General features: G+C 43.5%; 1 protein-coding gene across 3 annotated transcripts; it reads right to left on the bottom strand.

Moving 5' to 3' along the window:
- Window positions 1-26,020: 26,020 nt before the first annotated feature.
- On the bottom strand, window positions 26,021-135,484 carry MFHAS1 (multifunctional ROCO family signaling regulator 1). 3 transcript variants are annotated; one of them, XR_775786.3, is made up of 4 exons: window positions 132,375-135,483; window positions 40,529-40,655; window positions 33,359-33,469; window positions 26,021-26,381 (listed from the first exon to the last, which is right to left on the bottom strand). XR_775786.3 is itself a non-coding variant. In XM_064272844.1 (4 exons), the coding sequence occupies exons 1-3, from the start codon at window positions 135,370-135,372 to the stop codon at window positions 35,740-35,742; spliced, it is 3,291 nt and encodes a 1,096-aa protein (XP_064128914.1). In that variant the 5' UTR covers window positions 135,373-135,484; the 3' UTR covers window positions 33,384-33,469; window positions 35,715-35,739. The 3 variants fall into 3 exon arrangements, 2 of the variants coding, with proteins under 2 accessions (XP_010590787.2, XP_064128914.1); XM_064272844.1 differs by lacking the exon at window positions 26,021-26,381 and adding an exon at window positions 35,715-35,905 and having other exon boundaries at window positions 33,384-33,469; window positions 132,375-135,484; XM_010592485.3 differs by lacking the exon at window positions 33,359-33,469.
- Between the last annotated feature and the right edge of the window lie 8,695 nt (window positions 135,485-144,179).

The raw sequence follows: 144,179 nt of genomic DNA, 5'->3' as shown, positions 1-144,179 counted from the left end.
AAAATACAGAGAGTGACTATTTAACTACAAAATTAACTACTCTATGGATCCTTTTGGGGTCCCTGGGTGATGTGAGTAGTTAATGCACTCCATTGTTAACTGAAAGGTTGGAGGTTCAAGTTCACCAACAGGCTTCTAAGCAGAAAGGCCTGATTATCTACTTCCAAAAAATCTGGCAGGGAATACAGTTCTACTCTGACACACACGGGGGTAGCCACGAGTCGGGATCAACTCTCTGGCAACTGGCAAAACCACCGATTTTTTTTTTTTTTTTTAACAGTTAGCTCTCCTGGTACACTTAAACTCTGCCTCGGTTGACAAAATGCAATAATTTCTTCACCGAAAACCAAAACCAAGCCCATTGCCATCTAGTCGATTCTGATTCACAGTGACCCTATAGGACACAGTAGAACTGCCCCATAGGGTTTCCAAGGAGTGGCTGGTGGATTCGAACTGCTGATCTTTTGGTTAACAGCTGTAGCTCTTAACCACTGCACCACCAGGATTCCATTTCCTTCACAGGTGCAGAAAATGAAGCTTGCGCCATGTCTACATACAGCTGAGCTTCTACCTGGGAACACTGTAATCATCTTTTTGAATTATATCCAGAAAGTATTTTATATGTGGCCTTACTATTTTTAATAATACAGGAACCCATCATAACAGCATATGATCACACAGACTTAGATAAACCATTGGTTACATTGTATACTTATAAAAGAGAGTCACTGAACATACTTCCGCTTTATGAGCATTTTCAGCCTTGCGGATATTGGTCCTTTTCTTCTCTCCAGCCCCACGCAGATAGAATTTGAAAGGGTCTCTGCAGGGGTGAATTACGCTGACATACTACTAGTGAAGCCTCCTTCTTAAAGGGCTTGTATCTTCGTGGTCGGTCTCAGGAGGGGCGATGTCATGCTCCTTATGTATCTAATGGCATCGTGACATTTTAATGCTTTGGGATCCACTTTATTTTGAGTCCAGTTCTGAGGCATCTACCGGCTCATCATTTTTGGAGGGAATAGAACTCCTCCTGATCTTGGCGCCTGGAGAGAGGATAGGGAGCGGGCAGGAGAGGAACGGAATTGGGAGAATTCTGTTTCAGAAAGTAGCAGAGAAAAGTGAGGGCTGTTGTCAGATGCTGAAAAAGGAGGCATGGTGGCCTTGAGATCCGCCAGTAAAGGCTCCAGGATTCTAATGGACTGACTGCAAATTCTTCCTTATGCCTGTCCCTTCCCCCATTTTCAAAGCTTTCAGCAAGCCTCCGCCGTGACTCAGCTGGGCTCCTCCATCACTCCGTGGACCTCTCCTTCTCGCACATACTATGCAGTGGTTCTCCATGCACAGGTCCCAGGACAGCAGCACCAGCGTCACCTAGGATACCCAGTCCGGAAACTAGTTAGCCATGTACATCCTCGGGTCTCATTCCAGACTGGCAGGATCAGAAACTCTGGGGGCAGAGCCCAGCAACCTAAGCCTTAAGAAGCCCTCCAGGTCCTTCTGAAATCACCAGCTTTTGAGAACCACTACAAATGTCTATGAACTTACCTCTGTTCTCAGCAAGACAGGAACTTCCTTTAGGACAGAGACGAATGTATTTATCAGTGCACTTAAAGCATGCAATATAAAAAATGTTGGTTGAATGAATGAAAGAACCAATGACTGAAGCAAATGGGCTCCTGCACGGACCTAATTAGTAGATGTTCAGTAAATATTAGTAACAACACCAGACCTCAGGTGTGTGGCTCTCCAATGAGCTGGAACCACAAAAATAAACGGACATCCAATGATGAAATAAATCTTTCTCCAAGATCCGTTTAGGACTCTCGGACATTTAAATAAATGCCTATTTTTTTTTTCTGATGTAAAATGGAATGCAAAACAATCAGAAAATGCCAAGTTTAAAAAAGAAAATAAAAAATATATTTCTTTATTGTAAGTTGCCATCAAGTTGAGTCTGGCTCATGACGACCCCCTGCACCACGGGGTTTCCAAAGATGTGACCTTTAGGATAGAGGTGGTCAGGCCTGCTTCTGGGTGGGTTGGAACCATCAACTTTTTGGCTAGTTGTCAAGCACTTACAAGTTTGCACCACCCAGGGGCTCCTAAAAGCCACACATACTCACTCAGAACGATGAGGAAATACAGAAAAGCACCACAAGGAAAATAACACTACCGATAATTTCACCATACAGAGAAGTTTATGTCGTTAGCTGCCGTTCAGTAGGCCCCTGACTCATGGTGAGCCATGCACAATGGAAGGAAAGGCTGCCCAGTCTCAACCCATCTCCATGATGGGCTGTGACTCAGACCATTGTGACCCACAGGGTTTTTAGCCATGGTTTTCTGAAGTCGATTCCCAGGCCTTCCTTCTTAGTCTGGGCACTCCGCTGAAACCTATTCAGTATGAGGTTGCTGTTATGTGCCGTTGAGTGCATTCCAACTTTCATCGACCCTACAGGACAGAGTAGAACTGCTCCACAGGGTTTCCAAAGCCGTATCTAGTGCTGCTTTACTAGAAATACCACAAGTGGATAACTTTATCAAAGAGAAATTTATTCTCTCACAGTCTAGGAGGCTAGAAGTCTGAATTCAGGGTGTCAGCTCCAGAGGAAGGCTTTCTGTCTCTGTTGGCTCTAGGGGAAAGTCCTTATCATCAATAGTCCCCTGGTCTAGAAACTTCTCAGCACAGGGACCCTGGATCCAAAGGATGCATGCTCCCAGCTCTTCTTGCTTCTCTCTTGAGTTTGACTCAAGATACAACCTAATTTTGTAGATTGAGTCCTGCTTCATTAACATCATAAAGGTAGGATTTACAACACAGAGGAAAATCACATCAGATGACAAAATGGTGGACAACCACACAATACTGGGAATCATGGCCTAGCCAAGTTGACACACATTTTGGGGGGACACAATTCAAACCATAACACCTATCTACAAGGTCTGTAACACTAGTAATCCTCACCAGCAAAAGCGAATTCTGTAGCTTGGATTTTCTCGTTTTAGCATGTGTATTATTCAAGGTTCTCCAGAGAAACAGAAACAATAGGAAATACATATACATAGAGAGAGAGTTGTTGTTAGTTTGCATTGAGTCAATTCCGACACACAGCAACCTCATGTGTTACAAAGTAGAACTGTGCTCCTTAGGGTTTTCTTGGTCGTCATCTTAATGGAAGCAGATCTTCAGGCCTATCTCCTGTGGTACTGCTGGGTGGGTTCAAACTGCCACCTTTAGGTTAGCAGTTGATCGCAAACCATTCACCCCGCCTAGGGATATGTGTGAATATGTATACATATACAGTGTTGTTAGTCACCGTTGAGTCGATTCCAACTCATGGCAACCCCATATAAAGAGAGAGAGAGAGAAACTGGTTTTAAGAAATTGGCTCATGTGACTATGGAGGCTGGCAAGTCCAAAATCCACAGGTGGCAAGCTAGAAACTCAGGTGGAGTTATGTGTTCCAGTCTTGAAGCAGAATTCCCTCTTCTCCCAGAAACTTCAGGTTTTGCACTTAAGGGTTTCAACTGATTGGATGAGGCCCCGTGACGTTACCGAGGGACTCTCCTCTACTTAAGGTCAACTGTTCGCAGATCTACAAAACACCTTTACAGCTACCTATACGCCGGCTTTTGGCCAGACCACTGGACACCACTGCCTAGTCATGCTGACACATAAAACTAACCATCACAGTGTGTCTGCAGAGAGGAAGCAAACGCGGTGATGAACAGGGAGACAAGACAACCTCAGGTAGAAGAAGGGGAGGTGATCTAAGGGGCGCGCACATCAGTTTATTATTGTTTTGATAATTTTTATAATTTCAAGGCAAACCATGCTTATTCTGGGTAATTTGTGAAACAAAATATAAAGAAGGAGAAAAAAAAATCACTGTTCTCCCAAATCTAACGTGATCTCTGCTAACATTTTCTCTTGAATCTTTTTGTCTGTGTTTTCCTTCACATGTGTTGAAAAATTGTGTATATACCATTTTGCAACCTCATTCTTCCACTAGAATTGTAGCCAGAATTTTGGTATATTACTGTTAATTATTCTTCAGAAGCATCCTTTTAATGACATTTTTCGTCAGATGGTTGTTGTTGTGTGCCGTGGTGTCGATTCTGACCCATAGCGACCCTACAGGACAGTAGAACTGCCCCGTAGGATTTCCAAGGCTGTGATCTTTACGGAAGCAGATTGCCACGCCTTTCTCCCATTGGTGAGTTGGAACAGCTGATCTTTCAGTTAGCAGTGGAGAGTCTAACCACTGTGCCTCTATACTGTACTTCATCATTTCCCAATTGTTGCTTTAAAGTTTTGCTAGGAACAACCTCACACGTGCATCTGTGACCATATCTCTATGATTTTGGGAGAGCTTCCTGAGAGGGGCTACTTGATGAAAGCGTTTGGGCTCTTGCAGCTATTCCTAGCTGCTTTCCAGAGAGGGCCAACTTCCACTGCCATGACTTCAGCATGTGAGTGCAGGGAGGCCAACCTGAAGGGGATGGGGTATGGGGATGTCCGTGGCATTCATTGCATGGCACAGATGTCAAAAATAAAGTGCGTTCTTCTGACACGATCCCTCCTGGCATTCTCATTTTACAATTCCAATAATGCAATACAAGTCCATTTGGGATCCCACCTGGGGAGTATGGCCCCCCAAAAGGCCTCGCTTTATAGTCTGTGGTCAGGCCTTGTTTCAAAAACACGGATTCCAAGAGCAGTGTTATAGAACGTCCCAGGGTATACTCGTTTCTGATGAAGCAGGAGACTTACTGTTTTCCTCTGGCTGTGCTGAACGTCCTCCACGTTTTTACAAGGATCACTCCTGCACGGAAAACCTCACTCACCCAAACTCTCCACTTAAGAACTTGACATTCAGTTCTTTTCAGTTGAGTTTAAAATAATAACATTTAGTTCTTTTCCTTGAAGGTCGGTGATCCTATGGGTGGGTTCCTTTGCTGTCTGTTAGTCTGCTGCTAAGAAGACAGCGGTCAGAAACGCCCGGCCTTCCCAGGTATGGGTAGGAGGAAACAGTGCCACCGTCTTGCCCTAAGGGCTGCTGTGTGACAGGTGCCTGTTTGGTCACAAGCAGAGCCAGACCAGAACATGTGTGTGGATCAGCACACTCAGAAAAATGACCCTAATGTTGACAGATCAGCTCCAATAACTTTATAAAAGAGGAATGACAGTCTAGTAAGCCGGCAAAGATTCAACTCAAAAGGTGGAAAGGACCCTAGGCAATCCTTGGCTACACAGATGAGCAAAACAAAAGCCTAAAGAAGTTCAGTGACATGCCCACGATCCCATGGCTAGTTAGGGGCTGAACTCAACTAAGTCGAAAATCTAGCACAGTCATGCTTTTTATTTTTGAGTATTATTAGAAGATATACTCCCATTCGGCGGTGTTCTTAGTTAAGCCATGGCTTTGTTAAAACTTCAAGTGTAAATTATGGAGGGTTTTGTTTATGTTTATTTTATATGTAAATGTCACCAAGCCGATTGTCATTGAAGGCCAAGGTCATATATTTGTTTATTTGGAAATCACATGCACTATTTTATCTTTGTGTCTCTCTTTTTTTGTATTAGTTGTGCTTTAGGTGAAAGTTTACAGCTCAAATTAATGTCTCATACAAAAACTTATACACATATTGTTTTGTGACATTAGTTGCAACCCCCACAATGTGACATCACACTTCCCCTTTCCACCCCTGGTTCCCTGTGTCCATTTGACTGGTTCTTGTCCCTTCCTGCCTTCTCATCCTGCTTTTGGACAGGAGCTGCCCATGTGGTCTCATATATCTGATTGAACTAAGAAGCACATTCCTCACTTATATTATTTTTTATTTTATAGTCATGTCTAACCTTTGAAGAGTGGGCTTCGGGAATGGTTTCAGTTCTGGGTTGGCAGAGCGTCTGAGGACCACAGTTTCAGGGGTTTCCTTTGTTGTCTCTTCAGTGAGCATTTTAATAGCTCTTGGTTTTTTTTATTCATTGAAGGGTCCCACTCCCGTCCAGAGTTTTTGAATGTGACTGACCTTTCTCACAAGATGCTGTCTCCAGCGTGTACCTCCTCTAACGGGGGCCTTCTGCACTTGTAGAATGCACTTAATTAACCTGGCTACCGAGTACTCTCGCTTGAATTGACGTGTATGGTGGCCTACCATGTGCCAAGTACTATTTTGAAAAGGGTGACTGTTCATGTATTGTTGGAATGGAAAATGCCCACATTTACTGTATTAAACTGCTGCTGGAAGAAAATTTTAAGATTAAATTTCAGTCTAGAACTAAAGAAAAAAAAAAAAACCATAAACTGCAGGTCAAGTTCAATGCTCTTTCTAGTACTACGTTGGACTGGATCTCAGGCCCATGTCCATGGGATCTTGGCAAGACCAACAGGGCTTGGAAGGACTGGCTGAAAGAGCAGCCTGACCTGTGAGAAGACATCTTTTATTATTCTCTATGTTGCTGCCACCTGCTTGTAGTTCGTGGAATTTTCTGGTACAGCCCGGAAGCTGTAAACTTCACCGAAGCATTCATTTCCCCAGCTCGTTTATAGCAAGCTTCCTATGCATGAAGGAATGACTCCGAAGCAAGAGTCCTTCCCGATGAGATGCAAACACATAACCAGGGAACTTTAATTTCCTGACCGCAAACATCATTAAACTTCGGCAATGGCATCACACTAGCCTGTTGTCATGTAATTGAATAAACACAGTTTTGCTGGTTCAAGGCACTTGGAGGTATTTCATTATGCCTTCTTGCTAGCTATGCAATACTGACCACATGCTAAGGCTGTGGTCACCCACGAGCTAGTGATGATTTGCTTGCGTAGGAAGACGACTGGACTAAGTCTTTAGATACATGTGACCATTTTATTTTAGGAGACGGGGTGATGAAGAGAAACTCATGACAATATTCTTGGAGATGAAAGCTGAGAATAAAGAATGAGGGTTAATGTCCTCTTCATAAACCAAAACCCGTTGCCATCAGGTCAATTCCAACTCAAAGAGACCCTATAGGGCACTGTAGAACTGTGCCATAGGGTTTCCAAGGCTGTAAATTTTTACAGAAGCAGACTGTACCATCTTTCTCCTGCAGGGCGGCTGGTGGGTTCGAACCGCTGACCTTTCAGTTAACAGTTGAGTGCTTAACCACTGCACCACTGGGGCTCCTAATCATAAAAAAAAAAAAAAATAGGCTGAGTTTAATTCCATTTAACCATTGAACGGATCCTATGGGGCAAGTCCATTGATAAACCCTGGGCAAAGAAAGAGTTGCTACCAAGAAGGAATTAGTCCCATTTCATGTTCTCCAGGAGTTTAAGTTCGTAAAGATGAGCCAGGCATACATATTAGTAGCTCAAGGCAGAAAGGAGAAAGTGCTGTGATGGCCAGAGAAGTACTAAAGGGTATATAAGAAAGGGGAAATTAATTTTGCCTGGAACATTCTAGAAGGAGGTAGACTTGATTGTTGTTGGTAGTTGCTATTGAGTCAGCTCTAACTCATGGTGACCCCACGTAGGACAGAATGAAATGTTGCCCAGTCCCACGCCATCTTCATCATCGCTGGCATGTTTCAGTCCATTGTTGCAGCTACTGCTCAGTGCCTTCCAATCTGGGAGACTCATCTTCCAGCCCTGTATCATGCAATACTCTGCTGTGATCCATAAGGTTTTCACTGGCTAATTTTTGGAAGTATGTCACTGGGCCCTTCTTCCTAGTCTCAGTCTCAAAGCTCTACTGAAGCTGGCAGACAGTTGGTGGGCAAGGAAGGGAGGTGTAGGAAATTCTATGAAGAGGACATACTGTGAACAGCACACACAGGTACATGGCCAGAGGTGCTAGGGGTGAGAAATCCAGTGTGAGCAGTGTCTTTGACCATAGAACATTACCTACCATGGATGCCAGGTACCCTCTCTGCATTACACATCTGTTGCCGTCAAGTTGATTCCAACTCATAGCGACCCTGTAAGACAGAGTAAAACTGGCCCATAGGGTTTCCAAGGAGAGTAGGTGCATTTGAGCTGCCAACCTTTTGGCTAGCAGCGGAGCTGTTAACCACTGCACCTCCAGGGCTCCTGCGTTATCTGATGCCAAATCACCAGCACTCAGAACAGCACTCGGTACATAAACAATGCCCAGTGGTTGGCTGAAGGAATTCGTAGGACACAGGGACAGGGCTAGTGTTGGGCTGGGTGTTTGTGTTGCAAATGTAGGGAGCCATCCAAGTTACCTGTAGCAACCTGTTAGGTATGAGGAGGTGGCTCGTTTTAAGAATGTATTTGGGCTGGAACAATAGAGGCAGCTTTCAGGGCCCCTGATTTTCTCCAGTCCCACTCACAAAGTGTGTGGTCTCGGGCATGCTTTTCTCCATTGTACGGTTCTCCTTTCTTTCAGCTTCTTCTGCTTCATTCACTCTCCTGCTCCCTCTTAGCTTTGCCCTTGATGTGGTCATCATGGTTACTCCGGCCTCTCTCTCCATCTTCCAACTTTCTCCCTTTAGCTCCTGCAGTTTGCTGGCTCAACCTTTCCCACTTCTAACCTAAAGAACAGTTGCTGTCAAGTAAGTAGATGCGGGCGGACTCGAACTGATGCCCTGTGTGTCAGAGTGGAACTGGGCTCCTCAGGGTTTTTTTCAATGGCTGGTTTTTCAGAAGTAGATCTACAGACTTTTTAATGAGGTGCCTCTGGGTGGACTCGAACTGCCAACCTTCGGTTAGCAGCTGAGCGCGTGAACGGTTTGCACTACCTAGCAGGAAACTTTGTGGCCTGATCCCTCTTTGCATAGAAGATTTCCACGGCTACTTCAACCTGTAACCTTGGGCTGGCAGAGGGGCACTGGCCCGTGGGCTGAGTGCGTCCCTAGGAAGCCAGGGTCACTGCACTGATATTCTTGAGTACATGTGTGGAGGGAAGAGAATTAAGTTAGACTGGAGCCAATGAACCAAGGAATGTGTAGCGTACTCAGCAGGCAGGACGCTGCAGAAGGCTGTTATTGGGGGGCCATGGGCAGCTGGCTTTACTTCTCTTCATGACCTAGACTCCACCCTCCCACCCTCACCAGCAATCCCACAGTTCGTTCCCCTTGATTTTATCCTTGACTTCAGTTTTGGGCCTTTCGAAAATCTCCACACTCCACTCCCAAATTCCATCCATCACGTTCTGCGTACAGGCTCAGGGACTTTCTCTTAGAAGCCAGTATCCTCAGCTTTCCTACAGCAGAGAAGTAGTTGGTGTGGCCTGGGCTTATAAGGCTGAGCTTCTTGGTCAGACTACATGGAATTACAATCCAAATCCACCACTTACCGGCAATGTGACCCCAGGCAAATCACTTTGACTCTATGCCTCAATGACCTCGGAGTAAAATGGGGCTGATAACAGTACCAACCCCATGTGGTCACTGGGAGGATTCGGTAAGGCACATAAAAGCACTTGGATCAGTATAATGATTAGTAATTAATTTTCTGGTCTCTTAACCCACCACCTTGTCCCACTTCCTCTTATTAGTATTGTCCAGTTCCTGCCTGCACTGCCCCACTGAACGTCTAGCTTCAGCCTATCCCCTGAGATCCATCGTAAGTAGATTTCTGAGAGAAGAAAGGAGAGCGATCATGTATGTCTAACGTTTGTGATAACAACCTTCTTCCCATGTTTGAGTCTCTTCATTTCTTCCTTTGGATTTCTGTTACCATCTGGTGTTGTTTCCTTATTCCAAAATGTTTTTTTTTTCCAACCCACCTCCTCTGTGTTGTTATTATTAAATATATTACACTCATATGGTATATTTGCTTTAGGACCAACAATACAATTACATATGGTTTTGTGCAATTGCTTTGTCAAATCAGTCAAGGCAAGAAAGGAAAAGACATAATTATATAGTCTTGTAATTACCTTGGAGTCCCTGAGTGGTGCAAATGGTTAATAGGCTCAGCTGCTAACCAAAAGGTTGGAGGTTCAAGTCCATCCAGAGGTACCTCAGAAGAAAAGCCTGGTGATCTACTTCCAAAAACTCAGCCACTGGAAACACTATGGAACACAGTTCTACTCTGACACGGATGGGGTTGCCATGAGTTGGAATAGATTCCATGGTAACTTGTTCGGTGTTTTGTTTTTTTGTAATTAGCTGTATAATTTCCTTTGATGTCTCTGCTCAGATGTTTTTTTTTTTTTTAATAACTTTTATTAAGCTTCAAGTGAACGTTTACAAATCCAATCAGTCTGTCACATATAAGTTTACATACATCTCACTCCCTACTCCCACTTGCTCTCCCCCTCTTGAGTCAGCCCTTTCAGTCTCTCCTTTCTTGACAATTTTGCCGGCTTCCCTCTCTCTCTATCCTCCCATCCCCCCTCCAGACAAGAGTTGCCAACACAATCTCAAGTGTCCACCTGATATAATTAGCTCACTCTTCATCAGCGTCTCTCTCCCACCCGCTGACCAGTCCCTTTCATTTCTGATGAGTTGTCTTCGGGGATGGTTCCTGTCCTGTGTCAACTGAAGGTCTGGGGAGCATGGCCGCCAGGATTCCTCCAGTCTCAGTCAGACCATTAAGTTTGGTCTTTTTATGAGAATTTGGGTTCTGTATCCCACTGATCTCCTGCTCCCTCACGGGTCCTCTGCTGTGCTCCCTGTCAGGGCAGTCATCAATTGTGGCCGGGCACCAACTAGTTCTTCTGGTCTCAGGATGATGTAGGTCTCTGGTTCATGTGGCCCTTTCTGTCTCTTGGGCTCTTAGTTGTCGTGTGGCCTTGGTGTTCTTCATTTTCCTTTGCTCCAGGTGGGTTGAGACCAATTGATGCATCTTAGATGGCCGCTTGTTAGCATTTAAGACCCCAGACGCCACATTTCAAAGTGGGATGCAGAATGATTTCATAATAGAATTATTTTGCCAATTGACTTAGAAGTCCCCGCAAACCATGTTCCCCAGAACCCCGCACTTGCTCTGCTGACCTTTGAAGCATTCATTTTATCCCGGAAACTTCTTTGTTTTTGGTCCAGTCCAATTGAGCTGACCTTCCATGTATTGAGTGTTGTCTTTCCCTTCACCTAAAGCAGTTCTTATCTACTGATTAATCAATAAAAAACCCTCTCCCACCCTCCCTCCCTCCCCCCCTCGTAACCACAAAAGTATGTGTTCTTCTCAGGTTTACTATTTCTCAAGATCTTATAATAGTGGTCTTATACAATATTTGTCCTTTTGCCTCTGACTAATTTCGCTCAGCATAATGCCTTCCAGGTTCCTCCATGTTATGAAATGTTTCAGAGATTCGTCACTGTTCTTTATCGATGCATAGTATTCCATTGTGTGAATATACCACAATTTATTTACCCATTCATCCGTTGATGGACACCTTGGTTGCTTCCAACTTTTTGCTATTGTAAACAGAGCTGCAATAAGCATGGGTGTGCATATATTTGTTTGTATGAAGGCTCTTGTATCTCTAGGGTATATTCCTAGGAGTGGGATTTCTGGGTTGTGTGGTACTTCTATTTCTAACGGTTTAAGATAACGCCAGATGGATTTCCAAAGTGGTTGTACCATTTTACATTCCCACCAGCAGTGTATGAGAGTTCCAATCTCTCCGCAGCCTCTCCAACATTTATTATTTTGTGTTTTTTGGATTAATGCCAGCCTTGCTGGTGTGAGATGGAATCTCATCGTAGTTTTAATTTGCATTTCTCTAATGGCTAATGATCGAGAGCATTTTCTCATGTATCTGTTGGCTGCCTGAATATCTTCTTTAGTGAAATGTATATTCATATCCTTTGCCCACTTCTTGATTGGGTTGTTTGTCTTTTTGTGGTTGAGTTTTGACAGAATCATGTAGATTTTAGAGATCAGGCGCTGGTCGGAGATGTCATAGCTGAATATTCTTTCCCAGTCTGTAGGTGGTCTTTTTACTCTTTTGGAGAAGTCTTTAGATGAGCATAGGTGTTTGATTTTTAGGAGCTCCCAGTTATCGGGTTTCTCTTCATCATTTTTGATAATGTTTTGTATTCTGTTTATACCTTGTATTAGGGCTCCTAGGGTTGTCCCAATTTTTTCTTCCATGATCTTTATCGTTTTAGTCTTTATGTTTAGGTCTTTGATCCACTTGGAGTTAGTTTTTGTGCATGGTGTGAGGTATGGGTCCTGTTTCATTTTTTTGCAAATGGATATCCAGTTATGCCAGCACCATTTGTTAAAAAGGCTATCTTTTCCCCAGTTAATTGACACTGGTCCTTTGTCAAATATCAGCTGCTCCTACGTGAATGGATCTATGTCTGGGTTCTCAGTTCTGTTCCATTGGTCTATGTGTCTGTTGTTGTACCAATACCAGGCTGTTTTGACTACTGTGGCTGTATAATAGGTTCTGAAGTCAGGTAAGGTGAGGCCTCCCACTTTTTTCTTCTTTTTCAGTAGTGCTTTGCTTATCTGGGGCTTCTTTCCCTTCCATATGAAATTGGTGATTTGTTTCTCTATCCCCTTAAAATATGACATTGGAATTTGAATCGGAAGTGCGTTAAATGTATAGATGGCTTTTGGTAGAATAGACATTTTTACCATGTTAAGTCTTCCTATCCATGAGCAGGGTATGTTTTTCCACTTAAGCATGTCCTTTTGAATTTCTTGTAGTAGAGCTTTGTAGTTTTCTTTGTATAGGTCTTTTACATCCTCGGTAAGATTTATTCCTAAGTATCTTATCTTCTTGGGGGCTACTGTGAATGGTATTGATTTGGTGATTTCCTCTTCGGTGTTCTTTTTGTTGATGTAGAGGAATCCAAGTGATTTTTGTATGTTTATTTTATAACCTGAGACTCTGCCAAACTCTTCTATTAGTTTCAGTAGTTTTCTGGAGGATTCCTTAGGGTTTTCTGTGTATATAATCATGTCATCTGCAAATAGTGATAACTTTACTTCTTCCTTGCCAATCCGGATACCTTTTATTTCTTTGTCTAGCCTAATTGCCCTGGCTAAGACTTCCAACATGATGTTGAATAAGAGTGGTGATAAAGGGCATCCTTGTCTGGTTCCCGTTCTCAAGGGAAATGCTTTCAGGTTCTCTCCATTTAGAGTGATATTGGCTGTTGGCTTTGCATAGATGCCCTTTATTATGTTGAGGAATTTTCCTTCAATTCCTATTTTGGTAAGAGTTTTTATCATGAATGGGTGTTGGACTTTGTCAAATGCCTTTTCTGCATCAATTGATAAGATCATGTGGTTTTTGTCTTTTGTTTTATTTATGTGATGGATTACATTAATGGTTTTTCTGATATTAAACCAGCCTTGCATACCTGGTATAAATCCCACTTGATCAGGGCGAATTATTTTTTTGATGTGTTGTTGGATTGTATTGGCTAGAATTTTGTTGAGGATTTTTGCATCAATGTTCATGAGGGATATAGGTCTATAATTTTCTTTTTTTGTAATGTCTTTACCTGGTTTTGGTATCAGGGGGATGGTGGCTTCATAGAATGAGTTGGGTAGTATTCCGTCATTTTCTATGCTTTGGAATACCTTTAGTAGTAGTGGTGTTAACTCTTCTCTGAAAGTTTGGTAGAACTCTGCAGTGAAGCCGTCCGGGCCAGGGCTTTTTTTTGTTGGAAGTTTTTTGATTACTATTTCAATCTCTTTTTTTGTTATGGGTCTATTTAGTTGTTCTACTTCTGAATGTGTTAGTTTAGGTAGGTAGTGTTTTTCCAGGAATTCATCCATTTCTTCTAGGTTTTCAAATTTGTTAGAGTACAATTTTTCATAATAATCTGAAATGATTCTTTTAATTTCATTTGGTTCTGTTGTGATGTGGTCCTTCTCGTTTCTTATTCGGGTTATTTGTTTCCTTTCCTGTATTTCTTTAGTCAGTCTAGCCAATGGTTTATCAATTTTGTTAATTTTTTCAAAGAACCATCTTTTGGCTTTGTTAATTCTTTCAATTGTTTTTCTGTTCTCTAATTCATTTAGTTCAGCTCTAATTTTTATTATTTGTTTTCTTCTGGTGCCTGATGGATTCTTTTGTTGCTCAGTTTCTATTTGTTCAAGTTGTAGGGACAGTTCTCTGATTTTGGCTCTTTCTTCTTTTTGTATGTGTGCATTTATTGATATAAATTGGCCTCTGAGCACTGCTTTTGCTGTGTCTCAGAGGTTTTGATAGGAAGTATTTTCATTCTCGTTGCTTTCTATGAATTTCCTTATTCCCTCCTTGATGTCTTCTATAACCCAGTCTTTTTTCAGGAGGGTATTGTTCATTTTCCAAGTATTTGATTTCTTTTCCCTAGTTTTTCTGTTATTGATCTCTAGTTTTATTGCCTTGTGGTCTGAGAAGATGCTTTGTAATATTTCGATGTTTTGGACTCTGCAAAGGTTTGTTTTATGACCTAATATGTGGTCTATTCTAGAGAATGTTCCATGAGCGCTAGAAAAAAAAGTATATTTTGCAGCAGTTGGGTGGAGAGTTCTGTATAAGTCAATGAGGTCAAGTTGGTTGATTGTTGTAATTAGATCTTCCGTGTCTCTGTTGAGCTTCTTACTGGATGTCCTGTCCTTCTCCGAAAGTGGTGTGTTGAAGTCTCCTACTATAATTGTGGAGGTATCTATCTCACTTTTCAATTCTGTTAAAATTTGATTTATGTATCTTGCAGCCCTGTCATTGGGTGCATAAATATTTAATATGGTTATGTCTTCCTGATCAATTGTCCCTTTTATCATTATATAGTGTCCTTCTTTATCCTTTGTGGTGGATTTAAGTCTAAAGTCTATTTTGTCAGAAATTAATATTGCTACTCCTCTTCTTTTTTGCTTATTGTTTGCTTGATATACTTTTTTCCATCCTTTGAGTTTTAGTTTGTTTGTGTCTCTAAGTCTAAGGTGTGTCTCTTGTAGGCAGCATATAGATGGATCGTGTTTCTTTATCCAGTCTGTGACTCTCTGTCTCTTTATTGGTGCATTTAGTCCATTTACATTCAGGGTAATTATAGATAAATAAGTTTTTAGTGCTGTCATTTTGATGCCTTTTTATGTGTGTTGTTGACAATTTCATTTTTCCACATACTTTTTTGTGCTGAGGCGTTTTTCTTAGTAAATTGTGAGATCCTCATTTTCATAGTGCTTGACTTTGTTAGTTGAGTCGTTACGTTTTTCTTGGTTTTTATCTTGAGTTATAGAGTTGTTATACCTTTTTGTGGTTACCTTATTATTTACCCCTATTTTTCTAAGTAAAAACCTAACTTGTATTGTTCTATATCGCCTTGTATCACTCTCCATATGGCAGTTCAATGCCTCCTGTATTTAGTCCCTCTTTTTGATTATTGTGATGTTTTACCTATTGACTTCCATGATTCCCTGTTATGTGTATTTTTTTTTAATTAATCTTAATTTGTTTGTTTTTGTGATTTCCCTATTTGAGTTGATATCAGGACGTTCTGTTTTGTGACCTTGTGTTGTGCTGATATCTGATATTATTTGTTCTCTGACCAAACAATATCCTTTAGTATTTCTTGTAGCTTTGGCTTGGTTTTTGCAAATTCTCTAAACTTGTGTTTGTCCGTAAATATCTTAATTTCGCCTTCATATTTCAGAGAGAGTTTTGCTGGATATATGATCCTTGGCTGGCAGTTTTTCTCCTTCAGTGTTCTGTATATGTCGTCTCATTCCCTTCTTGCCTGCATGGTTTCTGCTGAGTAGTCAGAACATATTCTTATTGATTCTCCCTTGAAGGAAACCTTTCTTTTCTCCCTGGCTGCTTTTAAAATTTTCTGTTTATCTTTGGCTTTGGTGAGTTTCATGATAATATGTCTTGGTGTTTTTCTTTTTGAATCAATCTTAAATGCGGTTCGATGAGCATCTTGGATAGCTATCCTTTCGTCTTTCATGATGTCAGGGAAGTTTTCTGTCAGGAGTTCTTCAACTATTTTCTCTGTGTTTTCTGTCCCCCCTCCCTGTTCTGGGACTCCAATGACCCGCAGGTTATCCTTCTTGATAGAGTCCCACATAATTCTTAGGGTTTCTTCATTTTTTTAAATTCTTTTATCTGATTTTTTTTCAGCTATGTTGGTGTTGATTCCCTGGTCCTCCAGATGTCCCAGTCTGCATTCTAATTGCTCGAGTCTGCTCCTCTGACTTCCTAGTGTGTTGTCTAATTCTGTTATTTTATTGTTAATCTTTTGGATTTCTACATGTTGTCTCTCTATGGATTCTTGCAACTTATTAATTTTTCCAGTATGTTCTTGAATAATCTTTTTGAGTTCTTCAACAGTTTTATCAGTGTGTTCCTTGGCTTTTTCTGCAGTTATCTTAATTTCATTTGTGATATCATTAAGCATTCTGTAAATTAGTTTTTTATAATCTGTATCTGATAATTCCAAGATTGTATCTTCATTTGGGAAAGATTTTGATTCTTTTGTTTGGGGGGTTGGAGAAGCTGTCATGGTCTGCTTCTTTAAGTGGTTTGATATGGATTGTTGTCTCCGAGCCATCACTGGGAAACTAGTTTTTCCAGAAAATCCGCTAAAAAAAAAAATGCAGTCAGATCCCTATCAGAGTTCTCCCTCTGGCTCAGGCTATTCAGATGTTAATGAAGCCGCCTGGGGAGGGTGGGGGAGGGAACAGAGAGATAGGAGAGTAGCACCTCAGAATATAGCCAGAGTTGCTTGTCTTGCTTGGAATGACTATTATATCTGAGATTCCCGCGGGCGCGTCGCCTATGTGTGCTGGCTGTGTGGAGATTGCCCCCGGGGGGTCTGGCCCGCTGGAGTCACGGTCAGATCCTCCGCTTCCAGCCCCACGCCCAGCGTCAAGGCTCCCCTACTGGGACGGTGCCCTCTCGACTCCAAAATCAGTCGCTGCCTCCCGGGGACTTCTCGTCCCTCCAGCCGCGTAGCCGTGCCGCCTCCGAGAACCAGTTGGGCCTCCTCCCGGGGTTAGTTCAGGGGGGTGGAGCAGCTCTGTGTGCTTGTGCCGTACCTGACTGGTACGCTGGCTCCAGGCTCTGGAAACAATCGCTGCTTCCCCGTATTAGTTCGTTCTCCGTCTCTAAATCTGTGTTTGTTGTTCAGGGTTCGTAGATTGTTATGTATGTGATCGATTCACTTGTTTTTCCGTGTCTTTGTTGTAAGAGGGATCCGAGGTAGCGTCTACCTAGTCCGCCATCTTGGCTCCACCCCCTCAGATGTTTTTTGTTATCTTTTTAGCCTGGCTACCTACAGGTCACTCCCGCTGCATTGGCATAAGTCACTTACTGGTCAAAGGTTGTGTTTAAGCCCCCTAGTCAGGTAGAGAAGGAGCCCTGGAAGTGCAGTGCTTAAGCGCTCAACTGCTAAATGAAAGGTCAGCGATTTCAACCCATCAGCCGTTCCATGGGAGAAAGATAGTGGCAGTCTGCTTCTGTAAAGATTACAGCCTTGGAAACCCTGTGGGGCAGTTCATCTCTGTCTAACAGGGTCGCTATGAGTCAGAATCCACTAGATGACATTTTTTTTTTTTTAGTGGTTGCACAACTCTGTAAATACACCAATAATCATTGCACGTATATATTTTATGGTACGTAAATTGTAACCCTATAAAGATTTAAAAGCTGTATCATTTCCTTTTCTCGAGGACGTCACAATTTTTCAGAGCAACTGCACGGCAATGGATTGGTTGGTTGGAGCGGCTTGGAGCTCCCTCTGATCACTCCTGAGTGGGCAGAGTCTTGGGTACATACTCACTTTACGTGCTAGGAACGAGCGTGATTTCATTTTTTTAGCCTGGCTTCTTAGCAGTCGCATCTAGGTGGCGTAGTGGTTAAGTGCTATGGCTGCTAACCAAAAGGTTGGCAGTTCGAATCCACCAGGTGCTCCTTGGAAACTCTATGGGGCAGTTCTACTCTGACCTATAGGGTCGGTATGAGTCGGTATCAACTCGATGGCAACAGGTCTGGTTTTTGGTTCTAGGTCAGTGCAGCTTGTAGCTGAGTCAGTGTTTGCTCAGAGGTTGTGGTCCAGCCCATTGCAAGGTGCCTGACCTGCATTGCTGGGTCTGTATGCAGCTGCGAGAAGGCTTTCTAGTCTGCTGCACCCCCTGCACTAGAGCTCTTGAGAGATGCTTCCTAGCGCATGTGTGTCCTCGCCCAGAATTAACTGTGACCTCAGGACAGCTCTGCCTGCCCATCTCTCTCTCTGGTTCTGTTCAACTTCCAGTTGCTGTGCTATTTACTTCTATCATGGAGCTACCAGCCACCTCTTCATTGCTCCCCAAGATCTCCACTGAGTATGACAACCCCTTTAGGCAGGCACTGTTCCAGGCTCTGTTCCAAATAAAGCCAGTCCTCTCAGGCACAGCAGCTGAGCTCCTTGTCCCAACGGCCTGCTGTTCCTGGTGGGCAAGCCCCTAAGCCTCAGCACTGGAACTGGGGGACAGGAGCCCTCTTTTTCTGGAAATGACAACTCTGCTCTACAAATAAGCCCTGGGAGAGGGGGCGGCTGGCAGCCCCTGGTCTCCTTGGCTTGTCTGTCCTGAGTGAGATCTCAGCCTACTGCCCCTGGAGTGGAGCTCTGCCCTGCAGCGGGGGCTGAGTGGAAGAAGGAAATCCCTGGTCTCCTCATTTGCCTGGAATAAAGTGTCTGTGAGACGGAGGTGGGGAGGGTGAGAAACGCCAGCAGGCTGCCCCTCCCGAGGTGAACTGTAGCCCCAGAGAGCTCAGAAAAGATGTAGCTCCCATATTCTTAGCCACACCTGCCCAGAGTAGAGCACCCAAGGTAGAGATTCTGAAACCTGGAGCTGTGGGGGAAAGGAGTCAAGCAAGCAGGTCATGGCCAATATGCCATGGACTCTAAACTGCTCTTAACAAGATTTAGTAGATTTCCTTGAATGAAAGTTTCTCTGTTCACTGTATGCCCTTAGGACAATTTCCCGAGCCTTTATTTAAGTAATTTCACAAATTGTTTTATTGGAGAGAATTTCCACTGAGCTCCCTTCTCGACCATTCTGGAGGTCCAACTCACGTTGCCTGTTTGCCGGGGAATTATTACGCAAACCCCTTGACACCACTGGGCATGTGGCATGTACCCAAGTTCATTTCATGCCATGATTTCTCACACGCTGAGTGACCACTAGACAGATCCAAGCAATTTGTTCTGTTCCGTGTGTAGCAAATCGGTTTGCTTTTGTTTGTGATGACTGACACAAGTAGGCTCACTTTCCCAGTCTGGCTCCCGTGAAGCCTTCAGAGAAAAAGCGTTATAAGGACGCCTTCAACATTAATATTTTCACAATCAAATAAATTTTCCCATTTAAACATCAGACTTGTATTTATATGAGAAGTCTCTAAACAAAAAACAAAACTATACCCGTTGCCATCGAGTTGATTCTGACTTATAGCGACCCTATAGGACAGAGTAGAACTGCCCCATAGAGTTTCCAAGGAGCACCTGGTGGATTCCAACCGCAGACCTTTTGGTTAACAGCCATAGCACTCAACTACTACACCACCAGGGTTTCCTATGAGAAGCCGCTGGCAACACCAAAACAACATGAATGCGGGAGAACTGATTTTAAATTTCAAACTTGAGAAATGTTGATTTTCAGATAAATAAGAATTCCACAACCTACCAATAAATTTTTCTGGTGGGAATTTTAAAACTGGGGGCTGTAATCTAAAAAGCTTTTGGGGTCCCTTCAGACTCACCCAGGCAAATGGCCTGGTCTCTCTGGGTTGCATGAGATGAGAGATTCCCAGATTCTGTCCCTCCATTGTCACCCAGAAGTTCACAAACCGTTTTCATCATTTTTGCCACATCATCACCATTTTGTCTTTGTACCACTTGCTATATTATTCACTTAATATTTTTATTTCTAATACATTTCTAAGTGTTTCCTTGTAGAATGTATTTTTTATTTTTTTTGTGAAAATATACACACAAAAGACACACCATTTCAACAATTTCTACATATACAATTCAGTGACATTGATTCCACTCTTTAAGTCGTGTTACCTACCATTCTTACTATCCTTTTCCATTCATTCCACCACCATTTACATAAACTCACTGCTTCCTGGGTTTCTCATCTACCTTTAGAGTTGCTGTTGTCAAATTCATCCCACATAGACACATCTCTGAAAGAGCACAATGCTCCAGGCAGACAAGCTTTACTCATTCAGCTGAACTATTGTTTGGTTCAAAGAAGACATCAGGGGATAGTTTTTTTTTTTTTTTAATTGTACTTTGGATGGACGTTTACCAAACTAGGTTCTCATTAAACAATTAATACGCATATTGTTTTGTGACATTGGTTGCCAACCACACAACATGTCAACGCTCTCCCCTTCTCGACCTTGGGTTCCCCATTACCAGCTTTTCTGTCCCCTCCTGCCTTCTCATCCTTGTCCCTGGGCTGGTGTGCTCCTTTAGTCTCATTTTGTTTTATGGGCCTGTCTAATCTTTGGCTGAAGGGTGAACCTTAGGAGTGACTTCATTACTGAGCTAAAAGGGTGTCTGAGGGCCATACTTTGGGTTTCTCCAGTCTCTGTCAGGCCAGTAAGTGTGGACTTTTTTTTTTTTTCTTTTTGTGAGTTAGAATTTTGTTCTACATTTTTCTCCAGCTCTGTCTGGGACCCTCTATTGTGATCCCTGTCAGAGCAGTTGGTGGTAGACTCAGTCTGGTGGAGGGTCCATTAGTCATCTGGACCAATCTTTCTCTTGTGTCTTGGTTTTCTTCATTCTCCCTTGTTCCAGATACGGTGAGACTAGTGGAGTTATCTTAGATGGCCGCTCACAAGCTTTTTAAGACCAGTGGATAGTTTGGGTTTGAGGTTTAAGGTTTAAAGATTATCTCAGGGCAATAGTTTTGGGGATTCATTCCACCTGAATGGCTCCAGCAAGTCTGGATTCCATTGAGAATTTGAAATTTTGTTCCACATTTATTTTCAAACTTAATCACTGGTGGCAATAACCAATTGCTGGTATCACATGCTATAAACAGAAGGTAACTAAAAAATAAATTCGATGAAAACAAAAATTGTTAAAATTCTTGCTAGATGCTGTTAAAGGCTCTGAGCTTGAGGCCTGACTTCACTGTAAAAAAGAGAATCATGCAAATAAATGGAATAAGATCAGCTGTATTTGCTTAGAGCTTCCCAGTGCTAGGCACTGCCATGAACACCTTGCATACAGACTCTCATTTAATATTCACAACAACTGAATGAAGAAGGTGGTTTCCCTCTTTTCATGCATGAGGAAACTGAGGCACCAGGTAAACAGATGGCAGAGCCAGGATTCAAACGGAGGCAGTCTGGAGGCAGTGATCTTGACCCTCACACCACCCTGCCTCCTACTAACATAAAAAGCCTCTGAAGAGAAGTCAATCTGTCACTTGATGCTGTCTGCCTCATGTAAGATCACCTTGGGTTGCATTGGCGGTACGTGTCCCATGCTCTGGAAACACAGGTCCCAGGTGATTCTTGGGAAAGGCTTCTGCCCTCCAGCATACATGGAAATGCTGCATGTTCTGTTTCCCTTCTGGAGACTCTCAGTCTATAGCAGCTCTGTCTTAGTCATCTAGTGCTGCCAGAACAGAAATACCACAAGTGGATGGCTTTAACAACAGACATTTATTCTCTCACAGTCTACTAGGCTACAAGTCTGAATTCAGGGTACCAGCTCCAGGGGAAGGCTATCTCTCTCTGTCGGCTTTGGGGAAGGTCCTTGTCATCAATCTTCCCCTGGTTGAGGAGCTTCTCAGCACAGGAACCCTGGGTCCAAAGGATGTGCTCCCTCGTCCCTCATTCTTAGTGGTATGAGGTCCCTCTCTTCTCATGTTGCTTCCTTTTTTTTTATATCTCCAAAGAGATCGACTCAAGATACAACCTAATCCTGTAGATTGAGTCCTGCCTCATAAATATAACTACCTCTAATCCTGCCTCAGTAACATCACAGAGGTTAGGACTTACAACACATAGGAAAATCACATCAGATCACAAAATGGTGGACAACCACACAATTCTGGGAATCATTGCCTAGCCGAGTTGATACACATCTTTGGGGGACACAATTCAATCCATAACAGGTACCACACATTCAAAGGTTAATAAGATCTGGAGCCTACTTTCAAAAAGCTCACACTTAAGTGGGGGAAATAACCTTGGAAGGGAACCATATATGTGATGAATAACACACTTCTGATTGTTAACTCTGCCACCAGCTTATCTATGTGACCTGCTCAACAAGCTTAAAGAACTCTGAGCTTCCTGATACAGAAAAACTCGGCCCAAATTTATGATTTATGCTTACTGTGCTCCCTTCAAAAGGAGGGCCGGGCGGTGGCCTTCACTGACTGCAAGCACCTTGCTTTACGTGGACAGAGCTGTAAGAGAAAGCCACTTTGCGTGGAACATACCTCTTCCTTCACACCTCTTCTAGAAGCTCTGAACACATGGTTTCAACTTTTCCATTGTCAAAACCAAAACCAAACCTCTTGCCATTGAGTCAATTCCAACTCATAGCAATCCTATAGGACAGAGTAGAACTCCCCCATAGGGTTTCCAAGGGGTGGCTGGTGGATTCGAACTGCCCGCCTTTTGGTTAGCAGCCGAACACTTAACCACTGTGCCACCAGGGCTCCTCTATTGTCAAAAGCATGTTTAAATGCTGAGCACCCAAGCAAATACCTCAGAATGGCTCCACCTCCCTTCTCAGGAGTCTGATAACAAGACCCTCTCTCGGTCTGAGGTGCTACAGGGCTGGGCTTGCCTGGTCCTGGTTCTTCCCCCAGAGGCTGCTCCCTCTGTATGAAGCAACCATGTTCTTTTCATTTCCTTATCTTCTCATCTGGAATCCCTGGGTGTGCAAAAGGTTAACTCAGTTGGCTGCTAACTGAAAGGCTGGAGGTTACAGGAACCTCGAAAGAAAGGTCTGGTGATCTGCTTCTGAAAAATTGGCCATGGAAAAACCTTACAGAGGACAGTTCTACTCTGTCATGTGGGGTCGCTATGAGTCGAAATCAACCTCACAGCATCGAACAACAATAACAATAACAATGCCACAGTGGTTCAAGCATTTAGCTGCTAATCAAGAGGCTGGCACTTTGAACCCACACAGCGACTCGGCGGGAGAAAGACCTGGTGATCCGCTTCCAGTCACAGCCTAGAAAGCCCTATGGGGCAGTTCGACTCTGTCACATCGGGTTGCTATGAGTCGGAGCGATTCGAAGGCACCCAACGACAAGAGAACATCCCAGGAAGTATTTACATGGTGGTAGCGATGACTTCTGCTAAAAGCCCTTGAAAGAAAGGAACTTTCAAATCCATCATAAATTCATGTGCTTTGGCTTAAGAATACAGTAGAAAAACGAGAAAAGGATATGGCTTAAGTGACAGAACAGATACTCAAGACCTGAATCCCCAGCCTGCAACAGGCATTTCAGGAAGGACTCTTCAGTTTTCCTCCCGTGGATGCAATCCTGAAGTACAGCAAGCTATCACCACGCACCTCCCAGAGCTATTCTCAAAAGTGACTTAAGAACTAAAAATACAAAGTTATTCCTTGAATAAAAAAAAGAATAATAACTAAATATAACTGCTTAACCATTTCCTTGTATTTTTATTGAACTTTTTTTTTTTTTTTTTAATTTTTAAAAATTTCTGCCCAGTTAACGACAATGAAATGGGAAATCACAATTACAATTCACAAACTGTGGCACGAAGAATAACACACACCTCATCAGGAATTACACCAAACCCCTTCCTTTTTATTCATTCAAAAGAGAGTTCAACGCACAAGTGGCAAATCTGAGCACTGTCATCTTTTTTTTTTTTTTTTCTTAGAAGGGGCAAAAACATTTATTCTGGCAGCGCTTTTACAATTCCAGGAAGTGGTTTTGATACCACAAATTGCATGAATAGAAACCATAACAAACTCAGAGGGCACTGGTTTGAGAGGCAAGGGACGACCTGACTGGAAAAAATTCCTCTTGTGCTTAGTGAACTGCCTGGCAGCCTTGGCTGGCTGCTGAGTCTTCCCACGTGTTGAAAGACAACATGGAATTTCCTGCATAGACGGTGAGCATTCCTGCAGAGCAGAGTGCTTTCGTATAGCCAACCCTTCCCCCACCGGGAAGCAAGTTCCCAAACTTTTTCTGGAGCATCTTGTGGTCACATGACCCTCTATCACACTGACCTTTCACCAAAACACACGCGACACCAAGGTTTCTTACGCTGCTTCTCTAGGGTTCAGATGATAGCACACACCACCACTTGTCAACAAATAGCAGATATTAAGAATGTGGGCATTTCTGTTCACTCCAATATCAAACACTTTGCAGGGTATGTCACCCAAGGGAGTATTTTTTTTTTATTATTCACTATGGTCCCCTGGGGAGCTAGCCCTAAGTCACACCTATAAGAGGCTTTTCAAAAGACTGGTCAAAGCTGGTTAACGTGACAGTTTAGGTACCGGCTCATGCCAATTAAAAAAAAATTTTTTTTTTTTTTTTGCCCAACAATTCAACGGTCCATAAAGCAATTACATGTTACCATTCAGATTACACTTCCACACACACGCAGAGAACTGTGACCAAACAAAAACAAAAAACAAAATAATTAACCAGATTCATCTCTTGACTATATTCTAAAAGAAAATGAAAGCTAAAACTTGAGGCACCGCGTTCAAGTATTAAAAAATGCAAAAGCTGCCTGATCACGTGATTTTATGATCATAAGAAATCATACTATCAGTTTCATTGGGGGCTCTGGACTCCGTGACGTTCACTCCGGGGGCATAAAATAGTCTACAAAAACTGATTCGTGATATTTTGCAGCGTGGCCATGTGTGTGTTATTTCTTTCAAAAATGTGTTGAAGCTTTGTATACTGTGGCATTCAAAGAGTCAATACTTTATAAAAGAAGTAAGAGATTAACACCAGCTGACTCACTTTTCTAGTTTTACGTTAGTGAGAAACAGTTTTACACGTTTTCCGATCAACACACAGAGGCGGCAGGTATAAACAGTCCTTTACACTCTTCAGAAGACTGTGATGCTATCAGAGCCTATGCTGTTTGGCCCCATTTAGGAGTAGGATAGAGAGCAATTTATTCCATTTGCTTTTAAAGTTTTACTGCGTGGTCACCTGAAAACAAGGGTTTTGTTAGTTCTTGGCAACAGACCATCCAATCAGGGGCTCTGTTTATAAAAAACCAATGTAGGATTCTGTTCTCCAATTAGAAAACTCGGTATCTTAATATCTGATCCCCAGATATGGAAGACTTTCAAAGTGCTCTGCTAAATTTCAACAATGTTCTAGGAAAAAAAAAAGGTACTTATTAGCAGAGCTCTTTGCATGTGTTATTCAGAACAGCTGACTCCTGATTATCTTAAGCTCTGGAATGACAGGTTTTCCATGGAATCGCTGTCCCCTCTGGATCCTCCTCTGGAGAATTCTAACATCAGGCCTCTGCTACTGAACGGAGGCTCCAGACCATCACGTACCACCACTTGGTGACAACCCACGGCTGTACACAAAACCTGGGCAATGAACAGTTCTGCCAGGCCCAAGCCATATGTGGGGAAAGAAAAGGAAAAATCCTGCTGCCCTGTCCAGGGATTTAGAGGCAGGGACCTGTAATTAAAAGAAGGGGAGGGGATAGCGCCTAAAATGCTTACTGAAGATTCTTGCTGACAGGTTCTTGGCAATCTCTGTGAACGAACATTTAGCCATGGATTCGTGGGCTAATAGTTTTTTTTTTTTTTTTCTAAGAAAAAGGAATAAAGAAATAAAAACAAAAAAAAAGTATGCTAAAATAAGAAATCAGCCCCATCTTGGCACAGTTCTCATGCAGAATATTGCACCCCAGTGTTAACTAACGCTAGAAGCTTCAAACTGTATAAATTTAAATGTATTTGCATATTATAAAAATAAAGATAAACATATACATATCTTACACGAGCTACGGAACAGCAATGAACGTCGGTTGATCCTTCTTTCACATTAACAGAACTGAAATCTCAATGCTCTAAACGCTGTCGCCTGGACTGCAACTATGGCTTATATGTGCGTGGAAAACAAAATCCCTGAGAAGCCATTAGACCTTTTTTTTTTTTTTTCCTTTTCTTTTCTTCAAGTAGCGCTCTCCTTGGAGGACCACAGTTCTGAGGTTCCGGGTGTGAAACATCTGCTCCACATTCTCTCCCACCCTTGCCCTCTCTGCCCCCTCCTCACCACCTCCCCGCTTCTTCAACAAGCCAGGGCTTTGCTCTCTCCTCTGAAAGCACCCTGAACGCTTATTCGCTGGAGGTCAGAGGCTCCCTCGGGGGTGCGGAGGGCTGGCCAGGTACACAGGATGTCCAGGTGAGTTCCGGTATTCTCTTCTCTCCACGGAAATTCCACAGCCACACAAGTCACTGGTTTCTGTGCTTTTCGCCAACGTTCTTCCTATACGGGGAGGTGGGAAGAACGGAAAGAAATGACAAAAGGAACCAAGGAAGATATTCTCAATCATAAAAAAGGAAGCAATAATACAAGTCTATTTATTTATTTAGCACAGATTTTCATTTCTTCTCTAGAATTCCTCATGAAAAGGTAGACAGACGTCAGACTACTGATGTCCCCCCAAAAGAAAGCGTCTACTCGGTAGAAAATTAAGCAAACATTTCTGCGGGTGATGTTGAACTCAGTTCAGATATAAAGAGGGAACCACACTAATTGGCTATGCCACTTATTCTACCATAATTTCAGAGCTTAACTACTTTTCTAATTAAGAACCTGAAACTCCAAACAAAGAACTACTCCTTTCAATAAACCCACATGGGCACACACCAAATAACACTCTAAGTGTAGGAACATGCACTAAAAGGGGAGAATGGATGTCTATCTGGACTAAGATGTTGTTGCCGTTAGGTGCTGTCGAGTCGATTCTGACTCATAGTGACGCTACGTACAACAGAACGAAATGCTGCCTGATTTTCTGCGCCACCCTCACAATTGTTGCTGTGTTTGAGTCTATTGTTGCAGCCACTGTGTCAATCCATCCTGTTGAAGGTATTCCTCTTTTTCACTGACCCTCTGTTTTACCAGGGACTGGTCTCTCCTGACAATATGTTCAAAGTACATGAAATGAAGTCTCACCATCCTCCCTTCTAAGAAGCATTCTGGTTATACTTCTTCCAAGACAGATTTGTTTGTTCTTTTGGCAGTCCATGGTATATTCAATATTCTTGGCCAACACCATAATTTGAAGGTGTCAATTCTTCTTCAGTCTTCCTTATTCATTGTCCAGCTTTCACATGCCTATGAGAAGACTGAAAATACCATGGCTTGGGTCAGGAGCACCTTAGTCCTTCAAGTGACATCTTTGCTTTTTGAACACTTTACAGAGATGTTTTGCAAATTTGCTCAATGCAATGTGTCATTTGATTTCTTGACCGCTGCTTCTATGGGTGTTGGTTGTGGGTCCAAGTAAAATAAAATCCTTGACAACTTCAGTCTTTTCTCCATTTATCATGATGTTGCTTATTGATTCAGTTGTGAGAATTTTTATTTTATGTTGAGGTGTAATCCACAGTGGAGTCTGTAGTCTGATCTTCACCAGTAAGTGCTTCAAGTCCTCATTTTCAGCAAGCAAGGTTGTGTCATCTGTATATCGCAGGTTGTTAATAAGTCTTCCTCCAATCCTGATGCTGTGTTCTTCTTCATATAGTCCACCTTCTCAGATTATTTCCTCAGCATACAGACCGAATAAGTATGGTGAAAGGATACAAGCCCGACACACACCCTTCCTGATTTTAAACCACGCAGTATCCTTTGTTCTGTTTGAACAACTGTCTCTGAGTCTATACACAAGTTCCTCAGGAGCACAATCAAGTGTTCTGGAATTCCCACTCTTCGCAATGTTATCCATAATCTCTTAGGATTCACACAGTTGAACGCCTCTGTGTAGTCAAAGGGGGACTGGTGGTACAGTGGTTACACTCTCAGCTGCAAACAGGAAGGTCAGTGGTTTGAACCCACAAGCCACCCTGCAGGGGAAAGACACGGTAGTCTCCTTCTGTAAAGACTACAGTCTTGGAAACCCTATAGGGCAGTTCCACTCTGTCTTATAGGGTCGCTATAAGTTGGAATCAACTCGACGGCAACGAGTTTTATCTGGACTAAAATAAAGGCAGCGATTTCACTTAAAGTTTTATAAACAGGGTCATCAAACTAAAATCTAGAGGTGGGGGAATATAAAATAATGTCTGCATCCTGAGCTACTTAAATCAAGTGCAAGCAACATTCAGTGGCAGACAAAATGGTTAGAGGAGAAAGTGTGAAAGGTCCCCATCCCTTATTTCAGCTTTCCTACAATGACATGTGACGTGATGTTTTAAAAGTGCTTTGAACATTTAATAAAACATACAATGGAAGGAAAGGAGAAAGGGGTTATGAGCTGCTGTCCTCACCCTATCTCTCCTAAGGCAGCTTGATCTCTTGGAAACTGATAATTCCATAAGAATCAGCCCGGGGCTCGCTGGCACATAATAGTAATAACCACCTCACCAACATGAAGCACCTTCCTTTTCCTAAGACCATACTGCATGCTGGGAACTGTGCCATTCATTGTGGTGCGTTTTGTGATTAATCCTCAACTCAAACCAACCCCGCCAGCTAAGCCCTTTCTTACTGTGCATTTTACAAAGAAGTAAGTGAAGGTCCCAAGAGATTAATAACTTCTGAAATAGTGTGTACCAATGAGTGGCAGAACCAGGGCTTTAACGGGGGTTATCTGACTCCCAAGCAGGCCTGACAGCTATCACAGAGTTGGACTATCTTGGGTCCTAGGGATAGTTTCGCATTTCTATGGCACTCAGCCATGAGGACTTTTTAAAGACCTTTTAATATACTAAACTTATGGGCACAGAAAGTTTTGAAAGTGGCCTCCAATTCAAGTTATAATAATAATAAATCTAGCTGTAAAGAGGATAGCAGTGTAAAATTTCATGTCTGAACCAAGCAGTTAATTCTGGTGTGCGAGTTTTGATCAGTGTGGGAGATGTGCTATGTAAATGTTTTCCTCACTGAATCTAATGAACCTTCAGGAATAGGGAAACGTCTGGCTGTCTGCTCCCCTGAGACAGAGGAAGACTGAGCGTAGGCCCGACCAGAGTCAGAAATGCAGGAATACCTCATCAAGGGCCCCTAGAGGGGATATCCCACTGTTCGAGGGAGAAAAAGGAAAACCAGTTTGCACATTTTCCCACGTAGATGGTAATTCTCATATTTGGTCTCTTACGGAAAGGAAATAGCCGTCAAATCTCCAAACTGCCCCACCTCTCACTGCTTCTCCATCTCATTAAACTCCTCCTCATCCTTCAAGAACCACTTCAAATGCTACTTCCTGGAGCCTCTCCTGATTCTTCCTGGTAGAATTCTTTCTTCTCTGTGCCCACAGGACTCTGTTCATACAATTATCATGGCAGGTATCAGCTTTTAATTGCAACTAGACACAAGGTTGTCTGGTTATTTCCTTGATTCCCATTCTCCCCAAGGAGGCTGCTGGACCCTTTAGGGCAGTGTCTGTCTCATTTGTTTCTGTATCACCTACACCTGACACAGTGTCCCCAAAAAACCAAAAACCCACTGCTGTCAAGTAGATTCCAACTCTGAGCAACCCTACAGGACAGAGCGGAACTGCCCTATAGGGTTTCCAAGGCTGTAAATCTTTACAGAAGAAGACTGCCACGTCTTTCTCCTGTGGAGCTGCTCGTGGTTCAAATCGTCCAGTTTTCAGTTAGCAGCCGAGTGCTTAACCACTGCATCACCAGGGCTCCTGACACAATGCCCAAAAGAGGGCAAATACTCAACAAAGACCTGTTGAACGAATGATGAATATGATGTGATAAAGTCAGGGTAAAAATTTGCCAAGATACTAGAGATCATTACTACAATGGAGGTATTAAAAATTACTAAAGAAATATGAAGGAAAGAGAGACTGATTACAGTTAAAAAGAGCTGGGAATAGTTTCACGAAGGAGTTTGCACAAGGCTTTGGCCAAGACCTTAAGCCTTGAAACCACGCAAGTAGTTAAAAGTTGTGGTAGTCTACCAGATAAATCACGTGTCTTGGGTTTTGACAAGTAAAACCTAGCAAAGCAAAATTTCACAAGAAGAAGGCCCACAAAGGTGAGGTGTCAGGAAGTGATGTTAGAATGAACGAGGAACCACTGAAACAACTGACAACGTTTAGAGGAGCAAGAGATTTGAGAAGAAATCAGAGGCATCTTCACATATCTGAAGGGCTATCAAAACGAAAGATGGGAGGTGCCTCAGAGACAGATGGAGAGAAGTTATGAGGAAGTATTAGAAAAGTTTTTTTTTATTTAAAGCTGTTACTATAGGAACTGGGCCACCCCTATGAGTCAGCGGGGCCCCTGGGTGGTGCAAACAGCTTGCGCTACGCTACTAACCTAAAGGTCGGTGGTTCAAACCCACTCAGCAGAACTTCAGAAGAGAGGCCTGGCGATCTGCTTCCGTAAAGATCACAGCCAAGAAAACCCTCTCGGGCAGTTCTACTCTGTCACACGTGGGTTTACCATGAGTCAGAATCAACTTGAAGCCAACTGGTTTGGTTTTGGTTTTTTGTTTGTATGAGTTGGTGAGTCCTGAAATGCTCAAACAGTTATTCGACAGGCATTTCTCGATGGCTAGACGCTGAGAACTCAGAAGCAAAATGGGACACTGGACCTTTACCAGGTAGAAGAGAAGGCACGTCACCTCGTGCAGGACTGAGAACCAGCCAGGGGCACAGTATGGCTGTCCACACAGCAGAAGGCACAGTGACGGAGTGTCACACCCTGTCAGGATAGGAGTTTGGGTCTGACTGAGAAGGCTTCTGAGTCCTGCTGAGGATTCTGAACTTCAGCCTTTAATTGCCAGGAAGCCATTCAGACTTCTAAACACGAAGAGATATGACAGAGCCTGACGTTGAAAGGCAAAACTAGTCTGAAGCGCAAAAAGACTAGAGAGTAGGAAGCCAGTTAAGACTCAGTCTCAGGAATCTTGGCAGAGCCAGACGGGGCTAGAAGAAAGCACAGGGCTGAAGAGAAGGTTATACAGCCAAATTCACTCATGCCAAGACACACCGATAAGAGGGGATAACAGGTCTCCATGAAAGCTACGTATGGGGAAGACGAGCAAGGAAGGCGTTGAAGCTGACAAGACACCTGGCTTGAGCTGATGGGAGGACACTACGCCGTTGTGGGAGACAGGAAACTGACGAAAAGCTTTGGGTGAGGATGTTTTGCACCAGTTTTGCAGGACACGCAAGGGAGCTCCAGGTAGGATGTTGGAAACGGAGGCCTGGAGTAAGGGAGAGGTCAGCCTGGGGGCTCAGACCTGGAATCCTCCTGGGCGTAGAGCCTGTCCTTCCTGGGATGCAACAAAGAAATCATCATTCAAGGTATTGGAAGGTTTAGGCTGAAACTGAAGCCACAGCATGGGGAAGAGAGAGCGTTCGCCATGGAGCGGCACGGTGCCCCGGGCCACAGCGCAGACTTCAGGCCCAGCCATGTGGCTCATGAACAGTGTGACTGTCAGTAAATGGGTCATCTGCCCACGTGACTTACAGGGGTGTTACTCAAAGCCCAAACCCACTGCCATCGAGCAAATTCTGACTCATAGCAACCCTACAGAACAGAGTAGAACTGCCCCATAGGGTTTCCCAAGGAATACCTGGTGGATTCGAACTGCCAAACTTTTGGTTAGCAGCTGTAGCTCTTAACCACTACATCACCAGGGTTTCCTACAGGGGTAAGGAGGCTCAGATGAGTCGGAGGGTTTTGCTCTGAGGAGTTTATCCAGGTACTGTAGGCACTTGTGACTATGATATGACAGAAATGATACCACCCATCTCTCCTTATTCTATGACAACAGGGCTGTTTGCTGGTGTTTACTGAATACCTATAGACGGCCTTACCGACAGACCTCCTTGTACTCCACCTTGACCCTTTCATGGCTGTAAGGGGGAAGGTGAGCCAACATTCTTACCTATCTATCCAGCATATATGTTTCCCTTCCTTGGGCAAGTACCTCAATAACTTAAACAATGCCAGGTAAGTCAGGAGGGTGGATTTTACTCTCAGAGAAAAAAGAAAAAAAAAATTTCATAATCTTCATATGCCATCCACAGCCCTGGTGGTGCACTGGCTAAAGCACTCAACTGCTAACCAAAAGGTTGGCAGTTTAAAACCACCAGTGGCTCCGTGGAAGAAAGACGTGGCAGTCTGCTTCACTAAAGATTTATAGCCTTGGAAACCCTATGGGGTCACTATGAGTCGGAACTGACTCGACGGCAGTGGGTTTGGTTATGTTTTTGGATATGCATCCGCAGTGCACACCGCTGATGTTCCTAACAGCCGTAACAGCAGCTGAGTTTACTGAGAGCGGTGGAGGTTCAGTGATGCTTCAGTGGTCGACTTCTCGCCGTCCACGCAGTGAGCCTGGTTCAATTCCCGGCCAATGCACCCGTGTGTAGCCACCACCCAGCTGTCAGAGGAGGCTTGCGTGTTGCTATGACAATGAACAGGTTTCAGCAGAGCTTCCAGACTAAGCGGTACTAGAAAGAAAAGCCTGGCAATCCACTTCTGAAAACCAGCCAAGAAAGCCCTTTGGATCACAACGGCCCAATAGGGGGCTGGCGCAGGACTGGGCGGTGTTTCGTTCCAATCGTGCATGGGGGTGCCATGAGTTGGGGGCCAACTCCAGGGCAGTGAACAACAAGGTTATTGAGCAATTTTTTGTGTGTGTGTTAAAAATTACGCTAAATGCTTCACCTACAATTATCTAACTACTCGCAGCAGCCCCATGAGATGAGCACCCCTATCATCTGCATTTTGCGGGTGTCCATAGTCACAGCACTAATAAACAGTAAAGATTCACACTCAGGAAGCGTTAACTCCAGGGCCATCAAACTGCCTCCAGAAAATAAATACAAACACTGCTTTTAAAAAAGCGACATGCTATGTTCAACTTGAGCTTTTCCTGATACAATATTTCTGCAAAATATTACCGTGAACAAATTTTTAAAAATTATTATTCTTTTTTTTCCAATAACGGAGAAAAAGATTACTGACATGTGCAATATCACAGTAAGTTAAACACAACAATCATGCCACTTCTTCATTCCTAATTCCCAAACGTGAGCTGATTCTGAATAAATAAATGTTATCTTAACGATCTGCTGCTTTATAGGTCCCCTTCATCCCCAAACTCCCCCCTCTTTTTTTTCTTGGTGGGGGCCTAAACTCTCCAAGGAGCCCTAGTGGTGCAGTAGTTAAGAGCTCGGGTGCTAACCAAAAGGCCAGCAGTTCGAATCCACCAGCCGCTCCAGAGGGCCTCACCTATGCGGAAACCCTCTCTGCTTCCCAGAGACTTACCCTTAAAAACTGGTGCTCCTAAAGTCACAGATGGGATACAGTAAAAATGATGGCATAGGGGAAAGAAGCACTATCTTTTCCACTTAATTGTCCAAGAAAGAGTGGAGATACCTAAGCAGAGAGGGAACAAATTCCAGTATCAATGGGGCTGATGGGAGACGAGATAATTTAAGATAATTTAAGCCTGCGAACATAGCAAGCAATGAGCTGTCTCACTCCCAGCAAACAGCAGAACAAATCAACGCAAATCAATGAGATACACCATGGGGAGCCTCCCCACTTGGCCTTCTGTCCTTCTGAAATCCCGTCCCCACCCTCCACGCTTTCTGTGGTCAGAGAGAAATTCTCCGATAGGACAAAACCAAATTCTTCGTGCTTCACTGCTTTGTTTTGTTTCGTTTTGTTTTTAACAAGTCCATACTAACTACTCTGAGTTAGACATACTTTGCCTGCTTATTTGTTGAGACAAAGGCCACAGGGTCTTCAACCTACTTTTTTTAAAAAGGCGGTTTCAATTGGTCTCACATATCTCTGTGTCGTAACAATGTAACTGCCAAAAATACCATGTAAAATAATCACTGTACTTTTGAGAATACTTACAAACAGCGAGTAACTGAATTTAACTGGAATCCCGTTTGAATCGGAGGAAACCCTGGTGGTGTAGTGGTTAAGAGCTACAACTGCTAACCACCAGGAACTCCTTGGAAACTCTGTGGGGCAGTTCTACTCTGTCCTATAGGGTCGCTATGAGTCGAACCCTACAGTACTATACATAGGCAATAATCCAAGTTTTTAAAAGGTAGTTCTGAAAATGTCTTTCCCTCTATTATTACTCTGTAGAAAAGGAGAAAGCTTGCCCAACACTTTTCAAACCAGCCCATTTTTTGCTGACTGTAGCACATGGGACTGACTCCCTTTTCTTTCATCCCTGACAGCTTTCTCCATTCCACATACAGTGGTACATGTAGACATGATGCCACCACCACAAGAGACACACCAACATCGGCAAATAAAAGTGATCTATCGCCAGTTCCTGTAGGTTCAAGGGTGAATCCATTAAAAGAAACCACATGGAAGACTGGATTGCAGGCGGTATGCCTCAAAGTAAAACATGTTCCTGTCCTAGCCTGTTGACATCTCTCCGACTTTTAAATGAAAATCAGTAGATGAACTGGGCTGTCTGGCAGTATATCCCCGGCACAGAGTTTAATTGGTAGGGGAAAGGGTTAGTCTAAACCTCTTTAGGAAAGATAAGGTAAACATTCTGCATAAGAAAAAAAAACACCTAAAAATCACATGTGGCCAGCAAGCTGCCATTTGCCTAAAGCGGCTCAGGCTCCCTTCGAATTAGCATATTTTAAGTGTTTCAACCTCAGCTGCAACTGGACGGAGACAGAGGTTCACAAACAAAACACCAAAAAACAAGTATCCTCTACTCTCTCCTTACTTTTCTCACTGAAAAAATCATTTGTTCCTTAAGACTCCTCATGCCCAAGGCTCAGCATCCCTTTAATGTCTATGGGTCAATTATGCTGCCATGAAGGGTCAGTGGTAGAATTCTCGCCTTCCGTGCAGGAGACGTGGGTTCAAGTCCCAGGAAATGCACCTGCCGCACAGCTATCACCAGTCTGTCTGTGGAGGTTTGCGCGTTGCTTGATGCTGAACAGGTTTCAGTCAAACACCACGTGTTCATAAGACCTTCTTTAAAACTCAGAAATCTGTTCAATACCAACACACCAGATAGCAAAATTGTCCCTGGAAGTGACACTAAAAATGTTTGCTGATGGCATAGACCAAGGTGTTGTATTAGACACAAGTGACTGAAAAAGGGCACGAGGTTTCTTTCTGAAGTGATAAAGATGTTCTAAAATTAGACTGCGGTAATGGTGGCACAGTTGCCCTGGTGGCGCAGTAGTTAAGGGCTCGGCTGCTAACCAAAAGGTCAGCAGTTCGAATTCACCAGCCACTCCTTGGAAATTCTATGGGGCAGCTCTACTCTGTCCTATAGGCTCACTATGAGTCAGAATCCACTTGACGGCAACGGTTTCTTTTTTTTTTTTAATGGTCGCACAACTCTGTAAATATACCAATAACCACCGCATAGACATAGTTTATGACATGTAAATTGAAACTCAATAAAGTTTTTAAAATGGTATCATTTCCTTTTCTCAAGGAAGTCACAATTTTTCGGAGCAGCCCAGGCAAATGTGCTCTCGGATGAATTTTCATCTCATCCGAAAGGCAAATTCAAAGCCAATATCCTTGAAAATCAGCCTGGGATATCCAAACTATGAAAATGACTCACATTTCTTTTTTTTGTTTTTTGGCTTTAACAAAGAGAAATTTATTTTCTCACAGTCTAGTGGATTACAAGTCCAAAGTCAGGGCGCTGGCTCCAGGGGAAGGCTTTCTCTCTCTGTTGGCTCTGGAGGGAGACTCCTTGTCCTCAAATCTCCCCTGGTTGAGGAGCTTCTCAGGTGCAGGGACCCCGGGTCCAGAGGATGTGCTCTGCTCTTGGTGCTGCTTTCTTGGTGGTATGAGGTCCCCCTAAAATGATTCACATTTCTATCTGGTAATCAGTAAAGAGGACAGGAAGTCACCCAGCTCCTAAGTTCTTCCCTGGAGGTGAGGGGGCCAGGGAAGCACGTCGGTCAGGTCGTGGAACCTCTTCCAAATGGAATGCTGGGAGAGATCTTAATTACCAACCACTGAGACAAGTTATAAAAGTAATCACATTAAAAAAAAACACACACACACTAAATACTCCTTTTTCTCTGTCTTTCTTACCCAATGGGGGAATTAAGCACCTAGAATTTTTTAAAAACAAGAAATAGGAAAGCCTGGAAATCATAAGGAAGGTCCAATCAAAACCCAGTCACGGTTGTTGTTTTTTCTTAATGAACCGTATTACAGCACATTATTTTATGCACGGTCAAGGGGAGGTGGTTAAATGAGGGGTCTCAGGAATTTAACCTAGAAAGGAGAGGAACAAAGAAGAGCTTGAAATGACTCTTTAGAAACCACCATAAGACTGAAGTCAACGACGTCAGGGTAGGGAGATATTCTGGTTTACCTGGGACAGTCCTGGCTCCCGCCTGGTGACCCCACACAATTGTCACCAGCTCTCCTGTCACTCTCAGCCGTGTTCTGATCTGAATAATGAATGACGTGTTCACCCTACCTGGAGGAAGATGCACTGTGCTGAGTCTGACTGCCAGGCAACACGCATCAGCTTTGCCTTGGTGCTGCCAATTGATACTGACCAGAGAGAGGTCCTCTAGCCAAGGATAAGACCCACTGACCAGGGAGCCCACCCTTAAAGCCATAGAGGGATCAGAGGGACTAGAGTGTCCAGGAAAATTCACATTAGAATCACCTGGGGACGTTTGTTTTTTCTTAAAGACTCATGCCTCCCTCCCCTGGGAAATTCTTATGTGTATACCTGAGTAATAGAGCCTCATCTGGTCCATCCAACTATGTTTTACATAGTTGATATTTTACGTAGGGCTGACAGTGAAGGGAAGGATCCTTCTACGGTGACCTGCGTGAGTTAACTTGGCTGGAGCGGCAGAGCCAGTACAATAGCCCTCTTCTCCCAATTTCTAGTGCTTGCTTGGAGCCAAGTCTGAATTTCAGGCTCAGATCCAAGCTGTGCTGATATAACAGCCACCTCCTTTGACAGCTTTCCTCATCAAGTCCCCCGATCTCCCAATGCCAATACAGTGTCCACCCACTTGTGAACCAGGCCTTCTCTGGGCCCAGGCTGCCTTTATGTTTGTTTTGCTTTCACAGATGCTACATGAGCTGTGCATGTGTGAGGGGGGACGTGAAACTGGGCAGCACGAACAGAGGCTTCAAATGTCAGCGTCCTGTTACGGACTGAATCATGTCCCCCCAAAATGTGTGTCAGCTTCTCTAGGCCATGATTCCCAGTATCATGTGGTTGTCCATCATTTTCTGATCTGAAGTGATCATGCTTTGTGTGATAAATTCTAACCTCTGTGATGTTAATGGAGGAGCCTTGGTGGTGCAGTGGTTACAGTGACTGCTAATCGAAAGGTTGGGGGTTTGAAACCACTAGCTGCTCCAAGGGAGAAAGATGTGGCAGCCTGCTTCCACAGAGATTTACAGCCTTGGAAACCTTATGGGGTTGCTATGAGTCCAAATGGAGTCGAAGGCATTGGGTTATGATGTTAATAAGGCAAGATTAGAGGCAATTATGTTAATAAGGACTCAACCTACAAGAAGAGGCTGTATCTTGAGTCAGTCTCTTTTGAGATATAAAAGAGAGAACTGAACAGAAAAAAGGACCTCATTACCATGAAGCAAGAAGAACCAGGAACAGAGCACATCTTTTGGACCTGGGGTCCCTGCGCTGAGAAGCTCCTAGACCAGGGAAATACTGATGACAAGGACCTGCCCCCAGAGCCGACAGAGAGAAAGCCTTCCCCTGGAGCTGGCCCCCTAAATTTGGACTTCTAGCCTCCTAAACTGTGAGAGAATAAACTTCTGTTTGTTAAAGCCATCTCCCACCTGTGGTATTTCTGCTCTGGCTGCACTCAATAACGAAGAAAGGTACTTTTATATAAGTGGTCACACAAAGAAGAATGTAGCCTCCATACTAAAAAGTGGCCATTTCCAAGAAAAGTCTTGCTAGGAATGAGAAATGTTCCTATTTAGAAAACATTTCTTCATTTACAGCTAAGAATTACACCCCAAACCTACCATCCATTTTATGAGTCATTTTCTTGACCTATTTTAAAAGGAAACTATTCAGATGATGTCTTAATCATCTAGTGCTGCTATAACTAAGGGGCGCCTGACCCAAGCCATGGTATTTTCAATCGCATCATATGCATGTGAAAGCTGGAAAATGAATAAGGAAGACCAAAGAAGAATTGACGCATTTGAATTGTGGCGTTGGCGAAGAATATTGAATATACCATGGACTGCCAAAAGAACGGGCAAATGTGTCTTTGAAGAAGTACAGCCACAATGCTCCTTAGAAGCAAGGATGGCGAGACTGCATCTTACATACTTTGGACATGTTATCAGGAGGGATCAGTCCCTGCAGAAGGACATCACACTTGGCAAAGTACAGGTTCAGTGGAAAAGAGGAAGACCCTCAACGAGGTGGATTGACACAGTGGCTGCAACAATGGCTCAAGCATAACAATGACTGTAAGGATGGCGCAGGACCAGGCAGTGTTTCCTTCTGTTGTGTGTAGGGTCGCTATGAGTCGGAACCAACTGGACTGCACCTAACAACACCTTAAAAGGAAACTATTCGGATGTCTTAGTCATCTAGTGCTGCTATAACACAAATACCACAAGTGGATGGCCTTAACAAACAGAAGTTATTTTCTCACAGTTCCATCTATAACAGATGGCTGGGTCAAGACTAGTTTGATCCCTGATGGCATTCCTTCCAGCATCTAGATGGTCATCTGCAACACGCCTCTGGTTACCCAACTTTAAAGCTACTTGTTCACTTAGGTTCAGTCAATTGCAAGAGAGAGAAGCTGAAAAGGTTGGCATAAATGGGGTCTTTCTGTGACAATACAAAAAGCCTGTGGGAAAACACTGATAAAGCTGGATACCACTGTGGTGTCTTGTGCAAGTGGGTATTACAACTCCTACCTCCATGCCCCCCTTAAATGGCGTGTGGCTATGGCAAAACAACAGGCTAACGTCTCTTCCGGCTGAGGAGAATCTACAACAATGCAAAGCGGATTGAACAACTCTTTCCCTCTGTCCCGTATCCTGCTGTCTCTATAATATCCCCCATCCTTACCCTAGGGCTATCTGAAAGAAAAGACGCCAACGTACACAAATTCAAAAAACGCAAAAGCTCTGCTGTTGAACATGTTCAGGACCAGGGATGTTGTAGTTAATACAAAGTTACCACGCAATCCTAGTTTAACAATTAAGAAGCATTTCAAGATTTCGCAGTGTCTGAAGGTCATAAAACAAAACAAAACCCATTGCCGTCAAGCTGATTCTGACTCATAGCGACCCTATAGGACAGAGTAGAACTGCCCCATAGGGTTTCCAAAGAGCAGCTGGTGGATTCAAACTGCTGACCTTTTGGTCAGCAGCCAAGCTCTTAACCACTGTGCCACCAGGGCTCCCTGAGGGTCATATTAGTGATAAATTTTATTACGTGCATGTAAGCTAAAATAGCATTTTGAGTAGGCGAGCACCAGATAAGGGTTCCCCTTGGGTGTTCAGTGACATTTTCCAGCCATGATGGATGATGGATGCTCAGCCTGAAGAGTCACTCAGTGTGGGTAAAAGGGGCATCACACTTCTGCTGCAGCTGCCCATGAATGAGATGCCACCGTGGCCCCTCTCTCTGCAGAGGGCACCCCAAAGGAGGAGAGCCGACACTGCAGGGCGGAGCCATGAGCTCCTAGGGCACGGAGGTCCCTGGAACGCAGCCAAATAGCAGATTTCCCAAGAGGAAAGGACACATCACGCCTCTCCAGTGTAAACTGTCCAAACTCCCTATAAGAAGTCTGTAAGTGAAAACAGAACTTCAACAGGAAGAAAAATGAAAACTTGCTGCATAACTTTATCTGGTTTGCTTATGTCACCCAGATAACCAGATCTGCCCCAAGAAGGTCTGTGGCTGTTACTTTTTAAGGTTTGAGGTTAAAAGTTATTTCATCTCAGGTGAAAAGTAGTCTTTTTGGAGTCTTCCCAAAAAACCAAAAACCCACTGCCTTCGAGTTGATTTTGACTCATAGCGACCCCCCAGAACCCAAATGGGATGAGCTAGCTAGAATACTAAGCTAACATTCTATCCAAAAATTAGTTTGCATGTGTATACTCTCTGTTCATTTTGGGGGAAAGTGGTGGCAAACTGCACAGCCCCTGAAGATCACGAACGACCAGAGTATCAGGGTACCCAAGCAAAAATCATCCTATTTATAGTGACAGAATTAAGACTGCCCATCAAAACACGCTCTGATTTTTATCACTAAGAGTAAAACATAAGTGAAAAATCACAAAAAGAGAAAAGTTCCTGTTTTGCTGTTGATGACGCCCCGATAACTAGGTCTGCCCCGAGGACTTCTCGACGTTTGTTGAGATGCAGCTTTGTTATCGCGTCTTCCAGGCTAGGGCCAGGAGCGAGGGCCGGGGGCCAGTGTGGATGTTGCCACTTACTTGGAACAGGGGCTGATCACAGTCGGTGTAGGTGGGTAAACCAAGGCAACATTCACTCGCTCGCTGCCATTCTTGGGGCAAATGATCTCTGCCACTCCTTCAGGTCTGGGCTGACTCAGCAGCTCCCCTGCAGAGGGAGAGAGAAAATGTATCAATGAGATGTGGCTTAAAAGTAGGCACATCTTAGAGGGAAAGACAGGGCTTGGGGGCAGGGGAAGGGGGAGAAGGGTAGGTAGTGAGGATGCAAAGGGTCTGCAGAGAATGGCATAGAGAACAAATGTGTTACCAAGGATAACTGAATTGGCTCTGCTCCCACTGCCTGAATTCTCACCTGCGTCACCATGGAGAGCGGTCTAATGCTCATGGCACAAAGGCAATGGCTCCAGACAAAGACATCCTCCGCCCCCATCCTCCTCACCTTCCTTTTCAGATTGACTCTGGGGAGCTTTATCTAGACGTCGGCAATTGAGCCAGGGTCTCTAGAGCCCAATGAAGCCAGGACTGCCAATGAGGTGTTCATAATTAGGATCGGGGACAGATGGGAGTCGGGCAGACTGGAGCAGCCTGTCCACAAAGCCCTGCATAAATGACTTGGAGATGCAGCAGGCTAAAGGTGCTCCCAAGGTAAAGAGCCTGAGAATAGCCCAGCTCTGTCCTGGCCAGGTATGTGTGCGCAGTTTAAAGGGCCAACACCACATTACCTTACAAGCAGTGCGGTCTAGTAATAACAGAAAATTAACTTAATGGATTACTGTAACATCTAAAGGAAATCTGTGTGTTCTGCACACGCCAGATTTGTTCTCTCCAGGGAGATTATAAGTCCTTAAGAGCAGCAAGGACTTCCGTTTCTTAGCTTCCTTCCCTTGGACCACTAAACCCAGTGGGTACCTTGCCCTTTCCCTCTTCTCCTGGCCAGCACTGTGGTCTCGCTCAGCAAGTACTCAATCAATGGCTTCTCAGCTGATGATGGTACACCTTATTGCCTAAATTCCCTTAATAAAACGGAGAAAGTAAACCAAACCAAGGATATAAAAGGTATGTCAACTGGGGAAAAACACTGCTGGAATTAAAACTTCAGTGCTATGGCAGCCATCACTTCTATTACAGATTTGAAATGCTGGAGACCCTGAAGACTATGTGAACATATAATAAAAATCTTTTGGCTCAGAATGACATATTTGTAAATGCCTCACCATAAGTAGAACTCACATTGATGGAGGCTACCTGTGTATGGGCACTGAGCTGAAAGCTTTAGATGTATATCTCATTTAATCTTTACCATCACTCTATAAGGGTCTGTCCTCAGTCTACAAACCAGGAAGCTAATGCTCAGAGAGGTTGTGTGATGAGCTCAAAGTCAAAACTCAGCAAGTGGCAGACTGAGGATGTGAATTTGGGAACCCATCTTCAGGGCCTTTCCCTTCATCACCTCCCACAAAGCAGAAACTGAGTCCTCATGCCAGAACACTGTCTTGCTAGAGAAGCAATATAAAAACACTATTTTTAAACAATGAACTAAGCACTGACATATCCATACTTTTACGAAAGACATTTCCTGATGCGAACATTTTATGTGGTTTTGCACAATAAGAACTAGATATGATTCGAATTCCTTAACCAGTCTAGTGCAAACACCAAACCACTGCAAAAGTTAACAGCATCCTCAGCTTGTATACCTGGGCCTCAAGACTGTACTCCAACACCAGTGAGAAAAGGATCTCACAATATAAAAACGAGTTTAAAAAATGTAAACATTACATGTTTTCAAAGTAATAACATGAACCAAAGTAATAGAATGTTAGAGCTAGAATGAAGCCTGGAGAGTATCCAGTCCAAACATCACTTAATATATCAGAAGCTCTCTAAGTCCAATAAACAGCTATGCACCTTGAAGCCAACCAAGCCACCATGTAGGCTGCAGTGAAAGGGTGCTCTGAGCACCCCTGTTCTGTAAACAACCCTGGTCCCAGGCTACTCCCACCTAGCTTGTCACCTTATATTCTCAATTCCCACTCTCTGACCTCAGATTATCCCCAAGGCTTGAATACCAACTGGGCTTCTCTGGTTTCCTCGAGAACTTTCTCCTGGCTGGAGCTTTGCAAAGGCCTCAGCTCTACTTGTTTTCAGCTGCCTGGGTACGCAGGAGAACACCTGCAGAGGCCAGGCCCTTGCCCCTGGCACCAGCCGGCACTGTTGGCTTTCCTGCTGGGTGTGCTGCAGATTGGAGTGAGGAGAAAATCCATTTTCCAGAGTGTTTGAAATAATTTGCCACAGATTATTAAGCATTAGTTATGAGTTCCTATTTAACCAAGAGTCTGCCCCCACAGACTCCCAACGTCATCAGAGCCAGGCAACTAGTTTTGTTTGGGTCCTATCCCTAAGCAGTGTTGCCAGTCAAAGAAACAGATTGCAAAGGTTGAAAGGACAAGGAAGTTTCATGCAAGGGGAAACTGAGGCATAGAGAGATTAAGTAATTTGCCAAGAGCCGATAAAAACCCTATGGGTCACAACTGATCAGTGGGGAAGGCGCAGAACCAGGCAGCATTTTGTTCTGTTGTACACAGGGTCACCATGCGTCAGAGCTAATAAAAAGGAGCATCCGGTAAGTTCTTGAGAAATGGTAGCTATTATTATAGTAATGAGGTTTTTTAAAAGCCTCGTCTTCCAAATACTTAAAGAATTGATACAGGTAAGATTAGCACCCAGAGTCTCTATGGCAAAGCAATACAGAAGATTAGATCATCAATTATCAAATGCAAAATATCACTTCATCAGAAATTTGTAAATATCAAATGGAAAAAAAGATTTTCTTACACATCTATCATCACTAGCAAAAATAAATAAAAGAGGTAAACCTCAAAGTTGGTGGGAGCTATAAAAAAAACTATGTTTACAAAGAGAACACTGGCAATTCATTAAGGAGAAATATACTTTTGACCTAGTATATTTCCATTTCCAGGAACTCGTTTAAAGGAAGTAGGCCTTTCTCTCCAGCAAAAACTACACAATGATTGCTAATAGCAGCACTATTTGTAAAACAGTGAAAACCTGGTAACCCTCTCAAGTATCCAACCAAAACCAAACCAAACCCAGTGCCATCGAGTCCGACTCATAGCAACCCTATAGGACAGAGCAGAACTGCCCCATAGAGTTTCCAAGGAGCACCTTGTGGATTCGAACTGCTAACCCTTTGGTTAGCAGCCATAGCACTTAACTACTATGCCACCAGGGTTTCCCTCAAGTATCCAGCAATAGGGAAATGGCTAAAAACTGACTCATCACCAAGATGGAATCATCTGTAGATATTTAAAATGATGAGGTTAACATCTCTATGTGGAAATGTGAAAGTAATTAGAAACATAAGCTAACAAACAACAGTCCTGAGGTTACTTATCTATTTAATTTTAGGTTTGAGTTGATAACACAATGACTAAAGTATGCTTCCCACTGAAGGAGTTGCCAGGTTTCAACGCTGATGCTTCCTCCTCTGCTGGAGATTTCCTATTCATGCTTGTTTTACAATGTAATATGTCCTTCCGAAGATGCAGAGATCTGGGCTGATGAACAGAACACAGATTTACTGAAGCTGTATTACACAGTTCCTTTGTGCCCGTTTTGGAAACCCTGGTGGCGTAGTGGTTAAGAGCTACGGCTGCTAACTAAAAGGTCGGCAGTTCAAATCCACCAGCCACTCCTTGGAAACTCTGTGGGGCAGCTCTACTCTGTCCCACAGGGTCGCTATAAGTCAGAATTAACTCAACGGCAATGGGTTTGTTTTCGGTTTTGTGCCCGTTAAAGTTATGAAAAACTGTTCTTAATTACTCTGGCTCAAGAGTTCTACCATTAAAATGCTAGCAACTTCTTGTTTGTTGTTAGTTATTTGCCATTCAGTTGATTATGACTCATGGTGACCCCATGTGTGCAAAGCAGAACTGCTCCGTAGCATTTCCAAGGTGGTGGCCTTTCGGAAGCAGATCGCCAGGCCTGTCTTCCGAGGTGCCTGTGGGTTGGTCCTTTTGGCTAGCAGAGGAGCGCTTAAGTATTTGCAGCACCCAGGACCACAGCAAACTCTTTAATATCTGTTTTGGATTTTTTCCCCCTCCCTTTGGAAGAACAGAACACCCAGTTTTATTACATTATTTTTTTAATCAAAAGAAGACAAATGAAACAAACATCTTTTTCTGACAATCATTTACCAGAATTTTCAAATATTGAGCACATTATGCCAAAATACTAAAATTTATATTTGCAATCCAAACTGAAATATTAAAAGCCCAAAGTATTTTTTCAATGCAAATAAGTCAGTTCCTGATCCAGAAAAGTCCTACATTATAAGCATTTCTCAAAACAGCACACACAGTCTAGAAATTAAAACTATTTTAAAATAAACAATTACAGAAGGGCTTTTCTAGATGTCTTCAGGCCTCTTTCAGCTTTAATATTTAAAATCCATACTCCCCCAGCAAAGCCTTTCTTGCTTTCTTTTAATAACATGTAAATCTGGATGTCGCTGCAATAACTGCCTCTTCCCCAGGCCTCCTCGGGGCAAAGGTAGCACCAAACCAAAACCTAAACCAAACCCATTGCCGTCAAGTCAATTCCAAGTAGAACTCCCCCACAGGGTTTCCAAGGAGCAGTTGGTGGATTTGAACTGCCAACTTTTTGGTTAGCAGCCGAGTTCTTAACCACTACACCACCAGGGCTCCAAATGTAGCAGCATCTGAAAGTAACGAGCAGGCAGACTCGGCACTTTGCAAGTCCACAAAGTAGCAGAGACAGCAAAGACTGGAGAGCTACGTGCTCACCTTTACCTGGACGAGAAGAGCCAGACAGAGATAAAGGACACCTTAACTGTCTTAAAGCACAGCCCAGAAAGTATAAGGAGAAGTATGCTCTGAATAATGGAGCGTTCAGCTGAAGAACGTGTCACTGCAAGTACTTTAAGTGTTAGAAAAGGTGGCAGAAAAGATCTCTCAAAATCTGTCATTTCAACCGTCTGCAGCCTGGGCTGCCCTTTCTCTGGCCGGGGCGTTTCCCCTGGTGTGAGGACCATAGCGCACGGCTCGGGCTCCTGGGGATGCCGACGCTCAGAAGAAATAAATAGGCTGGGTTGTATTTTTGGTAATGTTGATTAAAACAAAAAAAGCCATTTTGTGAAGTGATGTGGGTCTCCGTCCTTTGATTATGAATTACAACTTCTGCTTTTCAGAAGAGAAAGTGATGCCCAGGAAATAACATAGAAAGTCTGCGAGAAGAGCAGAAAGACTTAGGTTTTCAGACCCCAAACCCAGGACTGTTGTGCCCATCTCTAGCAGTCACCTTTTTCACAGAATTAAAAAAAAACTGCGAACTATGGAAGCGTTCCCTTTCACAATCTTTAACAACTTGTCTTCAACTGTCATTTTAGCCAACGGGAATAAATGTACAGTTTTCAAAATAAGTTTTAAAACCAAAAGATGCAGATTATAAAATGTCACTTAAGGGTATTTGCTATCATACTAAAGGTAAAGTTTAAAAGCAAAATGAAAATGCATTGAAATTAATATAGTTTCAAAATTGATCTTGAGAATTTTACCATAGCCTTTGAGAAAACCACCTGCCGTCAATACTGACTCACGGCGACCCCATGAGTGTCAGAGTAGAACTGTGCCTCACAGGGTTTCCAATGGCTGATTTTGGGGGGAAGATCACTAGGTCTTTCTTCTGAGGTGCCTCTAAATGAACTTGAACCACCAACCTTTTGGTTGGCAGCTGAGCACACTAACCATTTGTACCACCCCAGGGACTCCGACTTCTGAGAAAAGGGGAGGTAAGTTTACTGGAGCCAGGAATTACTTCCCTGGCTAAAGCTATCCTGGTGTAAATGCAGTAAGAACTGCAAGAGGAGGATCCTATGCCCTAGGCCTCGCTCTACGACTGATTTCATTCATTGAAGAAATACATACTGACCACCCTGTAAGCCAGACAGGCCCCACTGCAGGCTCTGGGAATGCAGGAGGGAATAAGGCACACAGGATCCACGCTTTCATGGCACTTACAGTCTAGACAGAAAAGGCTGGTAATAAATTGCGTAACTAAGAAAAAGTTGTTACACAGAGAGTTGAAACAGGGTGATGTGACAATGACTCGGCAGCTGCTTAGAGTGGGTTGTGAGACACCTCTCCCCAGGGGACATGTAAGCTCAAATGTGAATGAGGACAAGCCAGCCATGGGAGGACCATTTCAGGCAGAAGAAACCTTTAATGCAAAGTCTCGAAGGCCAGAAGAAGCCTGGCTGCTGTTGAACTTGCTGGGACGTTAGATGAAGAACCACTGGACTCCCCAGAAAGCTACCCCTCAGGGGATGCTGCAGAATTCATGGGAAGGGCAGCTGGGACACCCTGAAAACTCTCTGGGAAGATGCCTGAGGTGGCTCCTGCTGAACTTGCCTGGAAATGTGCTGGGCACCCAGTGAACTCAGCGGAATCTGCCTGCTGGGCTACCAAGAAGTCAGCTGGGGTTAATGTCCAGCACTTGGACACACAGACTCTTAAGGAGCTCTAGAATTCGCACAGGGTCTCCAAAACTGCACGATGCTACATTCTTCCTGTGGGCAGTTTGCTTTTGGCTCACTTAGTTCCTCTTGAAAAGGAGTCAAAGTGATAGGGCTACTTGATAATTTAGATACCTCCTAAGGTAGCTGTAAAAACTTAAAAAGTGGGATATACTTGTACGTAAGAGTGTGAACCTCTTCTAGAATTGTGTTTTCATTTTCACCACGTGGTCCTCAATTCTTCCAAATGTAGGAATCCACTGAGTTCCAGGCAACTTAACGATGCAAAGAAAATTCTGCCTCCACTCATCGAAAGAAACACTCAGAAATACCCTTCTGACCCTTAAGTTTGGGGAGCAATTTGTAAAGTCTTAACAGTAGAGAGAGCACTCTACAAGCCAAACAGAAACAGGCCAACTTGGATTCCACAGATGCCCTTCATCTAAGGGTACATCTCAGTACCTATCTCCTATCTTCACCAAGTTGTCATCACCTGGTCATCGAGCTACACTGCACAAACGAAACACCAACACTTTCTTCCACTTCTTTGTAATATTCCCCAAAGTGGTGACAGCAGTGAGAGTTACAGGCAGAACAGAAGAAGGAAAAACAAAGATCACAATTGTGACTCCTTGGGTGACTGACGTAATGATCCTTACCTGTGAACTTCTCAGACGCTCCTGATGAATAATGCTATGGAAGCTGAGCCCCCACACTGGGTATAAATGACTGACACCTGAAATGCCTCCTTTTACGGCAGGTGCTCCACCTGGGGCATCAGCAAGCTTAGCTTTCCTCGTTCACCCAGTGCCTTACCGAAGATGATGGCTGCCCTAACAGTAGTGTTCGCTTACCAATTACACACAGCTTTGCTGTTGCTGTAGTCGTTGGGGCACAGAGAGGGGAAGCAATTGACTAGATATCTCAGGTGGGGTACACCAAAGGAGCCCTAGTGGCACAATGGTTAAGCACTCAGCTGCTATCTGAAAGGTTGGTGGTTTGAACCCACCCAGTAGCTCTGGCGGTGCAGTGGATAAGAGCTATGACTGCTAACCAAAAGATCAGGAGTTCAAATCCACCAGCTGCTCCTTGGAAACCCTACAGGGTAGTTCCACTCCTGGAAACCCTGGTGGCATAGTGGCTAAGCACTATGGCTGCTAGCCAAAAGGTTGGCAGTTCGAATCCACCAAGTGCTCCTTGGCAACTCTACGGGGCAGTTCTACTCTGTCCTATAGGGTCGCGATGAGTCGGAATCAACTCCATGACAACGGGTTTGGTTTTTTTTTTTTCAGTAGCTCTGCAGGAGAAATACTTGGTGATTTGCTTCCATAAAGATTACAGCCAAGAATCCCCCAAGTGCAATTCTACTCTGTCACATGGGGTCGCTATGAGTCGAAATCGACTCAATGGCACCTAACAACAACAGGCTACACCAAAGACAGCATTTGGCCCACGAGCCCATGGATGGGGGTAATCACTCAGGACTTTTCTAGATCCAAAAGTTGTGACCTGAGGTCATAGCACCTGTTTGAAAGCATTTGGCAAAAATTCAAACAGGAAGGGGGAAAAAGGGTGCTGTCAAATTTTCTTTTCAAATTGTCGCCAGAGTTTTGTCACCTCCCTCACATTACAAGCTTACACTTTCCTTTCATAATGTCTGTTTCCTTTTTTTTTTTCTTCTTGTCTTTTTATTCACACACATCCAATCCTCTGTACCATTCTTTCCTACCTCATCCTCTTCCCCATACTTGGGATGTGAAATTCCTTTCCTCACAGCACCCTGTTCCTCTCTCTTTTTTTTTCTTAATTATTTTTTATTGTGCTTTAAGTGAAAGTTTACAAATCCAGTCAGTCTCTCATACAAAAATTTATATACACCTTGCTAGGTACTCCTAGTTGCTCTCTCCTTAATGAGGCAGCACACTCCTCCTCTCCACCCTGTATTCCCCGTGTCCATTCAGCCAGCTTCTGTCCCCCTCTGCCTTCTCATCTCGCCTCCAGACAGGAGCTGCCCACACAGTCTCATGTGTCTACTTGAGCCAGGAGGTTCACTCCTCACTGGTATCCTTTTCTATCTTATAGTCCAGCCCAATCCCTGTCTGAAGAATTGGCTTCAGGAATGGTTCCAGCCTTGGGCTAACAGAGGGTCCGGAGGCCATGACCTCTGGGGTCCATCCAATCTTAGTCAGAACATTAAGTCTGCTCTTTTGATGAGAATTTGAGGTCTGCATTCCACTGTTCTCCCACTCCATCAGGGATTCTCTGTTGTGTTCCCTATCAGGGCAGCCATTAGTGGTAGATAGGCACCATCTAGATCTTCTGGTCTCAGGCTGATGTAGTCTCTGGGTTATGTGGCCCTTTCTGTCTCTTGGCCTTATATTTACCTTATGTCTTTGGTGTTCTTCATTCTCCTTTGCTCCAGGTGGGTTGAGACCAATTGATGCATGTTAGACGGCCACTTGCTAGCATTTAAGACCCCAGACACCACTCTCCAAATTGGGATGCAGAGTGTTTTCTTAATACATTTTGTTATGCCAATTGACCTAGATGTCCCCTGAAACAATGGTTCCCAGAACCCTGACCCTGCTACTCTGGCCTTTGAAATGTTTGGTTATATTCACGAAATAGCTTTGCTTTTGATTTAGTCCAGCTGTGTTGACTCCCCCTGTATTGTGTGTTGTCTTTCCCTTCACCTAAAGTAGTTCTTGCTAACTATCTAATTAGTGACTACCCCCCCTCCCTCCCACTCTTGTAACCATCAAAGAATATTTTCTTCTTTGTTTAAACTTTTTCTTGAGTTCTTATAATAGTGGTCTCATATAATATTTGTCCTTTTGCAGCTGCCTAATTTCACTCAATGGCGCCCTCTATTTTAATCACCTGCAGTAAAGCAAGAGCCTTGCTTCTCTTGGTTGCTCTTCCTCTGACTCTCAACTGTTCAAAAAGCTTAGAGGTCTCGGAATCTCCCAGAGTCCTTGGGAATTTTCCTTCCTCTCAAGTCTGTTATTACAGCATTGAGCAGAGATGCTAGGTAGCCTTCCAATGGATCCACTTGAAAGCATGAGGCTCCAATAGACAAAATAAATGTTCCCTGGAATGAGGGCAAACATCCCGGGACAGCAGGTAAACCTGGCTCATGTTAGTCATTAACAAGCAGAAGTGACTTCAGGGAAGTTACAGGAAGGTGAGTCACTTACCAGGGAAGGCTTTTCTTTTTGTTCTAAGAGAGTAAACAATAGCAAAATACAAGGTGGTTTGTAGCAAAGCTCACAAACCTTGCTATTCTTAGCATCTTCATCAGTTCCAGATTAGTACAGATAACATACAAATTGCTGTGATATACATAGTGCCTTTTTTTAGATTCTGTTTAATATTTCTCTGGAATGCCTAAAAATGGGCTAAAAAAGCAGAACCTTAAACGAGGTAGTTTTATGACGAAATCACCCGTATTGATGACCCAAGCCCAAACCAAACCCACGGCCGCCAAGTTAATTAGGTCACATAGAGACCAATAGGGTTTCCAAAGTCTCTAGGAAGCCACATCTTCTCCTGTGGAGCCAGTGGTGGCTTTGAACTCTGACCTTTTGGTTAGCAGTCAATGGCTTTAACCACTGTGCCTCCAGGGCTCCTTCATCTTGATGACAAGCATACTTAAAGAAGTTACTACCCACAAGAAGTGGCTCCCACCAGTCAAAAAAGGTTTAGACAAATTCATGCAAATAAATCAACAGCAGGACACAGCGCGAGAAGCCAAAGTTGTTCAGGGAAAAAAGACATCTCAAATCTTCTGAGGTTAAAGGCAACAGCTGAGGCCTTCCACAACCCTACTCTCTTAGCAAAAACAACAAAAACAAAACGAACCAATCCTATGCATAAGGAGTCCCGGTAGTGCAAATGGTGTCTGATCAGTTGCTATCCTAAAAGGTTGGTGGTTTGAACCCATTCAGCAGCTCTGCAGAAGATAGGCCAGCAACCTACCTGCGTTCAGATTATAGCCAAGAAAACACTAGGGAGAAGTTCTACTCTGTAGCACATGGGGTCGCCATGGGTCAGAATGAACTTGACTGTACAACAACAGTAACAACAGTCATATATATGTATAATCTAATGCTGGTGTTACGATCTGCAAAGAATTGATTAGCTGCAGGCTCTGCCCCATGCTGTTCTCTATAACGGCCCTGTTGTCACTGCTATTAGATGTCACTGAGTCGATTCTGACTCATGGCGACCCCACGTGTGCAGAGTAGAACTGCTCCATAGGGTTTTCAAGGTTGGGACCTTTTGGAAGCAGGACACCAGGCCTGTCTTCCAAGGAACCTTTGGGTAGATTTAAACCACCAACCTTCCTGCTAATAGCCAAGTACTTAATCGTCTGCACCACCGTAATGACCATACACGTATGCTCACAGGAAAATGTGCCTGAGTACTGGCACCGTCCTCTCCTCCCTGACCTGCAATAGGTCTGGCAGCACCAGACTCAAGCCAAAGCTGACTCGGGATAGGCTGTCCATGCTTCTGCCCACCACTCACTCGTTCCAGCTCACCTCCCCAGACGCAGGTGCCTGCACTTGGCTCCGTTCTCATTGCTAAGGGTTTATATAAACACAAATCCACCCAAGAAAGGAAAAATATCTCCCTTTTTCCTGCTCTGGATAAAGTTCCTGCAGACTTGGCTGAGGATTAGACAGGCTTCACAGATCAAAGTGAGTCTGGGGGTGGGGGAAGTGGGAAGGAGTAGAGCCCAAACCTAACTCGGCTCTCCTTTCTCTCAAAATGCAATTCGGGAAGCCCAGGCTGCTGGACTGACGTGTGTTCAAAAGGTTACTCTTTATTTTCATAGCCTGTCACCCACTTCTTACTGGAAGACAGTTCCAGGCTCAGAGAAGTTCATGCAGACAGCATAAAAGCACTCAGACTAGAGCTTTCTCCCTGTCGTATACATTTTCTTTTCAACGAAAATTAAAGAGGAATCTTTAATACCTAAACAGAAACTTGAAACACAGGCCTAGCTGTCTTAGAAAAATCAACCTGATTGTGAGGAGGTGCTGGGTGGTACAAACGGGGTTAACGTGCTTGTCTGCTAAGCAAAAGGTTGAAGGCTTGAGTCCACTGAGAGGTGCTTCAGAAGAAAGGCCTGGAGACCTAGTTCTGAAAAAAATCAGCCACTGAAAACCCTCTGGAGCACAGCTCTACTCTGACACACGTGGGGTTGCCCTGAGTCAGAACCGAATTGACAGTAACTGTTTTTCGTTGTGTTGTTTTTTACCAGATTGTAAAGTACTAACGGAGCCATGGAGCCCTGGTGGTGCAGTGATAAGTTGCTAACTAAGAGGTCGGCCGTTCAAATCCACCAGTCATTCCTTGGAAACCCTACGGTGCAGTTCTACTCTGTCCCATAGGGTCGCTATGAGTTGGAATCGCCTCAACGGTAAGGGGTATGATTTTTTGTTAAGGGAGTCACTTGAAGTCCTTAAGAGTGGTCAGGAACCATGTATTACTTGCTTCTTGTCTGCTAACATGGAAGAGGACAAGAATTTCCGTAAATTCATTTTCTCTGAGGAAGAACGGAAGGAGGAGCTGTAAATGTTAGGGCTGGTGGGTGGTTTGGGCGAGGGGCCGTGAAGGGCCCAGGAGACAAGAGGAAACCCACAGACCGAGAGTGGGAAACACAGACAGAGGGCTGGATGGCTGAAGGGAAGCTTGAGAAGGTTCTGCTTTCTTATTTTGCAGATGAATAATATCCCCGCCGTGCATAAACAAACGCTACAGGAGACATGTCCCAGCTGGGATCCTCTCCCAACATGAGGTTTGCTTTATCCACTCCCGCGACCCAAGCGTCCTTCACAGAAGGCCCAGGCGAGACGCGAGGCCATTTCAAACAAATCAACAGAACCCAGGCAGGCTTAAAGAACTTACTACCCACAAGAAGCGGCTTGGGCCAGTCAAAAAAGGTTTAGACAAATTCATGCAAATAAATCAACAACGCGAGAAGCGAGGCCATTTCAAACAAACCAACAGAAAGCATCTATGACATTTTCTAAAAAGCACCGAATTACACGAACAGTCAAAACCCAGCACTCTTTAGCCTCTCCCAACCACTTAAGCTCAGGAGTCGGAATCGACTCCATGGCAACAGATATGGTGTTCTTTTTTTTTTTTTTTTTTTGTAACCACTTAAAAGCTGTAACTGTGAACAAGAACAAATTCTTTATATTTCAATTACACTTCTACCCTCCAGCAGATGCAGTTAACTTCCCAACCGAAGTCCAAAGGCAGACAGTCAAAGCAAAGGAAATCATCATAAAAGCACTGAAGGCCAGGAGAAAGGTATAGGATGGCCAAGTATGAGAAGCTTCGTCAGAGGAAAGGACGGTGACCTGGAGAAGTCACTTCTAGGAGTCTTTGTGGAAACCACCACTAACTCTCAGCGAACCCCTATATCGGTCACTTGCCTTGCCATGGACCCAGTTTCCTCTTCCCTGAAGTTCACAATACATATGACTGCCTCCTTGGCATTACTGCTTAGATACTGACAGGTCCCAAATCAAATGCTGGATTCCCACCTGGTCCCCAACCCTGAAAAGTTACTTTTTTCCCAGGCTTCTCCTGTCAGTAAAAATGTCCGTTCCATAGTGTCTGGGGTCTTAAAAGCCTGTGAGCGTCCACCTAAGATACTTCACTGGTCTCACCCCTTCAGGAGCAAGGGAGAATGAAGAAACTAAAGCTATGAGGGAAAGATTAGTCCAATGGACTACAACGACCGTGGCCTCCACCAGACAGAGTCCAAGACAACTAGACGGTACCCAGCTACCACCACTGACTGCTCTGATAGGGATCACAATAGAGGGTCCCAGACAGAACTGGAGAAAAAAGTAGAACAAAATTCTAACTCAAAAAGAAAGACCAGACTTGCTGGCCTGACAGAGACTGGAGAAATGCTGAGAGTATAGCCCCCAGACACTCTCAGCTCAGTAATAAAGTCATTCCTGACATTCACCCTTCAGCCAAAGATTGAACAGGCCCATAAAACAAAACAAGACTAAAGGGGCACACCAGCCCAGGGGCAAGGACTAGAAGGTAGGAGGGGACAGGAAAGCTGGTAATAGGGAACCCAAGGTTGAGAAGGGAGAGTGTTAACATGTTGTAGGGTTGTTAACCAATGTTGTAAAATAATATGTATACTACTATTTAATGAGAAACTAGTTTGCTCTGTAAACCTTCATCTAATAATGCTAAAAAAAAAAAAAAAAAAAGTGCACTCCATTCTTCTGGTTACTTTGGACAAAAAAAAAGCGGAGTCATTTTAAATTCTTTTTTCCCCCTCACATGCCATATCAAATGCACCTGTATGTCCCGTTGGCTCTACACTCAAACACACCCAGAATCTGGCCACTTGGCTCAGCCCCTAAATTTGGCACCATGCACTGGGGCTACTGCGGGGGTCTATGTTCTCCCTGCTTCCGCCTGCACTCACTTCCCCACACCACAGCCAGAGGGGTCCTTTCAGAACGTAGGTCGATTGTGTTACTCCTCTGCTCAGGACCCTGGGAACAAAAGCTGGTCCTCATGACCCCCCACAGGTTCTGTGTGATCCGCTCAGAGGACTACACCGCCTGCCCCTCTCTCACTGCCCATCCTGTTCTAGGCTCACCGGATCCTGGCAAAGCACACTCCTACCTCTTTGCTCCCTGCCCTCTCCCCACACGCATACTTCCCTCAGGTCTCTGCTCAAATAGCTTTACTTCAAAAGCTCCTTCCCCGATCACACTATAGAAAGCAGTACCCTCACCTCCTGGTCACTCCTTTATCAACTACTTTATTTTTCATCACAGTACTTATGTTCGCCTGACAAATACTGGTTGTGTGTCTCCTCTAGCAGGCTGTACGCGCCACAAGTATAGGAATTGTGTCTTGTTCATGCTGCATCCCCAGGAGCCCTGGTGGCCAAACGGTTAAGTGCTCAGCTGTTAACTGAAAGGTTGGTGGTTCAAACCCACCCAGAGGCTCTGCGGGAGAAAGAGCTGTGAAGATTACATAAAGATTACAGTCTAGAAAACCCCATGGGGCAGTTCTACTCCATCATAGTCTCCCATATCTCAGGGATCACTGTCCTTTTTTCCCTGATACTTGAGTCTTGAAAACCATTATTTCATATATGTGGCCGGGTGTTTTGCTTTGCTTTTTAACTTCAAGCGGGAGGGTAAGTCAGTCCCCATTATTCACTCCATGTTGGCTGGAAGTGGCAATGTGGCTAAAGGTTTTAAAGTGCTTTTGACAAGGTGAATGAAATAATTTCTTTTTAAATGGCAAGTCTATCATCAAAATTGGAAAAAAAAAAAAAAAAACCTGCTCTTCCAAACACACTAGGTGAAAAGATAAGTCACAGACTGGGAGAAGATATGTGCAAAACATATAAGAGCATTATCTAACTAAAAGTACTTGTATCCAGAATATATAAAGAACTCTCAAAACCCAGTAATGAGAAAACAAACAACCCAATTATTTAAAATGGGCAAAAGACTTGAACAGACATTTTGTCCAATAAGATATACACCTGGTAAATAAGCACAGGAGAAGACGTTTGATTTCATCAGGGAAATGCAGATTAATACCACAGTGAGATACTACTACACGCCTATTAAAACATCCAAAACGTGAAAGGCCAACCACAGTGTTGGTGAGGAATGTAGATGAACTGGAACTCGCATGCGCTGCTGGTGGCAAGGCAACATGGCACAGCTGTTCTGGAAAACAGTTTACATTTCTTTAAAAGTTGAAACATATACCTACCATGTGACCTAGCCATTTCACTCCTAGATATTTACTCAAGAGGAGAGAAAGCATACACCCACACAAAGACTTGTGCATGAATGTTCACAGAAGCCTGAAGGAGCACAAAACTGAAAGCAACCCAAATGCCCATCAGCACATGAACAGATAAATAAATTGTCATATAGCCATACAAGATGGAGCCCTGGTGGCACAGTGGTTAAGGGCTACAGATGCTAACCAAAAGGTCAGCAGTTTGAATCCACCAGCCATTCCCTGGAAGCCCCATGGGGCGGTTCTACTCTGTCCTATAGAGTTGCTATGAGTTGGAATCAATGGGTTCAGTTTGGCTATTCATACAATAGAATACTATACTCAGCATTAAAAAGGAATGAATGGTTGATATACACAAAAATATGAGTAAATCTCAAAATAATTATGCTGAGTAAAAGAAGTCAGACAAAAAAAAAGATTAAGAACTGTATGATTCCATTATACACCACTCTAGAAAATGACAACTGAAGTGACCGAAGTACATCAGTGATTACCTGGGGGGGAGGGGAGGGGGACAGCACAAGGTGGGAGGGAGCAACTAAAAACGGGCAAGAGACAGCTTCTGAGGAGGATGGCTATGTTCATGATTTTGACTGATAATTTTATGGGTATGTACATATGCCAAAACTTAATATATTGCACACTTTTAATATGTACATTCCACTGTATGCCAATTATAGCTCAATAGTTGCTGTTATACAAAAACAAAATCCTATAGTTAATAAAAAACAAAACAAAACTAAAGATCACTAAGAAACACCAACTGGTGTTGCAACATGACTACCCTCCCTCTCCCAGAAAATGAAATGTTTGACAGATTACAAATTTCATTTACTAATTCCCATGAGTTCCATGGTAAAGAATAAGAGAATCTCAGATCAAGTCTTTAGAAAGGCAGAAATGCCCTATAGGCATGTATTCTTCTCTGAGATTCCCTCAACTTATGATTATATGAATATATGATATACTTACATTATATTTATGATTATTTCATTTGTGCCTGATATGATATTTGTAAGAGGAAAAAGTGTATTCTATTAGATGAAATTCAAGCTGAAGGTACATTCAATCATGTAGAAAGTTCTGAGAGGTGACACTACCTACCAATTACTATTAAATTAATAGGCTAAAGCAGTTAACGATAATTGATAGTTACAAATTTTCAAGGAATAGCAATAAGATGGAAACACAATCTAATGACAGCTGCAGAAGGACAAAAACCTAAGAGCTGACACGCTTTCTTGCCACCCACCTCTAAACAATCATCTGAGCTTGGCTTCTCTCTCCTTTTCTTCCTCTTCAACCTCTAAAATTACCCTTTGCCTATTGCTAGGTTAAGAGTATCATAACTTAAAAAGTGAGACATTAAGATTTAGTTCATCTAACACCATCCCACTGAACTTTAAAGAGTAGAAGGCTTACAGCAAGAAGGAGCCCTCATGGTGCAAGGGTTAAGTATTTGTCTGCTAACCAGAAGGTCAATGGTTCAAACTCACCAGCCACTCTGAGGGAGAAAAGACCTGGCAGTCTGCTCCCATAAAGATTACAGCCTAGGAAACCCCGTGGGGCAGCTCTGCCCTGTCCTACAGGGTCACTAGGAGTCAGAATCAACTCCATGGCACACGACAACAACAGGATAAAAGGGAAGGACACACAGTCATCTACTGGCTGACTCATAAAACTAGTTCAGAAGACACCATCTTCCTCTCTACCTAGACTGCAAATTACACAGCTTTTGATAAAATGGGAGCTCTGGTGGCGTAGTGGTTAAAAGCTCGGCTGCTAACCGAAAGGTCAGCAGTTCAAATGTACCAGCTGCTCCTTGGAAATCCTATGGGGCAGTTCTACTCTGTATTATAGAGTTGCTACAAGTTGGAATCTACTCCACGGCAATGGGTTTGTTGTTGTTGTTTTTTAATAAAATAAACAGAAAAATAAATAACTTCCATAATAATCTCTTACCATCTATGAGAAAATTTACTCTGGCTTTTATGGGAATGAAAAAAATCTCCTTACTTCTTTTGCTGAGAAATTATAGCGAATTACATCCAAGCTCCTTAATTGAAGCCTATTTGTATCAGATAATTAGTCTAACAAAGCCATTTGAATTAAATAAGTACAGGCAGTCACCAACCTACAAATACCTGACTTGAAAAAAAATAATCAATGGCTCCATTCCTCTTGCAGTGTTCTCTCTGATGCCTGTAACAACTCCACCTAAGCAAGCCCCCTATGGCCCTATATTCTCACTCAGTCTTCAGTACTGCTGCAACCCCAAATGCTACTTCCATGCCCCTGAGTCCAAGTTCCATCCCACAGACTTGGGAGCTTCTGCCTCTCCTATTTTCTTCCTCTCTGTAGCTCCAGCTGTTGCATACCTATACATCCTCGCCTATATGTTCCACTATGGCCTGAGTGCTCAAGAAATCACAGCCACCAGGACTCCTCCAGAACACTGTGGTTATGTGGGCTTTATCAGTTGCCCTAGAAGCCAAACCAGCATTCAGAACATTACTGTTTCAGGGGTGTGTCTTCTACTTTACAGTAAGTTTACCAATAAGCAACATCATGATAAATGAGAAAATATTAAAGTTGTCAAGGATTTCATTTTACTTGGATCCATAATCAACACCCATGGAAGCAGCAGTCAAGAAATCAAATGACCTATTGCATTGGGCAAATCTGCTACAAAAGACCTCTTTTAAAGTGTTAAAAAGCAAAGATGTCTCATATGCAGATGAAAGCTGGACAATGAATAAGAAAGACTGAAGAAGAATTGATGCATTTGAATTATAGTGTTGGGAAAGAATACCGAATATACTATGGACTGCCAGAAAGAACAAACAAATCTGTCTTGGAGGAAGTACAGCTGGAATGTTCCTTAGACTTTGTCTCACATACTTTGGACATGTTATCAGGAGGGAGCAGTCCCTGGAGAAGGACATCATGCTTGGTAAAGCAGAGGGTCAGCGAAAGAGAGGAAGACCCTCAATGGGACAGATTGACACAGTGGCTGCAAGAATGGGCTCAAGCATAACAACGATTGTAAGGATGGCACAGGACCAGGCAGTGTTTCGTTCTGTGATACAAAGAGTCCCTACGAGTTGGAACCAACTTGACAGTGCCTAACAACAACAGACAAAAAGAATTTTTGGAACACAGTTCTTTGTAGGTTGGAAACCATCAGAGGTCAATCATAGGTGACACTGGTCTTCTATACCGAGTTCACTGCTCAGTGATTCCCAGATTTTTCACAATACAACAGCTAGAGATGTCTATTTTTCTGAGAGAGAAAGGACTATGTGGTATTGAACAAAAAAACATGTACTTTGACAAAGTCTAAAAGCTGGCTCTGCCACTCATACACTATGTGACCTTAAGTAAGTTATATAACCTCTCTGAGCCTCATTTTTCTCGTCTCTGAACTGTGGATAGTAAATGCCAAATATCTGCCTCATAGGAGTGTTGCAAGACTTAAATGATGACATCTGCAATAGACCTAACCCTATGCCTGGCAGAAAGCAGCAGCTCACTAAATGTTGACTTTCTTCCTTACACTCTTGTTAATCTGAAACATAAAAGCCAGCGTTTGAACAAAGATAACTTCTGGAAAGAGAAGCGCCCGTTAGAAGAGCAACTGAAAAGGCCATGCCCTGACTCTCCTATTGGCTTGTCTAAGTTTCCATTGCTATCTTTATATTGTATTTCACCTCCAAAGCAGCACTTCTTCTAGGAAGAATATCTACCACGTTCACACATTTCCAAGGGATGTGTAAAGCTGCACCTCCTCTTAAGAGAGAAAGCTGGAAAGACAGATCAAAATGCACAGCCCTCCTGACTTAGCAACTCATCTTCCAGATATTCATTCTATAGCCACACCCACAAACGTCAAAGGATATGTTCTTCAGTATTTACTGCAGAGTTGTTGCTACAATAAAAGACTGAAAGCAACTCAAAAGCCCCATGAAAGAAAAAACCGCTGCCGTTGAGTTGATTCCTATTCATAGCAATGCTACTGAACAGAGCAGAACTGCCCCCACAGGGTTTCCACGACTGTAATCTTTATGGAAGCAGTCTGCCACGTCTTTCTCCTGCAGAACAGCTGGTGGATTCGAACTTCCAACTTTTTGGTTAGCAGCCGAGTGCTTAACCACTGCACCACTAAAACAAACAACAACAAAAAATCCACTGCCGTCAAGTGGATTCCAACTCATAGCGACTCTATAGGACAGAGGAGAACTGCCCTATAGAGTTTCCAAAGGAGCGCCTGGTGGTTTCGAACTGCCAACCTTTTGGTTAGCAGACGTAGCTTTTAACCACTAACCGACAGGGTTTATCCCTGTACCACTAGGGCTCCTTCAAAAGCCCTGTAGTTAAATAGTTAAATAAAACTATAGTAACTTATACAATGGAATATCATGCAGCCAATAAAAAGAATCAGACAGCTCTATATACGCACCAATAATCCAGAATACACATTTTAACTTTTAAAAGATACAAAACAGCGTTTACATTATGTTACCTCTCTGTGTGGTGGTGGTGGGAGGGATTATCTATTGCCCTGTGTCTTAGTCATCAAGGGCTGCTATAACAGAAATACCAGTGGATGGCTTTAACAAAGAAAATTTTATTCTTTCAGAGTCTAGTAGGATGCGAGTCCAAATTCAGGGCGTCAGCTCCAGGGGAAGGCTTCTTCTGTCAGTTCTGGAGGAAGGTCCTTGTCGTCCATCTTCTCCCGGATGAGAGGCTTCTCTGTGCAGGATCCGCAGGTCCAAAGAACAAGCTCTGCTCCTGGCGCTGTTTTCTTGGTATAGAGGTCCCCAACTCTCTGCTCCCTTCCCTTTCCTTTTAACTCTTGTAAGATAAAGGGTGGTGCAGGCCACACCCCAGGGAAACTCCCTTTACATTGGATCAGGGATGTGACTTGAGCAAGCATGTTACATTTCACCCTTATCCTCTCAACATAATCCAGTCTTGCCTCATTAACTACAGGCAGGGATTAGGATTTACAACATATAGGAAAATCAGTCCCAAAATAGAGGGCAACCACACAATCCTGGGAATCATGGCCTAGCCAAGTTGACAGATATTTTGGGGAGACACAATCCAATCTGTGACACCCTATTTAACCATATAAATCTGTATTTGTTGAAGCACAAAGTGTCACTGCAAGGATACACTAGAACCTGGAGAAAGCGCGTGTCTCCAGTGAGGGGAGATGGATGGCTCCGGAGAGCTGAAAGGTGTGCTTTTGTTTGCATGGTAATCCCCCCTTATCAGTGGGAGATGTGTTCCAAGACCTCCCGTGCATGCCTGAAACCAGAGAGAGTACCAAACCCGATATATACTATGATCTGTCCTACACATACATACCTAGGATAAAGTTTAATTTATAAATCAGGCACAGTAAGAGCTTAACGATAACTAACAATAAAATAGAACAATTACAACAAATATACTGCAATAAAAGTTATGTGAATGATGGAGTGGAATGGCATGAGCTTTCACCATGCTACGTACTCATTTAATATTTTCCAACCCAGGCTGACTGTGGGTAACTGAAACCGCAAATCGGGGGCCACTGCACAGCCTTTTACACCTACCATTTAAATCTAACCAGTTGCCATGGAGTAGAATCTGACTTGGGGCGGCCCCATGTGCTTCAGACTAGAACTGCGCTCCATAGAGTTTTCCACAGCTGTGACCTTTCAGAAGTAAATTTCCAGGCCTTTCTTCTGAGGTACCCCGGGGTAGATTTGAACTGCCAGCCTTTCGGTTTGTAGCCGAGCACTTATGTGTTTATGCCACCCTCCATTTACATATATGATCTATTAAAAATCAAACTTCAAAGAATCTACCCCAGTGTTAATTTAATTATTTTCCTTTTTCTCCCTGGAACAGTTTTCTCATTTTTCTTTCTTTAAATTTTTAATTATAAAAGTTAGCATGTGCTTGTTTAATAAGTAATTAATATAAACATATAAAGAAAAGGGTAACCCCGCCCCCCCCCCCCCCCCGAATCCAGTGTTGGACTGGTGTGTATCCTTCTTTTCCTTTCTCCTTGCTCAGACCTGGGATAAGTCCTATATACATACACCAGGGATGTTTTGCTGACTTCTTGCCTATCAAACAGAACCATAAGCACAGCTCTGGCATCCTTTTCTTTCATCTGACAGTAGAGTGTCTGGGAGGCAAGTTAGCGTGAGAACTACATTTGCTCCCAATTTCTTCACACATCTGACATCAATGTCTGTTTCGCCCTGCACCCCCCGACAATTTTATATACATGGGCTCATGTCACACATTCATTTTTTAATGGAACCCCCCCCCTTTTCTTGGCTCCTTCCCCCCACTTGCCCACTCTTTCCTAAACAATCTCCTTGAGTGTCCTTGGTGGGTGAGTTTACAGGTTCACAGTCTGACCCGGATCTTTCCTAGGCCCTCCCCACTGGGGCTGGTTCCTGCTCTGAGGGCATTTCAGACCTGGCCAGGAATGGGACAAATGTCAGGAGCGTGCTGGGCAAGCTCTAGCCAGCTGGCCAGTCACAGTCAAATGTCAGCTCTGGCCACACGTGGAAGTATGACTCTAGGCCAAAGTCACAGTGTCATCTGCATGATGGCACTAACTGATCTAAAAGGAAAAGCCCCTGGATGCTCTCAACAATCCCAAACCACACATTTGATTAAGAAGAATGAGCTCTCCAGCAAGTAAAGGCCTCTAGTTTAACTGTCCTTCCCTAGACCCCTTCCTTGGAAACCCTGGTGGCATCGTGGTTAAGAGCTACTACTAACCAGAGTGGACAGTTCATATTCACCAGCCACTCCTGGGAAACACTATGGGGCACTTCTACTGTATCCCACAGGGTCGCTATGAGTTGGAATCAGGTTTGGTTTTTTGGTTTTATCCTTCTTCCCTTAGAAGCCAGCAGAGACAGAGAACACGGGAGTCAGAATGGGCACAGTATCTGGGTCTCAGCTACAGGGCCCCTCCCTGCCAGGCCTCTGGGTCCTGCCCAGCCCAAGGGCCACTCCCTGCAAGCCCTTTGCTGTGAGTGTGCACAGCTGCCAGATGGAGACAGAAGGAGCTGCTGAGGGATTAGCACCTTCTGTGTAAAGCTCACAAGGTGCCTGGGAGGTCCCCGTGGCAGGACATCAAGGAGTCTTAATAAGGATGTCGGCAGTGGAAACGGAAGGTCATCACCATGAAGCCTATTTCCGCCCTCGGTTTCTTGGTGCTTAGCTTCATCACAGTGGATTTCACGGAATGCAGCAAGTACTTACAATCTTTGTTTGGGGAGGAGGGTGGCGGAGGTAGGATCACCTCCCTTCCAAATACGCGTCCAACTCTTCGCTCCACACAGAATCTGAACTGATGCCGGGGCGTATGGAAATGCAAGTCAGTGATTCACCACCACCGATTAATCAAAATTTGCTTTATGCCGGAGCTTCACATTTTCTTCAAAAATGAAGGATGAGAGGAATTTAAAAAGTCTCCCAAGCCAGTCGGCGACCTTTAAACGTTACTTTCATGTTCATACAAGGACTTGAGCTATTCCCAAGAAATCCTCCTCAAACCCCAAGCTTGTGGACACGTTAGTAGGTACGATGCTGGGTCTTGATCGAGGTTTTAAGACAATCCTATTAATAACATCAAGCCTACGTTGATAGTCCAGGTGCTTTCAAAGTGTGTGCAAAAGACAGTTGGGTTCTACTTAGCCTCAGAGCATTCTGACTTATTAGTAACGCTTTAAGGAGCTACAAAACTCCACTGAGGAACTTCAGACAAGCACTGCATCAGAAAGGAGCTTGGTGGAGTACTGGCTTTGGAGGGTGGATCCCAGCTCTGTCACCTACAAGCAGTGGGTCCCTGGGCAAAAAGCTTTAAGAGCTCTGGGCCTAAGTTTCCACGTCTCTGGGGGGAATGTTGGAGCCCTGGTGGTGCAGTGGTTAAGAGCTCAGCTGCTAACCAAAAGATCGGCAGTTCGAATCCACCAGCCGCTCCTTGGAAACCCTATGGGGCAGTTCTACTGTGTCCTATAGGGTCACTGTGAGTCAGAATGAACTCGACGGCAATGGGTTTGTGGAGAATGTTGGAATCCCTGGGCAGTGCAAACGGTTAACACACTTGACTGCTAACTGCAACACTGGAGGTTCAAGTCTACCCAGAGGCACCTCGAAAGAAAGGCCTGGTGCAATCTACTCCCCAAAAACCAGCCACTGAAAACCCCATGGAGTACAGTTCTACTCTGACACATGGGGTCACCATGACTTGGGGCTGCCTTGAGGGCCACTGGTATGGGGGATGTTACAGTGGGCCTCAAGGGCTGTGGTGAGGAAAGAATGGGATTATATAGGCAAGTGTAAAGCAGGGGCCGGCTGCCTTACCCAGAGCCCCCGAGACCCTGTCTGTAGAACTAGCCCAGGGCTGTAGGCCGACCGTGGCAGCAACTCCTCAGTGTGGCAGCGACAGGCAGCCTGCTGAGAAAAGCTGAAGTAGGTGGAAGAGACAGCTCCCTGGGATATAGGACACTGGGATGTGAGACGGAATTAGTCTGTGGTGGGTGACGGAGGTAAAGAGAGAGGCTGGGCCCGTCACTTGGATCACATGGGAGTGGCGGGGGAAACTGGCCTGAGGGGAGAGAGAAAAACGGAGCAAGTCCTCAGGGACAGATGTGACTATGCTTAGACAGAGGGTCAGATAGAGGGACAGAAGACAGAAGGGGGACTGAGATGGGAGACAGGGGCCTGAGAGGGAGACAAGGGACCGAGGGACAGAGAGACTGAGAAAAGGGACACACTGACTGAAAAACACAATGACAGACAAGACAGCAGGTACCAAAAACTGGGAGGGGGCAGTACACACAGACAGGGGACCTGGGAAGGGGACATACAGAAAGACCGGGGTTGAGGGACAGAGAAAGATACAAAGTATCCCAAGTCCCAAGTCACATAGGAAGACATGAGCTTTGTTACATGTTCTCAGATTCTGAGGGATTGTTATCTAGCTGCCTGGAGTCAACGTGGACTCATGGCAGCTGCACGTGGGTCGGAGTAGAACTATGCTCCATTGGGTTTCCAATGGCTGATTTTGTGGAAGTAGATCGCCAGGCCCTTCGTCCAAGGCACCTTCGAGTGGACTTGAACTCCAGCCTTTTGGTTAGCCGCCGAGCTAACCTTTTGCATCACCCAGGAACTCTTTGACTAGAACTTATTTTTTTTTTGTTTTTTTTACATGGCTTTTATTCAGAGTTTTCATTTCTTTCCTTAACTATCAGGTTTCTTTGTTTTACAGCTTATTATGAGTCTCTAATAAATTATTATAAAAACAATGCTTGAAACCTTGGCGTTAGGACTAACAACGTATTTCCCTGCACCCAGAGAAACACTTTGCAAAGTCAGAGTGGGCATTCCTTCTAGCAGGGCAGTGGCCCCACGCCTGGCACTAAGCCCTAGGTTCTAACGCGGGTGCTACAATAACCCGCTGGAAATCATGACTCCTCTGGGCCTCAATCCTTCAGCTGGAAAAATGAAGACGTTGAACTAGTTTACTTCTAGGGTCTGTTCCCACTTAAAGTACTGTGGAAATGTACCTTCTACTTTATTTTCTAGGCTTCTCAAGTTAAACTCCTCACATATTAAGCACAAAGGAGAACAAACAGTCTCCTAAAGAGACCAAACACACATGCCCTCGGCTCTCCCTGGCCACCCCCCACCTTTTCCCCAGCTCACCCAGCCACAAGCACACAGGGCACCAAGGAGAAAGGGTGTTATCTGCGAGACGTCCACAGACCCACAGTGCTGGGCTCAGTCTCTCAGGCTCAGCACAGAGAACAGCCAGGGCCTGTTATGGATTGAATTGTGTCCCCCCAAAATATCCGTCAACTTGGCTAGGTCATGATTTCTAGTATTGTATGATTGTCTACCACTTTGTTAGCTGATGCGATTTCCCTAGGTGTTGTAAATCCTATCACTATGACGTAATGAGATGGATTAGCAGCAGTTATATTGACGAGGTCTACGAGATTAGATAGCATCTTAAGGTGATCTCTTTAAGACATAAAAGACAGAAGCGAGCAAAGAGACAGGCGGACCTCATACCACGAAGAAAGCTGTGCCGGGAGCAAAGAGCATCCTTTGGACCTGAGTTTCCTGCGCTGAGAAGCTCCCAGACCAAGGGAAGACTGATGACAAGGACCTTCCTCCAGAGCCGACAGAGAGAGAAAGCCTTCCCCTGGAGCAGGCGCCTACTGGACTGTGAGAGAATAAACTTCTGTTTGTTGAAGCCATCCACTTGTGATATTCCTGTGTAGCAGCACTAGACAACTAAGACAGGGCCCAAAAAAGAAATCACATGGCCGGCAAAGCCCTCCATCGGGGACGAGCCTGTCTCCTTGGGCTTCAAGGAGCTTAGCCACGTCATACATAATGTATGAGCTGACTGCTCACAGAGAAGGCCTGAGACTCTGTTCAGTATCATTACAGGCTCCCCTGGAGTGAAGGAAACAATGGTAAATCATACAAAAAGAGGCAAAATCTAATCTTCCACAGAAAAAAAAGTGCTTTTCATTCCCCACTTAGCGAAACAGTACCCTCCAGGAGCTTGCAGCTACGTGCTGTTTACCCAGACCTAAATATTTACATCTGTGTAGCTCTCTGCTCTGACACAGTCCGTCACTCAAAGTGAACAAACTGACCAGGGGGCCGTCCTGGCCAAGCCACATTCCTCGCCTCCCTGAGAAGAAAGTGGTAAACAGGGAGGCAAGCTCCACAAATTAGGCCGCCCTCTTGGGGGCTCCGCAAGGAACAGGATGTTGTGAGGCCAACCTCTCACTCATCTTCAGCCATCTGACCATCCGCTTGACATGCAGGCCCCCTCCCAGCACACCAGGTGTCCCTGGAGTCACTACCAGCTCCAGCAGGGAAAAACCGCCCCTCATTTTGCCCCAGAAGAGATCTGACCAGTAACCAGTTGCCATCGGGTGGATTCTGACTCATGGTGACCCCACGTATGTCAAAGTAGAAATAGGCTCCACAGTTTCAATGGCTGACTTTTTGGAAGCAGATGGCCAGGCCTGTCTTCCTAGGTGCCTCTGGGTGAACTTAAACCACCAATGTTTCGGTTAGCAGCCAAGCATATTAACAGGGACTCCAGAAAAGATCTAGTCTCCCTTAAAAGGGACTTCTGGCCATTCCAGTCTTTTGGTCCTAGTCCTGCCCAGATAGAGCTGGGCTGGAGTGAATATGCCAGCCCCAGGGGTTGAGGATTTAAAGGCCATCTAAGATACTCCACTGGTTCCACCCCGTCTGGGGCAAGAGAGAATGAAGAAAACCAGACACAAGGGAAAGGTGAGTCCAAACAACTAACGGACCACAACTACCACAGCCTCCATCAGACTGAGTCCAGCACAGCTACATGGTGCCTGGCTACCATCACTGACTGCTCTGACAGGGATCACAGTAGAGGATCCTGGAGAGAGCGGGAGAAAATTCTAACTCACACACACACAAAAAAAAGACCAGACTTACCAGTCTGACAAATTGGAGAAACCCTGACAGTACGGTCCCTAGACCCCCTTTTAACTCAGTACTGAAGTCACTGCTGAGGTTCACCCTTCAGCCAAAGATTAGACAGGCCCATAAAACAAACAATAATACAAGTAGCTCAACTATGTACATGAGACTAAATGAGCACACTAGCCACACTAGCCAAGTGGCAGGGATGAGAAGGTAGGCGGAGACAGGAATGGTAGACAAATGGAAACGGGGAACCCAGTCGAGAAGCGGACAGTGTTGATGCATCGCGGGCTTGGCAACCAATGTCACAAAATAATATGTGTATTAATTGTTTAATGAGAAACTAATTTGCTCAATTAAAAAAAAGAGGGAGGTGGGTGCCCATCGATTCTTAAGTTTAAGGAAAGAAATTAGATCAGAGACCACAAGCAGCCTGGAGGCAAGGCCCGGCATGGGTGAATGACATGTGAGCGCAACGAGACTTGGGGAAGGCCAGAGCTGGGGTCACAGGAACAGAGATTTGCTTCTTTCTGTCAAAGATCTGTCTCTGCTCCTAGCCCATGTTCAGTATGTCCAGGGTCCCAGGCTAGACTTGCCATGGACCACCATTCACCAGAGAAGGGAATAAAGATAGCCAACTCTAGTACAATCTCACACTCTTCTGGAGATTCTGCAAATACCAACTACCCACACAAGAGTTTAAAGGGATGGAAGACTAAGTGAGAACCTCTCTGAAGTCCTAGGTTTCTTTTCTTGCTAGTGGAGCTGACTCCTCACCTTCTTCAGTTCCTGGAGACGGTGTAATTCAGCGGAGGAGGCTTGGAGCTAGAAGGAATCCAAGAAGTATCTAACTTCCCATCTTACGGCTGAAGCTGAAGCCCACAGGGTTAAGTGACGCGGCTCGGAGTAATGGGCTGAACGGCTGCACCAAGGGGCTGATAATGGCCTGGTGTCGACTTCCTACCAACTTCCTTCCTCTAAAGGAAAAAAAAGTCTCAGCAGGAAAGAAAATGTAAAGTGAAAAACAAATGTCCCCCCCCCCTTCCTCCTGACTGCTGGTCTATTCTGGCGAGGTAACTACTGTATCCATTTCTAGGCCACCTTCTAGAATACTGTATGCAATATTGCATACAAACACAAATGCGTGTGTGTGTGCATGAGACAGAGAGAGAGTGTGTGTCAGAAACCCTGGAGAGAGGAAAACATGCCTAATTAAAACACTTGCCTTTGCAGATGCCCTTGAAGGTCTGGGTACCAGCTGCAGCTGACTCAATTCCAACTCACACCAACTCTGTGTTTCAGAGTGACACTGGCCCCACAGGGTTTTCAAAGGCCAGCTTTTCAGAAACAGATTGCCAGGTCTTTCTTCCAAGGTACCTCTGAGTGGACCTGAACCACCAACCTTCCAGTTAGCAGCTGAGTACATTAGCCATGTGTACTGACCAGGGACATCAAGAATGTCTGGGTAGCCCTGAAATGTATGCAGACGTCTGCTAGGGATTTCTGGAAACATTTTGTCTTTCACGATAGAGGAGCTATCCTCTTTCCCTTCTTTTCTGCTACCTTTTTCCTGCCGGGAAATGCAGATGTGAGGCCTGGTGGAGCAGCAGCCATCTTGCTACCACAAAGGGAAAAATACAAGGACAGACACCCACGTAAATGGCACTGTGGAGCAGAAAGACGGCAAGCCTAAGTCTGGAAGGACACGGCTGTCACTGAGCCGACCCTGTACTGCCCTACAGTTACACAGCCTTATGCACAACTGGTCCCAATAGACAGCTGTTGAACAAAAGTGGAGAATCCAGGGGATGGGATGTGCCTCTTCTCAGAGAGGTCTGTTATAGCCCAAGACACAAAGACCTAGGTCCTTGCCTAAAGCTCAGTCCTCATTGTCTTCTCTTTACGCTCGGTCAACAACATGCTGACCGCGCTCCCTGCCTCTGCTTCTCAGTCCTCTCGTCCATCTTCCACACTGCAGCTATCTTTCTAAAACACAAACCTAGGCTCTTCCAACTATCTAGATTAAAGTTAACCTCCTGGGCACTGCCTGATGGGCCCTTGGTGATTTGGCCCCTGTCCATTTCTCTGGTCCCCTGCTGCTTTATCTAAGCGATATCAAACATCTCATCTCATCTACCCAACATCCAAGTCATCTCTTCACAGCTTCTGCCAAGCCCTTCCCTGTGTCTGGAATGCCTTCCCTCTTTATCTCTCCTCCAGGAGCCCCTTCTGCGACTAGCAGACTCCAACTCAACCTGCACAAAGAACTGCACCACCACCTGGGAGCTCTCCCCGACACCCTGAGCCTGAGAGCATCAACCACTCACTCCTCTGGGCTACCTGGACACCCTCTATGTAACTCGCGTTGAGTTTATCACACAGGGACACTTCCACGTCCAATGTTAGGCTGTCTGTGCCTCGGAAAACAAGGCTGTGTCTTATTTATTTCCACATTCTCAGTGCCTGGCACATCATTAGTATCGATGGATGACTGTAAGATAAACAAGAAGGAATAGGGAAATATATTTGAGATCAATATAAAAAGCAATTTGAACAGAGCCACGCCCAAACGGAGCAGACTGCCCCTGCTGAGGTCATCCTCAGAGGTGTCTAGAGGCCAGTGGCCTCGGGGGAAGGCCATAGATGAGATTCCCCACTGTCCAAAAGGTTTTTAGATTTGAAGAGTGCATCTCAACCTTTAACGTCTGTGCCTGTGCACAGCTGGCTCTGTAGGTCTGGGGTGTGGCCTGAGATTCTGTATTTCTGACAAGCTCCCAGGTGATGCTGGTGCTGCTGGTCCAGAGACCACTTTGAGGAGTAAGGGCTGAATGACCACCATGTCTCTTTGGTCCTGAGATTTATCCATGTACACTGACATGAACGGTGGTCCCACAGCTGCTGGCCTACAGAGCCATCACCTAAGAATTAAACATTAGTTGTACATGGCTGGGAAACACCAGGCTAATAGGCCCAAGGAAGGAATGACTATAAAAAAAAAAAAAGGCTCCTGAAATAAGAGTCTAGTTCTGCATCAAGATTTTCCTGAAGCCTTTGGACTAAAAAGACACAAGCACATACTTATTATTAAATGTCAACCACTGATTCCATCAAGCTATTTGGCGTCAGTATTATTTTTGCTTTGCTATTTCAAAACCTAAACCACAGCACACCATATAAGCAAAAGGGAAAATCATTTGTGATCCATCTAAAATTACGTATTATTAGATTTAAAAAAAAAAAAAATGCTGTCTAGTTGATCCCAACCCATAGCTGCCTCATGTGCTTCAGAGCAGAACTGCTCCATAGGGTTTTCATGACTGTGAGCTTTCAGAAGCAGATCACCAGGCCTTCCTTCCAAAGAGTCTCTGAGTGGACTCGAACCGCCAACCTTTTGATTAGTAGCTGAGGGCTTAACCGTTCGCGCCACACAGGGACTCCTTATGAGGTAGAAAAGGGACATTAGCAGGGACTATTTTGGAGTCTTCTAGGCCAATCTTTTCATTTCACGGGTAAGGAAACTGAGGCCCAAGGTCACCAAAGCTGGCACTGAAGCAAGATCTCCTCAGGTTTTATCCTATATTCTCAGAATATTGTCCCTGCACTTAAAGAATGCTTAACGACCAAGTCTGAAAAGAAATATGCTTATTTCCGGTTGCAGAGGTCACTAGAATTATGAATTAGAAAAAAGCTTGGCCAAAGAAATCAAACAAAAATACATTCTCTCAACCACACTACCTAATTTCAAAATTTATCATAAAGTAACAATAATCAAATCAAGGCAATGTGAACAGACATATAAATCAATGAAGGGGATCAGACAAACACATAAGTGCCAACTGATCTTTGACAAAAGTGCCTAGGAAACTGAAAAGGAAAAAGACAGCTTTTATCAAAAATGGTGCTAAAACAATTCAAAAAAGAATGGTGCTAAAAAACTGCATCTCTGTGTGGAAAACACAAACTTTCATTCTTATCTCACATCAAACACAAAAAAAAACTTGAAATTGGGCCTAAATCTAAATGTAAAAGCCAGAATTATAAAACTTCTAGAAGAAAACTTTAGAGAAAATCTTTTCTACTTTGGGATAGGCAAAACAAGATAAATTGGACTTCATCAAAATTTAAAACTCTTGCTCTTTGAAGGGCACTATGAAGAAAATTAAAAAGCAAACTACTGACCAGGAGCAAGTATCTATTATCCATATACCTGACAAAGACATATATCCAGAATATATAAAAAGCTCTTACAACTCAATAAAAAGACAAGCAACCAAATTTAAAAAATGAGTAAAAGATTTGAACAGACACGTCACACACACAAATGGCCAGTACCAAACAAAAACAAACCCACTGCTGTTGAGTCAATTCCAATTCATAGTGACCCTAAAGAACAGAGTTGAGCTGCCCCATAGGGTTTCCAAGGAGCAGCTGGTGGATTAGAACTGCCAACCTTTTGGTCAGCAGCTGTAGCTCTTAACCACTGCACTACCAGGGCTCCCAAATGGCCAATAAGCCCCTGAAAAGATGCTCATCGCTAGCCATCAGGGAAATGTAAATGGTACCATAATGAGATATACCACACACCCACTAGACTGGTGAAAATTAAAAAGACTGACAATACCAAGTATTGGTAAGTATGTGGAACAACTAGAAGCCTTACGCATTGTTGGTAGGAGTGTAAAATCACATAATCACGCTGGAAAAGTTTGTCCGTTTCTTTTAAAATTAGACACGCACTTACTATATGACCCAACAGTTCTCCTCTTTATTCATAAATGCCAGAAGTGGAAACGGCCCAAATATCCCTCAACAGGTGAAGAGACACTGTGCTGCATCCTAAAATGGAATGAATGCTACTCGGCCATAAAAAGGAACACACAATACATGCAACAACGTGAATAAATCTCAAAAATACCACGACCAGTGAAAGAAGCCAGACCTCTGACTCCCAAACTGTGCGCTGAGCGAATTCACAAAGGTGCCCTGTGGTATTTTACATTTCTGAGGGATATGTAGCAACCCTGACACACACCATGCAAGCTGACTGCTGAGTTGTTTGGCTAACTTCTTAATAAATGGAACTATCTGGTACTTCTTCTGGTTTTTAGGCACTGTGAATAAATTACTGAGTTTCTAAGGGTGTTTTTTTTTTAAGGGTGTTGTCAACTGAGAAGGTTTGGAAACCTCTAAGCCATACACAAAAGGAGTATATACTGTAAAATTTCTTATAATTTATATGAAATTCTAGAACAGGCAAAACTAACATACAGTGACAGAAAGCAGATGAGTGGCCGTCTGGGCTGGGGGTAGAGGGCCCTTTGGGGATGATGAAAATGTCTCATATCGTGACTGCAATGGTAGTTACATGTCAAAACTCAATGAATTAATCATACTTATTCTAATGGGTGTATTTTTACTGTACATAAGTTATACCTTATTAAACTGGATTTTAAAATAGTCCAAAAAGTTAAAAACATACATTTTTCTTGTGTGTTTGATTTTAATTTCCTCTCTTCATGGGCCTTCAGCATCTTTCCAAGATGGTAAGCACCTTGCAGCGGCAACTATGTGTTACCCATCACCATAGCTGGCCTCACAGCACCTAGTCAGAGCCATCGTTCTCACTCAAGAAACATTTGTTTATTAATTTCATAGTTTTTCTCACAGTGAAGATGTTTGCAGAAGGAAATGAAAGCTAAAACTGAATTCCAAACTTGCTATTTAATTATCTTTTTATGAGAAGAAATTTTACTTCAGCAATTTAATTTTTAGCATTTATAAATACGTATAAAGCTTTTTCCTCTCTTACTCCCTCAGGATTCCGGCCACTGAATACAGTTTCAAATTAAAAAAATCGTATAACCCATCCAGAGTCATATTTGGAATCCCAATAATACCGTGTAGAAGAGTTAGCCTTCAGAGCTGGCTTCCATTAACCATGTGTTGAGATTAAACTTTTCAAGATCCCCCGCCATTATTTAACACAGGGATCAGTAAACTATGGCCCACAGCCTGCTTTTGTAAATAAAGTTTTATTGGAACACAGACATGGCCGCTCATCTATGTATCAACTATAGCTGCTTTCATGTTAAAATGGCAGAGCTGAGGGGTTGTGATGGACACTGTGTGGCCTGCAAACCTGAAAACACTTACTATCTAGTTTTTACAGAAAAAGTTTGCCAACCATGTTTATGAGCTAAAATAACGTACCAAACCATGTAAGAGAGGGAGGAAAGATGAGGAAGACAGCAAAAGCCTAAATGAAGTGTTTCTTTTTACATCTGACTAAGCAATTACACACAGGTTGGGATTCATGAGGAAGCATAGTGTTCAAAGCTAACTTCAGGCCACAGCTTCCCACAAGTACAGTTTAAGTAGCGGCAGGTTCTGAGTGTGCCCCACTCCGAAATCTCCTTGTGTGGGTTGTTTCAAGCTGCAATTATCAATGGCTCTAAACCGCTTACAAAAAGCACCCCAGTGCTCTTTTCTAAACACCATCTGCCTGGGTGTGTGAATCCCTCTAGCCATGGACTCGAAGTCTTCGTGTTCAGTATTCATCTGGGAGATGAAGAAATGAAGAGAAAAAGGTTTGCTTTTTCCCTCCTTCTTCCTCATATGGGTCTGAAAAATCTGATTTCCTTCCTCATCTGAATTTCATCGTTTTTCTGGAAGTTAACCAACCCTTCTTCTTTCCTCTTTTTTTTTTTTTCTTCCCCATAGTAACAGCTATCTCCCTGTTACTTAAACTGGCTCTTTCCATGTGTGTCTTGTCTGCCTATTGTAGAGCCTATAGCACAGGTATGTGTAAAAAATATTAAGCATTTTTCTGTAAGTTAAACAGGGGAAGGGTGGACCATTATGAGGGAATAGTGACCCTCGGCCTTTGGCAAAATACAATAACTCAGCTCTCTGCCTGCAAATGTTCATTGAGCATTTTGAAATATGAACTGTTGTATACACATAATCAGCAACGAGATGTTCATATCACTGAAGTTCTTAAATGATGACATAAATGCTAGGCTAAATTGGACAAGCTCTTTATATATTCTTTATATTCTTGGAGCAGGTGACCAAATAAGTCATTCTACTAAGCTCTGAAGTCAAAAGATTTTGAAAAGTAAAGCAGCAAAGGACTTGAACCCAGAATGTATAAAAAGCTCTCACAAGTCAATAATAAGATAAACAACCCAGTAAAAAAATATGCAAAAGGTCTGCGCAGACACTTCACCAAAGAAGATATATGAATAGCCAACAAAGACATATAAAGATGCTCAATGTCATGAGTCATCAAGGAAATGCAAATCACACACCCACTAGAATGGCTAAGAAATAAAAAAACAATACCAAGTGTTGGCCACGAGGCAACTGGGACTCTGTTGCTAGTGGAAATATAAAATGGTATAAGCACTTTGGAAAACAGTTTGGGAGCTTCTTAAAACGTTAAACACTCACTATACGACCTGAAAATCACATTCCTAGATGTTTACCAAGAGAATTGAAAACAAATGTCCACACGAAGACTCGTATATTAATGTTCGTAATAACTTGGTTTACAGGAACTAGAAGCTGTAAACAACCTAACTGCCCATCAGCAGGTGAATAGGTAAACAACCTATGGCATATTTACACAATGGAATGTCCTTGTTGTAGCTGCAGCTAAGTCAGCCCTGGACTCACGGAGACCTCAGGCACAACAGAACAAAATCCTGCCCAGTCCTGTGCAATCCCTATGATCGGTTATGGATTTGACTGCTGTGATCCAGAGGGCTTTTCACTCAGCAATAAAAGGAATGAACTATTGATACATGCAACAATTTGGATGACTCTCAAAAGCACTATGCTGAGTAAAAAGGCCAGACAAAAGACTATCCCTTCATGATTCCCTTTATATTAAACTCTAGAAAAGTCAAATCTAATCAAAAGTGACCAAAAAAAAAAAAAAAACCAAAACCAAAAACAGTATTTCCCTGGGGCTGAAGTGGAGGATGACGGAGAGACAAGGGATAAAAAGAAACTTTTAAGAGTGGTGAAAAAGATCTGCATCTTAAATTTGGTGGTGGTTATACACGTATTAGAGCCCCCGCGGCACAGTGGTTAAGAGCTCGGCTGCTAACCATAAGGCTGGTAGTTCCTTGGAAACCCTACTGGGCAGTTCTACTCTGTCCTATAGGGTTGCTATGAGTTAGAATCAACTCAACAGCAAGAGGATTGTTTTTTTAATACCTGTGTTACATACAATTGCCTCATATGCACGCGAAAGCTGAACAAAGACCAAAGAAGAATTGATGCCTTTGACTTACGGTGCTGGCAAAGAATATTGAAGACATCATGGACTGTTGGAAGAACAAACAAATCTGTCTTGGAAGAAGTACAGCCAAAGTGCTCCTTGGAAGCAAGGATGGCGAGACTTTATCTCACACACTTTGGACATGTTATCAGGAGGGACCAATCCCTAGAGAAGGACATCATGCTTAGTAAAATAGACGGTCAGCGAAAAAGAAGAAAACCCTCAACAAGATGGACTCACACAGTGGCTGCAACAATGGACTCAAACATAGCAAAGATTGCGAGGATGATGCAGGACCAGGCAGTGTTTCCTTTTATTGCACACAGGGTCGCTATGAGTAGGAAGTGACTCGACAGCACCTAACAACAACAACATACATGTGTATAAATTTACCACAACTCATTGAACCATACACTTAAGACAGGTACCCTTTATTTTATATACCATATTTTCTTTTTTTGGCAAATAATGTGTCCATGTAAATAACACACCCACATATATAACATGTGGAAATGATGAAATTAAATAAAACAGTTCTGGCATAGCACACCCACGCGTATACCACGCATGTCTGCTGACATTTCCAGAAGTGAATTTCAGCCTCATTCACCCGTCCTCCCAGATTACGGGTAAATCATATTGTTCTGTTCATTTTCTTTAATCTCCTGCTATGTGTATAAAAATAGTTGGGAAATGTTACTTTTGATCATAATTATATAGTGAAGGTATAAGCCATGGTCAAGAAGCCATGGATTGAGTCTGGTAGTCCCCCATTACCTTACCCATTGCCGTTGAGTCAATTCTGACTCATAGCGACCCTACAGGACAGAGTAGAATGGCCCCATGGGGTTTCCAAGGAGCACCTGGTGGATTCAAACTGCTGACCTTTTGGTTAGCAGCCGTGCACTTAACCACTATGCCACCAGCATTTCCAGTAGTCCCCCAGTGATCAGAAAACAAACAACTGAAACTGTGCCTTTGTTTCTGTTAATTTAGGTGGATAATGATAGCACCAGCTCAGCAGTTGAATGGGAAAACCTTATCGGATCATCTTAAGTGAAACCATTAGGTCTGCTTATCTCATAGTTTAATTATACCTTCGTAATGTCAACTGAAGTCAGCAACACATTAAAAAAAAAAAAATTGGCATAGCGTGCTTCCGAAAATAATGTGCAGGGGTGGGGTTGCATGGCTGGCAAAAAAAAATACAGTGCAAGCATTACTCGCAAAAAAATACAATAAATGACACATCAATGAAGTTTTTAAAAAATTATCCTGGTGTGCTCCCAAATCAAAAGATTAAAAAACACAAGGCAATTTTCAGAGAAATGCAAATTAAAATAACAAGAAGTCATTCTTCCCCTCTCACACGGATGAAAATATAAAATATTAATGAGATCTGGTGCTGGTGTGGGTGTGGAAAAACAAGTACTATCATGCATTTACTGATGGGTGTATAAGCTGCTACAATGCTTTAGGAAAGTAATCTGGAGGTATCTTTAAAATTTTAAATCTGTGTACCTTTGACACAGAAATCTTACACGTAAATATCTACCCTTCAGAAATAAAATTGCCTAAATCCTGAAAAAAAAAAAAAAAAAGGCAAAGCAACAAACAGGCCTCTTCCCCAACCCCCCACCCTCAGTCATAAACCTAACACACAAAATTCCACATAATATCTTCAACTTTCTCTTTTTCTTTCCTGAACACAAGTCATTTTCATATTTTAGAGGACTTTGTCTTCCTCTAGGAAACCCTGGTAGCGCAGTGGTTAAGTGCTACGGCTGCTAACCAAATGGTCAGCATTTCAAATCCACCAGGTGCTCCTTGGAAACTCTATGGGGAAGTTCTACTCTGTTCTATAGGGTCGCTATGAGTTGGAATCCACTCGATGGCCCTGGGTTTGGTTTTTTGTCTATCTCTGATCCAACGCAATGCAAATTAAGCAAAGCAGTGTATTCTTTTGTGATAAACGTAAGGTTTGTTTGATGTTTAACTCTGAAAGGCAGACTTTAATTCAATTAAAGTTGCTACTTAAGAAGACAAATGCTACTTAGAAATGAGAAAAATATTGACAAACTAAAGTACTAAACTTTTTGAGATCAATAAACCCATTTCCTACAGGAACTACCTACTCTGGATACTAAATGCTACTACACAATTTCTCCTCGGTTCCTTTTAAGAAAACCAGGCAGTGTTTCATTCTGTTGTACATGGGGTCACTATGAGTCGGAAGTGACTCGATAGCACCTAACAATGACAACATACATGTGTCAACATACATACAATCAAAAGAAATAAGGATTATAACTTTAAAAGGCTTGATGCAAACATTCACTAAGAAAGAGAAAAAAATAAAGTTGCTTCTTCTCAGGTCTCGTTCAATATAAATAACTTAAGGAAAACATTTTTTACTCAAATTGTGAAGAAAATGTGGTACCTATGTAAAAGCTCTATCAAACCGTAAAGCGCTATACATTCGAAAGCTATTATGATCCATAAAAAACACCAAACCCAGTGATTCCGACTATTAGCGACCCTACAGGACAGAGTAGAACTGCCCCATAGAGTTCCAAGGAGCACCTGGTGGATTCGAACTGCCGATTCTTTGGTTAGCAGCCGTAGCACTTAACCACTACACCACCAGGGTCTCCTTATGATCCATGAGCCTCGTTTATGACTGCCTCCTTTAAGAAAGAACACTGAACTAGAAATCAGATATCCACGTCCTGGTCCCAACTCCACAAGTACCCACTCATCTTAAGGCTCAGTTTCCTTATGCATACCAATCCCTGCCTTCCTTATCTCACAAGCTTGCTGTGAACATCAACAAAATCATCAAGCAGTCTCTCAGTCAAAGGCAATATTATTTACTCTATTAGTTCGGTTTGAACAATATACCGCATCATCGATCACATGTAGCAATGGAAAACTCTTATGATATTCTTATAACATAAGCCCTGATCGAATCCATCTGCTTCTAGGAAAAAAAGAACATCTCATTTTATGCAGAATTTCAGCAGAAGATCCAGTACCTAACAATGTCTGGGCCTCACCTGTCCCCGATAAACATTTCCAGAGTTTTGAAAGGCATTCTCTTAGTTCCATTATATGGATTAAAGAACAAATGTATTTGTATGGTGTAACGCAGTGTTTTTAATCAATTGCTACCCATCAAAACATAGAACCAAGCCCCAACTGCCCCAACCCCCCCATTATCAGGGAGACTCCAGAGATGTAACAAAATGGTTCATTACCATCTGTACCTCTGTGTTCAAATCTCAAGAACTGGGCAGCCATGGTATCACGAAGTTGCTCATGGGCGTAGTGATGACATCTTTACCCAAAATGACACACTACACATGAGATCAAAGTGGCCTTCATTGTTACTATTAGGTCTTGTCTGTTTCATTGGACGATCATTCCTTAAACATACCTTTAGGAACAATTCCATTGGTTGGATGCTACCGGTATTTAGCATCTCACCCCACTACACTTGTACCATAATTCTATCTGCCTGGAAGTCTAATTCAGTGACGTGCCTTGCCTTGTGTTATAACTGTACTCCTTAAAAGACATTATAAAAGGTAACACTTCCAAAAGTCCTAATGGAACTCGCTGTTTGTAAATATCACTATAAATCCATCTGTAAAATGATTGACCTCCACTTCTTATACAAACGTATATTTTCACATTGGATTTATCTTGAGCAAGGCACAAAGACAGTCATGTTATACTTGGATCCACAGTCAACAGCCATGGAAGCAGCAGTCAAGAAATCGAAGGGTGCATTGCATTGGGCAAAGCTGCTACAAAAGACCTCTTTCAAGTGTTCAAAAGCAAAGGTGTCACCTTAAGGACTAAAGTGCCCTTGCCCCAAGCAGGGTGTTTTCAATTGCCTCATATGCATGCGAAAGCTGGACAATGAATAAGGAAGACTGAAGAAGAACTGACACCTTTGAATTGTGGTGTTGGCGAAGAATATTGACTATATCACAGACTGCCAAAAGAACGAACAAATCTGTCCTGGAAGAAGTGCAGCCAGAATGCTCCTTAGAAGCAATGATGGCAAGACTATGTCTCACATACTTTGGATATGTTATCAGGAGGGATCAGTCCCAGGAGAAGGACATCATGCTTGGTAAAGTAGAGGATGAGGAAAAAGAGGAAGACCCTCAAGGAGATGGACTGACACAGTGGCTGCAACAATGGGCTCAAGCATAATAACTCTGAGGATGGCGCAGGACCAGGCAGTGTTTCGTTCTGTTGTATTCAGGGTTGCTATGAGTCAGAACTGACTTGATGTCACCTAGCAACAATGAAAACAGATTAAGAAGCTCGGTTGTATGTAATACTTTCAATGTCTTCATTTAACTCTAAACAACTAAAAAATAATTTTAAAAAATGAAGGGCAATTACAAAGCTGCCTAACAAAGATCATCAAATTAAATATGCAATATCTCCTTAAAGATATTTACTTAAAATATTGATGGCAGGCTATACCTTGATACTTCTTGCTGTTGAGTGGCAATGAACCCGCCAGATACAAACCTAACAGACCTACCGCAAGGAGCAGGGTGAGCTAGCAGTAACCCTGTCAAGTTGAGGGCCCTTGTTTTAGAAATGGCCACACTAAGGCCCAAAGGGTTGCAGAAAGAATAAGACACCCCCACCCATTTCCTGTTCTTCACCACTCCACAAAGCCTCACTTACACCACACCACCCGCAATCACTGTGTTGAAAAGAGACGGATGTTAGATTTGATGTTACTAACCTAATCCCAGAATAAACTGCTCCTTATGTTGCTACATGATTTTGGGAAATACGCCATCCTATTTTGGCAATTCTATGTAAGATTTTCAGACTTTAAAGAAAGGGGGATATACGTTCTGTATCGATACTAGAAATAACAACTCTGCCTCAGTTTCAGCAAGGCATGGAGCTAAAATTAATCTGGGCCAGATTCTACAGTGCAAGAATGAAATGAAGAGCAAAGCCGCTTGAGAGGCTGAGTGTCAACAGGCCTTTTCTTTTCAATAGCCCCATATAAGCCATGGGACATCCCAACGTAGGTTTGAAAGGGAAGCCTTGGGAAGAAGCACTACCCCTTCAAATTTCTTGAGAGACTACAATTGCAGATATCTAATTTTAGCTACTAACACTTTCTCAGTAGGCTTGTATACCCAGAAGAACCAAACCCAGTGCCGCTGAGTCGATTCTGACTCATAGCGACCCTATAATACGCTTGTATATATACTCAGTAAATTATTCAACTTCAAAACCATCTGGCAAACCCATCCCTTATAATGGGTACATTTTATTTTATGAAAATTACACATAAACCTGTTGCCACCGAGTTGAGGGTTTCCAAGGCTATAAATCTTTACGGCAGCAGACTGATGATACAGCTTTCTCTCATGTAGCAGCTGGTGGGTTCAAACCGCCAACCTTTTGGTTAGCAGCCAAGTGTTTTAACCACTGTGCCACCAGGGCTCCTCCATCCTTTACAGCCTTGCCTGTGGTACCTGGACCAGCAGCACCAGCACCACCTGGGAGCTTATTGGGAATGCAGAATGGTGCGCCCCACCCCAGACCTCTGGAATTGGGATCCTATATTTTTAACAACATGCCCAGGTGATCCATGTGAACACTGGGGTTTGAGGAACAATGCCTTATAGTACAGGAAGACCCACACTGCACTGTGACCCAATCCACCCACCTTACAGACCAAAGAACCCTCACCACATGTACCATCACAAAGAAATCCCAGGATGCTGCCTCAAACTCCTCCCCAACCAGTGCTTCAGGGCACACGGGTGTTTCATGAAATTTGGTACTCTCTCTCAGTTTTCCCACTTGTCTTTTGGAAACTCTGATTTACAAGGTAGCATAGCTGTAATCAATATGCTAATGCCAGGCTGTAACAAGTCTCCACGTTTTACTTCTTTGTCCAGCTCTGACTCCAGCTGCCCATGCGGCACTTCTCTCTGACCCCAGTCACCCAGAGCTGGGTCACGCTGCACAAATTAAAGGGACACTGTCCCTTAGACTGGCAAACAGGCACATGCCAGTCGCCATTTCGGGATTCCTCACTATGTCCTCACTTCTGAGCTGCTGGCTAGATTCAGGGTTTTCCATCCTTTCAGGATGCCAGCTGTGAGCTCAGGGCCCTGGGCCCCTCACTTCTGACCAGAGCCACCCAAAGCTAGAGCAAATCTTAGAAGTTAAAAGGACACCTCCCTTCAGACTGTCAAACGGGCAGTTGCTAACTGCAAGTTTGGGAGTCCATATGACACTCTAACTTCTAACCTATTGGCTACAAATTCAGAGTTGTCCGTTATCCCTTCAGGATATCAGCTGCAAGCACAGAGTCCCACTGGGCTCCCTTACTTCGACCTGCTGGCTTCTACTCTCTGTTGGGTTTGATAATTCGCTGGAACAACTCACAGAACTCATGGAAGGTACTGTACTTACCATTACAGTTTCACTGTAGGAAAAAACAATACAAATGAAGAGACACATAGGACAAGGTTTGGGAGGGTTCCCAGCACAGAGCTTCCATGTTTCAAGGGACTCACTACCCTCCCATGTACAGCGATATTTTCCACCAACCAGAAAGTCCATGGAGCTTCCATGTCCAGAGCTTTCAGTGACTCCATTACATGGTCATGATCGACTGGATCAGGCTCCCCTCCCTTTCCTAAGGTTAGATCAGGGGGTCTTTCTGGTCAGGCCAGGCCCCACCCATTAGCATAAATCCTCAGGTCTGGTTTAGATAACAAAGGCATTTAAATACTCAAGAAATTCAAAGGTGTAGGGTTATCTCTAAGGGGCCCTGGTGGCTCTGCAGGAGAAAAGACCTGGAGTCTAGGAAACCAGATGGGGCAGTTCTACTCTGATCTTATACAGGCTCTATGAATCAGAACTGACTCAACAGCAAACAACAACAGAGCTATCCTTCAGGAACCCAGGACAAAGGCCAAATTACTTGAGGTAAAATTAATCTTCACCTCACAGATAACAAGCAAGTAGGTGTCTGGTTTGCATGTAACAGCATGAGAGAGAAAGAGAGGTGGGTCTGCATGAAAGAGAGAAAAAGAACACTAGGTGGGTTGGTCTGGGAAACAAAAAGCAAAGAATGAAGAGGAAGAGGAGCCAGAGTACAGGTAGGGTCCTTTCTCCCCCACCCTTGGCCCTGAGCCCCCACCCAATGCACAAAGAACAATTCCTCAATATCTTATGGGCAGAAAATGCAAGACTGGCATTTCTCTTAAATTTAGCTTTTATACTAAGGTCAGAGATGACAAACTAAAAATGGAAAGGTAGAAATTAAAAAAATTGCCTATTGTGTAATTATCTGGGGCAGAATTACCTGCCTAAAGAGGACAAAATATAAATAGCAGAATCCTATTTTGTAAATGATTATAGGATCGATTTAATATAATTAAAAACCTGCTCTTTTCTGGGACTCTAACTGCATGGATGTCATGCTGAAAGACAGAGAGACACAGATTCTAATCACTTGGGAAAGTGTGGTAGATGACAGAGAAAGAACCCTCAAGTCAGGAAGCCTGGACTGCAGAATCAGGTCCTTCCCAAGCTAGGAGGGAGACCGTGGTTTTTCAGCCTCAGCTTTATCATCCAAAGAAGTGGGAAAAGTCAGACTACATTAAAAAAAAAAAAAGAAAAATTTTCTTTTCTTTTTTTTTTTTTAGTCTCTAAAAAAGCCAAACCAGTTGCATCAATTCCAATCCATGGCGACCCCATGTGTGCAGAGTAGAACTGATTCACAGTTTTCTTGGCTGTGACCATTCTGAAAGGAGACCTGGTGGTACAGTGGTTAGAGCAATCAACTGCTAACCAAAAGGTTGGCGGTTCGAAACTACTAGTGGCTCTGTAGGAGAAACGTGACAGTCTGCTTCCACACAAATTTACAACCTTGGAAACCCTACGGGGTTACTATGAGTTGGAATCAACTCAAGGGCAGTGGGCTTGGGTTGGGACCTTTTGGAAGCAGATTGCCAGGCCTTTCTTCCAAGGCCTGTGTGGGTTTGAACCACCAACCTTTCAGTTAGTAGTCAGGCGCTTAACTGTTTGTGCCACCCAAAGACTAGATGGTCTCTAAGGATTCCTAAAATCTTTACAACATAATTATTTTCCCAATATTACTGCATCTCTAAAAAACGAGAATAACAACCCACAGATGTTCTCACCATATGTCGGCTTCAAAAGGTGTGATTTGCTCATTTTAGGATATAGTACAGGCTTCTTCAAAATCTGATTCTATTCACACTTAACCAGTTTTCTTGACAAAAACACAAATAAAATATGCATGGGTACTTTATCATTCCCTCCATCGTTTAAAATTAGCATGACACTCATACCAGCTCCTTATCTGAAAAGATCTAAAACTACAATATCAACATCCAAAATTAACATCCTATGATTCTGCAGAAGCAGAGCCTGCTCCAATCAACCTTCTGTCATAAACCAGGAGGCTCATGTAAGTTCAGGTCTCTGCCCCAAACGCCTCCTTCTCAGATAATGCCCCACCCACTGCCCATCACTCTCCATCCCCTTTGTTGTTGCTGTTAGTTGCCATCAAGTGGGCTCCAGCTCATGGTGACCTGATGTACAGCAGGACAAAACGCTGCCTGGCCCTGCCGCCATCATCATGATCTTTGAAACATCTGAGCCCATTCTATCAGCTACAGTGTGAATCCGTTTCACCGTGGGTTTCCTTCATTTTCACTGACCCTCTTCTTTACCAACCATGATGTCCTTTTCTTGTGATTGGTCTTTGCTGATGGCATGTCCAAAGTAAGTGAGCTGAAGTCTCACCATCCTGGCTTCTAAGGAACATTCCAATTATATTTCTTCTAAGACTGGTTTGTTCATTCTTCAGGTAATCCATAGTATATTCGATACTCTTTGCCAACACCGCAGTTCGAATGCATCAATTCTTCTTCTGTCTTCCTTTTTCATTTTCCAGCTTTCACCCTGCCTTGTATTTCCTCAAAACTTAACTCATATATTTGCATATTGGATTACTGCCCCTGCCCCCCGCCCCACACACACACTAGATTTTAAGTTGCTAGAGAGCAGGGGCTATCCTTGTCACTGATGAACCCCATCTCCTAGAGCAGTACCTGACACATGCTTGGTGCTCCACGAACACGCTAAATATGTGAACTGAGGTTCTCATACTGGTCAGCTATGTTGTTGCTTTATTTATTTAAAAAAAAAAAAACAACAAATACTACCAGTATAACAAAATAACTCTTGGGTGAACTTATGACCACCGCCAACAACAACAAAAAAGATGAAGAAAAATAACTCTATTTAGAATAAGAAGAGAACTAGGATGCCACTGGAAATCCTGGTGGCGCAGTGGTTAAGTGCTACGGCTGCTAACCAAAAGGTCAGCAGTTCGTATCCACCAGGCACTCCTTAGAAACTCTACAAGGCAGTTCTACTCTTTCCCATACGGTCACTATGAGTCAGAATCGACTGGACAGCAAAGGGTTTATGGGTTAGGATGCCATTTAAAATGGACTACCCTCCGTAAAACCAAACCAAGCCAAACCCATTGCTGTTGAGTTGATTCCGACTCATAGCTACCCTACAGGACAGAGTAGAACTGCCTCATAGGGTTTCTCCAAGGAGCGTCTGGTGATTCGAACTGCTGACCTTGTGGTTAGCAGCCGAACTCTTAACCACTGCGCCACCAGGGTTTTTGATACCCTTCGTAGGAACATAGTATTTTCAATGCAAATATGTTCTTCTTCCCTTAAAGCTGGGGCTAGAGATTTTAAAACTGGCCAGCGTTCACTCATATGCAAAGAAAAGAGTCACGTGAGTTTTTTTTTTTAAACTTCTGTGTCAGCTGCTATTCTTTCCCACTCTCTATCATCTGAGCAAATAATGGTGTTCTCCAGGTTAAACATTAACTTTTAACAGTTCCCACTGAGTCAACACCAACTCATCACGACCCCATGTGTGTCAAAGTCAAACTGCGCCCCATGGGGTTTTCAATGGCTGATGTCTCAGAAGTAGATGGCCAGGCTTTTCTTCCGAGGTGCCTCTGGTTGGATTCAAACCTCCAACCTTTTGTTTAGCAGCCCAGCACATTAATTAGTTTTAGTTAGTATAAAAAGCAGAAACAGTTCATTTAATAATTTTAAAAAAGCTACTTCCACAGTGAATACCAACGTCGGCAAGATTACAACTTATTTGTGAAGCACCAAAAGAGTCTATGGTCCTTATTAGTAACATTGGCACCATGACCCAGCAGGTCAGGAAGCAAAGCGCAAACCTGGGTGGACACCAGGTTCGAGCCAGACCCAGGAACAAAAGCTCTAAATGCAATCTGTGAGGTTGGCTGCCTAGACAAAGAGTCTCAACTGGACACCTAGAGTTTACTTAAATTGCCTTTTACAAGACCCTCCTCCTGGTGCTCATCATACCACACTCCCCGGGGGTGCTGCCCCTTAACTGCTTTTTCTGGTCTTTATGCTGAAGTTCTCCTTCCTTGACTTAATGCTTCCATATCTTAAACTTAGTGCTACCCAGAGATCAATTAATAACACATTTATCCCTGCAGAAAGCATGGGGAAGATTAAATAAGACAATAATAGCTTTTAATAACTACCATAATAAAAGTGAAACTAATAGGTCCCACGCTCAACTTTTGGTTTTCCCCCTCAAAATCTGCTCCTTCCAGTCTTTCTCATCTCACCAAATGGTGACGCCATCATTCTGGTTGTTCAGGCTGAAAATCTTGATGTCTTCCTTTACTCCTTCCTCTGATAACCCAGAGCCAATCTATCGACAAAGTCTTTTAGTTCTATCTTTCAAACAGACCTAGGATACGACCACTTCTCACCTTCTCCACTCTGGCTGCCCAGGCACCATCATTTCTTACCTAAACTAATGCAAAAAAAAAAAAAAATTTCCCAGCATGATGCCCCCATGGGCTTCCCATCTCATTAAGGATATCCTTCTGGCACCTGGTCCCTCTCTGATTTCATCTATCATTCTCCTGCTGGTGGCCATCCTGCTGAGCCTCAAACTATGAACACTGCTGCCTCGGGGCCTTTGCCCTTGCTGTTCTCTCTGCCCCAGATATTCTTCCCTCAGATATCCATAGTGCTCACTCCCTAACTTCACTCATGTTTCTGCTCAATTGTCACTTGCCAGACAGGATACCCTTGGCCACCTTACCTAAAATAGCACCCCCCACTCCTGTCACTTGCTACTAGCATATAAAAATCCACAAAGGCAATGACTGCTTAGTTTGCTACTGCCTAAAAGGAGCCTAAAAGGAGCCCTGGTGGTGCATCGGTTAAGTGCTCAGATGCTAACCAAAAGGTCTGCAGTTCAAACCCACCAGCCACTCTGCAGGAGAAAAGACCTGGTGATCTGCTCCCATAAAGATTATAGCCTGGGAAACCCTACAGGGCAGTTCTACTCTGTCATATAGGGTCACTAAGTGAAAATCGACTTGACGGTACACAACAACACAGCTTGCATTATGTATCGCACACTACCTGACGTGCTGTGTGATAGTGCTAATATTACGAATTAAAAAACCCAAACCAAACCCACTGCCATAGAGTCAATTCCGACTCATAGCGACCCTATAGGACAGAGCAGAACTGCCCGGTAGAGTTTCCAGGGAGTGCCTGGCAGATTCGAACTGCGACCTCTTGGTTAACAGCCGTAGGACTTAACCAAGGTTTCCAATATTACGAATTAGGACCTATTAAATTAAGGCACAGCCTTGTAACAGATAGGAAACCCTGGTGGCATAGTGGTTAAGAGCTACAGCTGCTAAGCAAAAGGTCAGCAGTTCAAAACCACCAGGCAGGCGCTCCTTGGAAACCCTGTGGGGCAGTTCTACCCTGTCCTACAGGGTCACTATGAGTCAGAATCGATTCACCGGCAATGGATTGGTTGAGGGGTTGCAACAGATAAAGGCAGTGATTACAAATAACATTTTAGAAGAATAGTTAATGATGAAGCTTAGCTCATTTACTATGTGCCAGACACAATAAGTATTTGCTGAATGAATGAATGACTTCTAACACCTCTCCTCGAACCACACTCAGCAAATGAACAACTGTCTTAGATTTCTCAGAGCAATCACTTATCAAATCAGGCTAACTCCAATGATTAAAACAGAAAAAAAAAAGGTGGTAGGAAGAACAGGGATAAACAGATAACTCTTGTCTACTGTTAGTGGGAATACAAATAATACAGTAAAGTAATGTAATCTGCTGGAATGGCAGCTTGGCAGTATGTATGCCACTGAGTCAACACTGGCTCAGAGCAGCCCTATAGGACAGAGTAGAACTGCTCCCAAAGGATTTCCCTAGGCTGTAATCTTTATGGGAGTAGAATGCCACGTCTTTTCTCCCACAGAGTGGCTGGTAAGAACGAACCGCTGACCTTTCGGTTAGTGGCCGAGCAATCAATCACTGAGTCACCTGGGCTCCTTCAGCATTTATTATGAATCTCACAAATATGCTGCTGGAAGGCAATCTCCATGAGTTGCTCAAATTTCTGCATGTCTTGCAAACAGAAGCACTAACAGCATTTATACCTGATCATCTTTTCAAGAATGTTTGTACAGCCAGCAGCCTTCAAAGGTGGAGATAGCGTCCCCTTTTGGAGTAGAGGGCAGGTCTGCTGAATGTCCAGTGTAACAGTGTCTCTCACCAGGGCAAAGGTCAGGCAGGTTACTGCCCATTATAAAAGATTTAGGTTTCCAGTGTGTGTGTATCATCCACCTGGGCTGTACTACACCGCCAGGTGGGACAAAAGGAACCAATGCAAACATTGCACGCATGCTCGTTGCTATACTGTCAGTAATAAAGTCCTTCATCGCTGACTCAGGAGTCTCAGCCTTTCTGCCAGCATCCATGACACTGCAGGCTAACTTGTTAGTCTGCCTGTAGGGGAAACTCTCAGACCCTGCACGGCCCTTGGCAGATGCATTAACAACCCGAAAGAAGACCCCTCGTTATGCATGCACAAACCAATTTGCAGTGAACTCTTTGCACGTACTAGACATTCAGGAAATGCGTCTTCACTGACTAAAATTCTGCTTATTGTAAACGCTGAAAGACACATTTCCCGATCCTGACCACTTCGAGTAACAGGCATCTAAAGTCAAACTCTGTGATGAAACCCTGGTGGCACAGTGGTTAAGAGCTACGGCTATTAACCAAAAGGTCAGCAGTTCAAATCCACCAGCTGCTCCTTGGACACCCTATGGGGCAGTTCTACTCTACTCTATGGGGTCACTATAAGTAGGAATCAACTCAACAGCACACAACAGCAACAACGACAAAGTCAAACTACCCAGCAATGGCACACCCTGCTCAGACCTTACAAGTCTCATTCTAAGAGTCTGTCTTAAGAAAATAGCCCTGGGTGCACATAAAGATTTAAGTATCAATCACGATATATAATTAGATTGGAAAGAGCATAAACAGCCAATAATTTAGGACTGGCTGACTTAAGGCACAAGGAAATAATTTATTCCTTGCAATGGAATAAAGGTGATGATCACAGATAATGTTTTAGAAGAATAGTTTGATGACGTTTAAACTTTTTCCTGATGTATAATGTAAAACAGCAGATAAAAAAAATGCCCAGTATGCTCCTGATCTTATTTCGTGTGTGTGTGTGTATGTGTGTGTGTGTGTGTGTATACACAGGTAGTCCCTGACATACGACATATTCAAGTTCCCATGCTTGCTGGTGTTATCATTCTTAGATATTCACTCACATATGTTCAATGTTACAATTTATGAAGATACTGATAATACTCGTTGCTGCAGAGTCAATCCCAACTCATTACAGCCCTACAGGACAGAATAGAACTTCCCGTGGGGCTTCCAAGGCTGAAATCTTTATGGAAGTGGACTGCCACATCTTTCTCCCACAGAGCAGCTGGTGGGTTCAAAGCTCTGACCTTTCAGATAGCGACTGAGCGCTTTAACCACTGTGCCTTTTTTTACTGACAATAAATGGCATTAATAATGGATACTAAAAAAAAAAAAAAAAGAGGTGTTAGACTTGACATCAGAACTGACTTTCGACACCGTCATGGAAACAGAACCCTGTCATAAGTCAGGGATGACCTGTGTATGAAAAAAACCTTAAGGACAAAGTACATCAAAAATGGTAGCTGTGGTTATCTCCAGATGGTGAGATTACAAGTAATTTCTATTTTCTTCTCTCTAGTTTTACTCATTGACAATAAGCGTATTTTATCTCTGTAATTATTAAAACAACAAATGCTAATTTTTTTAAATAACTGCGGCCTTCTCTGGCTCATAAACAGCAGCTCAAGGCTCTAGAGCAGGGGCGACCTCGCTAGCTCAGAGGCAGTTCCCTGCTCGAAAATGCTGTGGCACTAATACACACCGCCACAAAAACATCGGAGACTGGGAGTCCCTACAAGTGACAGCCCCAGTGTTTTTATTTTTTGCTTCCAACAGGCCAGTTAGAAAAGTCTTCAGAGATAAAGAGTCTCAGAAGCACATAAAATTTACTTAAATTGCAGAAAGAAAATACAAGTAAGAATATGAATTCATTATTAAGACAGCTGGTAGTTATATACTAAGAAATAAAAACCACCTATGTTAAAAAATGTCATTTATTAAACACCTGAGTGATGACGCCTCATGATATATGTACGACCCTATTTTGCAGGAAGTTCCCTGCACATCCAAGACACTCTGAAAACGTGTGTTGACTAAAATTCTGTCTTATCATAAAAGGTTAAGTGAATATTTCCATTCCCAACCACTTCAAATAGAAGCATTTAAAGTCAGACCGTTTATCAATGGTGCACTACTCTCAGTAGAGCCAATACCTGATATAACCTATACGGTTGAATAATCTTAACTTCCTATCACATTTAGGCTTTTAAAAATCTGCAGACAATCAGAGGGGCAGTGTATCTGGCATGGCACAAACAAGTAACAGATGAAGAGGCAGACAAATATCCTTCTTAATTTGGGGATTTTTTTTTTTTTTTTCCCATCCTATGATAAGAGAAGAAAAGACACAGTACAACCTAGAGGCCAGTATAACTGGGCTGCTCTGAAATTCACCAAGAACATTCGTTTTCAAGGTGGCAGCCCAAGGCTTCACCAGGTCAGTGCCTTTGCTTCTCCGCCTCTTTTAGCTGGACTCAGAGGACGTCCTCCCTGACACCAAAAGGTCTGAGACTCTGAGTGTCCTGGTGGACTCTTCTCCTGAATCCTTTTTAGCATATTTATCACCAGAGCGCCCTTTCCAACCCTCAAGAAAAGATTACGTCCCCAGTTTACACAGGGCGGAAGACGCGTCAACCATTTTGAGGGAATGATGCCACTCTCCATTTTATAAAGAACAAGTCAGGTTCAAAAAAGAAAAGAAAAAAAAAAGCAAGCCATCCAATTTCATTTCCTTCTCCATCTCAAGCAAAGGATTCAAAGTGAAAGCCATTAATCTAAAGAAACACAAGTAAAACAGCAAATGGAGTTACAGGGGAATTGAAAAAACCCCTCATCCGTTTACCTGAAACTGAAAAATGAAAATACTTCATGAGGTGAATACAAGGCCTCTGACTAACAGCAGAGCTGGGAAATAATTTACTTTTAGACAATGAATAAAACATTCACCAGAAAACTGACAAAGCTTTTTGTCTTTGCATTAGGGCTTTTTTCTTTTTTTAACGCAAAGAAAATAAAAAAAAACACAGACTGCTGTAGCGAGCCACCGGCCTACAGGCTGCTTCGCAAAAAGGAAGAAACGTCCACAGAGCCGCCCTTTATGAAACACAGCGCAAAGTCTGCTCCGACACGCAGAAGGACCTGGAAAATGTGGTAAATCAAATGACCGTTTACTTCCTGCAGGCAAGAGGGGGATTTACTTCTGAATTCAAACCACTATACTCATTTTTCTCCTAAACCGCTGTCTGATGTGTTCACTCTGGTAGCACGCATGTTAAACAGATGTCTGGTTTTACTAAAACAATGAACTTCACTGGTTTTTATTTCTCCACCCACTCACCTGTCCACATATGTATATGTATGTGTATATATTTTTTCCCTGTCAGTAAAAAGAAAAAAAAAAAAACCCCATTGTTATCAAGTGCATTCCCTACAGCGAAAAGAAGGTTGAGTTATAATAAAGACATTTTACCCAGTAGCACATTTATTTATACCTTAGCAGTTCCCTCAGTGTTCAGCCCAAGTCTGGCATCAAGAGAGCCTCACGTGGGTTAAAAATGAATTGTGTCCTTTAAGTACCAAATGAACAGCCTACACAGCTGCTTTATTGTGGTCAAGAGAACCAAGCTTTTGTATAATTATTCCTTTCTCTAAAATGCCAAACAGGTAATGGTAGATAAGCTTCATTTTCTAGCAAGGGCAAAAGTCACCTCTTTTTCCCATTGTCCCAAAGAGAACCAAATCCTGGGAGACAGTCTATGGCTGAAAGCCCTAATTACCCCGTGTGACCCAGGGAAAGTTCCCATTTGAGAAAATGTGCCTTCCTTTACATATTCTGTGACAGAAAGCAGCCAGGTTTCTGAAGAAGCCAGTATGATGGAAACGTTTAGGAAAGCAAAGGAAATTAAATTACTTAAACCCAACAGAGAGCTTTAACACTGATAGCTAATACTATGCTGGTTCTAATGAAAATGGTTTAAATGAATCATCTATTCTTGACTAGGTTTGAGGCTATCAAAAATAAAAATCAGATTATAAACCTTTAAATCCTGTAGCAACTACAGGCTACTAGTTAGACTTATAAACTAGCAACTCTCAGCTACATTCCTCGATAAACGTTAACAGTCACCTAAAGTTATCTTTCAATCATTGAAGCACAAATAGCTTAACAGAGGTATGACAATATACACTAATACTTTCTCACTTTTTATAAAAAAGCTGAAAATATTTCCCATATTAAAGAGGTAGATGGGGTTATTGATATTTTTCTGACAGTATATATCCCTGGAGAAGGACATCATGCTTCATAAAATAGAGTCACTGAAAAAGAGGAAGGCCCTCAATGAGATGGACTGACACAGTGGCTGCAACAATGTTCTCAAACATAGCCATGACAGTGACGATGGCACAGGACCAGGCAGTGTTTCGTTCTGTTGTACATAAAGGTCACTATAAGTAAGAACCGACCTGACAGCACCTAACAACAATGACAATATATTTCCAAATGATAATAGAGTTTTTAAGCTGGAAGAGACTTTACAAGTCATTTAATCCAGCTCCTCATTTTACAGATTAGGAAACAGGACCAGAAAGTTGAAATGTCCAAGGTCATAGAGTTTATTAGGAGAAATAAGATCAGAGCATCCTCAACTCCCAGGCCACCATGCTGCAACCCCAACCCACCTAACCCTCAACACTCATGTCATCACAACAGACTTCTTCCCTTTCCCAAACTAATGTACCTCCAGTGGGTTCCACATTTACCTGAACAGCACCATGAACTTTTATCACCCCTGGAACCAATCACCAACAGCTAACCAACCTCTCCTTCAGAGTTTACTTCCTGTACTTTGAGGCTAGTGTGTTGTTATGATGCCGAACATGTTTCAGTGGAGCTTCCAGCCTGAAATGGACTAGGAAGAAAGGACTGGTAACCTACTTCAGAAAATCAGTCAGTGGAATCCCTGTGGATCACAACAGTCCGATCCACAACTGATCATGGGGAGGGTGAGGGCTGGGCAGTGTTTTGTGTTCGTGAGTCAGGGGCCAACCCGAAGGTAGTTAACAACACAACTTCATAATCCTCATTGCGTTTAGTTTCCCTCAAGGGCTTAGTAGAAAATTCTAGGCTGGATGAACTACAGAAAATTAAAGATAGAAAGTTTATTCTCCCTTTTTATTAAGCTTTCATTGTTTTCAGGATGCCCAACTTTACCAAAAAGAATTGGCACTTTTCATTTGTGCTCGGGTTTAGTCTTGGGTGTCTTACAGGAACTAGATTTGTTCTCTGACCCCAAACATTGGTGTTTATCATTCCTCTAGTGCTTAACATTTACAAAGTATCTGTCATTTAAATGAGTAACACACTAACAGGAAAGACACATGGACACATAATGAACAGCCACCACGCAACTGCTGAACAAACTCATGAATAGAAGCAGAGAACTTTCTGAAAAAGTGAGATCTGGAAGCCACAAAACCACCTCTGCAAACTCTATGTGCCGTTGCTATGTAAATAAGAACACTAATTTGCCTCGCAGCGTAACCAAATTCATCACATTATGCAGTACTATAAAATGGAGTTTTAATGTGCTATTAACAACCAGAGAATGGAAAGTTTAAGGAACTTATGTACTGTTGCAAAACAGAATTGGAAACACAACTCTATTCTTGAAAGCTCTAATCCTCCCTCCCTCTTGCCCTCTTTTTCTCTTTCCATTCACTAAGTAACACTTTAACCAAGGATGCACTTAATACAAGAACAAACAAGGAAGGTAATTCAACTGAAACATCTGCATTAATATTAAACAAAGGTAAAAGAAAAATAGCAATTTTTGATGCCTCCCACGAAATAAAGGTTTTCTAACACGTGAGGTTTCAAAACCAGGCATCGTATCCTCCACTTTCAGTAAGTCCTCAATGATAGAAAATATTTTCTCTGGACAAAGTTGACACAGAAGTGAAAATTCCAGGTCACCGAGGTGGTCCCTGATAAGGACTGAATGCTCCTTCAGAAACACTGATGTAACTCCCAGTTTCAGAGGTGCAGGGGATGGGGTGCTAGGTTCCTCCCAGGGAAACCCATATCCCAGCACCATGGGTAGTTCCAACTCCTACCAGATTGTCTTTCCTCCAGGGTGTTAAGGCTTCAGGAGTGCCTAGCACATCACAAACGTCACCAGCATGACTACTTACATTGTACCACAAGAGTTTTTATACTCAGGCTCTGCAGGTTTCAAAGGCTTCAAAACCAATGAGACTGTACAGTACCTGTCCTTTTGTGACTGATTATATTGTATGATCCCACTTGTATGAAATATCTAGAATAAAAAACCCTTAGCTAAGTGTTTATTAGAGACAGGTGGGATGGGAGGGCAGCGGAGGGCTCAATGTTTAGAGGACACTGAGCTTCTGTCAAGGGTGATAATTTGGGAACAGATAAGGGTGATGGTTGAAAAATATGATGAACATAATTAATGTCACTGAACTATACAGGTGAAGGTCCTTAAAGTCATGTTTTGTTACATATATGGTTACTACAATTAAAAGACAATGGCACACATTGCACAGCTGATTATTGTAATTGCTGTTAATAAGTTGTACACTTGTAAAAAGTTGCACTGGCAAACATTGTATGATAGATACATTTACAACAACAACAACAAAAGAGTAGCTCCTGAGGATACTCATTTACAACTAAACATTTCCTGGGATCTGATTCCTTGGGTTGGAGGCTTAGGGTCAGGTTTCACAGGATATCCCAATTAATTAGCCTAACAATGTGTTAAGTGCTTCCACTCTACCTCCAAGTTCCTTGCATAGTGCCTGGGGTCTTAAAAGCTTGCACGCAGCCATCCAAGGTAGAACAATTGGTCTCTATTTACCTGGCAAAACACAGGAAGAAGGAGTGTCAGGAATGGGAGGAGGATATGGAATGTGTGGCTAATTGCCTCCATGAACAACTGCCTTCTTTGCCAGGAGACCGGAAGTACTGGCTGGCACCCAGCTACCATTACTGAGCGTTTTGATCAAAGATTCCACAGACGAATCCTGATCCAAAAGGGGAAAATGTAGAACAGAATTTCAAATTCTCATGGACTCTAGACTTTCTGGAGCCACTGAGGGGGGATAAACCCCTGAACTATTGCCCTGAGATAATCTTTAAACCACGAACCAAAAATATCCCTTGAAGTCATCTTAAAACCAAACAAGAGCTTAGCTTAACCCAAAAACCGCTTACTTAGTAAAAAAGGCCTGCCTTGACCATTATGCTCTTGTAAGAACTATTTATATGGATGGGATCAAACTGACAACAGTAACTTGAAAGATTAGATAGGAAACTTAGGAGGTAGTGAGTTCATGTTTTAAAACCTAAGATGAACAACTTAGAACAGAAGGTTGAGAGTGGTGTCCACTGAATTGGACACATAAAACTGTTAAGTGGTGTATATTTTGCTGGGTATATTCTCAACGACAACAATAAAATTTAGGAAAAAATGGCAGCATTTTGCTTCTCTGCAAACAGTGTGTTCTCTAGATAGCACCGCCCTTCATTAAGGCTGAGATTCTGACTTCCATGGCTACTTGCCACTGCTGCTTTCAGTAACTATATATTGATTTGGTTCTGGAGTCTAGAGCAAAAGCTTTCTATTTTTGTTTTTCCTAATAGGGTACAGTCAACAGAGCACACCCCGCCATGCAGAGTTCTCATTTGGCTGCCATCAGGATAAAGTCTGTTAAACGGTTTCTTTTATCAGGCTAGAATTGTTTTCAGCACTAATGAGTCAAGCTTACACTCTGAGAGAAGAGTTATGAGTCCTTACTTCCAAATACTTAGGTCAGAACTGTTTACATTTCCACAAAAACATTTATACCCAGGCACATTTCAGAGCCTGTTTTCGACTTACTTTGTGGATGGGAAGATGGCCTAAAAAAACCAAACCCATATAACCCTATTCTATTCTCAGCAGCAGCTGCCTGGCTCAGCCTCTCTCTCTGCTCTCAAGGCCCTGACTTCACCCCAGCCTGCTCCACTTTCTCTTACCGTAAAAATGAGGGTATTACCAAGTCACTGATGCTCATTTAGTTATACTGGGTGTATACATCAACCCACCCACACATGTGCACACCTCAGAGACTTAAAATACCCCCAGATTGTCACAACTTGCTGTGATGCTACCCGCCTCTAGCTCTTCGCCATTGAGGCGAGTCAACTCCGAGTCATGGCGATCCCACGTGTGTCAGAGTAGCACTGTGCTCCATGGGGTTTTCAATGCCTAATTTCTTGGAAGTAGATCACCACGTTTTTCTTCTGAGGCATCTCTATGTGAACTCGAGCTGCCAATGTTTGGGTTAGCTGTTGAGTGGTTTAACTATTAGCACCACCCAGAAATCCCTTCTAGTTCTCCAAGTGGCAAACTCCTGTCTTCTCAGACCCTATTCATCCTTGAGGAATGAAGAGGAATGGGGGACTGTACTGAGAGGAACAGAAATGGTGAAAAATGCAGATGCAAACCAGTACCTGACTCTTATTCACAGATCTGTAACCCAGACAACTATGTTATTATTCACTATCCACAGTCTCCCCAGATGGCTGCTCGTTAACGTTACAAACTTGGACAGGAATGCTTGGTACCTAGAAGCCAAGAGGCAACAGCAAACCCATTAATTCAGGTCCCAGCTACCTACGTCTATTGTCAAGGCTATCTAGGTGCCATATGTGAAACGGTGTCTCTTCTAAATGCCATTTGTGAAGGAAATGCTTTCAATAAGTAATCACTCCCATTTGCGATACCCATTCTGCATCGCATGGATGATGAATGTCCTGATTTGCCTTAATTGTGGTCACATTTTACTTGTTTCAGTTCAAGAAAATGGTATCTAAATAATGGACATTGTACAGGGTTGCCAGATTTAGCAACTAAAACACAGATTGCCCATTTAAATTTCAATATTGCCTGGGACATACTTATATGAAAAAGTTATTGGTTGTTTATCTGAAATTCAAATTTAACTGGTCATCCTGTACTTCCTCTAGCAACTTGAATATTGTACTAGGATCTGGGAAAACAAAGATGAGAAAGGCATGGTATCTGGCCCCTAGGGGTTCACTATCTGGTAAAGAACCAGATCTGAACAAGTTCAATACAGTAACAATAAGACCTTACAAGGGAGAACGAGGTGCTTACCAAGCACTTGGAGGACTCGGGGAAAGTTAAATCCTAATTTAGATGTACACTGATGTCCCTTCACAGTGAAAACAAACAGAATACTGGTTCATGAACTTGCTAAGTGTTCTTCCCCGACTGGACATCAGCCACCATCCACCCTCCAGGAGCTACAGCCATGGCAGAAGTCAACACGGAGCTAGGCAGGAGTTTCTGAAACTTCTGGGAGTTGCCTTACCCAGAACTCTGTTCATCAGCTCACAAGAAGCCATGTAAATGCAGAGAGCACTGTGGCCCACACGCAGGGGCATTCGGTAAGGGTCGCCTGCATAAGGAAGCAGAACCTCCCTAAGGACACACCAACTTCCGGTGTCAACCAAAAAAACTGAACAATGGTTAAGAACACTTATCCTTTCTGCTATTGGAGCTCTGCTGGCCCAGTGGTTAAGTGTTTGCCTGCCAACCAAAAGGTCAGCAGTTGGAATCCACCAGCCACCACTTGAAAACCCCATGGAGCAGTTCTGCTTTGTCCTACAGGGTCACTATGAGTCGGAATCAACTCAACGGCAACGAGGTTTTTTTGATTCTTGGTTTTCTGTCATTATTAGCTCCCGAAGTTAGTTACTATCAAGTAACCTGAAGGGAGAAAGAGATAAATGGCCATAAAACAGATCAGAAAATATGATGAGTCATTGACAATGACAAGTCGTCCTCATCACTTGTGTGCTCTGAGCCAGTAAGGGCTGAAAACTTACCTATCTCAGAACTACAGCTGAGAAGGCTGTTTTCATCTCTGCTGAGATGAGGGACTCCACACATACTATTCACACGCACAGCTCTGAGAGTAAGATCTGGAGCCCATATTTGGAAAAACAACTCTCCTCTTGTATCTCTACTCTTCTGCACCAGCAGCCAAGGGAGCTGGGTGAGGCACAGAGTAGACTGGTAAGGAGGGGCCAGGCAAGGACAGCGCTGAAGAGGCCTACCTCAGACTCACATTATTCTTATTTCATGGTGCTGTACTCGACAGCAGTGGGGTTTTTCGGTATGGTGCCATATATTTCCCTGGTGAAAACCTACTTCATTTCCCCCTGATTTTGAGATCACAGGAAAGAAAACAGAAGGTAGGGAGGAACAGAAACCGGAAAGTCTGAGCGGTGGGTGGTGTGTACCTATTTCCTTCTGGAATTTCCCTGTCGATGCAGGCTGTCGAGTCTGCTCTGACTCATGAAACCTCACGTAGAACAGAATGAAATGTTGCCCTGTCCTGCACCATCTTCTCATCTCCTAACACTATATCAGACAATAGTCTGTTGTGATCCATAGGGTTTTCACTGGCTAATGTTCAGAAGGAGATTGCCAGATTCTTCTTCCCAGTCTGTCTGAGTCTGGAAGCTCCACTGAAACCTGTCCACCATGGGCGACCCTGCTGGTATCTGAAATACTAGCGGCATAGCTTCCAGCATCACAGCCAACACGCAAGCCACCACGGTAGGCCACACGGACAGATGGGTGGTGAGGGATTCCCGCAGACCACAAGGAAAGGGCGTGGTGATGACAACGTGCATTTAGGTAAAGCTTTGGGATTCACTGGTGGGAAACCCAGGGCGTATTTAACATTAAGAGCAATAATCCAATGATTTAAAACTGGATAACTAGCCTAATATCATTTTACTCACCAGTTCTCACATTTTAGCAATGAAAACACAAGCACCTTCAAAAAAGAAATTGGCTTTTTATTCCTAACCTATTCCTCTTTGCATACCTAGCACCAAGCACCGTTGTGGTACTTGAGAGACACTTCAATGATGTTGATAGACTGATCATTATAATGATTATTAATGGTTAATGATTATTAATGGATGATGTCCCTGTTTCAACCTTATGAGGCATATGCCCCCTATCATCAGCATTTATTAGTTCATCATTGTGCTAAGGTCAAGTGTATTGCAATAATTGGTTTTGTTTATATATTTTCCTAACAGCCCATAGGATCTTATAGGTATAAAGTATACTTGAACTCTCATCTGTCAAGGCCCACCGTTAAAACTTACTCAGAACCAGACCCTTTCACAAATAAAAAAAAAATGTTAGAAACAACTATTTTATAATATATAAATATCCTTAAGTCAACCTATTTCTAATTTTGTTTTGGAGGGCAGTTCTGGAGGAAACATTTTGGAAAACATTGCCAAATTCTAAAATTAAACAGGCAAAAATAAATTCAGCCCATTTAGAAAAGTAAAAAAAAAAAAAAAAAAACCTATCAAGTCAATAAAGGTTTAACTAGGAAGTTCGCAAGTGATCAATAAATTCCTTCCTACATGCGGCCCCACTGTTTAATTATTAAAGTCAATCCCACTTTTCACTGGTTAATCAACACAGGACATGTTTACTTCTAATTCAACGTCACTTTCGGATCTCTGATTCCATAATGAGACACCCTCCAGGCCAGCATTTGCCAACTTTTTCTGCCTTGACATAAAGCTGTGAACTTTCTGGGTTTAGGTACCTTCTTCTCCCTCTTATTCAGCCACAAACACTCTAGTCACCTCAATTAGATTTAATAATGTACATAGCTATTGTATAAATAAAAACATATGTATGTTTATATATAAAAAACATGCAAGTATCATATATATAATAGGGAAACCCTGGTGGCGCACTGGTTAAAGGTTGGCAGTTCAAATCCACTAGGCACTCCTTGGAAACCTTGTGGGGCAGCTCTACTCTGTCCCTTAGAGTGGCTATGAGTCGGAATTGACTCGACAGCAATGGGTTTGGGTTTTTTTTGTATATATACAATATATATAGTGTACTTATAAAATTAGAAACAAACACTGAGTACAGACAACTGCCAAGTGAAATACAGGCAGTCCTCAGATTACGAAAAAGTTCTGTTCCTAAGTCTGTCTTTAAGTAGAATTTATTTGTGAGTTGGACAGATACAGTTCGTATCATACCTAAGGTTAGTTAGTCAAATGTTTGTCTTAGTGTATAGTGTACCTTTCTATGGATAAAAAACATTAAAGAATTACTTCCAGATACACTAAGACATCTTAAACATAATAATGATACAGTAATAATAATGTTTTGATACACGTCACAAAGGAGCGCCCATTTGTTATTAAGAACCACTGTACATACCTTGAATTTTTAATATAAGAGGCTTTGGGGGGGTCGGTTCTTAACTACAGGTTGTACGTGAGTTGGACATTTGTAACCTATAAATTTTATGATGAATACTAAAAGAATTTTAATTAAAAATAGTGAGTTCAAAAATAATTTAGTCTTCCGTTTTGTGAACTCAGTAGACATATAACTTTCAACTATCTGATAACTCAATGAAAGGCAACTTTCCCAAATTAAGAACATCTAAATCCTAAGGCAAGTTTTCCTCTACAGTTGGACAGATCCTATTTGTTGATCTGCCCAGCTGGCCGATACATGCACACTGCTACCAGTAATTCACCGATACCAACTTTTGGTAAAATATTTTCTAAACAGATTGAGAAGAACCAATATGACTCAAATACTTGAGCTGAACCAAACAAAATGTCCCAGTCCAAAGGCTGGAATATATTGACCTGAGTTATTTTCTTATCTCCAAGGCTGACAACCCTTGACCTATCTTAATCCATAGCCATCTGTCCAGTACCTGAATACACACTGCGGGGAAGGATGGGCAACTGATGGGGTGGTTAAGGAACCAGGAAGGGAAGGAAGGAAACTGTTTACTAAGTGTTTTTTTACTATGTGCCAGGCATTGTGCTATGCACTTTTACACCCATTATCTTACTTGGTCATTTCAACAGTCCTATGAAAGATTGTTTTTTATAGCTAAGGAAATAGATTTGCCCTATGTCATCAAAATCTAAGTATATCAAATCACTCTTCTTCACATCTGTTTTTACTGCCATTTGGTATACATTAAAAAAAATTCTATTTTTGGTTTTGGAAAGTATAAGAGGGGTTCAATACTGACTTATTTATTTTACTAGGCCCTAGAGTCACAGCCTAGGCCTATGTTACTTAAAATGATTATACAATGCCATGATTACAACTATGTGAAAAATTCTTATGACTTTCAGGGTTGATAGATACGTTCATTATTTTGATTGTGGTGATGGTCTCATAGATATGTCTATATGGTCCGTACAAACATGTTTGACATACATATGGGCTTGACACGTCAAAACTTATCAAATTGTACACTTGAAATATGTACGATTTATTGTATATTAATTATACTTCAATAAAGCTTTTTTTTAAGCCCATGGATTAAACCTAAATAGAAATAAGGAAAGTAAAAATATTCATAATTGATAAAGCATCCCGATGAACAGTAAGTTTCTCTGCTCAGAGCTTCTCAAAGTATATTCCATATAACACTAGCTCTAAGGGATGTTAGAAAGTGTTGTACACACACACACGTACACAGGTTCTGTGGTCAAATAAGCTGAAGAAGTGCTTGGTAAAACAAAGCTAACTATGTTTCTTAACCGTGAAGTTTCACACAGATGTCCGTATGCTAAGATACTTGGAACTTTTCAAAGAAAGCTCTGTAAAACATAGCTTTTCTCAAAGTAGTTTGACCAGAAACCCTTTTTCAGATAATCTCTTGGAACTAATAATCCACAAAACAAACTCTGAGAGATGCTGCTCTAATTCTCAGACTCATGGCATCTGCATTTCATAGGACTTCGGAGATCACTGAGGCCATTCTGAGGGGTTCTCAGAACTCAGTCCAGAGTTGCAACTGCAGCGATGAACTCACGAACCCATCCCTCATTGTTCATTAGCAATGGAAGTCAGTGAGCAAAACTCAGAGGCACTGAAGACAAGAACAACGCAAGCATGTTAACAGAGATCCCTAAGTCAAGCCGGGCTGCAGAAGTCCTCCGCCCCTTCAATAGCACTAAGCTGACGAGATGCGTGAGAAATCAGATCCTCACCATCCAATGTTTACCCTCTCTGGGGAAACTAAAGAGTCCCTGGGTGGTGCAAACAGTTAACATGCTCAGTTACTAACCCAAAGGCTGGAGGTTCGAGTCCACCCAGGGGTATCTCAGAAGAAGGCCTGGCCTTTCGGAAAATCAGCCATTGAAAACCCTACGGAGCACAGTTTACTCTGACACATGTTGGGTCACCATGAGTCAGAACGGACTCGTTGGCAACTAGTGGATTGTTGGGGGCAATTAAAACTTTATAGATTTTGTTACTTGAGTATCTTTCTGTAATCTTTGATGCTCTAATTTTTATTCTAGTCTAGTGAAGTATCTTTATTCCATTATTAAATAGACTGTAAAAAAACCTTTCTCCCTTACCTGATACCTACATGTAGATGGCTTTATTGTGGTCTCTGTTGTTTTAGCATAAAGCATTACTTTTCTGGCTATAGTGCTGGGGGATAATGTTAGTATCTACCGAGCTGACTGTCAGGCACGTTATTCATCAGTCTCACATCGCTTTGTAGAGTATTTTTCATATTTAAGGAGAAAAAATGTGGAGAACTTAAGTAACCTTCCCAAGGTCATCAAGCTGGCAAAGAGGCAAGTGTTGGAATGAACCCAGGTCTGACTCCAGAGTCTCTGCGGTTCCTCTCCACCACCCCGCAATTCTAAATCTGTGATGGCTGAACTGCCCCTGTACTGTAGGTAAACAGTAGTCATATTTACTAGGGTGGAGTTCACAGAGTGGCTTTGAGGGGGGAGAAGGCAAGAGCTCTGTTGTGGACACAAGATTCCTATCGGATATCGAAATGAGACATAAAATAGGAAGATGAAAATATTAGTCTAAAATTCAAGGGATAGCTGGGGTTAGAGGTATAAATTTTGCAGTCATAAGTATATCAAGACATAGGAATAGATGAAATCGCTTAACCAACAGCAATTATCAGCAAACTTCAGCCACAGGCCATGCCATCTGTTTTTGCATGGCCCTTAAGCTAAGAATGGAGCCCTGGTGGCAGAGTGGTTAAGAGCTCAGCTGCTAACCAAAAGGTTGGCAGTTGGAATCCACCAGTCACTCCTTGGAAACCCTACGGGGCAGTTCTACTCTGTCCTATAGGGTCACTATGAGTCGGAATAGACTCGAAGGCAACGGGTTTGGGTTGGTTTGAGCTAAGAATGGTCTTTACATTTTTAAATGGTTAAAAAAATCAAAAGGAAAATAATATTTCACAACACATAAAAATTATATGAAATTCAAATGTCAGTGTCCATAGATAGTTTTACAGGAACACAGCCTCATTCATTCATTTACGTAATGTCTGTGGCTGCTTTTGTGCTACCACGGCACAGTTGAGTAGTTCTGATAGAGATAGGATGGAAAGCCTAAAATATTTACTGTCTGGAGTTTTACAGAAAAAGCTTGCCAAGACCTCATGTAGAGATAGGAAAGAAGCTGGAAGATGGCCGATCCCTGGTGGGCAACACTTAGAGATGCTGGGTGAGAAGGCACATCCAGCAGCGGAAACTGAGAAGAGATCCAGTGATGTAAGAGGAACACCAGGAGTATAATGTATGAAAGGCAAGGAAGATACCGGAAGCCTGGAGAGTTGGCGTTTCCAGGAGAGAGTCATAAATTGTGCGGTCAAATGAGAGGAAGACTGAGAGTTGACCACTCACTGTGTGGACATCACTAGTGAGCAAACAAAAGCAGCTCTAGAGAAGTGGTGGGGACAAAGCCTAAGTGAAGTAGACATAAAGGAAGAAGAATGGGAGGCAAGGATGTGAAGGTGAGAAAGCAGAGAAATGAGGCAGTAGCTAGAGTCGACCGTGAAGTCAAAAAATATTGTTTGAAGAGGAGCCATATTATACCCTGACTGTATGCTGGTAGGAATGATCAAGTAGAGGGAAAACTGGTGAAGCAGGAGAGAGCGGAGCATTCACCATAAGAATGGAGAGGTTCAGAGTGGGCAAAAGCCCAATGTGTCCAGTGAAGAGGAGGGCAGGAGCAGGGATGGTTCACTACTGTAGCAGGCAAGGTGGAGAAAGTATATGGGCATGGATACAAGTAAGATGGTAAATATGGTGATTGGAAGATGAGGACACATTCTCTTCCTACTGCTTCTATTTTCTCATTAAATATTAAAAAAGGTCATTAGCTGAGAGAGGCAGGACGAGTGCTGGACATTAAAGGCCAGGAGAAGGTAAGAAACTGCCACCCCAGACAGTCTCATCACTCATGGCTGGGGCAATGTAGTAGATGGTCTCATAGTCCTTAGGGGCCAGTTGAGAGATATGATGTGATAAATTTAAAGTGAAACCAGTCGGCATGTTTGTTTTTCTCCAAACGCCTTCAGTTATTTGAGCACCAAAATAATTAGGCAGTGAGGGAACTGGGCTGCAGGGCTTGAGGGTGTATACAAAGAATGATTATTCAGCGATGGGCCATGGACTTTCAACGTAGCAAGGAGGTCAGGACATAAGGAGGGTTTAAAAAATGTAAAAGTGGTTTAAAAAAACTCAACTGCCACAGAGTTGATTCTGACTCATGGTGACCCCAACGTGTCTCAGAGCAGAACTGTGCTCCATAGAGTTTTAACAGCTGTGATCTTTTGGAAGTAAATCACCAGGTCCTTCTTCTGAGGTACCTCTGGACAGGCTCAAATCACCAACCTTGTGGTTAGCAGCTTAGTGTGTTAAACATTTGTACCACCCAGGGACTTCTGTAAAAGTGCTAAGGTCAATACATTCTGGAGTTCCCAATGGGATCAAAGAATGTTCAGAACAGATTATTTAAATAATCAACCAAACATGTCCAACGAATTTGGCTCTTCAAATATTATGTTTTTAAAACACCAAAACAAAGTCTTGTCCAGAACTCAAGCTGCAATGTGATAAGTTTACTTGTGCAAACATTTAATAGATTAAGCAGCGGTCACCCCTAACTACCTATTAATCATTAAATTTCTCCTGTTGGGGCAGAGGACTGGATGAAGGAACAATATCACTCAACTCACATCTCTGTGCAGCCGTGAGTGATAAGACATCTGAGGAAAGCAAAAGGGGGAGAAGGAAGCAGACTTCAGGAGGAAGAGATTAGGCAGGCATGAGGGGGAAAAAAGAACTGGGAAGAAAAAGGGAGTGAGATATGGTTGAGCGAAAGAAAAAGGAAGAGAGACAAGGATGACAATAATGATAAAAATCACTTCAAAAAACAATAGAAAAGAAAGTAATGAGGTGCACACATGGTGACACCAGTGTCAGGAAATGTCACACATCATATACTGAGCAGTCACTTGTAAGAGACCCCAAATTAACCCAACACCAGTATGACCTTTTTTCAAATGCACAAAAAAAAATCATTAAAAAAAATTTTTTTTGAAAGGATGTGGAGAAACCAAAACACTAGTACATTGCTGGTGGGACTGTCAAATGGTGCAGCCACTGCAGAAAAGCTTAGCAGGTCCTAGAAAAAGGTTAAGCAGAGACTTACCATATGAGCCAGCAATTCCACTCCTAAGGATACAGTATATACCCAAAAGAATTGAAAGCAAGGGCTCGAATAGATACTTGTACACCAATGTACACTGCAGAACTATTCACAATAGCCAAAAGGCGGGAGCAACCCCAGTGCCCATCAACAGATGAATGGATAAACAAAACGTGGTACACAGGTACAATGGTGCAGTGCTCAGCTGTAAAGGAAAGGCAGTTCTCATACATGCTATAATATGGATGAACTTTGAAAACATGATGCCGAGTGAAACAAGCCAGACACAAGAGGACAAATATTCTATGACCCCACTTACATGATTTATTACAGGTAAATCCATCAACACAAAAGATGAGTGGTTACCGGGGGATGGGGGAGGTAGGAATGAGGAGTTAAAAAAACACATTCTTAAAAATAGCAACTTTAACACTGAGTAAAATACTTGTTTTATTAATCTTTCTTATAGATCTTTCTTAATGGTTGAAAAAACTAGTACATGTTTGGCACTTGATTGTACAACCACTAGAAAAGAGAGATTTCTGAACATACTTCCTGGGATGGAATTCCAGAGGTGAGCATTGTGGGATGCCACCTCTAAGGAAGGCAGAGCAAAGCCCCCCTTTTGAAATGCATTGTACAGCTTTCCAAAGAGGGAGCAAAGGTTAATTACAGGGAAATTAAAAAAAAACTGTGTGACTGTAGATTCCAGCCTGATGGTGGTGACACACACACATTTTCACTAAGAACAGGAAGCTTGTCTTAGCTTTGTCTCTTAAGCTAGACTGCATGTAACCTAAGGGCAGATATCATTTTTTAAAGCACTCTGATCGCCCCCAAAGATGGAGGAATTTTGCAGACAAAGTACCTATCTTACAGCCTCAATTGGGGCTAATGTTAAACATGACACAAAACACACTTTTGTTAAATTTCATGTCAGCATATGATTTTCATTAGAAAGAATGTCAAAGAAGAGGAAGTGGTTTGGAAATTAGACTTTCTGGAATTGAGATTTTCTAATGCGTAAGACTGTGTAAGTTCTTGCTTGGAGGCAAGGAGTGAAGCTAGAAGAAAACAGGAGAAAATTATCTATTGTCTCTCCACTTCTGACTCAACAGAGAAGAGTAATTCTGAATATATATAACGTAGGAAAATCTTTCCCTTCTGGAAATATACATATTCCAGAAGGGAAAGATTTCCCTAAGTTTTGGGTGATATAAAATAGAAATCAAACATCATTTGTACCTCGAGACCCTTCTCAAGAGCAAGACTTTGTGATGGGGAGGATGTGGCTCTAAAGGGGTAGCAGAGGGAGCTTTGGGGTAAGAGGTCTCACTGCATCCTGACTGTGGGGATGGTGGTTACACAAAACGACAGAGGGTTCAAATTCACAGCACTGCATGCCAGAAACAGTCAACGCCACTATGTGATAACGCAGTGAACGGTATACGGCTCAGCCATAGAAAGAAATGGAGTTCTGATACATACCACCACATGGACGAACTTTGATAACATTAAAACCAAAAAACCAAACCCACTGCTGTCAAGTCGATTCCGACTCATAGCAACCCTACAGGACAGAGTAGAACTGCCCGACAGAGTTTCCAAGGAGCACCTGGCGGATCCGAACTGCCAGCCTCTTGGTTAGCAGCTGTAGTGCTTAACCACTATGCCACCAAGGTTTCTTTGATAACATTATGCTAAGTTAAATAAATCAGAAACAAAAGGACAAATATTGTATGATCCCATTTATATGAGATATCCTGAACAGGCAAATATGTGGAGACCAAAGCTTGTTAGTGGTTACTAGGGCCGGGTGGGAGAAGGAAGGCTGAGTTATTAATCCAGGGGCAATGAAATGCTGATAAGGGTGATTGAATCTGTAAACGGATAGTGGTAATGTTTGCACCACCTGGTGAATTCAATTAATGTCACTGAAGTGAGCATGTAAAAAATGTTGAAATAGCAAATGTATTGTTAAACATTTTTTTATTCTTTTATTTTTTACCACAATAAAAAAGAATTGTTTCTTTTTTTCCTTTGGAAAGCAATTTCATATGGTGTCATAGCATGGTATATTACGGTATCAAATAGTATAACGTGAAATGTTTTTTATACTATGTTTTAAAATTAGGAAATGTGAGTCCTTTTACTTTATTATTCCTCTTCCAGATTGCTTCATCTGTTTGGGGCCCCTTGCCCTTCCATATAATTTTGAGGATTGGCTTTTCCATTTCTATAAAGAAGGCTGTTAGAATATTAACAGGGATTGCACTGAATTTAAAGATTGCTTTAGGCTCCCTCTGAACCAAACCCGTTGCCATCGAGTTGAGTCCGAACATATAGCGGCCTATAGTGACCCTATGGGACAGGGTAGAACTGCCCTAGAAGTTTCCAAAGAGCACCTGGTGGATTTGAACTGCTGAGCTTCTGGTTAACAGTCGAGCTCTTAACCACTACACCACCAGGGTTTCCTTAGGCTCCCTATCCATGTTTAATCACTGTATCCAGGAGTTTCTAATTTTTACATTTTGTGTTCTGCCATTTCAACTAATTAGAACTAGGTCTTTATGAGGACAATTTTCTCAGCTTCTGATTTTGAGGGTGTAACTTTTTTTTTTTTTTTTAACCTAGGTGGACTCCTAATCTAATTGATTTGTTTGGAAACTAGACACTCTCTTTAGTAGCTAATTTAGGTGAGTCACACAAAAATTCAAAAAAAAAAAAGTAATCTATTGGGTGATTGTTGCATGTGAGAAAATTTTAGCATTTGTTATGTGACTTCATGATATCATCTCATTTCAGAGTTTAAGGGTAAAATGACTACTAAGCGACCCCACATTCAAGGGCTTTTATCCTGGGATGCTACTGGAAATGTTTAGCTTATATGACAGAGAAAATAAATTTCAAAACTATCTGGTAGGTACTGGTACAAATTATAGGGAAAAAAAACCAAACCCGATTCCATCAGGTTGATTCTAACTCATAGCTACCCTATAGGACAGAGTAGAACTGCCCCCATAGGGTTTCCAAGGAGAGGCTGGTAGATTCGAACTGCTGACCTTTTCATCAGCAGCTAAGCTCTTAACCACTGCGCCACCAGGGCTCCAAATTATAGGAAGTGAGTAGCTAATTTTGTGCTCACTGTGGTTCCATTAGATAATATAAATACATGTTTGGGCATCTTAGGGAGAAAGAAATGAAAAATTTAAAAAGTGATTTCACTGACACATTTATTTGTGTGATTTCACTTATGTAAAATAACCAAATACATAAAAACCAGGAATGATTCCAGGGGTGGGAAAGAGGGGGAAAGGGGGGAGCTTTTGTTTAGAGGGCACTGAGTTTATGTTCATGGCGGTGGGGTAATTTGGAAAAGGATAGTGAGACGGGTTGCACAATTTGAAGACCATCATCAATGTGACTGAATTGTACACGTAGAAACTGTTGAGATGGCCATACATTTTGTTATATATATTTTTGTCACAATAAAAATAAAGGAGTAAAATGGGTAAGGAGACAAAAAGCAGAGGAGAGAAGGGAGAAAATTACAAGTTACCCTAACTCCACCAGATATATATACATAATAACCCAAACAGGGATATCGCCCAGAGAAGCCCAGTAGAAAAGGAATCACCCTGAAAAGCAGCAAACGACATATATTAATTATTCTCCAGAAAACGTCTTAGAAACCTTTTAGAAAGTAGTTGTTAAGTACACTTTTATATCAGTCAACTGTCAAGTCTTAGGCCATTCAAGGTGAGCTGCCTACATCTTCAGCTAAATTCCTTTTAAATATTAAGTGACCACTATTAAACTCTACAGTCACTTAGGCCAACTACATTCTATTCCCAAATCTGGTATTCAGTATCATAGAAGAATTTAAATTTCATAGTCGCTATGAGTCAGAATCGACTCGACGGAACTGGGTTTGGTTTTTTATTTTTTGTCTGAAAAGGGTCAGAAGTTTGCTTCACAGAAAACAATTGGTGTGTATTATTTTACTTCGGAAAACAGAACAATTAGGGCAGGAATTATTCCCACTACAGAATACACGTTCCCCACATCCCTCACTAACATTGCCTGGTCTGCCTCTTGACAGTGCAGCCAGAAAAAAGCACCAACCATGCCAACCCCAAAAGGAAGTGATAATGAAGAGGTTTAAATGTTGGAACCCTGGGACTTCGCTGGATGACTTTAGGAAAGCTTTACTATTTGCTAAAATGGGTTATTCTCTTTCTCTAAACAGGAAGAAGATGGAAAAAGAGGGCCAAGGAAGAGAAGTTGCAGTGGCTCGGGTCTTGGAGAGCTACTCTTCATCAGTCCACAGCCATTTGAGAGCCAGCACTGTGCCTGCCCCGAGTGCTCTGTAATTAGGACTGCTCTTTTCAGAAGCTAAAACTCAGGCATGAAACGGGGCCTAAGAAGAGGGGTCTATGACTACCTAGAAAGGATCATTCTTAGAGCAGATAAAAAGAATGAATGACACCAAACTGCCACTGAGTCCCTTTCCTCTCCCTAGCCTCGCATATATATGCTCACAGACAGCGGCTGCTCCATTTATTCTCTGGACGACGTAGGTAGAACTGGATGACAGAGATGGAAAATGTCCATATCACTACTTGAACCTCTGTGGTCTCATGAACTACCCCAATGTGCAATTACCTTGAGGAATCCTAAAATAAAATCACGATATGAGTTCATAAATCAAGAAAGCAGAGTCTACTTGTATAATAGCCTTTTTTAGAAAACAGACCTAGGGATCTGTTACAATACAATTTATAAGGCGTAATTCCAACATTTGCAAATAACTATAAAAAAAAAAATTTTTTTTTTTTTTTAATAAATTTAGAAGGTAAAAAAATTGGGCAGAAAAAAAGGGACAGAGATGGTTCAGTATGATCTACTTTTAATATTCAGTTCAGCTACACACAACGCATTCACGGTATTTCCTACATTGCTAAAATGCATTCATGTAACAGAGAAGCCAAACGGGCCTTCACGCTGAAGGGAACAAGACGATAAAGCAGACGGATTGAGCTCTTCAAGCCTGTGCTAGCAGAGAAGGCAATTAAGCAGAGGCGCTTGTTTCATTAGAATCACGACGGTTATTAGTGTAGATAGAATCCTTGAATTGTTCCTCATATAAACTTTGTTGTATTTTTATGGCATAAGTTAAAAATGTAATCTCACACTATTGAGAGTATGCTTTTAACTGCTCCTAATGAAGAAAAAAAAAAGAAAAAAGTTTTTCTTTTTTTTGATGAAAAAGAATTTACATACGTGCCTCTTATGTGTCACATGGGAAAATAAAATTTAAAAATCCTCATTATCAATGCTTCAACTCTTTTATTATTAATCTAGTTCCAGGATTTTTAAAGCAATGCAAAATATTATGACATGAGAAAGGGATATTGGTGATTTAAAAATTACTAATTGATGCACTTTTTTGGAAACATGTTAAAAACCTAGGGATTTGATGTTTCTAGGAAAAAAAAAAAGACCATTTTTTTAATTCTGACTTTCACTCACCAGATGCCTTCCCACCAGTGATAAGTGGAACTCTAGTTTCTCCATAGGAGCCCTGCTGGCACAGTGTCTAAGAGCTCAGCTGATAATCAAAAGGTCTGCAGTTCAAACCCACTCGCCACTCCTTGGAAATTCTATGCGGCAGTTCTACTCTGTCCTACAGGGTCACTATGAGTCGGGATCGACTCAGGGGCAATGGGTATTATTTATTAGTTTCTCCATGACCCACCCAGTTGGAAAGATTCTACTCTGAACTCCATGATACTTTGTTCAGATTCACATTCTACAATGAGGCATAGTACACCTTGGCTGCTAACCAAAAGGTCAGCAGTTCAAATCCACCAGCCATTCCTTGGAAGCCCTACAGGGGCAGTTCTACTTGGTCCTATTTGGTCGCTAGGAGCTGGAATTGACTCAACGGCAACTTTTTTTTTTTTTTTTAATAGTTGTAGATAATCCTTTTCTCTCTTTCTGGCCCAAGTTCCTTGAAGCCAGGCACTGAGGGCAATTCCTGCTGCATCTCCTAGGACGCCCTAGCAGAGTGCTTTGCTGGAGGACCTCAGTAAATGCCTGCTCAATGAATACAGGATTAGATGAATAAATACCCACCCACATGTTAACCCTAAATGTTACCTCATTTCTCTATATTATATGAGTACTGTGTTGCATCTTTCAGCTAATAATACAAACTAAGTTAAATGATTATTCTTGCAAAGATTAAAAAAAAAGAAAACCTAGTCTTTTATGAGCTACAAACCATAATTAGCCACAGTTGCTGACTGCAACTGAGAAGGAGAGCCCCAATATCTCAAAACCGACTGTGAGCATATAGTACACAGTGGCATCTGGCTACCACCCTGGGGCCAGTCCTCCTCAGAAGCCACTTCCAAACAGAAGTGGTGACCAGTAGGCCTTGGGCTCACCTCAGTTTGGAGCCGCTCCCAACTACCCCAATGCCTGCCTACTCCATCCCCACAAGTGGTTGTGTTAAGAAAGATGAGGCAGCTCAACAATCCACAAGGGAACACATGGGTGGAGCCTGTTCTAATTAATGACTGACACTCCAGGCATGACACTTGTGCCTGGGAGGGGACTATCAGAACAGGCTCTAGCTTTCCCTATAGAAAGTTACAAATAAGTAGCGTTACAACTGGCTTCCATTTATAGTCATCATGACTTCATCTGTGAAATTTAAATAGTATCTTCGATATCTTACTCAGATCCTAAATGAATCTTTGCCAGGGGAGGAAAAAAGAGAGGAAGCACAAATCTACCTCTCTGCTTGTTCCATCTTTTTAATCTTCTCTCATTTCATCCAGGCTCCAAATTAGTGGGAGAAAAGATCATGGCTGTGTTGTTAATTATTTATCCCAATTTGTTTTAGTTTATTGAGTTAAAAAGTGGTTAAGATTCAGCCTGTTCTTACAGAGTGTAATGATGGGGAGGCCCACTGTCTTGGAGAGTTCCAAGGGGTTGCAGGGAAGAAGAAGAGCTGGTTTAGGAGAGTATCTGAACCAAGAGCAGCTGGGTCGGCTCTAGCACAAGCCCAGCCCACAGCTGTTAACACCAGAGGGGCTTCTCCCATGGTCCCCAAATCCCACCCAAGTGTGACCAATTCATTAATAAAAAACAAAGCACAAACAGAAGAGGACAACAAAAACCATCACCCTGCACCAAGCAGATCTCTTTAATGCGTTTGCTTTGAGCTCTTCTTTTACAAGCACTGCTGCTGAAAATAAGCTAGTACAAAAGCCATTTCGTGATGCACAGCCATAAAGAACTCCAGGGCACGCTGCATACATAATTCATGATGCAAGGCGAGCCAGCATCAGCATCATCGATCCTTTCAATATTTTAAAGCGGTAAAAGGTTAGTAGATATTTTTACAGTCCCTTATTTCTACACCACCCTTCTAAATTTAAGAACAAATGGGGAACCTCACTCTTCTGCAGACCACTTTACTTACCCAACAATATCTGCTCCCATAAGGACTGCAGCCTAGGAAGCCCTATAAGGCAGTCCTATTCTGTCCTATGGGGTCACTATGAGGTGGAACCAACTCAAAGACATATAACAACAACAGATCTTTTAGAATTCACTTGGTATCCATCCTAAGAGAGTGCCTAAACAATCGTAACAAACCAATTAAGTCAGTAGGCAGCAGGCATCAGTTCTGTTGAAATTAATCACCAATCACTGCTGCCCTGTTTTAAAAAAAAAAACCCTCAGTTGCTTGTTTTTGTTTTTTCCCCCACTGTAGTTAAAATTCATCCTGTTTCATACACTCAAATCAAAGAGACATGATTTCCATCTCACAGGCTAGGTGGTGTGCCCAGGATTCCTCAGCTGGAAGGAGAAAGGCTCAGACTCCATTTCACTCACACCCTGGACTCTGGTTCCTTCATCCCTTATTGTCTGCATTACCCCAGAGTGGACTCCCGACTCCATGCTTGCTGCACTCAAATCCACCTTCCAGGCTGCTGCCCTGAGTGATCTAATACAATGTAAATCTGACTAGGCTTCCGAAACCCAGGTGGCATAGTGGTTAAGAGCTACAGCTACTAACCAAAAGGTCAGCAGTTCGAATCCTCCAGGTGCTCCATGGAAACCCTGTGGGGCAGTTCTACTCTGTCTTATAGGGTTGCTAGGAGTCAGAATTGACTTGACAACAATGGGTTTGGTTTGATTTATGCTTCCCCAACTGATGCTTCAATATTTCCCCCTGGTCTGAAAAAAGAAAAAAAATCCACAAGCTTTATTCTAGCTTGATACCAAGCTGACAGGATTTCTGTTCTGGTGGAAAGGCCTGCGGTAGATCAGCTAAAGAACACCTGCATGGCATACATACTGATACAAAATAGCGGGGCTCCCATTCATCTGTACAACTCTCCCTACAATCGTACTTCAAAGGTCCAGGCCTTTTACAGAAAACCCTCAACCTCTGTGTCCTCTAGAGGCCTTCTCCCATCCATCCGACCCCACCCACCTGGCTCAAGATGGCCACTCCTCAGGCTGCTCCGGGCCCCGGAAGATCTTTTTATATTTGTAGTTATTACACAACACTGAAACCGTAGGCCTTCTGCTGGGCCCTGCTTCCCCTAGGCTGCAGTTTCTCGGGATCAGGGTCTCATTCACTCCGAGTCCCCACGACCTGGTGATGCCTGGTCACTACAGAGTCCCAGTTAGTGCTTACAATTCAGAACAATAAGAGTTTTAAAAAGTCACATGCACGTCACATACATTATTTCATTTTTTCACTCAGCCACCCATTTTTTTTTTTACAGTGGAAAGCTGTTTTCCTGAGAGGCAGTCCAGAGTGGTGGTAAGGAACGTGGGTTCTGAAGGAGGATGGCCAGGGCTCTGCCATGTAGTGCTGTGTGGACCTGGCTAAGTTACTTAGCCCTCCTGTGCCTTCGTGTTTCCTCATCTGCACACAGAGGTCAGGAACCAGAGCGAACATCTACTGAGCACTTGCTCCATGGTAAGAACCACTCTGCATACTTGGCATCTATTAATTCACTTAATCTTCACAACCTCTAAGAGGCCATTCCAAAAAAAAGTGTCTGGTGAGTCAGTTCTGACTCACGGCAGCCCCAAGTGTGTCAGGGTAGAACTGTGCTCCTTAGGGTTTTCAATGCCTGATTTCACAGAATTAGGTTGCCAGGACTTTCTCTCAAGGCACGTCTGGGTGAACTTGAACATCCAAATTTTCGGTTAGCAGCTGAGCATGCTAACCAGTTTGCACCACCCAGGAACTCCAAAGAGGCTGTGGCAGAAGCTAAATGCTTAGGACCTGTTAGAATTATTTCTTCTCACTTACAAATGAAGAAACTGAGGCTCCAGGAGGGTAAGTGGCTTCCTAGAGGTCCAGGTCTGTTTCCTCCCGCACTCCATTGCCTTTGATTTTATCCACAGATAAAGGAGGTATGCCCTCTTTCTCCAGTGCTGGCTTAGCATAAAACGAGAAAGCGTAAGAAACCAGGTGCCGTCGAGTCAATTCCAACTCATACCACCCCACGTGTGTCACCACAGACCTGTGCACTACAGGGTTTTCAATGGCTGGTTTTTCAGAAGTAGATTGCCAGGCCTTTCTCCTGAGGTACCTCTGAATGAACTGGAACTGCCAACCTTTCTGTTAAGCAGCCCAGTGCATTAATGAGCACACTGTTTGCACCATTCAGGGACTTCTATTCACCTCTGTTGTTGTTAGCTGCTGTCGAGTTGATTCCAACTCATGGAGACTCCATGTGTGCAGAGTAGAGCTGCTCCATAGGGTTTTCAAGGCTGCAACCTTTCGGCAGCAGATTGCCCAAACTGTCTTCCAAGGCACTTCTGGGTACGTTCGAACTGCCAAACTTTTGGCTAGTAGTCGAACACTTAAGCGTTTGCACCGTCAGCAAAAGCACGTGCCCTATGTTGCCCTCCAAGGAAACGTACAGGCTCCTTGGGGTAAAGAAGCTCTGCCCCATTACAAAATGAGCTCGATTACTGGGGAGGTCATAGCGAGAGGAAAAGGATGAAGCGCAAAGCTATTAAAACTTTAGTAGCACGTACCCAGGCTCCAAACATTATAAAATGATCTTTGTAATGTGTGCTTCTGCACCCTTAGAAGGCAGGAGAGTACGTGTCTGTGTGTGGACATGAACAAAGCCCCTGACACACCGCCAGGTTCTTCAAAAGCAAATATTTGTCTACAACTGAAGGATCTCGATTCTTCTCTAACAAAGAACAATGTACGCCATTCTAATTTCTGGTTCTTCCTCCTGGTTTACAGCGGGTTATGATTTAAATGGAAACTCCCTCCATATACACGTGTCTCGAATCACAAATGGTACAATCCATCAGAAGATTTATGAACTGTAAAAAGTAATGCCACGAGTATTCCAACCTTGCAGCCTCCTTCGTGTGGAACACCTGGGTTGGATACGCAGAGGTGGATCTGTTCCTGGAAACAGTCACCTGTTTGTGGCTAAGCAAGAGAATTTTACCAGCCCTGGTAATCACAAGACTCAATCCTCTCTGCTGTTTGGAGAAGCTTCTGATACCTGACCAGGTCACACAGACTGACCATGTCACACAGACTGACCATGTCACACAGACTGACCATGTCACACAGACAAGGCTCAGACACATTCAGAGTTTTCACAAGCGGCTGGGAGAGGTGAAACACGTAGGCTCAGTCTGGCTGCAGGGAAGCCTGGCCCAATGGCCCTGAAGGCAAATTCCCGAAATGATTAGGCAGAAAATGACTGAATTTTCCTTTTTTATACACCAGGTGGGAAAGAAACAATGTCCAGACCACATAGTAGGGGAGGCAGAGAGCATGTACGTGTGTTTTTCTTGGGTTGGGGAAAAGGCGTACCCAGTCACAGAGGATTAATAAAAGAAAGAAATTCAAAAGAACAGCTGCCCCAACCCAGAGAGTCAGCAAAACATCAAGGAACAATGAGAGGAGACAAGCAGGGCTGTGCCACTCCCGACCATCTGCAGGTGAGATGTGTCAGTAAAGGGGACAGATACATCCCACCAGGCTTGGTAGCCTACTTTTGGTTACCGTAGCCTGGGCACGAAACAGCCTGGCTCTTGCCAGACCAGGGAGCTGCTCCAGGCATCAACAGTGTTCTGGAAAATTCACATTTCTATTTTTAGGTCTTCCCCATGTAATTCACCACCAACAACCCTCCTGAATCAAAGGCACCACTGCTAAACTATGCTGGTATGTGGCTGGTGTGAGTCAAGAACAAGGCAGTGAACGTATTTTTCAGGGGCAAGTTCAGAAAGAATGTGGCATGTACCTGTCCACCACATTGCCTGCAGGGATTTGGACAGTTAGTATCAGATGTAGGATTTTAAAGACCAAATCTCTTACATCAAGAACCTGACTGGTCACTTCGTTAGCTTTACACAAACTACACAATTAAGTATCTTTTAAATGCAACAGTATCTAATTGTTTACTGCAGTTTGTAGGTCAAACACCCCTAAGTGGGCTGGTTTGGAGCCATTCTTCATTCATTCCACACACAGAAGAGCAAAGAGGGTGAGTAATCTCTTAAATTTTAAATCCCTCTGGGTCCCAGGACAAAACATCCAAGGTATGTGTCCAATGCATAAGGTGTCAAGCTCGCACTCAGGCCTAGGAAACACAATGGTGTGAAACTCTAGACACTGGTTACAGGATTGAAATTAAAAAAGTGCCGTTCTGGCACGGGTGGGTTTTCACTTAGATAGCAGTTCTTGCAGAAAAACAGAAGCAATGTTTTGAGTCAATGAAATATGGCTCATTATCAATTATTTTTCATTAATTTCTCACGTGGACACAGCTTTGTTCTTGCTGCCAGTCTTAACTTTTGATCAGTGGAATTTTTTTTTTTTTTGTAGACATGTAAGATTTGTAATAATTGCTGTGTCTAAACATTACATCAAATTAAAATGGATGGATTAAACTGTGAGGTGCATAATTACACTGAAAATAATGGTATTACAACATGCATCACAAAAGCCAATTAAAAAGATTACCCTTATTTTAAATCAAAAAGTTAAGCTTTCATAATTTCCAGACTCCTTTTTAGGTCCCCCCACCAGGACTGGGAAAGTCATCTTTTCTAATTGCATCTCCACAGTGCTCCAGCACAAAGAGGGAGTAAGAATTTAAGAATGCTGAGTATGTCTAAAACCTTGAGAAGGTAAAAATGTTACTTAGCTCAAAATCCATGAAACAACCTGCAAAGAACCAAAGGTCTGGCAATACAGGACTGACTAAATAGTATGTCCATTGACATAATATCATGCAGCCATTTAAACACACACACACACCCCACACACAGTAGGTCTGTTTTTGCTGATATGAAAACGGCTCCAAAATATATTATTAAGTGATCAAATACAATGGGTATAGCATGATCTCTTTCAGGTTAAAATACATGCAAACATATGTTTTATTTTCTCTGGAAGAAATCACAAGGAACAGTTTGCTGGGGAAAAAGAGACCTCAGAGAGGAGGTTGTGGGAGACAGGTCTCTCCTTTTGAATTTACCATCCATGCAGAGATACTGGAAACCCTGGTGGTACAGTGGTTAAGAGCTACGGCTGGGAACCAAAAAGTTGGCAGTTTGAATCCACCAGCTGCTCCTGGGAAACCCTAGGGGGCACAGTTCTACTCTGTTCTATAGGGTTGCTATGAGTCAGAATTGACTCAGTGAATAGGTTTGGTTTTGGTTTTTGGCAGAGATAATTACTTTTTTTTATTCTCAGTGAATGTTACAATGGTGGAGAGATTATGATTCACTCTGTGATACTGTTATCTCTTTGGATTAAAAAAAAGTCATATTTTTTAAGCTCCAAAAAAAAAAATCACAAAGAAAACTATCAATATATTGAATTGAATGAAATTTAAAACTTGAAAACGTCAAAAGTTTTTTAAACAATCAAAAAGAAAACAAGCCAGGAAAAAATATCTTAAGCATAATAGACAAAAGGTTATTCTCTTTAATAGATAACGAGATAACAGAAAATGATAAGAAAATATTGTAATTAAAAAAGCAAACACTAAGGTGATGCCAAAAGATAATATCAGGTAATTCCCAAAAGAAGCCACACAATGAGTCAATATTCATAAAGGAAAACACATTACACTAATTAAAATTTTGGAGCATCGGTGAGATATTTTTTCCACTAAACTTCAGTACACTTTAAGTCCGCTTTAGCTGATATGAAAGTATACCCAGAATACGTGAGTGTGATCAAATCTGCCGATGAAGTACAGTGAAACAGATTTACACAGGCTGCAAGGAGGAGCACGAATTGTGCAACCCTCATGGAAAGCTATTTGAGCAAACATGGACTCAGCCTTAAGAACATTCTTTGCCTTTGACTCAGTGATTCCACTTTGGGGATTATTGCCCAAATAAGACAGAGGTTTTATAAAGAAGTCCAGTCCTCACAGGGTTACACACCGCAACAAAAACCAGAAGCAAGTCAGGTGACCAATGGTTAAGTAAACGAAGGTAAAATCACCTTGATGAACTACAACAACGCCAGCAGTTAGAGCTACCGGTATGCCACCACCCACCACTCCGACAGAATCACAGGAGAGGCTCCCAGACAGGGCTGGAGAGAAATGGAGAACAAAATGCAAACTCACACACACACACAAAAAGACCAGACCTACTGGTCTGACAGAGACTGGAGAAGCTCTGACAGTATGGCCCCCGACGCCCTTTTAACCCAGTACCGAGGTCACTCCTGAGGTTCACCCTTCAGCCAAAGATCAGACAGGCCCATAAAACAAACAACATCACACGTAGTTCAACCATGAATACGAGACTAAATGGGCACACCAGCCCAGGGGCAAGGACAAGAAGGCAGGAGGGGACAGGAAAGCTGGAAAAATGGAAATGGGGAATCCAGTCGAGAAGGAGAGAGCATGGACACGTCATGGGAAATGAATTAGATCTGTAAACTTTCACCTAAAGCACAATAAAAAAAAAAAAAATTGCACAAGTTGAAGAATATAATCAGTGTCACTGAACTGTACATATAGAAATTGTTGGATTGCTATTATGTTTTGCCGTGTATATATTTTCACCACAATAAAAATGATAACCATTTTAAGAATCAACTTAAAAAATAAAATTCTTGTGTAGATGCTAGTAACATGAAACACTATCAATGACAGCTTATAATAAGACAAATAAATTATTTAAATTATACCATATGATTATAACTACATATTTTAAAAACCTAAGCTGAAGGGGGGAAAAAAAACTGAAAAAGAAATACAGCAAAATATAGACTGATTTTGTTAGCAATCAGCTATGAGTGATTTTTTCTATACTCTCTAAATTTCACATAGTTTAGTAAGGTAAAAACATTTTTTTAAGAACATAAAGTGTTTATAAATAGGGATCACGCTGTACTCCAACCCTTCTGTGAATAAACCAAACCAGATGCTGTTGAGTCGATTCTGACTCCTGGTGACCCCACGTGGGTCAGAGTAGAACTGTGCTCCACAGGGTTTTCAGTGGCTGATTTTTTGGAAGTAGATGGCCAGGCCTTTTTTCCGGGCCACCTCTGGGTAGACTCCAACCTCCAACATTTTGGATATCAGTTGAGCACGATTAATAGCTTGTACCATCCAGGGACTCCCTTCTATAAATACATAAGCTTTTTATCCACAAGGTTATGAGACTTCTAAGTATCCGCCTAGACCAGTGTGCTTTCTGGCACAGAACAGCAGCGAGCATTTACTGAACTCTTGCCACATGGCAGGTATTATTCTAAGTACCTGTATTAATTCATCCTCAGCCCACACTATGAGACAGACACCATTATGATGCCCAGAGTCACAAAGCTAGCCCATGGTGGGACAGTGGTTAGAGCCTAAGCGGTCTACTCCAGAGCCCTTGCAACTAACCAGCATATTTTAAGGCTTCGAACGCAGCACAAAGTTCCAACTGTCTCAAGTCAGACAAAATATAAAGTAAAATTTTAAAAATACCATGCACTTTCTAGACTTTTGATTAAAACACAATTGAATATAGTTTGATAAATTGAAAAGCAAAGGAGGATAAACTAAAATACAAGAAAACACCGTTAGAGCAGCATGTGGTCCAAATAGTGAAATGCAGAAAATATGCGGTTCCATCAGTGCACCATTAACACACTTACAAATAAAAGAGTATCTCCTGTCAGTCAGTAGTATCACAAAAAGTACAAAGTAAAGATAAACCCACTGCCGGCGAGTCAGTTCTGACTAATAGCAACCCTATAGGACAGAGTAGAACTGCCCCATTGGGTTTCCAAGGAGCTGGTGGATTTCAGCTGCTGACCTTTCAGTTAGCAGCCAAACACTTAGCCACGGCACCAACAGGGCTCCAAAGTAAACACGGTGAAACTTAATCAGTCCTCGATTAAACGGTAATCGTGGTATATCCAAATTCGCCTTTATCGCAGCAGGGCCTGTTACGGTAAGACTTAAACAAAATCAATGTTCCCGGACACATGCTTGGGGATTACAGAGGTATGCAGCTATCTGCCCCACAGAACTCACACTCATTGCTCTGGCACTCAGGCTTGGAAAGTGAGCAAGGACACGCTTAGACCCAGAACTCCGAACAGGTGTTTCTGTCAGCCCAACGATAACTTGACTGACACTGAGTAAATCATTTGAAACTACCCTTCCATTTTCTCAGCCATAAACCTCTTCCCTGGTCCAAGGAGTCCTGAGAGACGGTCTGAGCAAAGGAACAGGTGAGAACAATACCTCTGATATTCCCATTTACGAACAGCAGTGGCCACTGGCAAAAAGTTTACCAGTCCAGAAATTTAATTTAAATAAAACGGCCTCTTTAACCAAAAAACCAAACCCACTGCTGTCAAGATCCCAATTGAAAGTGACCCTATAGGGCAGAGTAGAACCGCCCCATAGGGTTTCCAAGGCTGTGATCTTCAGGGAAGCAGACGGCCGCACCTTTCTCCACAGGAGCAGCTCGTGGGTTTGAACCTCGGACCTTTTGGTTAGCAGCCAAGCTCTTAAGCACTGTGCCAAATAAACTTGGTAAGTCAAACAACAGCACCTAGGAGAAATACCACTTTCCTGATTTTATATTCCCTCTTTGTTAACTTTTTTCTTTTAACACCCTCTTTTCAGAAGGAAGGAAGGAAAGATCCTTGCTCTGCTAGCCCAGAATTCACTAGCGCTGTAAGGTGATACTAATACAATGTTCAGGTCACAGGCTTCAGTGAGGAGTGGGGAGGAACTAAGAAACTTAACCCTTTAATTCTCTCCACGTTTCATATGCTAATAATAGAAAGCTGCCTCAACAAAGTGTCCCTTGACGAGGAAGTCTAAGTGGTGGACACACATTTTTACTACGGCAGCACTCAACGTAATTTATGCTGTTTCTGGAGCCAGTTTCACATAGTCTTTGACGTTCAAAAATGACTGGTGACTTCAATCCGTCTTAAAGTGGAAGAAAATCCATAAAAAACATAAAGATTCTTGGAGAGGAGGCATCCCTCTCCCCCCGAGAAATGATTAGTTTAGGAAGTTTTTTGAAATCCTCAGACACTATGCATTTTCCTTCTCAAGCATCCTCTCAAGATCGCCTGAGATTTCTTACAAACCAATGATCCAAAGTGAAAATCAACAGAAAAGAATGCCTTGGGCGTTACTTTCCACATAGTCATCTATATCGAGCAAATTCAAAGTGGTAGCCAGTTTTTCTCAGTACTGTCATCCTTTTTTCCTGGGAAAATCAAACGCCAGTTTTTTGTTTTTTCAGTAATTACTCAAACATGCAAATGATTTCCTCCATATGTGGTCAGATCCAAGTATCAGAGAATCAACGATTACATCAACCAACATCCCCAGAACTCAGCTCCCCACTGCCAAGGCCATAAATTTTATAACATTTTCCTAAGACTCCCAGTTCACTAGAGACTTCTGTACCATCACCCACTGCTGTTGAGTCGATTCTGACTCGTAGTGACCCTTTAGGACAGAGTAGAACTGCCCCATAGAGTTTCCAAGGAGTGCCGGATGGATTTGAACTGCCGACCTTTTGGTTGGCAGCTGTAGCTCTTAACCACTATGCCACCAAGGTTTCCAAAGACTTCTGTATACATCAGGTATTCAATAGTGACTGATGACAGAGTCAAGCTAACTCATGTAATAACTTTGTATCATTGCCTCCCCACCCTCTCACCCTCATATCTGCCTATGATCTTGCCCATCATTCCGGAAGCTCTACTCAGTGTGTATGTAAAGAAAGCTCTGTACAGGGTATACCATTCAAACCAAAAACCAAACCCAGGGCCATCAAGTCGATTCCGACTGATAGCAATTACACGGTACTCATCTGTGCTCTCTTCTGTTGCTGTTGCTAGCTGCTTCGAGTTGGCTCCTGACACATGACGGCCCCACGCACAGCAAAACAAAACACTGTCCGGGCCTGTGCCATCCCCATGATCGGTTTGGGATTGGACTGCTGTGATTTACAGGGTTTTCACTGACTGGTTTTGGAAGTAGATCACCAGGCTTTTCTTCCTAGTCCATCTCTGTCTGAAAGCACAGCTGAAACCTGTTCAGTATCATTGCAACATGCCAGCCCCCACGGACAAATGAGCGGCGGCTGCATATGAGGTGCACGGCTGGGAATCAAACCCAGGTCTCCTGCGTGGAAGGTGAGGATACTACCGCTGAACCACCGCTGCCTCTTCCATGTGTTCTTGACTGTGCTTTGTGCTCATCAGCTCCCCATTAAATCACATGTGCCACAGAAAAGACCAGAAGGTCCGATGTCCTACATTTTGTCCTGCGCAATACCACGTAAGAAGATTCCAATATAACCATGTTAAAAAAAATGTTCAACCAACATGGCACTTCAAGGCCTAGCCTAAAAAGCCCTACTCTTCTTAGATCTTGGAAAGAAAGTTGCCAAAGAATTTCAGGTCAGTTGGCCCCGGCTAATCAAGCTACCAAGCTAATCTGCTTCTTGTCCCAGGAAGCTCTGGACTCACAAAGCCACCACACCCAACAAGCAGAATGGCACATGCAAAACAACCCTCCAAGGAGCAGTCTTGTCATAACTCCAGTTTTCCCTCCCTCCTTGCCCTTCCCCCAAGTGCCTTTGTGCACAGATCTGCTGAAATGAAGAAAACAGCTGGAACAGCCTGGGTGCCTGGAACTGCTGTTCAGTGAAGCGCTGCCTGGGTCCAGGGCAGGAAGTTCCTCCCTCCGGCTGGTAAAAGCGCCTCCGGGGCCACAACGCCCCTGCAAATCCATCACCAGCCAGCACTTCCACCCTGTCCCACCCCACATTCTCTCCCCACTCCAACTTTCACCTTTTCTACTCCTTGCCTTCTGTAAATGTATAGCTAAAGAAAAAAACATCTGCTGAGAGTGTGTCACTAATTTACTCTTTAAGAAACCAGGCACCAGCATTCTCTACTAAGAGATTATGTTGAGGAGGGGAAGTGAGAGAATCTTTTCAAGCACTCAGTGCCAAAAATAAAACTAAGAATGTCCCCTCCTCCCTCCCCACAGTAAGTCAGCCCTGCTGGCAGTATCTAGGAGTTGTTATCCATGCTGCCATCACACACATGGGACCATTCCTCAGCTCTACCCAGCAGCTCTTCCAAGGTCTTCCATGTACTTAAACCAGCAACCTTAACCCTGTACAGAGCTTCTGAAAGCCGCATCACCTGGAAGAAGGAAAACAGCTGGTAGGACCCACTGAACACACCTTTATTGCTGTACCCGCCCCTCCTCTGCCATCATCTTCATTCTCCTCAGGACCCACACTTTCTCTCTTACAGAGCCTGTGTCAAGGAAGGGCTGGAAGTGGTGAGAAAGAAGGAGCAATGGAACTTAGGCTTTGGGGTGGACTCAAGGACAGCAAATGTGAGAAGGCTTTCCAAAGCCAACTCCTATACTCCGTGCAGTTTGCCATCCTGATAAGCTGCCCCGTGCCCGCTCCTCCCCCATTTCTGTAAGAGTTAGCAGATACACACAGAAGGTGGGAATGTAGGTACCAAAAACCTCACGTGGGGGAAATTATACATATTTATCTTTAAGTATACATTTTAAGATGAAGTACATCATAAATAACCAAAAAAAGCACTTTGCCAAGAATCAATTAAGAAACACTAGAATGAGTTCTTTAAAAATACCCAGTCCATGCTGAGCGCTTTCTACCTGTCCAGCCCTGTGGTGGACCCTGCCCACCACCTGAAATGGCAGTCCTCAGAGCACAGAGTCTATAACCATGAGTAATGCTGCCACACCTTACACAGCAGAGGGTCTTCCTGGTTTCACAAACTTCCTCTCAAGCATTCTGTGGCTGTTTGAGATGCCTGTCAATCACTTTGGGCTCTACAGAATGAACTTACATGAGGAACCCAACGGGGATCGGAGGGTCAGCTTCATTGATGGCAAAGCTTCATAATGGAGAACGCAGGACAAAATGGGGGTCTCCTGCCCCTCCCCGGAGCCCTGGTGGTACAGTGGTTAAAGCCTTGGCTGCTAACCAAAAGGTCGGCCGTTAGAATCTGCCAGGTGCTCCTTGGAAACCCTATGGGGCAGGTCTACTCTGTCGTATAGGGTTGCTTGCTATGAATCAGAATCGACTCAATGGCAACGGATTTGGTTTTTTTTTTTGGTTAACCCCTCCCCGCTGAAGTGAAGGTAAGCAACCTCCAGAGGGAGGTCAACCTAACAACTACCTAGCAATCAATCAGTTCTGCAGGCAGAGAAGCAAGGAGAAGAGAGTTGGCTGGGCCTGCCCCAAGCAGATCCTACCTGGTGTGCTTTCCACAGAGCCTGGGAACACCCAAGAAACTCTCCACCCTGGACACAGGACCACCAACGCTGCAAGAAACTGGAGAGGGCGAGAGCCTAGGCCAGTGCCCATCTCTGGCTTAAAAAAAAAGGTCCTAATGGATGGATGGTCAGGCTCTGAATCAAGACAGGCTCCCGTGGGGAGAAGCAAGTGAATGGGGAGATGGAGAAAGCAGCTGGAAATGATGTTCACTGCAGCCCAGCCTCAGCCCCTCCCCACGCCCTCTCTTCCTGCGAAATGGAGCAAAAGCGTCTCACACCTCCACAAACACAGGGTGAATAACTGCCGTCCTCAACCCATTCTCTCACCTAATCCACCAACAACCCTGTGAAGTACACTCTATAAATGTTTTAGGTGTGAAGGTGAAGTAAATCAGTAAGAACTGAAATAGGTAAGGTTCACTGGCGAGTAGGGTCCCTGGGTGGCGCAAATTATGAAGCGCTCTGAATCGACTGGAATGCAACCGGTTTTGTTTGTTTTTGTTTTGTTTTTACTAGCCAAAAGGTCAGCAGTTCGAATCCACTCAGAGGTACCTCTGAAGAAAGGTCCTGATGATCTGCTTTCAAAAGGTCACGGCCTTGAAAACCTTACAGAGTGAAGACTTTGCAACACATGGGGTCAACGTGAATCAGAACTGACTTAATGGCAACTAGACTGGGCTGAAGGAGCCCTGTTGGTGCAGTGATTAAAGTGCTTGGCTGCTAACCAAAAGGTCAGTGATTCGAGCCTGACAGCCTCTCTGCAGAAGAAAGATGTGGCGCTCTGCCTTTGCAACGATTACAGCCTGGGAGACTGTATGGGGCAGTTCTACTCTGTCACGCAGGGGCACTATGAGTCGGAATCGACTTGACGGCAGTGGTTTTGGGTTTTTGGTTTAGACTTGACTGAGAACTAACAGGTGCATGCAGCAGAGTATAACAAAGAATGTCTGTAACAAACAAAAAACACTTTCTCTAGGCAATTCTAAGCTACTAGCGCAGCAATGGACATGAAGTTCCATTTTAGAGCTTAAAGCAGACATGCTTGTTGTTAGATGCCGTCGAGTCAGTTCCAACTTATAGCGACTCCATGCACAACAGAACGAGACACTGTCTGCTCCTGAGCCAATCTTACAATTGTTATTATGCTTGAGTTCACTGTTGCAGCCACTGCGTCAATCCACCTCGTTGAGGGTCTTCCTCTTTTCTGCTGACCCTGTACTCTGCCAAGCATGATGTCCTTCTCCAGGGACTGATCCCTCCTGCTTAGGCATCTTAAAATAATTTGAACACTCCAAAGGCCTTTCTAGTCTTTGATTCTACTCTGCACAGTCTTTCTTTCTTCCACTGCATGATTAAGATTTCGATTTTTATATGAAACAAAGCCAAGAGAGTTCAAAGAGGGCTGTCCACAAAAAAAAAAAAAGCCAGGAAGCATCAACATTAATAGAGCTAAACTTAAAAGATGCTTAATAAGCTTTGTGACATGAAAAACAATGACTAATTCAGTCCAAACAACTAGGTCGTGCTCAAATTCTAAAACTTAAATATAATAAGGCGAGAATTTTGCTTTGCTTCAGTGGTCAAACTGAAGGACCCATTCAAGGGAAGGCTGGGTAATACAGCCATAATTGGAACACTGGAGAATGTTTAGAGGAGGGCAATGAAAGTTGGGAAAGAGAACAAAGCAAGATTATCATTATGAATACTACCTGGAAATTTGACAAAGCTTGTCAACAACAAAGAAAAAAAGATATTTCTCAGAAAAGCCCAAACACAATCATTTAGCAAACATCTGAGCACGTCTCTCGCAAAGGCTACAAAGCCTAGGGCTTGTCTGGTGCTGAGAAGAAGCAAGTGCACAACCTAATAAAGAGATACAATGACTTATACAACACCAGCCGAACCAGGCAAAATACACTGAGTGCTGAGGCGTAGGAAGTGCTCACAAAACTGAAGAAGGGCAAGAGACACTCGGCTGGGAGCTATGCAATAGCATCGCGTTCCTGAATGAATGAAAAACTAAATTGAAATAAGAAAACTGTTGACCAACTGGGGATGCTTCTAATTATTCTTAAAAATGAGCTTTAATAATTTGGAAGGTAGGATATTTCATGAAAAATCACATTCAGTGTAAACCCAACTCACCTAATAAGGTACACTCTTCCAATTTAAAAACACACAGCACTCAACCGATTAAATAAAATATCAAATTACTAGAATTTTGCTGGGAGTCTCTGAGTGGTGCCAATAGTTAACGCTCCTGGTTACTAACCAAAAGGGTGGAGGTTCATGTCCATTCAGAGTGCCTCAGAAGAAAGGCCTGGAAATCCACTTTCAAAAAAATCAGCCACTGAAAACCCCATGGGGCACAGTTCTACTATGACACTCACGGGGTCACCATGAGAGGAATCGACTCGACAGCAACTGGTTAACTGGTTTAGAATCTTGCTGTGGGCCTACATTCTAGCTTCTGTGATATACTCAATATAAATACATCATCTAACGTCAGAAGTATTCAACTTCTCTGGTTTCGATCTCGTATTGGTATACCAGAACAAAAGCATAAACAAATACCCCACAAGAAGGAACTTGTTCTAGGACAAAAGCATAAACCCAAAACCAGACACAGGGTTTTCAAGGCTGTGACCTCTGGGAGCAGATTGGCAGGCCTTTCTTCTGAGGTGCCTGCGGGTGGGTTTGAACCTCCAACCATTCAATTGGCGGTCTACTGCTTAACTGTTTGCACCACCCAGGGACTCCAAAGGACAAGAGCATACTACCAAGTAAAAAAGAAGAGAGGGTAAAAGGAAGAAGAGCCTGGCTACCAGATACTCCCAGTATAGTCAGTATCTGCAGAAAGCAGGGAAAGATTTACACATCTGACACTTAGCTTTCAGCGTAGGCCTCCTTGAGTTTCCCAGAGAAGGTCCTTTTACTTAACTCATTTATTGTGAGAGAGGCAGTCTCTGACAGCGTCATTAGATCTTTTTCCCAAGAACTTTAAAAACCATAGAAGAATCTTGTTCAAAAGGGGGAAAATGCAGAACAGAGCTCCAAATTCCCATGCACTCTAGACTTTCTGGAGCCACGGAGAGGGGATGAACCCCTGAAACTACTGCCCTGAGATAATCTTTAAGCCTTAAATCAAAAATATCCCTGAAAGTCATCTTAAAACTGGACAACACTTTCACTTAACTAGTAAAAAAGGTCTGCCTTGAGCATTACGCTCTATTAAGAACTACTTATATGGGATCAGACTGGCAACAGCAACCAAAAGATTAGAATGGAACCTTAGAGGGCAGTGAGTTTAGGTTAGTGGGGGAGGAACAACTCAGAAAAGGAGGGTGAGAATGGTTGCACAACTCGAACAATGTGATCAATGTCACTGAACTGTACCTATAAAAACTGTTGAATCGGTGTATGTTCTGCTGTGTATATTCTCAACAACAACAAAATAAATAAAATTTAGAAAATGGAAAAAAAAAAATCCAAGTAGTTGGTGACTGAAGACTATTCAAAACATTACGTTTCTTATGTAAACCAAAATGAGGAAAGAGAAATCCAGCATGATGCTTCTCAGGCCAGCTGTATTAGTGCAGTTCATGCTAGAAAATTAAATGGGACAGGGTCAAATACATGTCTCTTTTCACACAAAAAACATTTTTTAAAAGGTATTAATTCAAGTTTAACCTTTGTTCTGTCTATGATACCTGGTGGCACAGCGGTGAAAGTGCTCACCTGCTAACCAAAAGGTCAGCCGTTTGAACCCGCCAGCCGCTCAGTGGGAGAAAGATATAGTAACCTGCTTCCCTGAAGATTTACAGCCCTGGAAGCCCTACAGGGCCGTTCTCTCTGTCCTATAGGGTCCCTATGTGTCGGAATCGACTCGATGGCAGTGGGTTTGGGTTTTTTTTGGTTTTGTTTGATATAAAATCAAGGGAGATGGTAATTCGCTATCTAACATTGTTACAGTCTACAGGAGAACTTGACACTTTAATAAATGTGAAACTAAGTAACTGATTTTTGAAGTCTCTAAAAAGTAAAATGACTTCTTAAAACGATAAAGGGTTACCAAGAGATTTGAATGTTCCTGCTGAATTAAAATGTATTTTAATAATCCAGAGACTCAGTGGACATATTAATGTATGCTGTAACTTACCAAACACTTATCATTATAGTCTGTTTCCACATCACCCACCGTCTAGCTTTTTATTATCTTAGCTCTTACCAAGTCTTTCAGAAATGTGAGTTACCAGCTGACGACAGCTACCAAAGAACGTGAAAGAGTAAAATGTGGTTTTCTCCCCTCTCTTAATTTAATGCAAAACGTACTATATTTCTTTTCCCCACGATTCTGTAGCCTTTGCTACTTTTGGAAGAGGTACAATCCTAAATGAAGCAAAGGAGATAACCTACTTTCCTGGCCATAAAAAAGACTAAAATGTACACTTTATATTGTAAAAACAACTAATGATTTATTCCTGTTCAAAATATAATTTTACAATTTTCAACCTTTTGTTTTCGTATTGAAAAAAAAAATCTTCCTTATACCCTGGGGGGCAAACCAGGTACACGCCATTTTAAAGGCAAATAGGAAGGTAATAACAAGCAAATGAGCTTCCTTATTTATCTCCGTACAAACTTGTTAGCGGGATTTATGGCTGTCGAAAATCAAAAATAAAGAGCTGAAGTTGAGTGGGGGGATCCTGCCTCACTGTTTACTCCTCCAAGTTCTTGGAATTCCTCTGCACAGCTCTTGTTCAATAACCTATTTCTGCCCCTTTGTCGTTAATGACATTAATTCCATTTATGCTCCATTTTTGGATGGATTAAAAACTGGCTTTAGGGTGCTCTTTCAACAAACTACCCTACCCAGTGAATATGTGATTTCAACGACTTCATTCAACTCAGTGACACAATAAAGACACATTTTGCTTCCGTGAATAAAATACAATAGCAAATAAATATAAAACAAACCGAAGACCTACTGAGGCGTAGAGTGGGGCAAGATACCAGATAATCATACAGAACGGATGGCTCAGTTGACTGGTAACTAAATACGGAGTTTTTTTCCAGCAGAAGACTTAAACCCAGCCTAGATCTAGCGCAACCGGAAGATGTTACCTTTGGAAATATTGGAATCCAATTCCCTCCTGATACCATTACAAGCTACATTTTGTTGGCTCTCAGGATAGGACAAAGACCTGAGTGACATGCAGTCTTCCATTTCATCACCCCTCAATGTACCTGGGGCTGGGGGACTTAGGTGCGGCACGAGCAATCATGCTATCATTTGGTTTGTGCTTAGGGAGCTTGGAACGGTGTTAGACAAGCCTGTTGCACAAAAAATCCAGAGTTATTTAAAAAAGAACTACAAAGAACAAGGAAATGGACATATTTCCAACTAAAGACTCTACTGTTACCAAATAACCAGGTTCAAAAAATGCCAGACAACTCACCCTGGAATTCTCCCACTCACCTATAAAAAAGTTGGCTGGAAAACACTCCCCAGAGAAGAAAACTCGTATCAGCTTTTTGTCCCTTCCACTTCCTCCAAAGCACTGTCAAAAAGCTCCATTCTCTAAACAATTCCCGAAAGTCGAACCTTAAGGTGTCTGAAAAACTCAAAATTATCAGAAAATACCCAAGGAAATTCCCCTGAGAGATTTGTCACCAATCCTTCAGGCCCTAAAGCATACTGGGTGAAAGAACCATCCCAGGATTTAGTTTTGCGTTACCGTATTTTCACGTAAATAATGTGAGCCCTTGCTAGCCAAGCCCTCCCTCCAAGGCACCCTCACAAGTGCTGCCCTGCCAATCCTCTTTCACAGACTACTACCAAAAAAAAAAAAAAAAAGTTAGCATAATATGATTCTAAAAACACCTGGGGTGGTGGGAGGGCGTGGCCATACCGGCAAACAAACACGGAAGGCACATGCTATTTGCATGAAAACACAGTATAGACCGGAATTTTTTGTCTTTCCTCATCCATCCTCATACCCCGATGATGAAAACATTCTTCTTTGGAATTTCTTAAGAAAAGTGAGCAATAATTTTTACTTCATGACTACACTCTGAATTTCAACAAAAGAAGATGATAATGGACACTTAAAAGCACCCCTCCAAGATGTGACTCATGCATCATAGCCAAGGCTCAGCAGCAGGCTAACATCAGACACGGTGCAGTTTCAACTACCTGAAATTTCCTTCCACAAAATGTGGGCGAAACCGGGGAGAGGGAAAAGTAGGAGATCCAGACTGGAACTCACTTTGGAAGTCTGAGGCCTTCTATTAGAAAAGGATGATACTTGTGACAGTATTTCATATGGCTCACACACTGACTGCCTTTCACTTGCCTCCATATCCTCCCATTATTTACCTTGAAAACCTTTCCCGGGGAACCTGCAATGTTAATTAAGCATTCTGCCAAATGAGAAACACACACCTTCACAAACGCATCTTAAAGCCCATCACAGAAGAGCAGGAGTCCTCTCCCCACTTACCTGGGAAAGCGTGTGGATTGGGCGACCCTCTCTTAAGGCACTTAGAACAGAGGATGTGCACGGTGTAGTGCAGTCCAGGCCATTCCTGAAGCAGGACATTCAGTTCCTCCACCAAGGGGGTAATGGCTTGCCATGCCGTCCATATATTTGGTAACGACGCATGGCTGGCAATAGACAGTGTGTCTGGCTGCAAGACCCCCCTGGCAGGTCTGTAACTCACGACCACAGGAACTTTCCCTCTATATGCAAAGATCTGAAATTTACCATCTGATCTGTGCACCACGTGGCTGTTGATCTGGACGCTGTAGCGTGCGAACAACCCAGGTGGAAAGGTAAAGGGAAAACTATACTCAATCTGCAACTGCTCAGCCACGAAAGACTGCCCAGCCAGGTTGGTCCCGTTAATCCAGGCCTCTGCATGGGGCACCTCGTTCTGCACGTAGCATGGGAACTTGTACCAGGCTGTGGACCCATTCAAAGGCTTGCCCTTGGGTTTATTGAGGCAGTAACAGAGTCCCATCTTCTCTAGGAGCTCCAACAGCAACTGCAAGTCCTCCTGGGCCTGGACGTGAGGCTTAAGCAGCAACCTAATGACATGGGCTGGCAAGAGTCCATGCAGCAGAAAGCCCTCCACGTAATGATGGAGCTGCGTGGCCCGGAGCAGGTCCTGGCTTGGGGCAGGCAGCCCCGTCAGGGAGGAGCTTTCTCCATCCGCCTCCCCATCTCCACTGGTCCCTAAGAGCAGCTTATGCAGCAACAAGGAGGCATCCCTCTGGAAAAAGACATTGAGGATGTCAATGAGGCGGGTGAGGTTGTGGAAGACATGCTCCTTGAGGGCTGGGCTGTCCTCAAAGTAGAGCAGCTTGCCGCTCTCGTGCAGGTAGGAAAGGGCACTCTGCAGCCGGTCCTCGGTCAGACCCGCCTGCAGGCCCAGGCGCGCTGAGTCCCACCAGCTCAGCCAAAGTCGTTGTGCCTGAGGTGGCTGGAAGTGCAGTTCCTCCAGCACCTGCCAGGATCGAGGCAGTACTCTGTGTAAGTTGGGGAAGATTTCCCGGTGCTCAGCGACCGAGAGCAGCTTGTCCCGCAGGCGTTGCAATTGGCGAGGGTCCCTGCAACTAACAGGCAACACGGGGGAGAGAATCTGCAGCCGGTGGTTGAGCAAGTACTGAAAATGGGCCTTGCGTCGCCGAAGGTTCTTGTCCGAAACGCCATAGTAGGCTGCATGGGGGCTGGCGGAGCGCAGCTCGAAGTCCTGGGCCAGTGCCTCGTCCACCACCTGGGCCAGGCGGCTGAGCCCCTCTGCATCATGCTTCTCCTGCAGGGCAATCTGGCGGTGAATGTCCAGGCACTTCTCCTCCAGCTCCCACTCCCCACACAGGTCTGCGTGCGTGCCCACAATACACACCACGGCATGCGGCACCCGGGCCCCCAACCGATGCAAGAAGGAGCCCACTGTGGTGGGAAAGCGGCGCGGCTCGTAGGAGGCCAAGTTGACTACTAGCACGTAAAGCGCCCCTGGGGAGAGGAAGAAGGGCTGGATCACCTCGTAACTCTCATCACCAGCTAAGTCATAAACAACGAACCGCAGGCCCCGGGAAGCATCGGCTGTCCAGCTAGTCACCTCGATGCCCTTGCTCACGGGCGGAGGTGAAGGTGGGTAGCTCTTCTCCCTGTCCCCTCCTCCTTGGTTTCCCTCCGCTCTCTCTTCGGTGAGGCAGTGACGGAGCAAGGTCTTTCCTGCCGCCTTATGGCCCATGAGGAGCAGCTTGAGGCGGGGCTGCACCGCCGGCTGGGAATGAGCCAGCTCCTTCTGGTAGGCTGCGATGTACGGGATGCCCTTCATACAGACCTCGTAGGGGGGCTGGATCAGCGGGTTGTCCTTGATCTTCCACAGGCCCACCCGGGAGAGCTGGCCGAAGTTGTCAGGCAGCACAGCGATCTGGTTCCCTTGCAGCACTAGCTCCTCCAGGCCCGTTAGCTCCACAATGGAGTCGGGCAGGTAGCGGATCCGGTTATTATCCAGCCACAGGGTGAGAAGGCGGCTCAGGCCGGAGATAAGGGATGGCACTGAGGTGAGCTGGTTCCGACTCAAGTAGAGTTCCTCCAGACCAGCCAGGGGCAGCAGTGCAGCAGGGAACTCCTCAAAGAGGTTGGAAGAGAGATTGAGCATTTTCAGCTTTTGCAGGCGGCTGAACTGGGCGGGTAGGGCCTGCAGCCCGTTGTTGTCTAGCATGAGGCTCTCCAGGCTGGCCAGCTCACAGAAGCTGCTGGGCAGGGTGCCAAGCTCAGCCCCACTCAGCCAGAGGATCTTGAGGGCACGCAGGGCACTGATATCCTCAGGTAGGCCCCGCAGCCGGTTGCTGGACACGTCCAGCTCCTCCAGGGCCACCAGCTGCAGCAGCTGCTGGGGAAAGGCAGTGAGCTGGTTGTGGTCCACGTCCAGGGTGCGCAGACGGTGGAGGCAGGACAGGGAGTCGGGTAGGTGCGCCAGCCGGTTGAAGCTGACATCTAGCTCCTCCAGGTGGGCGAGGGCGCCCAGCTGGGCGGGCAGAGAGGGCAGCTGGTTGTGGCTGAGGTTGAGCTTCCTCAGCTCCCGCAGGGCACTCACCACCTCCGCGCCCAGGGCGGTCAGCCGATTGTGGCTCACGTCCAGTTCCGTGAGGTGGTGGCCCAACTCGGCCACCGCCGGGGGCAGCCGGGCGAAGCGGTTTCTGCGCAGGACTAGTACGCGCAGGCTGCCCAGCGCCGACCCCAACCCATGTGGCACCTCCTCCAGGCCGTTGTTCCCCAGGTTCAGCACCTCAATGTCCCCGATGTTGGCCGGCAGCACGAGCTGGGGGGCTTCGGGGGACTCCAGCGGGTCGGCGCCGGCTCCCGGGCAGCCCCCGGCCGCGCTGAGGGTGAGCTGGCGCAGGTTGCTCCGCAGCTTCCTGGCGCGCAGGGCGGCGTCGCGCCACAGCCTCACCGTCTTCAGGTTCCCACTGTCCTTCCCAGCCATGGCGGGACCCCGGGCCGACCCTGAAGCGGGCGCGGGAGCCGGCAGCTACATGTCGCGCTGCGCCCGGACCGGCGCCCGTCTCCCGGGCCCTGTGGCTCCTGCTCCTCCCTTGCCAGCAGCCCTCGGCGGCCGGCCGCTGTGGGTCCTAGCGCAGCCAGCGGCCGGGCGCCCGCAGCTGGGGGGCGGCGGCGACACGAGCAGCTCCGGGGAGCGCCGAGCACACGGCGGCGACCGGCGGGGGGTGCAGCTCGCATTCTCCGTCCTCCCGCGCCATGGGCGCGCGCCGCCGCCGCCGGGGCAGCCGCAGCCGCAGCCCGCCGCCCGGGGAGGATGCCTGCCGGCCCGCCCGCTCCGCCCGCTCGCCGCCCGCCTCCGGGCCCGCTACCCTCGCAGCCGCGGCGCCGCGGCCCGCAGCCTGGTCGCCTCCGCGAGCTCCGGGAGGAGGCCGGCGCTCGGCTCCGCGGCGGGCATGGTGCGGGCCAGGGCCGGGGCGCAGCGGAGGACGGGGCGGCGGCGCCTCCTGCTCTGCCTTCCCCGGGCTCGGGCGGGAGCACAGCGCCGCGGCCCCGGCTCGGAGGGCGCGATCGGGAAGCGCAGCGCCGCCCGGCCCACGTGACGCCCAGGCGCCGAGTGTTCCCGGCACCGCCCCGGGGGCGGGGGCCGCCGGCGAGCGCGGGGCGCGGGGCGCGGGGCGCCTCCCCGGTGCGGGTGGAGGGAGACGTGTGGGGCGCTCGGTCCGGAGCCCGGCGGGGGGACGGTCCTTGCCGCTGACCTGGGGCTCCGGGGGGCTCCTGGAAACCGGCATGTGTTCACCTGGTCTCGCTCTTTGTTGCGCCTTCGCCTCTAAGGGTTTCCTTTTCTTCCGTAATCGGATCTGCTGGTTTCCCGGGCTCATTCCCTCCCCCCGCCCCTTCCCCTTCCCCTTCCCCTTCCACTGGTCCTACATCCACCCCGCAATGAAACTGGCAGAATTCGGGGTCTGGGATTCCTTTTAGGAGCCCCGTACCAGAGTGACTAAACAAAAGGAGAAGAGCAGGCGCTCATTCATTTGGAAAATATTTATTGAGGCCTTATTTTGTGCCAGAGCAACTGAGAGGGTCTCAGCTCCCCTGGGGAGGGCTTTGAGCAGGCACGTCGCAGACTTGGTGGGGATGAGAGGATGGGGATCCATGGCGTTTTATCTGGATTATCCTATTTCTCTCATAATCCCATGACAGATACCATATCCCCAATAATACAGTCCCTGGTACCTATAGGGTCGCTAAGAGTCGGAAGGGACTCGACGGCAACAGGTTTTGGTTTGGTTGGTACACCGTGGATTCGGCTGTTCAGGCAAAATTCAGGGTTCAGTGCCCAACTCTAAGATGAATTTTTACCCCGTGAGGAAACGTTTCCCTGGATTACATCTATACTAAGTAAATGATTTCTTCAGACTTTACCAAAACCTTGAAACCTACCAAGACTCCAGACATCCTCTCCATTACTCCCTGCGGGTTGGTTAATAACGCAAGAAATAATTTTCAGGGACAGAAAACTGAATTTAATTGGTTACGTGCATCGCTTCAGGCGTTGTGGCCCCGCGTGACGTTGTCATCATTTTGAGACCCGTATTTTTTATTGGGGCAGTTATTCGAGTAGTCATAGTTTGTCTCCTCAAAAACAGACTCAACATCTCAGGTTGGAAGTCTAGACCCAGTGATGGTATCAAGCCCTGGGCAGTACATTCTGTAACTGGAGGTTACTCCGTTAGTCAGGTGTGTCCAGAGGCACAGGCACATTGTGGGAGGTTGACCGGGAGAGCTGATCTGTGTTCATGCTGAGGGACCCCTGGGAGATCAAATTGCTCAAGGGTTACCCGCACCCCCACCGAACACACAGGTAAATATATGTCAGTAGCAGTTTGAATATCCTGGGGTAGGGGTTCTTTGCTCTTGCCCTTTGCTAAGAATGGCAGCAAGCTCTACCTTCGCTTTTACCCCTGGTTTGTTCTGTGCCGTCTTCAACATACTTGACTTTACTCCAGCTTGACTTTTTTTTTCTCATGACCTTGTTGACCCTCTTGCTTTACTTCCTTCCCCTGTCAAATATCTCAGGAAAGTCGTCTATACCCCTCTCTTCTGATCTGGTTTCCATCCCACCAGGCCATCAGCCTTGCTCTCTAAAAGGTCAACCCAATCCTTCTCCCTCCTTGACCTCCCATCATTGAAAATGTTAAACAACTGCCTTTGGAAACTTTCTCCTTTCTCGGCCCGCAGGATGTTTGGTGTCACTTTTAGGTTTGAGTTTCCAAAAAAATTCTATAGAGCCTAATAATTTCCTTCTAGGGATCCAGTTTGCAATTAGAATAAGAGTTGCCAAATGAAGCAGTATAACTACACAGACAAACTGGCCGGGATTTGCCTAGACTATCCAGGCATAGTTTCTTTTGCTTCTTCCACTTGTATTTATATTACTCTATTTGCATTAAAGATAAATAGTTGTAAACTCATATGTACCCTTTCCTTGGCGAATTTTAATTGTGGCAGTCACAACTCAATCAAGTCTTTACTTTAGGGTGACCAACTATCCCAGTTTTTAGGAGACTGAGGGTGTTTCCCAGGATGTGGAACTTTCAGTGCTTAAAACCAGGGCAGTCCTGGGAAACCAGGGCGGTAGGTTATCATGCTTGTTCTTTAAAAAGAACCCTTTACCGTTCATGAGCTCTGAAAACATAGCTTCCCAGGATTGCAGCACTTCTACTTACTTCAGCTGCTTTAGACTTTTCAAATAGTTCTGATTTCAAACATGCTTACCTAACTGTTTAATAACCTATCAGAGAAGACATTTGTAGACGTGAGGTCCTAACTTTGCTGTACAGAAACTGCCTGTCTATTCCTCATGAAAGGAAACTTGGCAATCTTTTAACCCTTTGGTGCTAATGAGACCCAGAGCTGGGTTACATTTCATGAGAGAATGAACTTAACTCTCTCCTTGAGGTCTGGAGATGCTCAGTATATATGCTGCTTTGAGCATGCAAACTCATTCTGTAATTTGGGATCCAGCCAGTATTTTGTTTTAAGTAAACAACAAGAACAAAATGTTCCCTCCTACCTGGTTGAAGGTAACTAAGAGAATATATCACCTCCATGATTCAAATCAGGCCATATCTTCTTTGTTTTGTAGGAGATAGAAGTTGAGGGAATCAAAGCAAAAGCAGAGAAAGAGGAAAAGGAAGGGACAGCCCTCTAAAATGATTTTGGGTGTTCCAAAGAAGAGGATTAGAGATAAAGCCTTAAAAACTGTCATAGAACTGTTTAGCCAAAGGGGATGTATGAGATCATGTAGTCCAAACTCCTCCTGATCCACCTATTCCTCACTTAGTGACTATCTTGTCATCCGACATTTTGCATTTATGACAATAGTAGAAAATCTGCTCTCTGACTATTTTCCACATTAATGACATGTGTCTGGCAGTAGCGAAAGCTGAGGTGTGAGGCGAGAGTAATGCTGGCTATGACAGTTAAGGTTGTGTTTCAGCTTTGCTGGGCCATGATTCTCAGTGCTTTGGCAGTTATATAATGACATAATTTGGCAGTTATGTAATGATGTAGTCATCCTCCATTCCGTGATCTAATGTGGTCATCTTCCATTTTCTTGTAATGCCGATTTTTGCCTAACCACCTGATCTTTGGAATCTAACCATGTTGATAAGTGAGGAGTGGGTGTAATTTAGATGATTTACTGAGGTATCTAAGAATAATTTCCAAAAATAATAGTTAACATGTACTGAAGATTTTCCAGGCACATAGGCTCTGTGCCGTGTGCTTTACATGCAGTACTTCTTTAATCCTCACAACTGCCCTGAATGGAAGGTTCCATTGCTACCTCATTTTACAGATGGAGAGAAATGAAGGCAGAGCTATCAGCTGGCAGAATCCAGACTCAAACAAGGCAGAGTCCAAAACTCATGTTGCTCATTGCTGTGCTATTTCTTGGCACTTGGGGAGGTTGAGGGCAATGGCTCTCTGTTCTCTGTATAGAGAAGTGGTACCAGCTGGAGAGCAGGTCTAACACCCAATCTTCAGTAGGAATTGAACTTTGCTCTTACGATACTGAAGAATGTCATATTGGGCAACCAAGTGTTCTAAACAGATGGTATTCCCAAACTACAAGAACTAGATTTAACACCTGTTATTGACTGTTACTCCAGGAAACCAGCAGAATTTCTATGTCAGCTATAAATAAGTTGGGTTTGCTTGATGTTTTTGTTTGTGTGTTTGTTTTAAAGGGGAAGGGCCCACTATCAGTGCCCCTAACTAACATTTATACTTCAATTAAAGGACACTTTAGACTCTACCTTTTGAAAGCAGCATTTGAAATAAAGAAAAAAAGGGGAAAGACTAAATTATCAATCAGAGATTGGGTAAAACAAACCTAGCACCTTCTATTTAGATTAAATGAATGTGAAACATACCTCACCCTCAGATTTAGTAAATCTGCCTGAACTCAGTCTGATCTGAATGCAAGTCAGTTCATATCAGCATTGGCTAAGAGGTCTGAGAGCTGTCGCCTCAGCTACAAACAGGCAGCAAAGTGTGTTCAAGACACTGACACTACCCCCTCTCCAGAGCAAAGGCAAAATCGTACCAGTATGTCTGTTGTTTGTTCTTTCCCCTGCTCTACAGAAAACAAATTTATCTTGGAATGGGCAGCCTTCAATTTAACATTGGACCTCTTTGTATTTTCAGGTCAAGTGGGAACACACAGGCTCCTTACTGTGGAAAGTAAGCAGCAACGTATTTGTAGCATCTGTTGTAAGTACTTTCAGCTGAACATATTCTGCAGGACCCAGGCTGTTTCACCGAAGGCCAAAGGACTCGCTGCAATGTCACCTAGAATTCCAGAACTTTCCCTAGGGGGTCTGTAAGTAGTGGCCCCTCCTGCCATGCTCAGTCCCAATGCTGGTGCAAACATCCTTTTTCTGAGACAAAGAAGAAGAATCATTCCAGTGAAAGATAAATGAAAAACATCTGTGAAATACTTATGACAAAGTCAGCTAACTATAGCACACTTGGCACTTTGAGATGAATCATGGCCAGGAGGAGGGAGTAGGGAGGAGGAGGAGGGACTAGGGAAGATGCTGTCCCCCCATGTTTGTGCCTGATGCTGAAGGTGAGCCACAGACACAGAACCACTAGCCTACCTGGTGTATATCTGAAAGGTAGGTCAAGGCACCACGCTGAACAGACGCTGCTTCACCACATGGCATGGTGAGTGAAGCTCAGGTGGATTGTAGCTTCTGCTCACTCCCTCAAAGGATGCGGTGCACTAACTGTACAACCATATGAGGCAGCCCTAGTGGTGGAGTTTTAGTTGTTGTTGTTAGGTGCCATCGAGTCAGTTCTGACTCATAGCAACCCTGTGTACAACAGGAAACGTTGCCCGGTCCTGCGCCATTCTCACAATAGTTGTTACGCTTGAGCCCATTGTTGCAGCCACTGTGTCAGTCCATCCCATTGAGGATCTTACTCTTCTTTGTTGACCCTCTACTTTACCAAGCATGATGTCCTTCTCCAGGGACTGGTCCTTCCTGATAACATGTCCAAAGTAAATAAGTCAGTAAACCAAAAAACCAAACCAAACCCATTGCCGTCAAGTCAATTCCAACTCAAAGTGACCCTACAGGACAGAGTAGAACTGTCCTATAGAATTTCCAGGGAGCAGCTGGTGGATTCGAACTGCTGACCTTTCAGATAAATAGTCATAGCTCTTAACCACTGTGCCACCAGGGCTCCACTAAGTAAGTAAGGGAGTTTTAATTACAAGTTTGAAATTCAATAAGTTTGTTTATGAGATTTGATGACAGTGAGACAAATGGTTTTAGATGGTCCTTCTGTCTCTGCTCAGTTTTGAAAAATACGTCTCTTTTTCTAATTTCTCATTTTTAAAAACAGATTAACTTTATTTCTGGCTTTTAAATAAATGATGTAGGGATATTAGGCCCTCCTTGTTGAACGCTGCATTCCTAAAACTAAAAAGTTGTTTACATTGACAGAGTATGAGGCATTTCATAAAGCATAGCATCAGAAATGAAGTCCTTCCAAAGCAGTAGAATGTCGATTATTATAATAAAGCCGTGTATTTATTTAAAGGTAGAGGAGACAAAGTTTCCATTTATGTCCTTCCTGATACCTTCACTCCTGTAGCAAAAGAGTTCCTGTTTACTCTTCTGTAAAACAGATCAATAAAACCTGAACCCCTACCTACTCTCCACTTCATCCCGTTAAATGAAGAGATTCCTTGAAATAATGCTGTGGAAGTGGAAGGGCCATAGCTTAGGCATCACAATAGTTTATATCTTTATTATCAATCCAACAAGTAATTCTGTTAGGCACTGTGTAGGGTGCCTGGATAAGAAATAACTTGAGAAGACTTCTGTCTCTGTTCTCTACATCAAGCTGTACAAATAAAGCTTTTGCCTACCATTAAGACTAGTCTTCAAAAGCTGTGGTGCTCTGAAAAGTTAAAAATATACTTTCTGTTTCAAAAATCTCAGAATCTATGCAGTCTAGATAAAATAGCCAGCAGACACCTCTGTTTTGCTCCCTTGTCCTCTAAGTATAGTGGCTGCCCAGGTACCAAAGAACAATCTGAGGAAGCCCTTCCTTTCCTCTCCATGGTAGTAATTGTTCTACTGTCTTAGCGGTTCTTGAATATAGTTATATTAACATTTAATTTGCGTTTTTGAAACTATCCTTAGAGTATTACGTTTATGTATTAAAGGCTTGGATTTTGTTTTAGCATTGAGTATAAATTTTTAAAAATTATTTTAGTGTGAGTTTTGATATTTTGTTTGACACAAGCATATGTACCTACTACTTACCATTATTGTGTTATAATCTGTCCCTGAAAAACTCCTGAATTTGAATGGAACCAAACTTTCAGGGTTTTCTCTTAAATTTTAGTATTCAGTTTCTTTTTTTTAATTCGCTGCTTTTATTAATAATATTTTTTTATTGTGCTTTAGGTGAAATTTTATAGCTCAAGTTAATTTCTCATTCAAAAATTTGTACACATATTGTTTTGCGACCTTGGTTGCAATCTCCACAACGTGACAGCACGGTCCCCCTTTCCAGCCCGAGTTCTGTGTGTCCATTTGTCCAGTTCCTATCCCTTCTTGCCTTCTCATGCTGCTTTTGGACGGGAGTTGCCCATTTGGTCTCGTGTGCTTGATTGAACTAAGAAGCACGTTCCTCACGTGTAATTTTTTTTTTTTTTTTTTTTGTCTTATAGGCCCTCCTAATCTTTTTTTTTTTTTTTCATTACCTGAAAAGTGGGCTTTGGGAATAGTTACTGTTCTGGGTTAACGGAGTGTTCCAGGGGTTGGTTTTGGGGGTTCCTCCAATCTCAGTCAGACCATTAAGTCTGGTCTTTTTATGTGAATTTGAATTCTGTTCTGCGTTTTTCTCCTGTTCTGTCTACTACTGTTGTATTCCGTGTTAGGGCCGTCATTGGTGGCAGCCAGGCACCATCTAGTTCTTCTGATCTCAAGTATTCAGTATCTTGCCAATGATATTCTTAAAATGGATATTGTTGTTGTTGGGTACCATCGAGCGGATTCTGACTCACAGTGACCCCATGTAGTTTTAGTTTCTTTTTAAATATCCTTATAAAACAAAAAAACCAAATCCAGTGCCGTTGAGTCGATTCAGACTCATAGCGATCCTACAGGACAGAGTAGAACTGCCCCATAGTTTCCAAGGAGCACGTGGCGGATTTGAACTGCCGACCCTTTGGTTAGCAGCCGTAGCACTTAACCAATTTGCCGCCAGGGTTTCTAAATATCCTTATAAGCCCCAAAAACCAAATCCCCTGCCTTTGAGTCAATTTCCCACTCATAGCTACCCTATAGGACAGAGTAGAGCTGCCCCATAGAGTTTCCAAGGAGCGCCTGGCAGATTCAAACTGCTGACCTCTTGGTTAGCAGCCATAGCACTTAACCACTATGCCACAAGGGTTTCCAAAATATGTAACATTAAATCTGTGACAGAAGATTATAGGAAACAGTTGGACCTCCTTTTTGGTATCTGCGTAAGTTCATAGTAGTCCCCCTATCTGCCTCGTATCCACCTGGCAGTGGGCCCCTGGCAGCCATTTTGTCTAGTGTGACCCACCTCCTCTCAGTTAATTAGACCAGAGGTAGATAACTAATCAAAACTAGGCAAAGCCCCTATCAGAGCTTGGGACTGAGAGAAGGGAAGTCAGTCTTTCTGTGTCTAGACATTAAATTAGGAACCATGAGCCTCCATTTCCAGACTACCAGAGGGACTTACAAATAGAAGAAAGCTAGCTCATCAAGAAAGAAAAAAGCAGAAAGTCAGTCCACCAAGAAAGAAAAAAAAACCTGTTGCCTTCAAGTCTATTCCAACTCATAGGGACCCTAGAGAAAGAAAAAGGCAGACGTGAAAGAGTGGCAGATATGACAGAGCATATTTCTTGGATTCCCACCAACATTTTCGTTTCTTCTCTGGCATTCTTGAGTCCTAGGTACATTCCCTGCTTTCCGGTCAAGGGTAAAAATACCCCTACAGACTTATGAGAAATTCCCCACTTTCACTAGAGCATCCTTGGTTTCTCTTACTTGAAACCAAAAGAATCTTAACACAGAAGTTTATACTTGAAGTGCATTTGCGAGTTATAGACCATCAAAGAAAACGGTTGCATCAAAGCAGATGGTTGAGAAGAGGATAGACCTCCGAGCACGCACCTACTAAGTGTGTTCTTTGGGTCTTGCAGCCTTTCAGTGAAGCGTGATAAAGAGCAGGGAG

Source organism: Loxodonta africana, chromosome 19 (assembly GCF_030014295.1).
Source record: "Loxodonta africana isolate mLoxAfr1 chromosome 19, mLoxAfr1.hap2, whole genome shotgun sequence".
NCBI classification, from domain to species: Eukaryota; Metazoa; Chordata; class Mammalia; order Proboscidea; family Elephantidae; genus Loxodonta; species Loxodonta africana.
This window is presented reverse-complemented; position numbering and strand designations above follow the sequence as displayed.

Excerpts from the sequence above, each read along its gene's own strand:
- MFHAS1 (XM_064272844.1), bottom strand. The coding sequence starts at position 135,372 with ATGGCTGGGAAGGACAGTGGGAACCTGAAGACGGTGAGGCTGTGGCGC. Across the intron at positions 40,656-132,374 it reads CAATCCACACGCTTTCCCAG|GGGAGCTGCTGAGTCAGCCC; the intron begins GTAAGTGGGGAG and ends CTCCCTCTGCAG. Across the intron at positions 35,906-40,528 it reads GTGATCAGCCCCTGTTCCAA|GGGGACCTCATACCACCAAG; the intron begins GTAAGTGGCAAC and ends GAATCATTTTAG.